We start from the raw sequence: 144,179 nt of genomic DNA, 5'->3' as shown, positions 1-144,179 counted from the left end.
GCTACAGGTGTGGATTTTTCATGGCAGCACTGTGCTACAGGTGTGGAGTTGTCATGGCAGCACTGTTCTATAGGTGTGGAGTTGTCATGGCAGCACTGTGCTATAGGTGTGGAGTTGTAATGGCTGCACTGTGCTACCGGTGTGGAGTTGTCATGGCAGCGATGTGGTACAGGTGTGTAGTTGTTATGGCAGCGATGTGGTACAGGTGTGGTTATGTCATGGCAGCACTGTGCTACAGGTGTGGAGTTGTAATGGCTGCACTGTGCTACCGGTGTGGAGTTGTCATGGCAGCGATGTGGTACAGGTGTGTAGTTGTCATGGCAGTGATGTGGTACAGGTGTGGTTATGTCATGGCAGCGATGTTGTGCAGGTGTGGAGTTGTCATGGCAGCACTGTGCTACAGGTGTGGAGTTGTCATGGCAGCGATGTGGTACAGGTGTGGTTATGTCATCGCAGCACTGTGCTACAGGTGTGGAGTTGTCATGGCAGCCCTGATGATGTTGAATCATGCAAGCCACCTCTTTATTGCACCTCAGCCGTTGCCCCTTCATTGAAACCATTCAATACCAGGCTTCAGGGCTTTACTTTATGATGCTAAGATCATTTCACAATGAGTGAATACTGAATTCTTTCTGATTAAAACACTTTTTGCATCCCTTCCCTAACAACACTTCTGATTCAATTTCTGTGTTCCGTTGCAGACTCCCCATCTCAGCCTGATAGGTATGGACAATCCGGGATTGTGCCATTCGGGTGATGGGGAAATGTAAATTAAGAAAGACAAATATTTGGCAATTCTATTTGCTTGTTTCTAATTTTTAATCAGCATGTGTTTTATAATACATTTCATACTTGTCACGATCACTGTCTTCAAACTCCCTGTCATAGATGAGCCAAGGCGCAGCGTGCATGTAATTCCACATCTTTAATAAAGTGAAACCTTCACAACAAACAGGTAAACAGAAACCGACCGTGACGCAACCGTGGTGCACACAAACACACACAGAAAATAAATAATTACCCACAACATTAGGTGGGAAAAGTATGATTCCCAATCAGAGACAACGATAGACAGCTGCCTCTGATTGGGAACCACACTCGGCCAAAAACAAAGAAATAGAAAACATAGAATGCCCACCCCAATCACACCCAGACCTAACCAAATAGGGAAATAAAAAGGCTCTCTAAGGTCAGGGCGTGACAATACTGTTGTTTTTATTGTATGTTATATGTGTTGTTATACAATCTGCTAAAAGACAACAGTTATTGACTGTCTGGCTTCATCAGCGCTTAATTGTATTTGGATAAGGGGCAGGGTTGATGATAGCTAGATAGTTTACCAGCCCACAGAAGTAGTAGAAGAAGAAAATTGACTTCTTCAAAACATGGCAGCGATGTAGTACAGGTGTGGAGTTGTCATGGCAGCGATGTGGTACAGGTGTGGAGTTGTCATGGCAGCGATGTGGTACAGGTGTGGAGTTGTCATGGCAGCGATGTAGTACAGGTGTGGAGTTGTCATGGCAGCGATGTGGTACAGGTGTGGAGTTGTCATGGCAGCGATGTGGTGCAGGTGTGGAGTTGTCATGGCAGCGATGTGGTACAGGTGTGGAGTTGTCATGGCAGCGATGTGGTGCAGGTGTGGAGTTGTCATGGCAGCGATGTGGTGCAGGTGTGGAGTTGTCATGGCAGCGATGTGGTACAGGTGTGGAGTTGTCATGGCAGCGATGTGGTACAGGTGTGGAGTTGTCATGGCAGCGATGTGGTGCAGGTGTGGAGGTGACATGGCAGCGATGTGGTGCAGGTGTGGAGTTGACATGGCAGCGATGTGGTGCAGGTGTGGAGGTGACATGGCAGCGATGTGGTACAGGTGTGGAGTTGTCATGGCAGCGATGTGGTGCAGGTGTGGAGGTGACATGGCAGCGATGTGGTGCAGGTGTGGAGGTGACATGGCAGCGATGTGGTGCAGGTGTGGAGGTGACATGGCAGCAATGTGGTGCAGGTGTGGAGGTGACATGGCAGCGATGTGGTGCAGGTGTGGAGTTGTCATGGCAGCGATGTGGTGCAGGTGTGGAGGGGACATGGCAGCGATGTGGTGCAGGTGTGGAGGTGACATGGCAGCGATGTGGTGCAGGTGTGGAGGTGACATGGCAGCGATGTGGTGCAGGTGAGGAGGTGACATGGCAGCGATGTGGTGCAGGTGTGGAGGTGACATGGCAGCGATGTGGTGCAGGTGTGGAGGTGACATGGCAGCGATGTGGTGCAGGTGTGGAGGTGACATGGCAGCGATGTGGTGCAGGTGTGGAGGTGACATGGCAGCGATGTGGTGCAGGTGTGGAGGTGACATGGCAGTGATGTGGTGCAGGTGTGGAGTTGACATGGCAGCGATGTGGTGCAGGTGTGGAGGTGACATGGCAGCGATGTAGTACCGGTGTGGTTATGGCATGGCAGCGATGTGGTACAGGTGTGGAGGTGACATGGCAGCGATGTGGTGCAGGTGTGGAGGTGACATGGCAGCGATGTGGTGCAGGTGTGGAGGTGACATGGCAGCGATGTGGTACAGGTGTGGAGGTGACATGGCAGCGATGTAGTACCGGTGTGGTTATGGCATGGCAGCGATGTGGTACAGGTGTGGTTATGGCATGGCAGCGATGTGGTGCAGGTGTGGTTATGTCATGGCAGCGATGTAGTACAGGTGTGGTTATGGCATGGCAGCGATGTGGTGCAGGTGTGGAGTTGTCATGGCAGCGATGTGGTGCAGGTGTGGTTATGTCATGGCAGCGATGTGGTACAGGTGTGGTTATGGCATGGCAGCGATGTGGTGCAGGTGTGGAGTTGTCATGGCAGCGATGTGGTACAGGTGTGGTTATGGCATGGCAGCGATGTGGTGCAGGTGTGGAGTTGTCATGGCAGCACTGTGCTACAGGTGTGGAGTTGTCATGGCAACGATGTAGTACAGGTGTGGTTATGTCATGGCAGCGATGTGGTGCAGGTGTGGAGTTGTCATGGCAGCGATGTAGTACAGGTGTGGTTATGGCATGGCAGCGATATGGTGCAGATGTGGAGTTGTCATGGCAGCGATGTGGTACAGGTGTGGTTATGGCATGGCAGCGATGTGGTGCAGGTGTGGAGTTGTCATGGCAGCGATGTGGTACAGGTGTGGTTATGGCATGGCAGCGATGTGGTGCAGGTGTGGAGTTGTCATGGCAGCGATGTGGTACAGGTGTGGTTATGTCATGGCAGCGATGTGGTGCAGGTGTGGAGTTGTCATGGCAGCGATGTGGTACAGGTGTGGAGTTGTCACGGCAGTGATTTGGTGCAGGTGTGGAGGTGACATGGCAGCGATGTGCTACAGGTGTGGAGTTGTAATGGCAGCGATGTGCTACAGGTGTGGATTTTTCATGGCAGCACTGTGCTACAGGTGTGGAGTTGTCATGGCAGCACTGTTCTATAGGTGTGGAGTTGTCATGGCAGCACTGTGCTATAGGTGTGGAGTTGTAATGGCTGCACTGTGCTACCGGTGTGGAGTTGTCATGGCAGCGATGTGGTACAGGTGTGTAGTTGTTATGGCAGCGATGTGGTACAGGTGTGGTTATGTCATGGCAGCACTGTGCTACAGGTGTGGAGTTGTAATGGCTGCACTGTGCTACCGGTGTGGAGTTGTCATGGCAGCGATGTGGTACAGGTGTGTAGTTGTCATGGCAGTGATGTGGTACAGGTGTGGTTATGTCATGGCAGCGATGTTGTGCAGGTGTGGAGTTGTCATGGCAGCACTGTGCTACAGGTGTGGAGTTGTCATGGCAGCGATGTGGTACAGGTGTGGTTATGTCATCGCAGCACTGTGCTACAGGTGTGGAGTTGTCATGGCAGCCCTGATGATGTTGAATCATGCAAGCCACCTCTTTATTGCACCTCAGCCGTTGCCCCTTCATTGAAACCATTCAATACCAGGCTTCAGGGCTTTACTTTATGATGCTAAGATCATTTCACAATGAGTGAATACTGAATTCTTTCTGATTAAAACACTTTTTGCATCCCTTCCCTAACAACACTTCTGATTCAATTTCTGTGTTCCGTTGCAGACTCCCCATCTCAGCCTGATAGGTATGGACAATCCGGGATTGTGCCATTCGGGTGATGGGGAAATGTAAATTAAGAAAGACAAATATTTGGCAATTCTATTTGCTTGTTTCTAATTTTTAATCAGCATGTGTTTTATAATACATTTCATACTTGTCACGATCACTGTCTTCAAACTCCCTGTCATAGATGAGCCAAGGCGCAGCGTGCATGTAATTCCACATCTTTAATAAAGTGAAACCTTCACAACAAACAGGTAAACAGAAACCGACCGTGACGCAACCGTGGTGCACACAAACACACACAGAAAATAAATAATTACCCACAACATTAGGTGGGAAAAGTATGATTCCCAATCAGAGACAACGATAGACAGCTGCCTCTGATTGGGAACCACACTCGGCCAAAAACAAAGAAATAGAAAACATAGAATGCCCACCCCAATCACACCCAGACCTAACCAAATAGGGAAATAAAAAGGCTCTCTAAGGTCAGGGCGTGACAATACTGTTGTTTTTATTGTATGTTATATGTGTTGTTATACAATCTGCTAAAAGACAACAGTTATTGACTGTCTGGCTTCATCAGCGCTTAATTGTATTTGGATAAGGGGCAGGGTTGATGATAGCTAGATAGTTTACCAGCCCACAGAAGTAGTAGAAGAAGAAAATTGACTTCTTCAAAACATGGCAGCGATGTAGTACAGGTGTGGAGTTGTCATGGCAGCGATGTGGTACAGGTGTGGAGTTGTCATGGCAGCGATGTGGTACAGGTGTGGAGTTGTCATGGCAGCGATGTAGTACAGGTGTGGAGTTGTCATGGCAGCGATGTGGTACAGGTGTGGAGTTGTCATGGCAGCGATGTGGTGCAGGTGTGGAGTTGTCATGGCAGCGATGTGGTACAGGTGTGGAGTTGTCATGGCAGCGATGTGGTGCAGGTGTGGAGTTGTCATGGCAGCGATGTGGTGCAGGTGTGGAGTTGTCATGGCAGCGATGTGGTACAGGTGTGGAGTTGTCATGGCAGCGATGTGGTACAGGTGTGGAGTTGTCATGGCAGCGATGTGGTGCAGGTGTGGAGGTGACATGGCAGCGATGTGGTGCAGGTGTGGAGTTGACATGGCAGCGATGTGGTGCAGGTGTGGAGGTGACATGGCAGCGATGTGGTGCAGGTGTGGAGGTGACATGGCAGCGATGTGGTGCAGGTGTGGAGGTGACATGGCAGCAATGTGGTGCAGGTGTGGAGGTGACATGGCAGCGATGTGGTGCAGGTGTGGAGGGGACATGGCAGCGATGTGGTGCAGGTGTGGAGGGGACATGGCAGCGATGTGGTGCAGGTGTGGAGGTGACATGGCAGCGATGTGGTGCAGGTGAGGAGGTGACATGGCAGCGATGTGGTGCAGGTGTGGAGGTGACATGGCAGCGATGTGGTGCAGGTGTGGAGGTGACATGGCAGCGATGTGGTGCAGGTGTGGAGGTGACATGGCAGCGATGTGGTGCAGGTGTGGAGGTGACATGGCAGCGATGTGGTGCAGGTGTGGAGGTGACATGGCAGTGATGTGGTGCAGGTGTGGAGTTGACATGGCAGCGATGTGGTGCAGGTGTGGAGGTGACATGGCAGCGATGTAGTACCGGTGTGGTTATGGCATGGCAGCGATGTGGTACAGGTGTGGAGGTGACATGGCAGCGATGTGGTGCAGGTGTGGAGGTGACATGGCAGCGATGTGGTGCAGGTGTGGAGGTGACATGGCAGCGATGTGGTACAGGTGTGGAGGTGACATGGCAGCGATGTAGTACCGGTGTGGTTATGGCATGGCAGCGATGTGGTACAGGTGTGGTTATGGCATGGCAGCGATGTGGTGCAGGTGTGGTTATGTCATGGCAGCGATGTAGTACAGGTGTGGTTATGGCATGGCAGCGATGTGGTGCAGGTGTGGAGTTGTCATGGCAGCGATGTGGTGCAGGTGTGGTTATGTCATGGCAGCGATGTGGTACAGGTGTGGTTATGGCATGGCAGCGATGTGGTGCAGGTGTGGAGTTGTCATGGCAGCGATGTGGTACAGGTGTGGTTATGGCATGGCAGCGATGTGGTGCAGGTGTGGAGTTGTCATGGCAGCACTGTGCTACAGGTGTGGAGTTGTCATGGCAACGATGTAGTACAGGTGTGGTTATGTCATGGCAGCGATGTGGTGCAGGTGTGGAGTTGTCATGGCAGCGATGTAGTACAGGTGTGGTTATGGCATGGCAGCGATATGGTGCAGATGTGGAGTTGTCATGGCAGCGATGTGGTACAGGTGTGGTTATGGCATGGCAGCGATGTGGTGCAGGTGTGGAGTTGTCATGGCAGCGATGTGGTACAGGTGTGGTTATGGCATGGCAGCGATGTGGTGCAGGTGTGGAGTTGTCATGGCAGCGATGTGGTACAGGTGTGGTTATGGCATGGCAGCGATGTGGTGCAGGTGTGGAGTTGTCATGGCAGCGATGTGGTACAGGTGTGGTTATGGCATGGCAGCGATATGGTGCAGGTGTGGAGTTGTCATGGCAGCAATGTAGTACCGGTGTGGTTATGGCATGGCAGCGATGTGGTGCAGGTGTGGAGTTGTCATGGCAGCGATGTAGTACCGGTGTGGTTATGGCATGGCAGCGATGTGGTGCAGGTGTGGAGTTGTCATGGCAGCGATGTAGTACCGGTGTGGTTATGGCATGGCAGCGATGTGGTGCAGGTGTGGAGTTGTCATGGCAGCGATGTAGTACCGGTGTGGTTATGGCATGGCAGCGATGTGGTACAGGTGTGGAGTTGTCATGGCAGCGATGTAGTACAGGTGTGGTTATGGCATGGCAGCGATGTGGTGCAGGTGTGGAGTTGTCATGGCAGCGATGTAGTACCGGTGTGGTTATGGCATGGCAGCGATGTGGTACAGGTGTGGAGTTGTCATAGCAGCGATGTAGTACAGGTGTGGTTATGGCATGGCAGCGATGTGGTGCAGGTGTGGAGTTGTCATGGCAGCGATGTAGTACAGGTGTGGTTATGGCATGGCAGCGATGTGGTGCAGGTGTGGAGTTGTCATGGCAGCGATGTGGTTCAGGTGTGGAGTTGTCATGGCAGCACTGTGCTACAGGTGTGGAGTTGTCATGGCAGCACTGTGCTACAGGTTTGGAGTTGTCATGGCAGTGATGTGGTACAGGTGTGGAGTTGTCATGGCAGCACTGTGCTACAGGTGTGGAGTTGTCATGGCAGCACTGTGCTACAGGTGTGGAGTTGTCATGGCAGCACTGTGCTACAGGTGTGGAGTTTTCATGGCAGCACTGTGCTACAGGTGTGGAGTTGTCATGGCAGCACTGTGCTACAGGTGTGGAGTTGTCATGGCAGCACTGTGCTACAGGTGTGGAGTTGTCATGGCAGCACTGTGCTACAGGTGTGGAGTTGTCAATAAGAAAATTGACTTATTCAAAACATGTTGGAACCAAAATTATTTTCCAGTCATTTTGCTCTGAACAGAACCCCCTCAAAATGAATTACGTTCTACTGTTCCGATCAGCAAAATACAGTTCTGAACTGGTTCAACCCCAAAAAAGTAACGGTTTGAATTGTTCCTTTCTGTTCCTTTTTTTAACCTGTGAAATCAACTGTTTTTTATATTTTGCTCATTAAATTACTTTACCAATCAGTGTGTCAATAAAAGCTGGTGCGGAAAATCAATGTTAAGGAAGTCTCAAGGTTTTGCTCGCCTGAGGTAGAGTATCTCATGATAAGCTGTAGACCACACTATTTACCAAGAGAGTTGTAGCTGTCTATTTACCACCACAAACCAATCCTGGCACGAAGACTGCACTCAGCGAGCTGTATAAAGCCATAAGCAAACAAAAAAAGTATCATTTTTATTTATTTATTGAACCTTTAGTTATCTAGGCAAGTCAGTTAAGAATAAATTCTTATTTACAATGACGGCCTACCCCTGCCAAACCCGGACAAGGCTGAGCCAATTGTGCGCCGCCCTATGGGACTCCTAATCATGGTCGGTTGTGATACAGCCTGCAATCTAAACAGGGTCTGTAGTGACGCCTCTAGCACTGGGATGCAGTGCCTTAGACCGCTGCACCACTTGGGAGCCCAGAGGCGGCCTGGGACTTTAATGCAGGGAAACTTAAATCCGTTTCTACCAGCATGTTACATGTACAACCAGAGAGAAAACAACTCTAGATATTTACTCCACAGACAGAGACGAGTACAAAGCTCTCCCCCGCCCTCCATTTGGCAATTCTGACCAAAACTCTATCCTCCTGATTCCTGCTAACAAGCAAAAACTAAAGCAGGAAGTACCAGTGACTTGTTCAATATGGAAGGTGTCAGATGACGCAGATGCTAGCACAGACTGGAATAATGTACCAGGACTCATCCAATGGCATTGAGGAGGATACCACATCAGTCACCGGCTTCACCAATAAGTGCATTGATGACGCTGTCCCCACAGTGACCGTACATACATACCCCAACCAGAAGCCATGGATTACAGGCAACATCTGCATTGAGCTAAAGAGTAGAGCTGCCGCTTTCAAGGAGCGGGACTCTAACCTGGGCGCTTATAAGAAATCCCGCTATTCCCTCCAACGAACCAATAAACAGGCAAAGCGTCAATACAGGACTAAGATTGAATCATACTACACCGGCTCCGATGCTCGTCGGATGTGGCAGGGCTTGCAAATTATTACAGACTACAAAGGGAAGCACAGCCACGAGCTGCCCAGTGACACGAGCCTTCCAGGTGAGCTAAATTACTTCTATGCTCGCTTCGAGGCAAGTAGCACTGAAACATGCATGCGAGCACCAGCTGTTTCTGACAACTGTGTGATCACGCTCTCTGTAGTCGATGTGAGTGAGACCTTTAAACAGGTCAAGATTTACAAGACAGACAGATTATAAGGATGTGTCCTTTGAGCATGCGCTGACTAACTAGCAAGTGTGTTCACTGACATTTTCAACTTGTCCCTGAAGGCCGTAAACATTGTCAAAGACCCCACCCACCCCAGTCATAGACTGTCAGACCCTGAACACTAATGGCTTCCCAGACAATTTGCATCCCCTTTTATGCTACTGCTACTCTCTGTTTATTATCTATGCATAGTCATTTTAACTCTGCCTACATGTACATATTACCTCAATTACCTCGACTAACCAGTGCCCCCGGACATTGACTCTGTACCGGTACCCCCTGTATATAGCCTCCACATTGACTCTGTACCGGTACCCCCTGTATATAGCCTCACTACTGTTATTTTACTGCTGCTCTTTAATTATTTGTTATTTGTTATTTTATTTTTTACTTATCTATTTTTACATAACACTTATTTTTCTCAAAACTGCATTGTTGGTCAAGGGCATGTAATTTAGCATTTCACTGTATTCGGTGCATGTGACATGTGACAAGTGTTTTGACTAATTACATGTCAATGCTAATATAGCTCAAATTCGCTAGGTAGCTAACCATGTAGCAATGTATTTGAAAGACAACAAGTGCTCATTGTGCAAATGTATTTATATTTTCAATAAACATTGGAGACAAAATATCGTTTACATGTTGTCAACAATCTAAGCCAACACATCTGTTTTGCCCAATAGTTGCGCAGGTGTCCGTTTTGTTGGCAAACAACCAACCCATTGAGATGCAGTGACAATTTTCAGATGAAACTGTTAGCAGATATAGTGAGCCTGTGATGACCAATAGAGCCCCACAGTGTCATAATGCCCATAGAGTCTTGCGGTCAAACAGGGAAATGGTTCCAATCATTTTTCTCGTAGGGAATTTCAGGAACCCTTCAATAAGAGCTGTGTTTAACGCAGGCGTACCCTTGTGTGACGTTTTGATTACCATGTAAATCTCTCTGGTACAAGGCGACGTTTATCAATATGTTGGGCTCTATTTACTCTCAGATTAGAAAATGCTAATTAGCATCAACGTAGACATCATGCAAGGCTACAATCCCTGCCAGCTCCTACACATCATCTCTAGCTGACACCTTTGCTAACAGTTATTGTGTCAATGTAAAACTTACACAAGACAGTTCACAGAATTGTCAATTCAATGAAAGTCAGCACATTTTGCTAACAGATGGTTAATCCAGAGATGTTTACCTCGATTCGGCAGTCTCCTTCAGATCATTATGACCTTTGTAGATCTTTATGATCGCCACATATACAGGTGAATATACTGATAGAAGTCAACTTCTCCAAGAGAAATTTACACAGTTATCAAAACGTCATGCCAGGGCAAGCCTCCATGAATCACAGCCCTTACTCTAAGTGTTTCTAAAATACCCTGTGGGAAAAATGCCTGGTGGAAAAACTATTGGAACCATTACCGTCTTCAAACACTGCTTGTCCAATCAGCATCCAGGATCCAAACAACCAGTTTTATAATGATTGTTATGTCATGATCAAAGCAGCCAAACCCCACCATAACAGAGGTTTGTAGTCACTTTACAAATGACCTCGATTAACCTCTAACCCTGCACATTGACTCGGTACTGGTACATCCTGTATAAAGCCTCGTTATTGTTATGTACATTTCTTGTGTTACTTTTTGATTGACTTGTTTTTTTTTCACTTTAGTTTATTTAGTAAATATTTTCATAACTCTATTTCTTGAACTGCATTGTTGGTTAAGGGCTTGTAAGGAAGCATGTGACAAATAAAATTTGATTTGATTTGATTCATTAGTAGTGACTGTTACCATGACAGCCGGTCCCAATACACCCCCTACCTCTCTCCCTGGGCACTACCACTAACTCTGAGGTCCCTAGGGCTTCATTTATAACATTTATATTTTCAGGGTTTAATCAAAAGAGGGTAAGGGATACTGTTCGGATTTGGAATAGCCTCTGTCTTGTGTTAGCCATGTTTTCCAGTAGAGTGCTGTGATCCTATAGTAGTTACCAAATCAAATCCAAATCTAATTTTATTTGTCACAAACACATGGTTAGTAGATGTTAATGCGAGTGTAGCAAAATGCTTGTGCTTCTAGGTCCGACAGTGCAGTAATATCTAACAAGTAATCTAACAGTTCCCCAACAACTACCTAATACACACAAATCTAAAGGGGTGAATGAGAATATGTACATGTAAGTACATGGATGAGCGATGGCATGGGCAAGGTGCAGTAGATGGTATAAAATAGAGTATATACATGTGCTATGAGTAATGTAAGATATGCAAACATTATTAAAGTGGCATTATTTAGAATGATATTGTATAAAGTGACAAGTGATCCATTTATTAAAGTGGCCAGTGATTGGGTCTCAATGTAGGCAGCAGCCTCTCTGAGTTAGTGATTTCTGTTTAACAGTCTGACGGCCTTGAGATAGAGGCTGTTTTTCAGTCTCTCGGTCCCAGCTTTGATGTACCTGTACTGACCTCGCCTTCTGGATGATAGCGGGGTGAACAGGCAGTGGCTCGGGTAGTTGTTGTCCTTGATGATCTTTTTGACCTTCCTGTGACATCGGGTGCTGTGGGTGTCCTGGAGGGCAGGTAGTTTGCCCCCGGTGATGCGTTGTGCAGACCTCACTACCCTCTGGAGAGCCTTACGGTTGTGGGCGGAGCAGTTGCCGTACCAGGCGGTGATACAGCCCGACAGGATACTCTCGATTGTGCACCTGTAAAAGTTTGTGAGTGTTTTTGGTGTATAGCCAAATTTCTTCAGCCTCCCGAGGTTGAAGAGGCACTGTTGCGCCTTCTTCACCACACTGTCTGTGTGGGTGGACCATTTCAGTTTGTACATGATGTGTACGCCGAGGAACTTAAAACTTACTACCTTCTCCACTACTGTCCCGTCGATGTGGATAGGGGGCTGCTCCTTCTGCTGTTTCCTGAAGTCCACAATCATCTCCTCCGTTTGCACAGTTAGTACTCTGTGTTGTGGCTCCAGCAACCCTTTTTCGAATTCGGGTCATGGCAGGGAATATTCGTCTTGGAAGCTTATTTGACCTCAAACAGCAGGTCGCCACCTTTAGCTTATCCTCTCTCTCTTTATCTCCTTATTTTTCTCTCCCTCCCTCTCCCCTTCTCCCCACAGGGAGCAGATGAGTCCGTTCTACTTTAAGTTCCAATTCCGGAACGTTGAGTATTCATCTGGCCGTAATAAGACGTTGCTATGTTACCGCGTGGAGACTCCGGAGGGCGCCACTGATCCACTACAGGGATACATAGAGGACGAACACGCCACCGCACACGTAGAGGAGGCCTTCTTCACACGGGTAACAACATAAAGTTGGATGGAGGGCTCACTTGGCTGTTTTATCATGGGATGCACCATGAAGCCAGTTTTAGTGTGGGATGCACCATGAAGCCAGTTTTAGTGTGGGATACATCATGAAGCCAGTTTTAGTATGGTATGCACCATGAAGCCAGTGTTAGTGTGGGATGCATCATGAAGCCAGTTTTAGTGTGGGATGCACCATGAAGCCAGTTTTAGTGTGGGATGCAACATGAAGCCAGTTTTAGTGTGGTATGCACCATGAAGCCAGTTTTAGTGTGGAATGCACCATGAAGACAGTTTTAGTGTGGGATGCACCATGAAGCTAGTTTTAGTGTGGGATGCATCATGAAGCCAATTTTAGTGTGGGATGCACCATGAAGCCAGTTTTAGTGTGGGATGCACCATGAAGCCAGTTTCAGTGTGGGATGCATCATGAAGCCAGTTTTAGTGTGGGATGCACCATGAAGCCAGTTTCAGTGTGGGATGCATCATGGAGCCAGTTTTAGTGTGGGACACATATATTCCCCCTCTAGGTGTACCCTCCTACCAACTCTGACACATATTCCCCCTCTAGGTGTACCGTCCTACCAACTCTGACGAATGTTCCCCCTCTAGGTGTACCCTCCTACCAACTCTGACACATATTCCCCCTCTAGGTGTACCCTCCTACCAACTCTGACACATATACCCCCTCTAGGTGTACCATCCTACCAACTCTGTGACTCAGATTCTCCCTCTAGGTGTACCCTCCTACCAACTCTGACACATATTCCCCCTCTAGGTGTACCCTCCTACCAACTCTGACACATATTCCCCCTCTAGGTGTACCCTCCTACCAACTCTGACACATATTCCCCCTCTAGGTGTACCCTCCTACCAACTCTGACACATTTTCCCCCTCTAGGTGTACCCTCCTACCAACTCTGACACATTTTCCCCCTCTAGGTATACCCTCCTACCAACTCTGACACATATTCCCCCTCTAGGTGTACCATCCTACCAACTCTGTGACTCAGATTCTCCCTCTAGGTGTACCCTCCTACCAACTCTGACACATTTTCCCCCTCTAGGTGTACCCTCCTACCAACTCTGACACATATTCCCCCTCTAGGTGTACCCTCCTACCAACTCTGACACATATTCCCCCTCTAGGTGTACCCTCCTACCAGCTCTGACACATTTTCCCCCTCTAGGTGTACCCTCCTACCAACTCTGACACATTTTCCCCCTCTAGGTATACCCTCCTACCAACTCTGACACATATTCCCCCTCTAGGTGTACCCTCCTACCAACTCTGTGACTCAGATTCTCCCTCTAGGTGTACCCTCCTACCAACTCTGACACATTTTCCCCCTCTAGGTGTACCCTCCTACCAACTCTGACACATATTCCCCCTCTAGGTGTACCCTCGTACCAACTCTGACACATATTCCCCCTCTAGGTGTACCCTCCTACCAACTCTGACACATATTCCCCCTCTAGGTGTACCCTCGTACCAACTCTGACACATATTCCCCCTCTAGGTGTACCCTCCTACCAACTCTGACACATATTCCCCCTCTAGGTGTACCATCCTACCAACTCTGTGACTCAGATTCTCCCTCTAGGTGTACCCTCCTACCAACTCTGTGACTCAGATTCTCCCTCTAGGTGTACCCTCCTACCAACTCTGACACATATTCCCCCTCTAGGTGTACCCTCCTACCAACTCTGACACATATTCCCCCTCTAGGTGTACCCTCCTACCAACTCTGACACATATTCCCCCTCTAGGTGTACCCTCCTACCAACTCTGACACATATTCCCCCTCTAGGTGTACCCTCCTACCAACTCTGACACATATTCCCCCTCTAGGTGTACCCTCGTACCAACTCTGTGACTCAGATTCTCCCTTTAGGTGTACCCTCCTACCAACTCTGACACATATTCCCCCTCTAGGTGTACCCTCGTACCAACTCTGACACATATTCCCCCTCTAGGTGTACCCTCCTACCAACTCTGACACATATTCCCCCTCTAGGTGTACCCTCCTACCAACTCTGACACATATTCCCCCTCTAGGTGTACCCTCCTACCAACTCTGACACATATTCCCCCTCTAGGTGTACCCTCGTACCAACTCTGTGACTCAGATTCTCCCTCTAGGTGTACCCTCCTACCAACTCTGACACATATTCCCCCTCTAGGTGTACCCTCCTACCAACTCTGACACATATTCCCCCTCTAGGTGTACCCTTGTACCAACTCTGTGACTCAGATCTTCCCTCTAGGTGTACCCTCCTACCAACTCTGACACATATTCCCCCTCTAGGTGTACCCTCCTACCAACTCTGACACATATTCCCCCTCTAGGTGTACCCTCCTACCAACTCTGACACATATTCCCCCTCTAGGTGTACCCTCCTACCAACTCTGACACATATTCTCCCTCTAGGTGTACCCTCGTACCAACTCTTTGACTCAGATTCTCCCCTTCTCGCCCACAGGTCCTCCCCCACTATGACTCCTCCCAGGAATATGAGGTCCGGTGGTACGTATCTTCCAGTCCTTGTGCAGCCTGCTTCACCAAGATGGCCGATGTCCTCAGACTGAGAAAGAATCTCCGCCTCTACCTCCTCATGTCCCGCCTCTTCCTGTGGGAGGAGCCTGAGATAAAGGTGCCAATCCCCCTCCCACACACACAGAGATGGGCATCAAAGCGACAGGTCTTGCTCTTCATTGTAATCAGAGGGCTGATATAAATACTATGCATGCCAGTCTCTCTGGCCAAGCGTTTAGGAGAGACTGACTACATCACTTCTTCTTTTCATAAGAAACATGAATGTGTTGAAAATTCCAATAGTTTGCATAGTCAACTTACACAAAGCTCTGACACACACCCCAGTCATCTTTTCACAGTCCCCAAATCCAGAACAAATTCAAGAAAGCGTACAGTATTATATAGAGCCCTTATTGCATGGAACTTCCTTCCATCTCATATTGCTTAAATAAACAGCAAATCTGGTTTCAAAAACAGATAATGCAACACCTCACGGCACAACGCCTCTCCTCTATTGGACCTAGTTTGTGATAGTTTGTGTGTATGTATTGATATGTAGGTTACGTTTGCCATTTTAAAAATGTATGTAGTTCTGTCTTTGAGTTTATTAATGTTCTGTATTATGTCACGTTTCATGTTTTGTTTGGACCCCAGGAAGAGTAGCTGCTGCTTTTGCAACAGCTAATGGGGATCCTAATAAAATACCAAATACCAAATTAGACTCCCTCGCTCTCATACAGTACATGTGCGTGCTGTGTGTTTGTGTCTCTGTGTGCTAGGTGGGCCTGCGGTGCCTGGCGTCACTGGGTGTGAGGATAAGGATGATGAAGCCGTCTGACTTCTTGTCTGTCTGGGAAACGTTTGTAGAGAAGGATGAGGACATGACCTTTAACCCCTGGGAGGACTGTCAGGACAACTACCAATACTACCAGTACAGACTCAACACCATCCTCAAGTAAAGGTACATACATGTACGCACACGCACATACACAGAGAGATAGTATTAACTTTTCCTTTTTGTATTTGTTTTCTGTGTGTTTCTGTTTCAGGTGCAGTCAAAACCATTTCACACCCCCACACCCTGACTACAACTACAACCCCATCTACACGTTCTCCAACCCCATCTTCACGTCCTACAAACCCCATCTACACATCCTCCAACTCCATCTACACATCCTCCAACCCCATCTACACATCCTCCAACCCCATCTACACATCCTCCAACCCCATCTACACATCCTCCAACCCCATCTACACGTCCTCCAACCCCATCTACACATCCTCCAACTCCATCTACACATCCTCCAACCCCATCTACACATCCTCCAACCCCATCTACACATCCTCCAACCCCATCTACACGTCCTCCAACCCATCTACACCTCCTACAACCCATCTACACGTCCTACAACCCCATCTACACGTCCTCCTACCCATCTACACGTCCTCCAACCCATCTACACGTCCTCCAACCCCATCTACACATCCTCCAACCCCATCTACACGTCCTCCAACCCATCTACACGTCCTCCAACCCATCTACACGTCCTACAACCCCATCTACACGTCCTACAACCCAATCTACACATCCTACAACCCCATCTACACTTCCTCCAACCCCATCTACACGTCCTCCAACCCCATCTACACATCCTACAACCCCGTCTACACATCCTACAACCCCATCTACACATCTACACGTCCTACAACCCCATCTACACGTCCTACAACCCCATCTACACGTCCTACAACCCCATCTACACATCTACACGTCCTCCAACCTCATCTACATGTCCTCCAACCCCATCTACACGTCCTCCAACCCATCTACACATCCTACAATCCCATCTACACATCTACACGTCCTCCAACCCCATCTACACGACCTCCAACCCCATCCAAACATCCTCCAACCCCATCTACACATCCTACAACCCCATCTACACGTCCTCCAACCCCATATACACGTCCTACAACCCCATCTACACGTCCTACAACCCCATCTACACGTCCTACAACCCCATCTACACATTTACACATCCTCCAACCCCATCTACACATCCTCCAACCCCATCTACACATCCTCCAACCCCATCTACACGTCCTCCAACCCCATCTACACATCCTCCAACCCCATCTACACATCTACACGTCCTCCAACCCCATCTACACATAATCCAACCCCATCTACACATCCTCCAATCCCATCTACACATCTACACGTCCTCCAACCCCATCTACACATCATTCAACCCCATCTACACATCCACCAATCCCATCTACACATCTACACGTCCTCCAACCCCATCTACACGTCCTACAACCCCATTTACACATCCTCCAACCCCATCAACACGTCCTCCAACCCCATCTATATGTCCTCCAACCCCAGCTACACGTCCTCCAACCCCATCTACATGTCCTTTAACCCCAGCTACACGCCCCCCAACCCCATCTACACGTCCTACAACCCCATCTACACGTCCTCCTACCCATCTACACGTCCTCCAACCCATCTACACGTCCTCCAACCCCATCTACACATCCTCCAACCCCATCTACACGTCCTCCAACCCCATCTACACATCCTCCAACTCCATCTACACATCCTCCAACCCCATCTACACATCCTCCAACCCCATCTACACATCCTCCAACCCCATCTACACGTCCTCCAACCCATCTACACGTCCTACAACCCCATCTACATGTCCTCCTACCCATCTACACGTCCTCCAACCCATCTACACGTCCTCCAACCCCATCTACACATCCTCCAACCCCATCTACACGTCCTCCAACCCATCTACACGTCCTCCAACCCTATCTACACGTCCTACAACCCAATCTACACATCCTACAACGCCATCTACACTTCCTCCAACCCCATCTACACGTCCTCCAACCCCATCTACACATCTTCCAACCCCGTCTACACATCCTCCAACCCCATCTACACATCCTCCAACCCCATCTACACATCCTCCAACCCCATCTACACATCCTCGAACCCTATCTACACGTCCTCCAACCCATCTACACGTCCTACAACCCCATCTACACGTCCTACAACCCAATCTACACATCCTACAACCCCATCTACACTTTCTCCAACCCCATCTACACGTCCTCCAACCCCATCTACACATCCTACAACCCCGTCTACACATCCTACAACCCCATCTACACATCTACACGTCCTACAACCCCATCTACACGTCCTACAACCCCATCTACACGTCCTACAACCCCATCTACACATCTACACGTCCTCCAACCTCATCTACATGTCCTCCAACCCCATCTACACGTCCTCCAACCCATCTACACATCCTACAATCCCATCTACACATCTACACGTCCTCCAACCCCATCTACACGACCTCCAACCCCATCTACACATCCTCCAACCCCATCTACACATCCTACAACCCCATCTACACGTCCTCCAACCCCATATACACGTCCTCCAACCCCATATACACGTCCTACAACCCCATCTACACGTCCTACAACCCCATCTACACGTCCTACAACCCCATCTACACGTCCTACAACCCCATCTACACATTTACACATCCTCCAACCCCATCTACACATCCTCCAACCCCATCTACACGTCCTCCAACCCCATCTACACGTCCTCCCACCCCATCTACACGTCCTCCAACCCCATCTACACGTCCTACAACCCCATCTACACATCTACACATCCTCCAACCCCATCTACACGTCCTCCAACCCCATCTACACGTCCTCCAACCCCATCTACACGTCCTCCAACCCCATCTACACATCATCCAACCCCATCTACACATAATCCAACCCCATCTACACATCTACACGTCCTACAACCCCATCTACACATCCTCCAACCCCATCTACACGTCCTCCAACCCCATCTACACGTCCTACAACCCCATCTACATGTCCTCCTACCCATCTACACGTCCTCCAACCCATCTACACGTCCTCCAACCCCATCTACACATCCTCCAACCCCATCTACACGTCCTCCAACCCATCTACACGTCCTCCAACCCTATCTACACGTCCTACAACCCAATCTACACATCCTACAACGCCATCTACACTTCCTCCAACCCCATCTACACGTCCTCCAACCCCATCTACACATCTTCCAACCCCGTCTACACATCCTCCAACCCCATCTACACATCCTCCAACCCCATCTACACATCCTCCAACCCCATCTACACATCCTCGAACCCTATCTACACGTCCTCCAACCCATCTACACGTCCTACAACCCCATCTACACGTCCTACAACCCAATCTACACATCCTACAACCCCATCTACACTTTCTCCAACCCCATCTACACGTCCTCCAACCCCATCTACACATCCTACAACCCCGTCTACACATCCTACAACCCCATCTACACATCTACACGTCCTACAACCCCATCTACACGTCCTACAACCCCATCTACACGTCCTACAACCCCATCTACACATCTACACGTCCTCCAACCTCATCTACATGTCCTCCAACCCCATCTACACGTCCTCCAACCCATCTACACATCCTACAATCCCATCTACACATCTACACGTCCTCCAACCCCATCTACACGACCTCCAACCCCATCTACACATCCTCCAACCCCATCTACACATCCTACAACCCCATCTACACGTCCTCCAACCCCATATACACGTCCTCCAACCCCATATACACGTCCTACAACCCCATCTACACGTCCTACAACCCCATCTACACGTCCTACAACCCCATCTACACGTCCTACAACCCCATCTACACATTTACACATCCTCCAACCCCATCTACACATCCTCCAACCCCATCTACACGTCCTCCAACCCCATATACACGTCCTACAACCCCATCTACACGTCCTACAACCCCATCTACACGTCCTACAACCCCATCTACACATTTACACATCCTCCAACCCCATCTACACATCCTCCAACCCCATCTACACATCCTCCAACCCCATATACACGTCCTCCAACCCCATCTACACATCCTCCAACCCCATCTACACATCTACACGTCCTCCAACCCCATCTACACATAATCCAACCCCATCTACACATCCTCCAATCCCATCTACACATCTACACGTCCTCCAACCCCATCTACACATCATTCAACCCCATCTACACATCATCCAACCCCATCTACACATCCTCCAACCCCATCTACACATCTACACGTCCTACAACCCCATCTACACATCCTCCAACCCCATCTACATGTCCTCCAACCCCAGCTACACGTCTTCCAACCCCATGTACATGTCCTCCAACCCCAGCTACATGTCCTCCAACCACATCTACACGTCCTCCAACCCCAGCTACACGTCCTACAACCCCATTTACACATCCTCCAACCCCATCAACACGCCCTCCAACCCCATCTATATGTCCTCCAACCCCAGTTACACGTCCTCCAACCCCATCTACATGTCCTTTAACCCCAGCTACACGTCCCCCAACCCCATCTACACGTCCTCCAACCCCATCTACACGTCCTCCAACCCCAGCTACACGTCCTCCAACCCCAGATACACGTCATCCAACCCCAGCTACACGTCCTCCAACCCCATCTACACGTCCTCCAACTCCATCTTCACATCCTACAACCCCATCTACACATCCTCCAACCCCATCTACACGTCCTCCCACCCCATCTACACGTCCTCCAACCCCATCTACACGTCCTACAACCCCATCTACACATCTACACATCCTCCAACCCCATCTACACGTCCTCCAACCCCATCTACACGTCCTCCAACCCCATCTACACGTCCTCCAACCCCATCTACACATCATCCAACCCCATCTACACATCCTCCAACCCCATCTACACATCTACACGTCCTACAACCCCATCTACACATCCTCCAACCCCATCTACACGTCCTCCAACCCCATCTACATGTCCTCCAACCCCAGCTACACGTCTTCCAACCCCATCTACATGTCCTCCAACCCCAGCTACACGTCCTCCAACCACATCTACACGTCCTCCAACCCCATCTACACGTCCTCCAACCCCAGCTACACGTCCTCCAACCTCAGCTACACGTCATCCAACCCCAGCTACCCGTCCTCCAACCCCATCTACACGTCCTCCAACTCCATCTGCACATCCTACAACCCCATCTACACATCCTACAACCCCATCTACACATCTACACGTCCTACAACCCCATCTACACATCTACACGTCCTACAACCCCATCTACACGTCCTACAACCCCATCTACACATCCTACAACCCCATCTACACATCTACACATCCTCCAACCCCATCTACACATCCTCCAACCCCATCTACACATCCTGCAACCCCATCTTCACATCCTACAACCCCATCTACACATCCTAAAACCACATCTACTCGTCCTGCACGTCCTACAACCACATTTACACATACTACCACCACATCTACTCATCCTACAACCACATTTACATGGTCTAAAACCCTGTCTGCACGCTCTACAACCACAATTACAAGTGCTACAACCACTTCTACATGTCAGCATTGACTCCTTGTCTAAATAAAGACACCTTGGTCTCATCATTGACTCCTTGTCTAAATAAAGACACCTTGGTCTCATCATTGACTCCTTGTCTGAATAAATAGACCTTGGTCTCAGCATTGACTCCCTGTCTAAATAACGACACCTTGGTCTCAGCATTGACTCCCTGTCTAAATAAATAGACCTTGGTCTCAGCATTGACTCCCTGTCTAAATAAAGAGACCTTGGTCTCAGCATTGACTCCCTGTCTAAATAAATAAACCTTGGTCTCAGCATTGACTCCCTGTCTAAATAAAGATACCTTGGTCTCAGCATTGACTCCCTGTCTAAATAAAGACACCTTGGTCTCAGCATTGACTCTCGGTCTAAATAAAGAGACCTTGGTCTCAGTATTGACTCCCTGTCTAAATAAATAGACCTTGGTCTCAGCATTGACTCCCTGTCTAAATAAAGAGACCTTGGTCTCAGCATTGAATCTCTGTCTAAATAAATAGACCTTGGTCTCAGCATTGACTCCCTGTCTAAATAAATAGACCTTGGTCTCAGCATTGACTCTCTGTCTAAATAAAGAGACCTTGGTCTCAGTATTGACTCCCTGTCTAAATAAATAGACCTTGGTCTCAGCATTGACTCCCTGTCTAAATAAAGAGACCTTGGTCTCAGCATTGACTCTCTGTCTAAATAAATAGACCTTGGTCTCAGCATTGACTCCCTGTCTGAATAAATATACCTTGGTCTCAGCATTGACTCCCTGTCTAAATAAATAAACCTTGGTCTCAGCATTGACTCCCTGTCTAAATAAATAGACCTTGACTTCCTGTCAAAATAAAGATACCTTGGACTAAGCATTGACTCCTTGTCTAAATAAAACAGGAAACAGGAAATATATTGTATATTGAGCTCCACCCCCAAATTCCACTAAAACATTTTATTTTGGTATTTAAAAAAAAGAGTCCGCTGTTGATAGATAAAATCCCAAAATGTTTTGTATGTCAGCAGTCAAGTTTTCAAGATATTGTACTTTCAAGAAGCAAAGTGTCATCAACTACAGGAAGACAGGAAGGAATGGAAGACAGACAGACTCATCAACTACAGGAAGACAGGAAGGAATGGAAGACAGACAGACTCATCAACTACAGGAAGACAGGAAGGAATGGAAGACAGACAGACTCATCAACTACAGGAAGACAGGAAGGAATGGAAGACAGACAGACTCATCAACTACAGGAAGACAGGAAGGAATGGAAGACAGACAGACTCATCAACTACAGGAAGACAGGAAGGAATGGAAGACAGACAGACTCATCAACTACAGGAAGACAGGAAGGAATGGAAGACAGACAGACTCATCAACTACAGGAAGACAGGAAGGAATGGAAGTAGGCATAATTGTTGAGGGGACAATGAATAAATTAGTTTAATATAATTTATTATTTGAAATCTTAACAATATTGATCTTTTAAAAAATAAACACAGAGTAGATTACAACTAGTTTATAAGTCAAATAAACACTTCATCAATTAACTTTAAAACGTTAAACTATATTAACTAACCACATAGATATAAAGGACTTCAGTACTTCTAAAAGTGTGTAGATACATTCTCCAAATTTGTATTCATCAGTACAAAATATTGTGTATGTATACCGGTAGGTGATCAAATACTTACTGTATGTCATGCAATAAAATGCTAATTAATTACTTAAAAACCATACAATGTGATTTTCTGGATTTTTGTTTTAGATTCCGTCTCTCACAGTTGAAGTGTACCTATGATAAAAATTACAGACCTCTACATGCTTTGTAAGTAGGAAAACCTGCAAAATCGGCAGTGTCTGCCAAACTTACCCTAGTAAAACTGACTATCCTACCGATCCTCGACTTCGGCGATGTCATCTGCAAAATAGCTTCCAATACTCTACTCAGCAAACTGGATGCAGTTTATCACAGTGCCATCCGTTTTGTTACTAAAGAACCTTATACCACCCACCACTGTGACCTGTAGGCTCTAGTCGGCTGGCCCTCGCTACATATTCGTCGCCAGACCCACTGGCTCCAGGCCATCTACAAGTCCATGCTAGGTAAAGCTCCGCCTTATCTCAGTTCACTGGTCACGATGGCAACACCCACCCGTAGCACGCGCTCCAGCAGGTGTATCTCACTGATCATCCCTAAAGCCAACACTTCATTTGGCCGCCTTTCGTTCCAGTTCTCTGCTGCCTGTGACTGGAACGAATTGCAAAAATCGCCGAAGTTGGAGACTTTTATCTCCCTCACCAACTTCAAACATCTGCTATCTGAGCAGCTAACCGATCGCTGCAGCTGTACATAGTCTATCGGTAAAATAGCCCACCCAATTTACCTACCTCATCCCCATACTTTTTATATTTATTTACTTTTCTGCTCTTTTGCACACCAGTATCACTACCTGTACATGACCATCTGATCATTTATCACTCCAGTGTTAATCTGCAAAATTGTAATTATTCGCCTACCTCCTCATGCCTTTTGCACACAATGTATATAGACTCTCTTTTTTTTCTACTGTGTTACTGACTTGTTAATTGTTTACTCCATGTGTAACTCTGTGTTGTCTGTTCACACTGCTATGCTTTATCTTGGCCAGGTCACAGTTGTAAATGAGAACGTGTTCTCAACTAACCTACCTGGTTAAATAAAGGTGTTCTCAACTAACCTACCTGGTTAAATAAAGGTGTTCTCAACTAACCTACCTGGTTAAATGAAGGAGAAATAAAAAAAATTAAATTAAGAGTCTCAAATACTTGTTCTCCCCACTGTATATCATCCTAAATACTACACATTATATTTTGTATGAAATAGCATAAGGTCTTAATCATAGGATCATAATCATAGGATCATAATCATAGGGTCATAATTATAGGGTCATAATTATAGGGTCATAATCATATGGTCATAATCATAGGGTCATAATCATAGGGTCATAATTATAGGGTCATAATCATAGGGTCATAATCATATGGTCATAATCATATGGTCATAATCATAGGGTCATAATTATAGGGTCATAATTATAGGGTCATAATCATAGGGTCATAATCATAGGGTCATAATCATAGGGTCATAATCATATGGTCATAATCATAGGGTCATAATTATAGGGTCATAATTATAGGGTCATAATCATATGGTCATAATCATAGGGTCATAATCATAGGGTCATAATTATAGGGTCATAATCATAGGGTCATAATCATAGGGTCATAATCATATGGTCATAATCATAGGGTCATAATTATATGGTCATAATTATAGGGTCATAATCATAGGGTCATAATCATAGGGTCAAAATCATATGGTCATAATCATATGGTCATAATTATATGGTCATAATCATAGGGTCATAATCATAGGGTCATAATTATAGGGTCATAATTATAGGGTCAAAATCATATGGACATAATTATATGGTCATAATTATAGGGTCAAAATCATATGGACATAATTATAGGGTCATAATCATATGGTCATAATTATAGGGTCATAATCATATGGTCATAATTATAGGGTCATAATCATATGGTCATAATCATATGGTCATAATCATAGGGTCATAATTATAGGGTCATAATCATATGGTCATAATTATAGGGTCATAATCATATGGTCATAATCATATGGTCATAATCATAGGGTCATAATTATAGGGTCATAGGGTAATAATTATAGGGTCATAATCATATGGTCATAATTATAGGGTCATAATCATAGGGTCATAATTATAGGGTCATAATCATATGGTCATAATTATAGGGTCATAATAATATGGTCATAATCATAGGGTCATAATTATAGGGTCATAATTATAGGGTCATAATCATAGGGTCATAATCATAGGGTCATAATCATATGGTCATAATTATAGGGTCATAATCATAGGGTCATAATTATAGGGTCATAATCATAGGGTCATAATCATAGGGTCATAGGGTCATAATTATAGGATCATAGGGTCATAATCATAGGATCATAGGGTCATAATTATAGGATCAGAGGGTCATAATAATAGGATCATAGGGTCATAATTATATGATCATAGGGTCATAATCATATGGTCATAATTATAGGATCATGGGGTCATAATTATAGGATCATAGGGTCATAATTATAGGATCATAGGGTCATAATTATAGGATCAGAGGGTCATAATAATAGGATCATAGGGTCATAATTATATGATCATAGGGTCATAATCATATGGTCATAATCATATGGTCATAATTATAGGGTCAAAATCATATGGACATAATTATAGGGTCATAATTATAGGGTCATAATTATAGGGTCATAATCATATGGTCATAATTATATGATCATAGGGTCAAAATCATATGGTCATAATCATAGGGTCATAATTATAGGGTCATAATCATAGTGGCATAATTATAGGGCCATAGGGTCATAATCATAGGGTCATAATTATAGGGTCATAATCATAGGGTCATAATTATAGGGTCATAATCATAGGGTCATAATTATAGGATCATAATCATATGGTCATAATTATAGGGTCATAGTGTCATAATCATAGGGTCATAATTATAGGGTCATAATCATAGGGTCATAATCATAGGGTCATAATTATAGGATCATAGGGTCATAATTATAGGGTCATAGGGTCATAATCATAGGGTCATAATCATAGGGTCATAATCATAGGGTCATAATTATAGGATCATAGGGTCATAATTATAGGGTCATAATTATAGGGTCATAGGGTCATAATTATAGGATCATAGGGTCATAATTATAGGGTCATAGGGTCATAATTATAGGGTCATAGGGTCATAATTATAGGGTCATAATCATATGGTCATAATTATAGGGTTATAATCATAGGGTCAGAATTATAGGGTCATAGGGTCATAATTATAGGGTCATAATTATAGGATCATAGGGTCATAATTATAGGGTCATGGGGTCATAATTATAGGGTCATAATCATAGGGTCAAAATTATAGGGTCATAATTATAAGGTCATAATTATAGGGTCATAGGGTCATAATTATAGGGTCATAATCATAGGGTCATAATCATAGGGTCATAAGGTCATAATTATACAAACATAGGGTCATAATTATATGGTCATAATCATATGGTCATAATTATAGGGTCATAATCATGGGGTCATAAGTATAGGATCATAGGGTCATAATTATAGAATCATGGGGTCATAATTATAGGGTAGGCTAGAGTCATAAGTGAAATAAATATTTAGATGTTCTGTGTTAGGGGTCCAGTGCTCTGTATCTCCTTCATGATGGACTGGACCACATCAGAGGTTGACCCCTGACCTCCCAAATCAGCTGTGTGGAGCTAGAGAGAGAGGACAGAGAGAGAGAGAGAGCGAGAGAGAGAGAGAGAGAGAGGATGGGTTGAGTGATAGAGAGAAAGAGAGAGAGAGGACAGAGGGAGAGAGAGAGAGAGAGAGAGAGAGAGGATGGGTTGAGCGATAGAGAGAGAGAGAGAGAGAGAGAGAGAGAGAGAGAGAGGACAGAGAGAGAGAGAAAGAAAGAGAGAGAGAGAGAGAGGATGGGTTGAGCGATAGAGAGAAAGAGAGAGAGAGAGAGAGAGACAGAGAGAGAGAGAGGATGGGTTGAGCGATAGAGAGAAAGAGAGAGAGAGAGAGAGAGACAGAGAGAGAGAGAGAGAGAGAGAGAGAGAAAGAAAGAGAGAGAGAGAGAGAGAGAGAGAGAGAGAGAGAGAGGATGGGTTGAGCGATAGAGAGAGAGAGAGAGAGAGAGAGAGAGAGAGAGAGAGAGAGAGGACAGAGAGAGAGAGAAAGAAAGAGAGAGAGAGAGAGAAAGAAAGAGAGAGAGAGAGAGAGAGAGAGAGAGAGAGAGAGAGAGAGAGAGAGAGAGAGAGAGAGAGGATGGGTTGAGCGATAGAGAGAAAGAGAGAGAGAGGACAGAGAGAGAGAGAAAGAAAGAGAGAGAGAGAGAGAGAGAGGACAGATAAGTACCTCTTTATCTATTTTCTATTTGCACATTAGTATAACTTTTGAAAAGTATATATTTTTTAACTTTACTGTTCTTTTTTTTTCTTTTCACTTTTGCTCGTCCCTTGGCAATGTAAACAAATGTTTCCAAGACCAATAAAGCCCCTTGAATTAAATTGAGAATTGAAGAAATCACTATGCAACAGCCTGCGTGTGTTACCCGTGTCTCAGTAACAGTAGCGATGACAGCCCGTCGTATCATGGTGGCGTATGCATGTAGCCTCAGATGGTCCAGAAGCAGACAGGAAGCGAGTAACATGGCTGTAGGGTTGGCTATGTTACCATCTGCTATGCTCTTCCCTGTGTTTCTGGTGCCCTGCAACACACACACATTATACACACCCCCAGTTACACACACCCCCAGCTATCCACACCCCCAGCTATCCACACCCTCAGCTACCTACACCCTCAGCTACCTACACCCTTAGCTATCCTCACCCCCAGCTATCCATACCCCCAGCTATCCACACCCCCAGCTATCCACACCCTCAGCTACCTACACCCTCAGCTATCTACACCCTCAGCTATCCACACCCCAGCTATCCACACCCCCAGTTACACACACCCCCAGCTATCCACACCCCCAGCTATCCACACCCCCAGTTACACACACCCCCAGCTATCCACACCCCCAGCTATCCACACCCCCAGCTATCCACACCCCCAGCTATCCACACCCCCAGCTATCCACACCCCCAGTTACACACACCCCCAGCTATCCACACCCCCAGCTATCCACACCCTCAGCTACCTACACCCTCAGACATCTACACCCCCAGCTATCCTCACCCCCAGCTATCCACACCCCCAGCTATCCACACCCACAGCTGTCCACACCCCCAGCTATCCTCACCCCCAGCTATCCACACCCTCAGCTATCTAAAACCTCAGCTATATACACCCCCAGCTATCTACACCCTCAGCTATCTACACCCTCAGCTATCTACACCCTCAGCTATCCTCACCCCCAGCTATCCACACCCTCAGCTATCTACACCCTCAGTTATATACACCCTCAGCTATATACACCCTCAGCTATCCTCACCCCCAGCTATCCACACCCCTAGCTATCTACACCCTCAGCTATCTACACCCTCAGCTATACATACCCCCAGCTATCCACACCCCCAGCTATCCACACCCTCAGCTACCTACACCCTCAGCTATCTACACCCTCAGCTATCCACACCCCCAGCTATCCACACCCCCAGTTACACACACCCCCAGCTATCCACACCCCCAGCTATCCAAACCCCCAGCTATCCACACCCCCAGTTACACACACCCCCAGCTATCCACACCCCCAGCTATCTACACCCACAGTTACACACACCCCCAGCTATCCACACCCCCAGCTATCCACACCCCCAGTTACACACACCCTCAGCTACCTACAGCCTCAGATATCTACACCCTCAGCTATCCTCACCACCAGCTATCCTCACCCCCAGCTATCCACACCCCCAGCTATCCACACCCCCAGCTATCCACACCCTCAGCTACCTACACCCTCAGCTATCCACACCCTCAGCTATCCTCACCCCAGCTATCCACACCCCCAGCTATCCACACCCTCAGCTATCCACACCCCCAGCTATCCTCACCCCCAGCTATCCACACCCTCAGCTATCTACACCCTCAGCTATATACACCCTCAGCTATATACACCCTCAGCTATCCTCACCCCCAGCTATCCACACCCCCAGCTATCTACACCCTCAGCTATATACACCCTCAGCTATATACACCCTCAGCTATCCTCACCCCTAGCTATCCTCACCCCCAGCTATCCACACCCCCAGTTATAGACACCCCCAGCTACACACAACCCCAGCTATCCACACCCCCAGCTATCCACACCCCCAGCTATCCTCACCCCCAGCTATCCACACCCCCAGCTATCCTCACCCCCAGCTATCCACACCCCCAGCTACACCCCCCCTCCCAGCTACACCCACACCCCCAGCTGTCCACACCCCCAGCTACACACAACCCCAGCTATCCACACCCCCAGCTATCCTCACCCCCAGCTATCCACACCCCCAGCTACACCCCCCCCCTCCCAGCTACACCCACACCCCCAGCTGTCCACACCCCCAGCTACACCCACACCCCAGCTATCCACAGCCCCATCTACCCACACCCCCTGTGTACATACACACTCGAACACAGCGTAGTCCGTCCCGTAGTTGGCTCCTGGAACGAGTCCCGGCCCCCCCACCAGACCAGCACACACGTTGCTCACCACATTACCATAGAGATTAGGCATCACCATCACGTCAAACTGCTGCGGCTTAGACACCAGCTACACACACACACACACACACACACACACACACACACACACACACACACACACACTATTTATTATCCAATTTGATTAGGTAGTAGTGATGTTGCTATGGATACTTGCAAGGTGTAGTAGTGATGCTGCTATGGTTACCTACACGGTGTCGTAGTAATGTTGCTATGGTTACCTGAAAGGTGTAGTAGTGATGCTGCTATGGTTACCTGCAAGTTGTAGTAGTGATGTTGCTATAGTTATCTACAATGTGTCGTAGTGATGTTGCTATGGTTACCTGCATGGTGTAGTAGCGATGTTGCTATGGCTACCTGCAAGGTGTAGTAGTGATGTTGCTATAGTTATCTACAATGTGTCGTAGTGATGTTGCTATGGTTACCGGCATGGTGTAGTAGTGATGTTGCTATGGTTACCTGCATGGTGGTGTCTAGAACCTAAAATAGTTTTTCGTCTGTCCCGATAGGAGAACCCTTTGAAGAACCCTTTTCGGTTCCAAGTAGAACCTTTTGGGTTCAATGTCGAACCCTTTCCACAGAGGGTTCTACCTGGATCCAAAAATGTGTTATCCTATGGGAACAGCCGACAAACCCTTTTCAAACCCTTTTTTCTAAAAGTGTTTAGTATACCTGCATGGTGGTGTTGTCCACGATCATGGCATCGAAGGCGATGTCTTGATAACCCGCGGCAACCTCCTTACAACACTGTAGGAACAGACCATCACCTAGCTTCCTGTTAAACACACACACACACACACACACACACAGAGATTTATCATCAGACAGCAAATTAATACAAAACACAAACACAGATGTATCATCAGACAGCAAATGAATGCAAACCACACACACAGATTCAATCAAACACACTAAGAAGCACTGTTTTTATACCAAGCTAACCAACTAATTAACTAACTAGTTAACTAATGAATTAACTAACTTGCTAACTAACGCATTAACAAACTAACTAACTAATTAACTAACATGCACATTTACTGAGTATCACTGACATGATGTTGGCCTTGTGGACAGCGGTGACCCTACGACGACCTCTCTCCCTGGCCAGTCTGAAAGCATAGTCAGCAATCCTCAGAGAGTTAGTCCTCGTGATGATCTTCAGACACTCCACCACCCCAGACACACTCTACATAGAGGAGACAGAGAGAGAGTCACACCCCAGACACACTCTACATAGAGGAGACAGAGAGTCACACCCCAGACACACTCTACATAGAGGAGACAGAGAGTCACACCCCAGTCACACTCTACATAGAGGAGACAGAGAGAGAGTCACACCCCAGACACACTCTACATAGAGGAGACAGAGAGAGAGTCACACCCCAGACACACTCTACATAGAGGAGACAGAGAGTCACACCCCAGTCACACTCTACATAGAGGAGACAGAGAGAGAGTCACACCCCAGACACACTCTACATAGAGGAGACAGAGAGTCACATCCCAGACACACTCTACATAGAGGAGACAGAGAGAGAGTCACACCCCAGACACACTACATAGAGGAGAGAGAAAGATTCAAACTATGGGTGTGTACCTAAATTCACTGGAGAGTCAGAGTGCTCTAGGAGTTCCTAAATTCACTGGAGAGTCAGAGTGCTCTAGGAGTTCCTAAATTCACTGGAGAGTCAGAGTGCTCTAGGAGTTCCTCAATTCAGAGCCTTGTCAGATTGTCCATTTGTATATTCAGAGCGTTTTGCTCTCAGGAGCGAACTGGACGCTCTAGCCGAGGAGAAGGCTTGATCCGAGTATTCTGACCTAACAGCAGTCAAGCACCATCACTAACAGGTTAATGTTGCCTAGCCTGTCAAGCACAAAAGCTAACTGTTTAATGTTTCCTAGCTTGCTAGCTAGCTACTTCCAGACACAAGTGAGAGAACACCTCACTCTGACCATTTTACACGCCCTAGAACAGGCCTGGAATACAGCTACTGTAAGTTACTAACTAGAACAGGCCTGGAATACAGCTACTGTAAGTTACTAACTAGAACAGGCCTGGAATACAGCTACTGTAAGTTACTAACTAGAACAGGCCTGGAATACAGCTACTGTAAGTTACTAACTAGAACAGGCCTGGAATACAGCTACTGTAAGTTACTAACTAGAACAGGCCTGGAATACAGCTACTGTAAGTTACTAACTAGAACAGGCCTGGAATACAGCTACTGTAAGTTACTAACTAGAACAGGCCTGGAATACAGCTACTGTAAGTTACTAACTAGAACAGGCCTGGAATACAGCTACTGTAAGTTACTAACTAGAACAGGCCTGGAATACAGCTACTGTAAGTTACTAACTAGAACAGGCCTGGAATACAGCTACTGTAAGTTACTAACTAGAACAGGCCTGGAATACAGCTACTGTAAGTTACTAACTAGAACAGGCCTGGAATACAGCTACTGTAAGTTACTAACTAGAACAGGCCTGGAATACAGCTACTGTAAGTTACTAACTAGAACAGGCCTGGAATACAGCTACTGTAAGTTACTAACTAGAACAGGCCTGGAATACAGCTACTGTAAGTTACTAACTAGAACAGGCCTGAAATACAGCTACTGTAAGTTACTAACTAGAACAGGCCTGAAATACAGCTACTGTAAGTTACTAACTAGAACAGGCCTGGAATACAGCTACTGTAAGTTACTAACTAGAACAGGTCTGGAATACAGCTACTGTAAGTTACTAACTAGAACAGGCCTGGAATACAGCTACTGTAAGTTACTAACTAGAACAGGCCTGGAATACAGCTACTGTAAATTACTAACTAGAACAGGCCTGGAATACAGCTACTGTAAGTTACTAACTAGAACAGGCCTGGAATACAGCTACTGTAAGTTACTAACTAGAACAGGCCTGGAATACAGCTACTGTAAGTTACTAACTAGAACAGGCCTGGAATACAGCTACTGTAAGTTACTAACTAGAACAGGCCTGGAATACAGCTACTGTAAGTTACTAACTAGAACAGGCCTGGAATACAGCTACTGTAAGTTACTAACTAGAACAGGCCTGGAATACAGCTACTGTAAGTTACTAACTAGAACAGGCCTGGAATACAGCTACTGTAAGTTACTAACTAGAACAGGCCTGGAATACAGCTACTGTAAGTTACTAACTAGAACAGGCCTGGAATACAGCTACTGTAAGTTACTAACTAGAACAGGCCTGGAATACAGCTACTGTAAGTTACTAACTAGAACAGGCCTGGAATACAGCTACTGTAAGTTACTAACTAGAACAGGCCTGGAATACAGCTACTGTAAGTTACTAACTAGAACACCTCCTGATGAATAATGCAATGCAGGAAAATAATTGTCTGATCTGGGTTCAGCTCAGCTACTTGATCTTGTATCCTTTTCAAAAGGTTAACGGTTTTTCCTGTTAAATTTGGGCATCAAACAGTGGTCACACAGGATAACTTTTCAAGTCCCAGCTTTGCCACACGCTTGTTAACCTACTCCAATAAACATTTCCCTGTGGTTGTGCTCTTCAGTGACTGCACTGAAGCAAGCTCCTCTGTAATTTCAAAGTCTGGGGTTATGACCTCGTAAGATTATCAACAACTGAGCCGTGTCAGGTGCATCATTGCTCTGATCCAGGGCCAAGGAGAAATAGGTGAAATCCTTTACCTTGTCTTTTAAAAATGTGCTTACCTCAATTATCTTGACACTGTTGCCCCAGCATGTTGACTCTGTACCTGTATCCCTTGTATATAGCCTCCACATTGACTCTGTACCGGTACCCCCCTGTATATAGCCTCCACGTTGACTCTGTACTGGTACCCCCTGTATATAGCCTCCACATTGACTCTGTACCGGTACCCCCTGTATATAGCCTCCACATTGACTCTGTACCGCTACCCCTGTATATAGCCTCCACATTGACTCTGTACTGGTACCCCCTGTATATAGCCTCCACATTGACTCTGTACCGGTACCCCCTGTATATAGCCTCCACATTGACTCTGTCCGTGGCCGTGCTGCTGCTCCAGTTTCAACTGTTCTGCCTTATTATTATTGGACCATGCTGGTCATTTATGAACATTTGAACATCTTGGCCAAGTTCTGTTATAATCTCCACCCGGCACAGCCAGAAGAGGACTGGCCACCCCACATAGCCTAGTTCCTCTCTAGGTTTATTCCTAGGTTTTGGCCTTTCTAGGGAGTTTTTCCTAGCCACCGTGCTTCTACACCTGCATTGCTTGCTGTTTGGGGTTTTAGGCTGGGTTTATGTACAGCACTTTGAGATATCAGCTGATGTACGAAGGGCTATATAAATACATTTGATTTGATTTGATTTATAGCCTCCACATTGACTCTGTACCTGTACCCCCTGTATATAGCCTCCACATTGACTCTGTAGTGGTACCCCCCTGTATATAGCCTCCACATTGACTCTGTACCGGTACCCCCTGTATATAGCCTCCACATTGATTCTGTACCGGTACCCCCTGTATATAGCCTCCACATCGACTCTGTACCGGTACCCCCTGTATATAGCCTCCACATTGACTCTGTAGCGGTACCCCCTGTATATAGCCTCCACATTGATTCTGTACCGGTACCCCCTGTATATAGCCTCCACATTGACTCTGTACCGGTACCCCCCTGTATATAGCCTCCACATTGACTCTGTACTGGTACCCCCTGTATATAGCCTCCACATTGACTCTGTACCGGTACCCCCTGTATATAGCCTCCACATTGACTCTGTACCGCTACCCCTGTATATAGCCTCCACATTGACTCTGTACTGGTACCCCCTGTATATAGCCTCCACATTGACTCTGTACCGGTACCCCCTGTATATAGCCTCCACATTGACTCTGTCCGTGGCCGTGCTGCTGCTCCAGTTTCAACTGTTCTGCCTTATTATTATTGGACCATGCTGGTCATTTATGAACATTTGAACATCTTGGCCAAGTTCTGTTATAATCTCCACCCGGCACAGCCAGAAGAGGACTGGCCACCCCACATAGCCTAGTTCCTCTCTAGGTTTATTCCTAGGTTTTGGCCTTTCTAGGGAGTTTTTCCTAGCCACCGTGCTTCTACACCTGCATTGCTTGCTGTTTGGGGTTTTAGGCTGGGTTTATGTACAGCACTTTGAGATATCAGCTGATGTACGAAGGGCTATATAAATACATTTGATTTGATTTGATTTATAGCCTCCACATTGACTCTGTACCTGTACCCCCTGTATATAGCCTCCACATTGACTCTGTAGTGGTACCCCCCTGTATATAGCCTCCACATTGACTCTGTACCGGTACCCCCTGTATATAGCCTCCACATTGATTCTGTACCGGTACCCCCTGTATATAGCCTCCACATCGACTCTGTACCGGTACCCCCTGTATATAGCCTCCACATTGACTCTGTAGCGGTACCCCCTGTATATAGCCTCCACATTGATTCTGTACCGGTACCCCCTGTATATAGCCTCCACATTGACTCTGTAGCGGTACCCCCTGTATATAGCCTCCACATTGATTCTGTACCGGTACCCCCTGTATATAGCCTCCACATTGACTCTGTACCGTAATACCCTGTATATAGCCTACACATTGACTCTGTACCGGTACCCCCTGTATATAGCCTCCACATTGACTCTGTAGCGGTACCCCCTGTATATAGCCTCCACATTGATTCTGTACCGGTACCCCCTTTATATAGCCTCCACATTGACTCTGTACCGTAATACCCTGTATATAGCCTACACATTGACTCTGTACCGTAACACCCTGTATATAGCCTCCACATTGACTCTGTACCGGTACCCCTGTATATAGCCTCCACATTGACTCTGTAGTGGTACCCCCCTGTATATAGCCTCCACATTGACTCTGTACCGGTACCCCCTGTATATAGCCTCCACATTGATTCTGTACCGGTACCCCCTGTATATAGCCTCCACATCGACTCTGTACCGGTACCCCCTGTATATAGCCTCCACATTGACTCTGTACCGTAATACCCTGTATATAGCCTCCACATTGACTCTGTACCTGTACCCCCTGTATATAGCCTCCACATTGATTCTGTACCGGTACCCCCTGTATATAGCCTCCACATTGACTCTGTACCGTAATACCCTGTATATAGCCTACACATTGACTCTGTACCGGTACCCCCTGTATATAGCCTCCACATTGACTCTGTAGCGGTACCCCCCTGTATATAGCCTCCACATTGACTCTGTACCGGTACCCCCTGTATATAGCCTCCACATTGACTCTGTACCTTTACCCCCTGTATATAACCTCCACATTGACTCTGTACCGGTACCCCCTGTATATAGCCTCCACATCGACTCTGTACCGGTACCCCCTGTATATAGCCTCCACATTGACTCTGTACCATAATACCCTGTATATAGCCTACACATTGACTCTGTACCGGTACCCCATGTATATAGCCTCCACATTGACTCTGTACCGGTACCCCCTGTATATAGCCTCCACATTGACTCTGTACCGGTACCCCCTGTATATATCCTCCACATTGACTCTGTACCGATACCCCCTGTATATAGCCTCCACATTGACTCTGTACCGGTACCCCCTGTATATAGCCTCCACATTGACTCTGTACCTGTACCCCCTGTATATAGCCTCCACATTGACTCTGTACCGGTACCCCCTGTATATAGCCCCATTATTGTTATTTAGTGCTGCTCTATTTGTTATTCTTATCTCTTACTTCTTTTTTTGGAATGCAGTTTTTCTTAAAACTGAATTGTTGGTTAAGAGCTTGTAAGTAAACATTTCACTGTAACGGCTACTCAAATGAAATGTTATTGGTCACATACACATGGGTTAGCAGATGTTAATGCGAGTGTAGCGTAATGCTTGTGCTTCTAGTTCCGACCATGCAGTAATATCTAACAAGTAATCTAACAATTTCATAACAACTACCTTATACACACACACAAGTGTAAAGGAATGAATAAGAATATGTACATAAAAATATATATGATGGTATAGAGTACAGTATTTTTTACTTATTTTTATTTCACCTTTATTTAACCAGGTAGGCTAGTTGAGAACACCTTTATTTAACCAGGTAGGCTAGTTGAGAACACCTTTATTTAACCAGGTAGGCTAGTTGAGAACACCTTTATTTAACCAGGTAGGCTAGTTGAGAACACCTTTATTTAACCAGGTAGGCCAGTTGAGAACAAGTTCTCATTTACAACTGCGACCTGGCCAAGATAAAGCAAAGCAGTTCGACACATAGAACAACACAGAGTTACACATGGAATAAACAAAACATAGTCAATAATACAGTAGAACAAAAGGAAACAAAAAGTCTATATACAGTGAGTGCAAATGAGGTAAGATAAGGGAGTTAAGGAAATAAATAGGCCATGGTGGCGAAGTAATTACAATATAGAAAATAAACACTGGAATGGTAGATGTGCAGAAGATGAATGTGCAAGTAGAGATACTGGGGTGCAAAGGAGCAAGATAAATAAAGATAAATAAATAAATAAAAAGAGCAAGATAAATGAATAAATACCAGTATGGGGATGAGGTAGGTAGATAGATGGGCTGTTAACAGATGGGCTATGTACAGGTACAGTGTTCTGTGAGCTGCTCTGACAGCTGGTGCTTAAAGCTAGTGAGGGAGATATGAGTCTCCAGCGTCAGAGATTTTTGCAGTTTGTTCCAGTCATTGGCAGTAGAGAACTGGAAAGAAAGACGACCAAAGGAGGAAGGAGGCTTTGGGGGTATATGTACATATGAGATGAGTAGTGTGGCTCGGGTGGTTGTTGTCATTGATTAACTTTTTGGCCTTCCTGTGACATCGGGTGGTGTAGGTGTCCTGGAGGGCAGGTAGTTTGCCCTCGGTGATGTGTTGTGCAGACCTCAATATCCTCTGGAGAGCCTTAAGGTTGTGGGAAGAGCAGTTGCCGTACCAGGCGGTGATACAGCCCGACAGGATGCTCTCGATTGTGCATCTGTAAAAGTTTGTGAGTGTTTTTGGTGACAAGCCAAAATTCTTCAGCCTTCTTCAGCCTTCAGCCTCCTGAGGTTCACCACACTGTCTGTGTGGGTGGACCATTTCAGTTTGTCCGTGATGTGTATGCCGAGGAACTTAAAACTTACAACCCTCTCCACTACTGTCCCGTCGATGTGGATAGGAGGGTGCTCCCTCTGCTGTTTCCTGAAGTCCACAACCATCTCCTTTGTTTTGTTGACATTGAGAGTGAGGTTATTTTCCTGACTCCACACTCCGCGAGGGCCCTCACCTCCTCCCTTTAGGCAGTCTTGTTGTTGTTGGTAATCAGGCCTACCACTGTAGTGTCATCTGCAAAGTTGATGATTGAGTTGAAGGTGTGCATGGCCATGCAGTCGTGGGTGAACAGGGAGTACAGGAAGGGGCTGAGAACGCACCCTTGTGGGGCCCCAGTGTTGAGGATCAGCGGGATGGAGATGTTGTTTCCTACCCTCACCACCTGGGGATGGCCCGTCAGGAAGTCCAGGACCCAGTTTCACAGGGCAGGGTCGAGACCCTGGGTCTCAAGCTTAATGATGAGTTTGGAGGGTACTATGGTATTAAATGCTGAGCTGTAGTCGATGAACAGCATTCTCACATAGGTATTCCTCTTGTCCAGATGGGTTAGGGCAGTGTGCAGTGTGATTGTGATTGCGTCTTCTGTGGACCTACTGGGGCGGTATGAAAACTGAAGTGGGTCTAGGGTGTCAGGTAGGGTGGAGGTGATATGATCCTTGACTAGTCTCTCAAAGCACTTCATGATGACGGAGGTGAGTGCTAGTCATTTAGCTCAGTTACCTTAGCTTTCTTGGGAACAGGAACCATGGTGGCCCTCTTGAAGCATGTGGGAACAGCAGACTGGGATAAGGATTGATTGAATATGTCCGTAAACACACCAGCCAGCTGGTTTGCGCATGCTCTGAGGACGTGGCTAGAGATGCCGTCAGGGCTGGCAGCCTTGCGAGGGTTAGCACGTTTAAATGCTTTACTCATGTTGGCTGTAGTGAAGGAGAGCCCGCAGGTTTTGGTAGTGGGCCGTGTCGTTGGCACTGTATTGTCCTCAAAGCGAGCAAAGATGTTGTTTAGTTTGCCTGGGAGCAGGACATTGTGGTCCGCGAAGGGGCTGGATTTATTTTTGTAGTCCGTGATTGACTGTAGACCCTGTCACATGCCTCTCAGGTCTGAGCAGTTGAATTGCGACTCTACTTTGTCTCTATACTGACGCTTAGCTTGTTTGATTGCCTTCGATATGATTGTATTCGATATGCTGATAAAACGTAGGGAGTCTTGTTTTCACATTAGCCTTGTTAAAATCCCCAGCTACAATGAATGCAGCCTCAGGATATGTGGTTTCCAGTTTACATGGAGTCCAATGAAGTAAATTCAGGGCCATCAATGTGTCTGCTTGGGGGGGAATATATACGGCTGTGATTATAATCGAAGGGAATTCTCTTGGTAGATAATGCGGTCAACATTTGATTTTAAGGAATTCTAGGTCAGGTGAGCAAAAGGACTTGAGTCCTCAACACGCCGTGTCACTGTTCGTCTTGAAAAGGAAACATTTTCAAACAGCTCTTTGTTGTCGGGGCAAAATAAAGTAAATTAAACATTCTTTATTGAATTCACCCTCACCGAAGACATATTACCATATTACAGAAGACATATTACCATATTACAGAAGACAGGCATACAATATTACAGAAGACATACTACTATATTTCAGAAGACATATTACCATATTACAGAAGACATATTACCATATTACAGAAGACATATTACCATATTACAGAAGACATATTACCATATTACAGAAGACATATTACTATATTACTATATTACAGAAGACATATTACCATATTACAGAAGACATATTACTATATTACAGAAGACATATTACCATATTACAGAAGACACATTACCATATTTCAGAAGACATATTACCATATTACAGAAGACATATTACTATATTACTATATTACAGAAGACATATTACCATATTACAGAAGACATATTACTATATTACAGAAGACATATTACCATATTACAGAAGACATATTACCATATTACAGAAGACATATTACTATATTACTATATTACAGAAGACATATTACCATATTACAGAAGACGTATTACCATATTACAGAAGACATATTACCATATTACAGAAGACATATTACTATATTACTATATTACAGAAGACATATTACCATATTACAGAAGACATATTACTATATTACAGAAGACGTATTACCATATTACAGAAGACAGGCATACAATATTACAGAAGACATATTACTATATTACTATATTACAGAAGACATATTACCATATTACAGAAGACATATTACTATATTACAGAAGACATATTACTATATTACAGAAGACATATTACCATATTACAGAAGACACATTACCATATTTCAGAAGACATATTACCATATTACAGAAGACAGGCATACAATATTACAGAAGACATATTACTATATTACTATATTACAGAAGACATATTACCATATTACAGAAGACATATTACCATATTACAGAAGACATATTACTATATTACTATATTACAGAAGACATATTACCATATTACAGAAGACATATTACCATATTACAGAAGACATATTACTATATTACAGAAGACATATTACTATATTCTGGCTCTGTGTCTCTGTTCCAGACTCAGATGTTCTGTTAGCTGGGTATAATGACAGAGTGAGTAGAGGTAGACTCAGATGTTCTGTTAGCTGGGTATAATGACAGAGTGAGTAGAGGTAGACTCAGATGTTCTGTTAGCTGGGAATAATGACAGAGTGGGTAGAGGTAGACTCAGATGTTCTGTTAGCTGGGTATAATGTCTACAGAGCAGACAGAGTGAGTAGAGGTAGACTCAGATGTTCTGTTAGCTGGGTATAATGTCTACAGACAGAGTGGGTAGAGGTAGACTCAGATGTTCTGTTAGCTGGGTATAATGACAGAGTGGGTAGAGGTAGACTCAGATGTTCTGTTAGCTGGGTATAATGACAGAGTGGGTAGAGGTGGACTCAGATGTTCTGTTAGCTGGGTATAATGACAGAGTGGGTAGAGGTAGACTCAGATGTTCTGTTAGCTAGGTATAATGTCTACAGACAGAGTGGGTAGAGGTAGACTCAGATGTTCTGTTAGCTGGGTATAATGACACAGTGGGTAGAGGTAGACTCAGATGTTCTGTTAGCTGGGTATAATGACAGAGTGGGTAGAGGTAGACTCAGATGTTCTGTTAGCTAGGTATAATGTCTGCAGACAGAGTGGGTAGAGGTAGACTCAGATGTTCTGTTAGCTGGGTATAATGTCTACAGACAGAGTGAGTAGAGGTAGACTCAGATGTTCTGTTAGCTGGGTATAATGACAGAGTGGGTAGAGGTAGACTCAGATGTTCTGTTAGCTGGGTATAATGTCTACAGACAGAGTGAGTAGAGGTGGACTCAGATGTTCTGTTAGCTGGGTATAATGACAGAGTGGGTTGAGGTAGACTCAGATGTTCTGTTAGCTGGGTATAATGTCTACAGACAGAGTGGGTAGAGGTAGACTCAGATGTTCTGTTAGCTGGGTATAATGTCTACAGACAGAGTGAGTAGAGGTGGACTCAGATGTTCTGTTAGCTGGGTATAATGTCTACAGACAGAGTGGGTAGAGGTGGACTCAGATGTTCTGTTAGCTGGGTATAATGTCTACAGACAGAGTGGGTAGAGGTAGACTCAGATGTTCTGTTAGCTGGGTATAATGTCTACAGACAGAGTGAGTAGAGGTGGACTCAGATGTTCTGTTAGCTGGGTATAATGACAGAGTGGGTTGAGGTAGACTCAGATGTTCTGTTAGCTGGGTATAATGTCTACAGACAGAGTGGGTAGAGGTGGACTCAGATGTTCAATTAGCTGGGTATAATGTCTACAGACAGAGTGGGTAGAGGTAGACTCAGATGTTCTGTTAGCTGGGTATAATGTCCACAGACAGAGTGGGTAGAGGTAGGCTCATATGTTCTGTTAGCTGGGTATAATGACAGAGTGGGTAGAGGTGGACTCAGATGTTCTGTAGCTGGGTATAATGTCTACAGACAGAGTGGGTAGAGGTAGACTCAGATGTTCTGTTAGCTGGGTATAATGTATACAGTTCAGACAGAGTGGGTAGAGGTAGACTCAAATGTTCAATTAGCTGGGTATAATGACAGAGTGGGTAGAGGTAGACTCAGATGTTCTGTTAGCTGGGTATAATGTCTACAGACAGAGTGAGTAGAGGTGGACTCAGATGTTCTGTTAGCTGGGTATAATGACAGAGTGGGTTGAGATAGACTCAGATGTTCTGTTAGCTGGATATAATGTCTACAGACAGAGTGGGTAGAGGTAGACTCAGATGTTCTGTTAGCTGGGTATAATGACAGAGTGGGTTGAGATAGACTCAGATGTTCTGTTAGCTGGGTATAATGTATACAGAGCAGACAGAGTGGGTAGAGGTAGACTCAGATGTTCTGTTAGCTGGGTATAATGACAGGGTGGGTAGAGGTAGACACAGATGTTCAATTAGCTGGGTATAATGACAGAGTGGGTAGAGGTAGACTCAGATGTTCTGTTAGCTGGGTATAATGTATACAGAGCAGACAGAGTGGGTAGAGGTAGACTCAGATGTTCTGTAGCTGGGTATAATGACAGAGTGGGTAGAGGTAGACTCAGATGTTCTGTTAGCTGGATATAATGTCTACAGACAGAGTGGGTAGAGGTAGACTCAGATGTTCTGTTAGCTGGGTATAATGACAGAGTGGGTAGAGGTGGACTCAGATGTTCTGTTAGCTGGGTATAATGTCTACAGACAGAGTGGGTAGAGGTAGACTCAGATGTTCTGTTAGCTGGGTATAATGTCTACAGACAGAGTGGGTAGAGGTAGGCTCATATGTTCTGTTAGCTGGGTATAATGACAGAGTGGGTAGAAGTGGACTCAGATGTTCTGTAGCTGGGTATAATGTCTACAGACAGAGTGGGTAGAGGTAGACTCAGATGTTCTGTTAGCTGGGTATAATGTATACAGAGCAGACAGAGTGGGTAGAGGTAGACTCAGATGTTCTGTTAGCTGGGTATAATGACAGAGTGGGTAGAGGTAGACTCAGATGTTCAATTAGCTGGGTATAATGACAGAGTGGGTAGAGGTAGACTCAGATGTTCTGTTAGCTGGGTATAATGTCTACAGACAGAGTGAGTAGAGGTGGACTCAGATGTTCTGTTAGCTGGGTATAATGACAGAGTGGGTAGAGATAGACTCAGATGTTCTGTTAGCTGGGTATAATGTCTACAGACAGAGTGAGTAGAGGTATACTCAGATGTTCTGTTAGCTGGGTATAATGACAGAGTGGGTAGAGGTGGACTCAAATGTTCTGTTAGCTGGGTATAATGACAGAGTGGGTAGAGGTGGAGTCAAATGTTCTGTTAACTGGGTATAATGTCTACAGACAGAGTGGGTAGAGGTAGACTCAGATGTTCTGTTAGCTGGGTATAATGTCCACAGACAGAGTGGGTAGAGGTAGGCTCATATGTTCTGTTAGCTGGGTATAATGACAGAGTGGGTAGAGGTGGACTCAGATGTTCTGTAGCTGGGTATAATGTCTACAGACAGAGTGGGTAGAGGTAGACTCAGATGTTCTGTTAGCTGGGTATAATGTATACAGTTCAGACAGAGTGGGTAGAGGTAGACTAAAATGTTCAATTAGCTGGGTATAATGACAGAGTGGGTAGAGGTAGACTCAGATGTTCTGTTAGCTGGGTATAATGTCTACAGACAGAGTGAGTAGAGGTGGACTCAGATGTTCTGTTAGCTGGGTATAATGACAGAGTGGGTTGAGATAGACTCAGATGTTCTGTTAGCTGGATATAATGTCTACAGACAGAGTGGGTAGAGGTAGACTCAGATGTTCTGTTAGCTGGGTATAATGACAGAGTGGGTTGAGATAGACTCAGATGTTCTGTTAGCTGGATATAATGTCTACAGACAGAGTGAGTAGAGGTGGACTCAGATGTTCTGTTAGCTGGGTATAATGTCTACAGACAGAGTGGGTAGAGGTAGACTCAGATGTTCTGTTAGCTGGGTATAATGTCTACAGACAGAGTGGGTAGAGGTAGACTCAGATGTTCTGTTAGCTGGGTATAATGACAGAGTGGGTAGAGGTGGACTCAGATGTTCTGTTAGCTGGGTATAATGACAGAGTGGGTAGAGGTAGACTCAGATGTTCAATTAGCTGGGTATAATGACAGAGTGGGTAGAGGTAGACTCAGATGTTCTGTTAGCTGGATATAATGTCTACAGACAGAGTGGGTAGAGGTAGACTCAGATGTTCTGTTAGCTGGGTATAATGTCTACAGAAAGAGTGGGTAGAGGTCGACTCAGATGTTCTGTTAGCTGGGTATAATGACAGAGTGGGTAGAGGTGGACTCAGATGTTCTGTTAGCTGGGTATAATGTCTACAGACAGAGTGGGTAGAGGTAGACTCAGATGTTCTGTTAGCTGGGTATAATGTCTACAGACAGAGTGGGTAGAGGTAGGCTCATATGTTCTGTTAGCTGGGTTTAATGACAGAGTGGGTAGAGGTGGACTCAGATGTTCTGTAGCTGGATATAATGTCTACAGACAGAGTGGGTAGAGGTAGACTCAGATGTTCTGTTAGCTGGGTATAATGTATACAGAGCAGACAGAGTGGGTAGAGGTAGACTCAGATGTTCAATTAGCTGGGTATAATGACAGAGTGGGTTGAGATAGACTCAGATGTTCTGTTAGCTGGATATAATGTCTACAGACAGAGTGGGTAGAGGTGGACTCAGATGTTCTGTTAGCTGGGTATAATGTCTACAGACAGAGTGGGTAGAGGTAGACTCAGATGTTCAGTTAGCTGGGTATAATGACAGAGTGGGTTGAGATAGACTCAGATGTTCTGTTAGCTGGATATAATGTCTACAGACAGAGTGAGTAGAGGTGGACTCAGATGTTCTGTTAGCTGGGTATAATGACAGAGTGGGTTGAGATAAACTCAGATGTTTTGTTAGCTGGATATAATGTCTACAGACAGAGTGGGTAGAGGTGGACTCAGATGTTCTGTTAGCTGGGTATAATGTCTACAGACAGAGTGGGTAGAGGTAGACTCAGATGTTCTGTTAGCTGGGTATAATGACAGAGTGGGTAGAGGTGGACTCAGATGTTCTGTTAGCTGGGTATAATGTCTACAGACAGAGTGGGTAGAGGTAGGCTCATATGTTCTGTTAGCTGGGTATAATGACAGAGTGGGTAGAGGTGGACTCAGATGTTCTGTAGCTGGATATAATGTCTACAGACAGAGTGGGTAGAGGTAGACTCAGATGTTCTGTTAGCTGGGTATAATGTATACAGAGCAGACAGAGTGGGTAGAGGTAGACTCAGATGTTCAATTAGCTGGGTATAATGACAGAGTGGGTTGAGATAGACTCAGATGTTCTGTTAGCTGGATATAATGTCTACAGACAGAGTGGGTAGAGGTGGACTTAGATGTTCTGTTAGCTGGGTATAATGTCTACAGACAGAGTGGTTAGAGGTAGACTCAGATGTTCTGTTAGCTGGGTATAATGACAGAGTGGGTTGAGATAGACTCAGATGTTCTGTTAGCTGGATATAATGTCTACAGACAGAGTGGGTAGAGGTGGACTCAGATGTTCTGTTAGCTGGGTATAATGTCTACAGACAGAGTGGGTAGAGGTAGACTCAGATGTTCTGTTAGCTGGGTATAATGACAGAGTGGGTAGAGGTAGACTCAGATGTTCTGTTAGCTGGGTATAATGTCTACAGACAGAGTGGGTAGAGGTAGACTCAGATGTTCTGTTAGCTGGGTATAATGACAGAGTGGGTAGAGGTGGACTCAGATGTTCAATTAGCTGGGTATAATGACAGAGTGGGTAGAGGTAGACTCAGATGTTCAATTAGCTGGGTATAATGACAGAGTGGGTAGAGGTAGACTCAGATGTTCTGTTAGCTGGATATAATGTCTACAGACAGAGTGGGTAGAGGTAGACTCAGATGTTCTGTTAGCTGGGTATAATGTCTACAGACAGAGTGGGTAGAGGTGGACTCAGATGTTCTGTTAGCTGGGTATAATGACAGAGTGGGTAGAGGTGGACTCAGATGTTCTGTAGCTGGGTATAATGTCTACAGACAGAGTGGGTAGAGGTGGACTCAGATGTTCTGTTAGCTGGGTATAATGTCTACAGACAGAGTGGGTAGAGGTAGACTCAGATGTTCTGTTAGCTGGGTATAATGTCTACAGACAGAGTGGGTAGAGGTAGACTCAGATGTTCTGTTAGCTGGGTATAATGTCTACAGACAGAGTGGGTAGAGGTAGACTCAGATGTTCTGTTAGCTGGGTATAATGACAGAGTGGGTAGAGGTGGACTCAGATGTTCAATTAGCTGGGTATAATGACAGAGTGGGTAGAGGTAGACTCAGATGTTCAATTAGCTGGGTATAATGACAGAGTGGGTAGAGGTAGACTCAGAAGTTCTGTTAGCTGGATATACTGTCTACAGACAGAGTGGGTAGAGGTAGACTCAGATGTTCTGTTAGCTGGGTATAATGTCTACAGACAGAGTGGGTAGAGGTAGGCTCATATGTTCTGTTAGCTGGGTATAATGACAGAGTGGGTAGAGGTGGACTCAGATGTTCTGTAGCTGGGTATAATGTCTACAGACAGAGTGGGTAGAGGTAGACTCAGATGTTCTGTTAGATGGGTATAATGTATACAGAGCAGACAGAGTGGGTAGAGGTAGACTCAGATGTTCAATTAGCTGGGTATAATGACAGAGTGGGTTGAGATAGACTCAGATGTTCTGTTAGCTGGATATAATGTATACAGAGCAGACAGAGTGGGTAGAGGTAGACTCAGATGTTCAATTAGCTGGGTATAATGACAGAGTGGGTTGAGATAGACTCAGATGTTCTGTTAGCTGGATATAATGTCTACAGACAGAGTGGGTAGAGGTGGACTCAGATGTTCTGTTAGCTGGGTATAATGTCTACAGACAGAGTGGGTAGAGGTAGACTCAGATGTTCTGTTAGCTGGGTATAATGTCTACAGACAGAGTGGGTAGAGGTAGACTCAGATGTTCTGTTAGCTGGGTATAATGTCTACAGACAGAGTGGGTAGAGGTAGACTCAGATGTTCTGTTAGCTGGGTATAATGACAGAGTGGGTAGAGGTGGACTCAGATGTTCAATTAGCTGGGTATAATGACAGAGTGGGTAGAGGTAGACTCAGATGTTCAATTAGCTGGGTATAATGACAGAGTGGGTAGAGGTAGACTCAGAAGTTCTGTTAGCTGGATATAATGTCTACAGACAGAGTGGGTAGAGGTAGACTCAGATGTTCTGTTAGCTGGGTATAATGACAGAGTGGGTAGAGGTGGACTCAGATGTTCTGTTAGCTGGGTATAATGTCTACAGACAGAGTGGGTAGAGGTAGGCTCATATGTTCTGTTAGCTGGGTATAATGACAGAGTGGGTAGAGGTGGACTCAGATGTTCTGTAGCTGGGTATAATGTCTACAGACAGAGTGGGTAGAGGTAGACTCAGATGTTCTGTTAGATGGGTATAATGTATACAGAGCAGACAGAGTGGGTAGAGGTAGACTCAGATGTTCAATTAGCTGGGTATAATGACAGAGTGGGTTGAGATAGACTCAGATGTTCTGTTAGCTGGATATAATGTCTACAGACAGAGTGGGTAGAGGTAGACTCAGATGTTCTGTTAGCTGGGTATAATGACAGAGTGGGTTGAGATAGACTCAGATGTTCTGTTAGCTGGATATAATGTCTACAGACAGAGTGAGTAGAGGTGGATTCAGATGTTCTGTTAGCTGGGTATAATGACAGAGTGGGTTGAGATAGACTCAGATGTTCTGTTAGCTGGATATAATGTCTACAGACAGAGTGGGTAGAGGTGGACTCAGATGTTCTGTTAGCTGGGTATAATGTCTACAGACAGAGTGGGTAGAGGTAGACTCAGATGTTCTGTTAGCTGGGTATAATGTCTACAGACAGAGTGGGTAGAGGTAGACTCAGATGTTCTGTTAGCTGGGTATAATGACAGAGTGGGTAGAGGTGGACTCAGATGTTCTGTTAGCTGGGTATAATGACAGAGTGGGTAGAGGTAGACTCAGATGTTCAATTAGCTGGGTATAATGACAGAGTGGGTAGAGGTAGACTCAGATGTTCTGTTAGCTGGATATAATGTCTACAGACAGAGTGGGTAGAGGTAGACTCAGATGTTCTGTTAGCTGGGTATAATGACAGAGTGGGTAGAGGTAGACTCAGATGTTCTGTTAGCTGGGTATAATGTCTACAGACAGAGTGGGTAGAGGTAGACTCAGATGTTCTGTTAGCTGGGTATAATGACAGAGTGGGTAGAGGTGGACTCAGATGTTCTGTTAGCTGGGTATAATTTCTACAGACAGAGTGGGTAGAGGTAGGCTCATATGTTCTGTTAGCTGGGTATAATGACAGAGTGGGTAGAGGTGGACTCAGATGTTCTGTAGCTGGATATAATGTCTACAGACAGAGTGGGTAGAGGTAGACTCAGATGTTCTGTTAGCTGGGTATAATGTATACAGAGCAGACAGAGTGGGTAGAGGTAGACTCAGATGTTCAATTAGCTGGGTATAATGACAGAGTGGGTTGAGATAGACTCAGATGTTCTGTTAGCTGGATATAATGTCTACAGACAGAGTGGGTAGAGGTGGACTCAGATGTTCTGTTAGCTGGGTATAATGTCTACAGACAGAGTGGGTAGAGGTAGACTCAGATGTTCTGTTAGCTGGGTATAATGACAGAGTGGGTTGAGATAGACTCAGATGTTCTGTTAGCTGGATATAATGTCTACAGACAGAGTGGGTAGAGGTGGACTCAGATGTTCTGTTAGCTGGGTATAATGTCTACAGACAGAGTGGGTAGAGGTAGACTCAGATGTTCTGTTAGCTGGGTATAATGACAGAGTGGGTAGAGGTAGACTCAGATGTTCTGTTAGCTGGGTATAATGTCTACAGACAGAGAGGGTAGAGGTAGACTCAGATGTTCTGTTAGCTGGGTATAATGACAGAGTGAGTAGAGGTAGACTCAGATGTTCTGTTAGCTGGGTATAATGACAGAGTGGGTAGAGGTGGACTCAGATGTTCAATTAGCTGGGTATAATGACAGAGTGGGTAGAGGTAGACTCAGATGTTCAATTAGCTGGGTATAATGACAGAGTGGGTAGAGGTAGACTCAGATGTTCTGTTAGCTGGATATAATGTCTACAGACAGAGAGGGTAGAGGTAGACTCAGATGTTCTGTTAGCTGGGTATAATGTCTACAGACAGAGTGGGTAGAGGTAGACTCAGATGTTCTGTTAGCTGGGTATAATGACAGAGTGGGTAGAGGTGGACTCAGATGTTCTGTTAGCTGGGTATAATGTCTACAGACAGAGTGGGTAGAGGTAGACTCAGATGTTCTGTTAGCTGGGTATAATGTCTACAGACAGAGTGGGTAGAGGTAGACTCAGATGTTCTGTTAGCTGGGTATAATGTATACAGAGCAGACAGAGTGGGTAGAGGTAGACTCAGATGTTCAATTAGCTGGGTATAATGACAGAGTGGGTTGAGATAGACTCAGATGTTCTGTTAGCTGGATATAATGTCTACAGACAGAGTGGGTAGAGGTGGACTCAGATGTTCTGTTAGCTGGGTATAATGTCTACATACAGAGTGGGTAGAGGTAGACACAGATGTTCTGTTAGCTGGGTATAATGACAGAGTGGGTAGAGGTGGACTCAGATGTTCTGTTAGCTGGGTATAATGTCTACAGACAGAGTGGGTAGAGGTAGACTCAGATGTTCTGTTAGCTGGGTATAATGTCTACAGACAGAGTGGGTAGAGGTAGACTCAGATGTTCTGTTAGCTGGGTATAATGACAGAGTGGGTAGAGGTGGACTCAGATGTTCAATTAGCTGGGTATAATGACAGAGTGGGTAGAGGTAGACTCAGATGTTCAATTAGCTGGGTATAATGACAGAGTGGGTAGAGGTAGACTCAGATGTTCTGTTAGATGGATATAATGTCTACAGACAGAGTGGGTAGAGGTAGACTCAGATGTTCTGTTAGCTGGGTATAATGTCTACAGACAGAGTGGGTAGAGGTAGACTCAGATGTTCTGTTAGCTGGGTATAATGACAGAGTGGGTAGAGGTGGACTCAGATGTTTTGTTAGCTGGGTATAATGTCTACAGACAGAGTGGGTAGAGGTAGACTCAGATGTTCTGTTAGCTGGGTATAATGTATACAGAGCAGACAGAGTGGGTAGAGGTAGACTCAGATGTTCAATTAGCTGGGTATAATGACAGAGTGGGTAGAGGTAGACTCAGATGTTCTGTTAGCTGGGTATAATGTCTACAGACAGAGTGAGTAGAGGTGGACTCAGATGTTCTGTTAGCTGGGTATAATGACAGAGTGGGTTGAGATAGACTCAGATGTTCTGTTAGCTGGATATAATGTCTACAGACAGAGTGGGTAGAGGTAGACTCAGATGTTCTGTTAGCTGGGTATAATGACAGGGTGGGTTGAGATAGACTCAGATGTTCTGTTAGCTGGATATAATGTCTACAGACAGAGTGGGTAGAGGTGGACTCAGATGTTATGTTAGCTGGGTATAATGTCTACAGACAGAGTGGGTAGAGGTAGACTCAGATGTGCTGTTAGCTGGGTATAATGTCTACAGAGCAGACAGAGTGGGTAGAGGTAGACTCAGATGTTCTGTTAGCTGGGTATAATGTCTACAGACAGAGTGAGTAGAGGTAGACTCAGATGTTCTGTTAGCTGGGTATAATGACAGAGTGGGTAGAGGTGGACTCAAATGTTCTGTTAGCTGGGTATAATGTCTACAGACAGAGTGGGTAGAGGTAGACTCAGATGTTCTGTTAGCTGGGTATAATGACAGAGTGGGTAGAGGTGGACTCAGATGTTCAATTAGCTGGGTATAATGACAGAGTGGGTAGAGGTAGACTCAGATGTTCAATTAGCTGGGTATAATGACAGAGTGGGTAGAGGTAGACTCAGATGTTCTGTTAGCTGGGTATAATGTCTACAGACAGAGTGAGTAGAGGTGGACTCAGATGTTCTGTTAGCTGGGTATAATGACAGAGTGGGTTGAGATAGACTCAGATGTTCTGTTAGCTGGATATAATGTCTACAGACAGAGTGGGTAGAGGTAGACTCAGATGTTCTGTTAGCTGGGTATAATGACAGAGTGGGTTGAGATAGACTCAGATGTTCTGTTAGCTGGATATAATGTCTACAGACAGAGTGAGTAGAGGTGGACTCAGATGTTCTGTTAGCTGGGTATAATGACAGAGTGGGTTGAGATAGACTCAGATGTTCTGTTAGCTGGATATAATGTCTACAGACAGAGTGGGTAGAGGTAGACTCAGATGTTCTGTTAGCTGGGTATAATGACAGAGTGGGTTGAGATAGACTCAGATGTTCTGTTAGCTGGATATAATGTCTACAGACAGAGTGGGTAGAGGTGGACTCAGATGTTCTGTTAGCTGGGTATAATGTCTACAGACAGAGTGGGTAGAGGTAGACTCAGATGTGCTGTTAGCTGGGTATAATGTCTACCGAGCAGACAGAGTGGGTAGAGGTAGACTCAGATGTTCTGTTAGCTGGGTATAATGTCTACAGACAGAGTGGGTAGAGGTAGACTCAGATGTTCTGTTAGCTGGGTATAATGACAGAGTGGGTAGAGGTGGACTCAAATGTTCTGTTAGCTGGGTATAATGTCTACAGACAGAGTGGGTAGAGGTAGACTCAGATGTTCTGTTAGCTGGGTATAATGACAGAGTGGGTAGAGGTGGACTCAAATGTTCTGTTAGCTGGCTATAATGTCTACAGACAGAGTGGGTAGAGGTAGACTCAGATGTTCTGTTAGCTGGGTATAATGACAGAGTGGGTAGAGGTGGACTCAAATGTTCTGTTAGCTGGGTATAATGTCTACAGACAGAGTGGGTAGAGGTGGACTCAGATGTTCTGTTAGCTGGGTATAATGTCTACAGAGCAGACAGAGTGGGTAGAGGTAGAAGTATTGCCACATATGTTAAATGCAACCTAGATGTCACTGTGTCCATTTCAACTTCTGTTCTGAAACAGTATGAATGTTTAGTTCTAAATGTGGGCCTTGGTCATAATGCACTATTAACGCTAGCGGGAGTTTATCGCCACCCTCAGCTCCGGTATCTGCTCTATCGCCCACCTTCTGCTCCGGTATCTGCTTTTTCGCCAATCCTTAGCTCCGGTATCTGCTCTATCGCCCACCTTCTGCTCCGGTATCTGCTGTATCGCCCATCCTTAGCTCCGGTATCTGCTCTATCGCCCACCCTCAGCTCCGGTATCTGCTCTATCGCCCACCCTCAGCTCCGGTATCTGCTCTATCGCCCACCCTCTGCTCCGGTATCGGCTCTATCGCCCACCCTCAGCTCTGGTATCTGCTCTATGACCCACCCTCAGCTCCGGTATCTGCTCTATCGCCCACCCTCAGCTCCGGTATCTGCTCTATCTGGACTGGCTGATGCCAGCATCGTTTAAATTAAAATATATTTGTAATGAACTAAATCTTACTCAACTAATAACTATACCTACCCGTCCTAATCCAAAAGACCCCGAAAAATCTACATTAATAGACCTTATCTTAAAACCTGTTGCGACTCTAGGGGCAGTATTTTCATTTTTGGGAAAAAAACGTTCCCGTTTTAAACGGGATATTTTGTAAGGACAAGATGCTAGAATATGCATATAATTGACAGCTTTGGATAGAAAACACTCTAACGTTTACAAAACTGTAAAGATATTGTCTGTGGGTATAACAGAACTGATGTTGAAGGCGAAAGCCTGAGAAAAATCCAATCCGGAAGTGCCCCGTATTTTGAAAGCGTTGTGTTCCAATGCGTCCCTATTGAGCTGTGAATGGGCTATCAACCAGCTTAGACTTTCTACGTATTCCCCAAGGTGTCTACAGCATTGTGACATAGTTTTACGCATTTATGTTGAAGAATAGCCGTAGGTGGCTACATTGCATAAGTGGTCACCTGATGATTCCCAGGGTGACTCTCGCGTAAAATACAGAGGTAGCCATTACTCCAATCGGTCCTACTGAAAAACGAATTGTCCGGACGGATATATTATCGAATAGATATTAGAAAAACACCTTGAGGATTGATTATAAACAACGTTTGCCATGTTTCTGTCGATATTATGGAGCTAATTTGGAATATTTTTCACCGTGACTGCAATTTCCAGGCGATTTCTCAGCCAAACGTGAAGAACAAACAGAGCTATTTCGCCTACAAAAATAATATTTTGGGAAAAATGAACTTTGGCTATCTACCTGGGAGTCTCGTGAGTGAAAACATCCGAAGCTCATCAAAGGTAAACAATTTAATTTGATTGCTTTTCTGATTTCCGTGACCAAGTTACCTGCTGCTAGCTGGACAAAATGCTATGCTAGGCTATCGATAAACTTACACAAATGCTTGTCTAGCTTTGGCTGTAAAGCATATTTTGAAAATCTGAGATGACAAGGTGATTAACAAAAGGCTAAGCTGTGTCTCAATATATTTCATTTGTGATTTTCATGAATAGGAATATTTTCTAGGGATATTTATGTCCGTTGCGTTATGCTAATTAGTTTGCTAATTAGTTTCAGGCGGTAAGGTCAGTAATTAGGTCAGGTCAGTAATTATTAACAAATACACCTCACAAATATATAGCTAGGGAGTTATTTGCAAATCAGTGACCACTGCCCTATTGCATGTATCAGAGATACTAGGCTAAAAAACCCTGACCCCTGTATAATTCTGAAGAGAAACTATAAACACTTCTCAGAGCCTTTATCCATGACCTTTATTCCTCAGAGCCTTTATCCATGACCTTTATTCCTCAGAGCCTTTATCCATGACCGTTATTCCTCAGAGCCTTTATCCATGACCGTTATTCCTCAGAGCCTTTATCCATGACCGTTATTCCTCAGAGCCTTTATCCATGACCGTTATTCCTCAGAGCCTTTATCCATGACCGTTATTCCTCAGAGCCTTTATCGATGACCGTTATTAACCTTAACCTTCCTTTATCCGTAAACTGCATAATGGACCCAGTTTTAGCGTTCTCTTTTTTTTCATACATTTTTACCTTCATGGCTGATAAACACGCCCCATTAAAACAACTTAGGGTTAAAACAAAACAAAAACTAATCCTTGGTTCTCCTGTGATTTGAAAATCATTTTCCTGCAAAGGAATCAAGCATGGGCCTTGGCGAGGAAAACTGGTGAAACAGCTGATTGGCTGCTTTTTAGGCAATTGAGAAATAAATGGACCGGAGGAATAAAAAAGTCCAAATCTAGGTATTTTCTTGATGCTATGAGAGAGTCTGCTGGTGATCCCTCTAAATTCTGGAAAACTGTCAACTCACTTATTACACTCACTTAAATTACATCTGAACCTGGGATTGTCAGGGACCAAACTGAAATTTGTGATGTTTTAAATAAGCATTTTTATTTCTGCTGGTTTTCTTTTTGAAATAAAAAATGTCCAACATGGTCCTGACTGGTCTATTGTTTCAGTCCCTCGGCCTTCAGCTGATGTGGAAAAGAGTAAGCCGGTTTTTAATTTTCAAAAAGTCACAAAAGATGAGGTCTTATCTGCACTATCTGCTATAGATTCTAAGAAATCATTAGGCGCTGACAATCTGGATCCATATTTACTCAAGTGTGCGGCACCTATTATTGCTGGTGTAGTGACGCACACCTCAAGGGAGGTGATGGTAGTGAATTGGATAATTATTGGCCCATCTCTAAGCTCTCCTGTTTGGCTAATATTCTAGAGTCACTGGTGAATAGGCAACTACAATCTTTTTTAACTGTTAACAATACACTTTCTAGTAATCAATCTGGCTTTAGACCTGAACACAGTACTATTACGGTCACTGTACGTGTTGTAAATTATATTACTAATGCCCTAGATAATAGAAAGTACTGTGCCGCCTTGTTCATAGTTTATCTAAAGCTTTTGACACTGCAGACCATGCAATACTTTTGGGTAAGCTGTCGTCAATAGGACTGGGACTGGATGCCTGTCGTTGGTTTCATGACTATCTAAAGGATAGAAGGCTGTTAGAGTCGACGGCATCCAGTCAGAGCCATTGGAGTTGGTTAAAGGGATCCCACAAGGTTCTATACTTTGTCCATTACTGTTCACTCTCTACATAAACAATATCGGTGATGAGATAAGAAAGTGTCAAATTAATTTATATGCTGATGACACTGTCATGTACTCTATCGCTTCAACGTACTCTATCGCTACTATATTACAGAAGACATATTACCATATTACAGAAGACATATTACCATATTACAGAAGACATATTACCATATTACAGAAGACATATTACTATATTTCTCTGCATGCTTCGTCTGGAAGTGTCGGGACAAGTTGTAGTCTTTCAAGACAGCGATGCTCTCTTTGTACACTAAGCACACAGCTTTCCCTGATACCTCAATAAATAGATGTTTCGATGTCCACTCTTGCTGGAACACCCTACATTCATTGTCTACTTTCATTTTCTTTGAAATCTTTGAAAATACATTTTAGCACAATTTCTAGCTAGCTACTATTTGTAACTGTGATGTGTGTGTCAGCCTGTCAGTCACTGTCTGTCCTCGTGTAGTTGTTATTTATAGGTGCCTTCAAAATAAATGTCCCACAAGTTTTTGCCCTGCACTAGAAGACCTGGTTAGACGGTTTTCATGTTATCTAGAGCGTTGGTGATTGTAACTGTGCTGCTGGCAACAATTTAATTACGCTTTTTTCCCCAACATTTACTGGCACCGCCTATATTCAACGGGTGTTGAGTATTCTTAAATGAATCAGTTATTCTGCACTCTCATTTACAACTGTGACCTGGCCAAGATGAAGCAAAGCAGTGCGACAAAAAACAACACAGAGTTACACATGGAATGAACAAGCGTACAGTCAATAACACAATATAAAACTGATAGAGACATACCCCAAGCGACTTACAGCTGTAATCGCAGCAAAAGGTGGCGCTACAAAGTATTAACTTAAGGGGGCAGAATAATTTTGCACGCCCAATTTTTAAGTTTTGGATTTGTTAAAAAAGTTTGAAATATCCAATAAATGTCGTTCCACTTCATGATTGTGTCCCACTTGTTGTTGATTCTTCACAAAAAAATACAGTTTTATATCTTTATGTTTGAAGCCTGAAATGTGGCAAAAGGTCGCAAAGTTCAAGGGGGGCCGAATACTTTCGCAAGGCACTGTATCAATGATGTTGCTCTTGCTGCGGGTGATTCCCTAATCCACCTGTACGCAGACGACACCATTCTGTACACATCTGGCCCTTCATTGGACACTGTGTTAACAAACCTCCAAACGAGCTTCAATGCAATACCACTCTCCTTCCATGGCCTCCAACTGCTCTTAAATTCTAGTAAAACCAAATGCATGCTTTTCAACCGCTCGCTGCCCGCACCCGCCCGTCCGACTAGCATCATCACCCTGGACGGTTCCGACCTAGAATATGTGGACAACTATAAATACCTAGGTGTCTGGCTAGACTGTAAACTCTCCTTCCAGACTCATATTAAACATCTCCAATCCAAAATCAAATCTTGAATCGGCTTTCTATTTCACAACAAAGCCTATTTCACGCCGCCAAACTTACCCTAGTAAAACCGACTATCCTATCCTCGACTTTGGCGATGTCATTTCCAAAATAGCTTCCAATACTCTACTCAGCAAACTGGATACAGTCTATCACAGTGCCATCCGTTTTGTTACCAAATCACCTTATACCACCCACCACTGCGACCTGTACACTCTAGTCGGCTGGCCCTCGCTACATATTCGTCGCTAGACCCACTGGCTCCAGGTCATCTATAAGTCTATGCTAGGTAAAGCTCCGCCTTATCTCAGTTCACTGGTCACGATAACAACACCCACCCACAACACACGTTCCAGCAGGTATATCTCACTGATCATCCCCAAAGCCAACACCTCATTTGGCCGCCTTTCCTTCCAGTTCTCTGCTGCCAGTGACTGGAACGAATTGCAAAAATCGCTGAAGTTGGAGACTTTTATTTCCCTCACCAACTTTAAACATCAGCTCTCTGAGCAGCTAACCGATCGCTGCAGCTGTACATAGTCCATCTGTAAATAGCCCACCCAATCGACCTACCTCATCCCCATACTGTTTTTATTTTATTTACTTTTCTGCTATTTTGCAGACCAGTATCTCTACCTGCACATGTTCATCTGATCATTTATCACTCCAGTGGTAATCTGCTAAATTGTAATTATTTGTTCCTATGGCCTATTTATTGCCTACCTCCTCATGCCTTTTGCACACACTGTATATAGACTTTCTTTTTTCTACTGTGTCATTGACTTGTTTATTGTGTTATTGGCTTGTTTATTGTTGACTCCATGTGTAACTCTGTGTTGTTGTCTGTGTCACACTGCTTTGCTTTATCTTGGCCAGGTCGCAGTTGGAAATGAGAACTTGTTCTCAACTAGCCTACCTGGTTAAATAAAGGAGAAAAAAAGACATTGTAGCTACTCCACAATACTAACCTAATTGACAGAGTGAAAAGAAGGAAGCCTGTACAGAATAAAACATATTCTTATCCTGTTTGCATCAAGGCACTAAAATAAAACAGAAACAAAACATGGCAAAGAAATTGACTTTGTCCTGAATACAAAGTGTTATGTTTGGGGCAAATCCAACACAACACATCACTGAGTAACACTCTTCATATTTTCGAGAGTGGTGGTGGCTTTTATGGGTATGCTTGTCATCGGCAAGAACTAGGTATTGCTACGCTTTATCTTGGCCAGGTCGCAGTTGCAAATGAGAACTTGTTCTCAACTAGCCTACCTGGTTAAATAAAGGTGTTCTCAACTAGCCTACCTGGTTAAATAAAGGTGTTCTCAACTAGCCTACCTGGTTAAATAAAGGTGAAATAAAATGAAAATAAAAACAATAATAAATAAAAGGTAGTTTTTTAGGATGCAAATAAATTACATTTGAGCTAAGCACAGGCAAAAGGAAAACCTGGTCCAGTCTGCTTTTCACCAGACACTGGGAGATGAATTCACCTTTCAGCAGGAAAATAACCTAAAACACAAGGCCAAATCTACACTGGAGTTCCTTACCAAGAAGTGAATGCTCCTGAGATGGGTGAGTTACAGTTGACTTAACTCTCTGGGATATGTTGGCCAAAAGCCAGAGAAAATGCAGAGCGCCAAATTCAAATAAATTACTATAAAAATCAAACTTTCATGAAATCACACATGTAAGATAGCAAATTAAAGCTACGCGTGTTGTGAATCCAGCCAACATGTCAGATTTCAAAAAGGCTTTTCGGCAAAAGCAAACAATGCTATTATCTGAGGATAGCACCTCCGTAAACAAAGAGAGAAAGCATATTTCAACCCTGCAGGCGCGACAGGCGCGACACAATCACAAATGGTCCTTTTGTTCGATTAATTCCTTCGATATATATCCAAAATGTACATTTAATTGACACATTTGATCCAGAAAAACACTGGTTCCAACTTGCGCAACGTGACTAAAAATATCTCAAAAGTTACCTGTAAACTTTGCCAAAACATTTCAAACTACTTTTGTAAATCATCGATAAAATTGAAGACGGGATGATCTGTGTACAATATAGGAAGGAAACAAACTGACGCTACCTTTCTGGTCACGCACCTCTATCAAACATTACACTTGAAGTGACCCTTGTTTTGAACAGGGCTACTTCTTCATTACACAAAGGAAAAACCCTTGTTTTAAACAGGGCTACTTCTTCATTACACAAAGGAAAAACCTCAACCAATTTCTAAAGACTGGTTTCATCCAGTAGAAGCAGTAGGAACTGCAAGAAGGTCCCTTAGAAATCAGGATTCCCAATGAAAACCCATTGAAAAGAGAGTGACCTCAAAAACAAAATCTGAATGGTTTTTCCTCTGGGTTTGGCCTGCTACATAAGTTCTGTTATACTCACAGACATGATTCAAACAGTTTTAGAAACTTCAGAGTGTTTTCTATCAAAATCTACTAATAATATGCATATCTTATGTTCTGGGGATGAGTAGCAGGTAGTTGAATTTGGGCATGCATTTCATCTGGATGTGAAAATACTGCCCCCTGTCACCAAGAAGTTTTAAAACTATTACTATCTATGGAAAAACATGAAAATGTTTAACAGAGCTTGAAGAGTTATTTAAAAAAGAATGGGACAAGTTTGCTCAATGCAGGTGTGGAAAGCTCTTAGAGACTGACCCAGAAAGACTCACAAGTGTAATCCCTGCCAAAGATGATTCTAACATGTATGGGGTCTGGGGTGTGAATATGTATGTAAATTAGATATTTTTGTATTCATTTTCAATACATTTGCATACATTTCTAAAAACATGTTTTCACTTTGCCATAATGGGGTATTGTGTTTAGATGGGTGAAAAAATGCTTTTAATACATTTTGAGGCTGTAACAACAAAATGTGGAAAAAGTCAAGGGGTATGAATACTTTGTGAAGGCACTGTAAATCCCCAAGTCAAGAGGTATGAATACTTTGTGAAGAAACTGTAAATCCCCAAGTCAAGCGGTGTGAATACTTTGTGAAGAAACTGTAAATCCCGAAGTCAAGCAGTGTGAATACTTTGTGAAGGCACTGTGAATCCCCTAGTCAAAGGGTATGAATACTTTGTGAAGGCACTGTAAATCCCCAAGTCAAGTAGTATGAATACTTTGTGAAGGCACTGTGAATCCCCAAGTCAAGGGGTATGAATACTTTGTGAAGGCACTGTATAAATCCTCAAGTCAAGCGGTATGAATACTTTGTGAAGGCACTGTAAATCCCCAAGTCAAGCGGTATGAATACTTTGTGAAGGCACTGTAAATCCCCAAGTCAAGGGGTATGAATACTTTGTGAAGGCAATGTAAATCCCCAAGTCAAGTAGTATGAATACTTTGTGAAGGCACTGTGAATCCCCACGTCAAGCGGTATGAATACTTTGTGAAGGCACTATAAATCCCCAAGTCAAGTAGTATGAATACTTTGTGAAGGAACTGTAAATCCCCAAGTCAAGCGGTATGAATACTTTGTGAAGGCACTGTAAATCCCCAAGTCAAGCGGTATGAATACTTTGTGAAGGCACTGTAAATCCCCAAGTCAAGCGGTATGAATACTTTGTGAAGAAAATCTAAATCCCCAAGTCAAGCAGTATGAATACTTTGTGAAGGCACTGTAAATCCCCAAGTCAAGCGGTGTGAATACTTTGTGAAGGCACTGTAAATCCACAAGTCAAGCAGTATGAATACTTTGTGAAGGCACTGTAAATCCCCAAGTCAAGCGGTATGAATACTTTGTGAAGGCACTGTAAATCCACAAGTCAAGCAGTATGAATACTTTGTGAAGGCACTGTAAATTCCCAAGTCAAGCGGTATGAATACTTTGTGAAGGCACTGTAAATCCCCAAGTCAAGGGGTATAAATACTTTGTGAAGGCACTGTAAATCCCCAAGTCAAGCGGTATGAATACTTTGTGAAGGCACTGTAAATCCCCAAGTCTAGCGGTATGAATACTTTGTGAAGAAACTGTAAATCCCCAAGTCAAGGGGTATGAATACTTTGTGAAGGCACTGTAAATCCCCAAGTCAAGTAGTATGAATACTTTGTGAAGGCACTGTGAGTCCCCAAGTCAACGGGTATGAATACTTTGTGAAGGCACTGTATAAATCCCCAAGTCAAGCGGTATGAATACTTTGTGAAGGCACTGTAAATCCCCAAGTCAAGCGGTATGAATACTTTGTGAAGAAACTGTAAATCCCCAAGTCAAGCGGTGTGAATACTTTGTGAAGGCACTGTAAATCCCCAAGTCAAGCGGTGTGAATACTTTGTGAAGGCACTGTAAATCCCCAAGTCAAGCGGTGTGAATACTTTGTGAAGGCACTGTAAATCCACAAGTCAAGCAGTATGAATACTTTGTGAAGGCACTGTAAATCCCCAAGTCAAGGGGTATGAATACTTTTTGAAGGCACTGTAAATCCCCAAGTCAAGCGGTATGAATACTTTGTGAAGGCACTGTAAATCCCCAAGTCAAGTGGTATGAATACTTTGTGAAGTCACTGTAAATCCACAAGTCAAGCGATATGAATACTTTGTGAAGGCACTGTAAATCCCCAAGTCAAGGGGTATGAATACTTTGTGAAGGCACTGTAAATCCCCAAGTCAAGCGTTATGAATACTTTGTGAAGGCACTGTAAATCCCCAAGTCAAGCGGTGTGAATACTTTGTGAAGAAACTGTAAATCCCCAAGTCAAGGGGTATGAATACTTTGTGAAGGCAATGTAAATCCCCAAGTCAAGTAGTATGAATACTTTGTGAAGGCACTGTGAATCCCCACATCAAGCGGTATGAATACTTTGAGAAGGCACTATAAATCCCCAAGTCAAGTAGTATGAATACTTTGTGAAGGCACTGTAAATCCCCAAGTCAAGCGGTATGAATACTTTGTGAAGAAACTGTAAATCCCCAAGTCAAGGGGTATGAATACTTTGTGAAGGCACTGTAAATCCCCAAGTCAAGCGGTATGAATACTTTGTGAAGGCACTGTAAATCCCCAAGTCAAGCGGTATGAATACTTTGTGAAGGCGTGTAAATCCCCACATCAAGTGGTATGAATTCTTTGTGAAGGCACTGTAAATCCCCAAGTCAAGCGGTATGAATACTTTGTGAAGAAACTGTAAATCCCCAAGTCAAGCAGTATGAATACTTTGTGAAGGCACTGTAAATCCCCAAGTCAAGCGGTGTGAATACTTTGTGAAGGCACTGTAAATCCCCAAGTCAAGCGGTGTGAATACTTTGTGAAGGCACTGTAAATCCACAAGTCAAGCAGTATGAATAGTTTGTGAAGGCACTGTAAATCCCCAAGTCAAGCGGTATGAATACTTTGTGAAGGCACTGTAAATCCCCAAGTCAAGCGGTATGAATACTTTGTGAAGGCACTGTGAATCCCCAAGTCAAGCAGTTTGAATAGTTTGTGAAGGCACTGTAAATCCCCAAGTCAAGCGGTATGAATACTTTGTGAAGGCACTGTAAATCCCCAAGTCAAGCAGTATGAATACTTTGTAAAGAAACTGTAAATCCCCAAGTCAAGGGGTATGAATACTTTGTGAAGGCACTGTAAATCCCCAAGTCTAGTAGTATGAATACTTTGTGAAGGCACTGTGAATCCCCAAGTCAAGGGGTATTAATTCTTTGTGAAGGCACTGTAAATCCCCAAGTCAAGCGGTATGAATACTTTGTGAAGAAACTGTAAATCCCCAAGTCAAGCAGTATGAATACTTTGTGAAGGCACTGTAAATCCCCAAGTCAAGCGGTGTGAATACTTTGTGAAGGCACTGTAAATCCCCAAGTCAAGCGGTGTGAATACTTTGTGAAGGCACTGTAAATCCACAAGTCAAGCAGTATGAATAGTTTGTGAAGGCACTGTAAATCCCCAAGTCAAGCGGTATGAATACTTTGTGAAGGCACTGTAAATCCCCAAGTCAAGCGGTATGAATACTTTGTGAAGGCACTGTGAATCCCCAAGTCAAGCAGTTTGAATAGTTTGTGAAGGCACTGTAAATCCCCAAGTCAAGCGGTATGAATACTTTGTGAAGGCACTGTAAATCCCCAAGTCAAGCAGTATGAATACTTTGTAAAGAAACTGTAAATCCCCAAGTCAAGGGGTATGAATACTTTGTGAAGGCACTGTAAATCCCCAAGTCTAGTAGTATGAATACTTTGTGAAGGCACTGTGAATCCCCACATCAAGCGGTATGAATACTTTGAGAAGGCACTATAAATCCCCAAGTCAAGTAGTATGAATACTTTGTGAAGGCACTGTAAATCCCCAAGTCAAGAGGTATGAATACTTTGTGAAGGCACTGTAAATCCCCAAGTCAAGCGGCGTGAATACTTTGTGAAGGAGCTGTAAATCCCCAAGTCAAGGGGTATGAATACTTTGTGAAGGCACTGTAAATCCCTACATCAAGGGGTATGAATACTTTGTGAAGGTACTGTAAATCTCCAAGTCAAGCAGTATGAATACTTTGTGAAGGCACTGTGAATCCCCAAGTCAAGCGGTATGAATACTTTGTGAAGGCACTGTGAATCCCCAAGTCAAGGGGTATGAATACTTTATGAAGGCACTGTAAATCCCCAAGTCAATCGGTATGAATACTTTGTGAAGGCACTGTAAATCCCCAAGTCAATCGGTATGAATACTTTGTGAAGGCACTGTAAATCCCCAAGTCAAGAGGTATGAATACTTTGTGAAGGCACTGTAAATCCCCACATCAAGCGGTATGAATACTTTGTGAAGGCACTGTGAATCCCCAAGTCAAGCGGTATGAATACTTTGTGAAGGCACTGTGAATCCCCAAGTCAAGGGGTATGAATACTTTGTGAAGGCACTGTAAATCCCCAAGTCAAGCGTTATGAATACTTTGTGAAGGCACTGTAAATCCCCAAGTCAAGCGGTGTGAATACTTTGTGAAGAAACTGTAAATCCCCAAGTCAAGGGGTATGAATACTTTGTGAAGGCAATGTAAATCCCCAAGTCAAGTAGTATGAATACTTTGTGAAGGCACTGTGAATCCCCACATCAAGCGGTATGAATACTTTGAGAAGGCACTATAAATCCCCAAGTCAAGTAGTATGAATACTTTGTGAAGGCACTGTAAATCCCCAAGTCAAGCGGTATGAATACTTTGTGAAGGCACTGTAAATCCCCAAGTCAAGCGGTATGAATACTTTGTGAAGGCGTGTAAATCCCCACATCAAGTGGTATGAATTCTTTGTGAAGGCAATGTAAATCCCCAAGTCAAGCGGTATGAATACTTTGTGAAGAAACTGTAAATCCCCAAGTCAAGCAGTATGAATACTTTGTGAAGGCACTGTAAATCCCCAAGTCAAGCGGTGTGAATACTTTGTGAAGGCACTGTAAATCCCCAAGTCAAGCGGTGTGAATACTTTGTGAAGGCACTGTAAATCCACAAGTCAAGCAGTATGAATAGTTTGTGAAGGCACTGTAAATCCCCAAGTCAAGCGGTATGAATACTTTGTGAAGGCACTGTAAATCCCCAAGTCAAGCGGTATGAATACTTTGTGAAGGCACTGTGAATCCCCAAGTCAAGCAGTTTGAATAGTTTGTGAAGGCACTGTAAATCCCCAAGTCAAGCGGTATGAATACTTTGTGAAGGCACTGTAAATCCCCAAGTCAAGCAGTATGAATACTTTGTAAAGAAACTGTAAATCCCCAAGTCAAGGGGTATGAATACTTTGTGAAGGCACTGTAAATCCCCAAGTCTAGTAGTATGAATACTTTGTGAAGGCACTGTGAATCCCCAAGTCAAGGGGTATTAATTCTTTGTGAAGGCACTGTAAATCCCCAAGTCAAGCGGTATGAATACTTTGTGAAGAAACTGTAAATCCCCAAGTCAAGCAGTATGAATACTTTGTGAAGGCACTGTAAATCCCCAAGTCAAGCGGTGTGAATACTTTGTGAAGGCACTGTAAATCCCCAAGTCAAGCGGTGTGAATACTTTGTGAAGGCACTGTAAATCCACAAGTCAAGCAGTATGAATAGTTTGTGAAGGCACTGTAAATCCCCAAGTCAAGCGGTATGAATACTTTGTGAAGGCACTGTAAATCCCCAAGTCAAGCGGTATGAATACTTTGTGAAGGCACTGTGAATCCCCAAGTCAAGCAGTTTGAATAGTTTGTGAAGGCACTGTAAATCCCCAAGTCAAGCGGTATGAATACTTTGTGAAGGCACTGTAAATCCCCAAGTCAAGCAGTATGAATACTTTGTAAAGAAACTGTAAATCCTCAAGTCAAGGGGTATGAATACTTTGTGAAGGCACTGTAAATCCCCAAGTCTAGTAGTATGAATACTTTGTGAAGGCACTGTGAATCCCCAAGTCAAGGGGTATTAATACTTTGTGAAGGCACTGTAAATCCCCAAGTCAAGCGGTATGAATACTTTGTGAAGGCACTGTAAATCCCCAAGTCAAGCGATATGAATACTTTGTGAAGAAACTGTAAATCCCCAAGTCAAGGGGTATGAATACTTTGTGAAGGCACTGTAAATCCCCAAGTCTAATAGTATGAATACTTTGTGAAGGCACTGTGAGTCCCCAAGTCAAGGGGTATGAATACTTTGTGAAGGCACTGTATAAATCCCCATGTCAAGCGGTATGAATACTTTTTGAAGGCACTGTAATTCCCCAAGTCAAGCAGTATGAATACTTTGTGAAGGCACTGTAAATCCCCAAGTCAAGCGGTATGAATACTATGTGAAGGCACTGTAAATCCACAAGTCATGCGGTATGAATACTTTGTGAAGAAACTGTAAATCCCCAAGTCAAGGGGTATGAATACTTTGTGAAGGCAATGTAAACCCCCAAGTCAAGTAGTATTAATACTTTGTGAAGGCACTGTGAATCCCCAAGTCAAGGGGTATGCATACTTTGTGAAGGCACTGTAAATCCACAAGTTAAGCAGTATGAATACTTTGTGAAGGCACTGTAAATCCCCAAGTCAAGGGGTATGAATACTTTGTGAAGGCACTGTGAATCCCCAAGTCAAGGGGTATGAATACTTTGTGAAGGCACTGTAAATCCCCAAGTCAAGCGGTATGAATACTTTATGAAGGCACTGTAAATCCCCAAGTCAATCGGTGTGAATACTTTGTGAAGAAACTGTAAATCCCCAAGTCAAGGGGTATGAATACTTTGTGAAGGCAATGTAAATCCCCAAGTCAAGTAGTATGAATACTTTGTGAAGGCACTGTGAATCCCCACATCAAGCGGTATGAATACTTTGAGAAGGCACTATAAATCCCCAAGTCAAGTAGTATGAATACTTTGTGAAGGCACTGTAAATCCCCAAGTCAAGCGGTATGAATACTTTGTGAAGGCACTGTAAATCCCCAAGTCAAGCGGTATGAATACTTTGTGAAGGCGTGTAAATCCCCACATCAAGTGGTATGAATTCTTTGTGAAGGCAATGTAAATCCCCAAGTCAAGCGGTATGAATACTTTGTGAAGAAACTGTAAATCCCCAAGTCAAGCAGTATGAATACTTTGTGAAGGCACTGTAAATCCCCAAGTCAAGCGGTGTGAATACTTTGTGAAGGCACTGTAAATCCCCAAGTCAAGCGGTGTGAATACTTTGTGAAGGCACTGTAAATCCACAAGTCAAGCAGTATGAATAGTTTGTGAAGGCACTGTAAATCCCCAAGTCAAGCGGTATGAATACTTTGTGAAGGCACTGTAAATCCCCAAGTCAAGCGGTATGAATACTTTGTGAAGGCACTGTGAATCCCCAAGTCAAGCAGTTTGAATAGTTTGTGAAGGCACTGTAAATCCCCAAGTCAAGCGGTATGAATACTTTGTGAAGGCACTGTAAATCCCCAAGTCAAGCAGTATGAATACTTTGTAAAGAAACTGTAAATCCCCAAGTCAAGGGGTATGAATACTTTGTGAAGGCACTGTAAATCCCCAAGTCTAGTAGTATGAATACTTTGTGAAGGCACTGTGAATCCCCAAGTCAAGGGGTATTAATTATTTGTGAAGGCACTGTAAATCCCCAAGTCAAGCGGTATGAATACTTTGTGAAGAAACTGTAAATCCCCAAGTCAAGCAGTATGAATACTTTGTGAAGGCACTGTAAATCCCCAAGTCAAGCGGTGTGAATACTTTGTGAAGGCACTGTAAATCCCCAAGTCAAGCGGTGTGAATACTTTGTGAAGGCACTGTAAATCCACAAGTCAAGCAGTATGAATAGTTTGTGAAGGCACTGTAAATCCCCAAGTCAAGCGGTATGAATACTTTGTGAAGGCACTGTAAATCCCCAAGTCAAGCGGTATGAATACTTTGTGAAGGCACTGTGAATCCCCAAGTCAAGCAGTTTGAATAGTTTGTGAAGGCACTGTAAATCCCCAAGTCAAGCGGTATGAATACTTTGTGAAGGCACTGTAAATCCCCAAGTCAAGCAGTATGAATACTTTGTAAAGAAACTGTAAATCCCCAAGTCAAGGGGTATGAATACTTTGTGAAGGCACTGTAAATCCCCAAGTCTAGTAGTATGAATACTTTGTGAAGGCACTGTGAATCCCCAAGTCAAGGGGTATTAATACTTTGTGAAGGCACTGTAAATCCCCAAGTCAAGCGGTATGAATACTTTGTGAAGGCACTGTAAATCCCCAAGTCAAGCGATATGAATACTTTGTGAAGAAACTGTAAATCCCCAAGTCAAGGGGTATGAATACTTTGTGAAGGCACTGTAAATCCCCAAGTCTAATAGTATGAATACTTTGTGAAGGCACTGTGAGTCCCCAAGTCAAGCGGTATGAATACTATGTGAAGGCACTGTAAATCCACAAGTCATGCGGTATGAATACTTTGTGAAGAAACTGTAAATCCCCAAGTCAAGGGGTATGAATACTTTGTGAAGGCAATGTAAACCCCCAAGTCAAGTAGTATGAATACTTTGTGAAGGCACTGTAAATCCCCAAGTCAAGGGGTATGAATACTTTGTGAAGGCACTGTGAATCCCCAAGTCAAGCGGTATGAATACTTTGTGAAGGCACTGTAAATCCCCAAGTCAAGCGGTATGAATACTTTGTGAAGGCACTGTGAATCCCCAAGTCAAGCAGTTTGAATAGTTTGTGAAGGCACTGTAAATCCCCAAGTCAAGCGGTATGAATACTTTGTGAAGGCACTGTAAATCCCCAAGTCAAGCAGTATGAATACTTTGTAAAGAAACTGTAAATCCCCAAGTCAAGGGGTATGAATACTTTGTGAAGGCACTGTAAATCCCCAAGTCTAGTAGTATGAATACTTTGTGAAGGCACTGTGAATCCCCAAGTCAAGGGGTATTAATTCTTTGTGAAGGCACTGTAAATCCCCAAGTCAAGCGGTATGAATACTTTGTGAAGAAACTGTAAATCCCCAAGTCAAGCAGTATGAATACTTTGTGAAGGCACTGTAAATCCCCAAGTCAAGCGGTGTGAATACTTTGTGAAGGCACTGTAAATCCCCAAGTCAAGCGGTGTGAATACTTTGTGAAGGCACTGTAAATCCACAAGTCAAGCAGTATGAATAGTTTGTGAAGGCACTGTAAATCCCCAAGTCAAGCGGTATGAATACTTTGTGAAGGCACTGTAAATCCCCAAGTCAAGCGGTATGAATACTTTGTGAAGGCACTGTGAATCCCCAAGTCAAGCAGTTTGAATAGTTTGTGAAGGCACTGTAAATCCCCAAGTCAAGCGGTATGAATACTTTGTGAAGGCACTGTAAATCCCCAAGTCAAGCAGTATGAATACTTTGTAAAGAAACTGTAAATCCCCAAGTCAAGGGGTATGAATACTTTGTGAAGGCACTGTAAATCCCCAAGTCTAGTAGTATGAATACTTTGTGAAGGCACTGTGAATCCCCAAGTCAAGGGGTATTAATACTTTGTGAAGGCACTGTAAATCCCCAAGTCAAGCGGTATGAATACTTTGTGAAGGCACTGTAAATCCCCAAGTCAAGCGATATGAATACTTTGTGAAGAAACTGTAAATCCCCAAGTCAAGGGGTATGAATACTTTGTGAAGGCACTGTAAATCCCCAAGTCTAATAGTATGAATACTTTGTGAAGGCACTGTGAGTCCCCAAGTCAAGGGGTATGAATACTTTGTGAAGGCACTGTATAAATCCCCATGTCAAGCGGTATGAATACTTTTTGAAGGCACTGTAATTCCCCAAGTCAAGCAGTATGAATACTTTGTGAAGGCACTGTAAATCCCCAAGTCAAGCGGTATGAATACTATGTGAAGGCACTGTAAATCCACAAGTCATGCGGTATGAATACTTTGTGAAGAAACTGTAAATCCCCAAGTCAAGGGGTATGAATACTTTGTGAAGGCAATGTAAACCCCCAAGTCAAGTAGTATTAATACTTTGTGAAGGCACTGTGAATCCCCAAGTCAAGGGGTATGCATACTTTGTGAAGGCACTGTAAATCCACAAGTTAAGCAGTATGAATACTTTGTGAAGGCACTGTAAATCCCCAAGTCAAGGGGTATGAATACTTTGTGAAGGCACTGTGAATCCCCAAGTCAAGGGGTATGAATACTTTGTGAAGGCACTGTAAATCCCCAAGTCAAGCGGTATGAATACTTTGTGAAGGCACTGTAAATCCCCAAGTCAAGCGGTATGAATACTTTGTGAAGAAACTGTAAATCCCCAAGTCAAGCAATATGAATACTTTGTGAAGGCACTGTAAATCCCCAAGTCAAGTAGTATGAATACTTTGTGAAGGCACTGTGAATCCCCAAGTCAAGGGGTATGAATACTTTGTGAAGGCACTGTAAATCCCCAAGTCAAGTAGTATGAATACTTTGTGAAGGCACTGTGAATCCCCAAGTCAAGGGGTATGAATACTTTGTGAAGAAACTGTAAATCCCCAAGTCAAGGGGTATGAATACTTTGTGAAGGCACTGTAAAACCCCAAGCCAAGCGGTATGAATACTTTGTGAAGGCACTGTAAATCCCCAAGTCAAGTAGTATGAATACTTTGTGAAGGCACTGTAAATCCCCAAGTCAAGTAGTATGAATACTTTGTGAAGGCACTGTAAATCCCCAAGTCAAGCGGTATGAATACTTTGTGAAGGCACTGTAAATTCCCAAGTCAAGCGGTATGAATACTTTGTGAAGGCACTGTAAATCCCCAAGTCAAGAGGTGTGAATACTTTGTGAAGGCACTGTGAATCCCCAAGTCAAGGGGTATGAATACTTTGTGAAGGCACTGTAAATCCCCACATCAAGGGGTATGAATACTTTGTGAAGGTACTGTAAATCCCCAAGTCAAGCAGTATGAATACTTTGTGAAGGCACTGTAAATTCCCTAGTCAAGCGGTATGAATACTTTGTGAAGGCACTGTGAATCCCCAAGTCAAGCGGTATGAATACTTTGTGAAGGCACTGTGAATCCCCAAGTCAAGGGGTATGAATACTTTGTGAAGTCACTGTAAATCCCCAAGTCAAGCGTTATGAATACTTTGTGAAGGCACTGTAAATCCCCAAGTCAAGCGGTGTGAATACTTTGTGAAGAAACTGTAAATCCCCAAGTCAAGGGGTATGAATACTTTGTGAAGGCAATGTAAATCCCCAAGTCAAGTAGTATGAATACTTTGTGAAGGCACTGTGAATCCCCACATCAAGCGGTATGAATACTTTGAGAAGGCACTATAAATCCCCAAGTCAAGTAGTATGAATACTTTGTGAAGGCACTGTAAATCCCCAAGTCAAGCGGTATGAATACTTTGTGAAGAAACTGTAAATCCCCAAGTCAAGGGGTATGAATACTTTGTGAAGGCACTGTAAATCCCCAAGTCAAGCGGTATGAATACTTTGTGAAGGCACTGTAAATCCCCAAGTCAAGCGGTATGAATACTTTGTGAAGGCGTGTAAATCCCCACATCAAGTGGTATGAATTCTTTGTGAAGGCACTGTAAATCCCCAAGTCAAGCGGTATGAATACTTTGTGAAGAAACTGTAAATCCCCAAGTCAAGCAGTATGAATACTTTGTGAAGGCACTGTAAATCCCCAAGTCAAGCGGTGTGAATACTTTGTGAAGGCACTGTAAATCCCCAAGTCAAGCGTTGTGAATACTTTGTGAAGGCACTGTAAATCCACCAGTCAAGCAGTATGAATAGTTTGTGAAGGCACTGTAAATCCCCAAGTCAAGCGGTATGAATACTTTGTGAAGGCACTGTAAATCCCCAAGTCAAGCGGTATGAATACTTTGTGAAGGCACTGTGAATCCCCAAGTCAAGCAGTTTGAATAGTTTGTGAAGGCACTGTAAATCCCCAAGTCAAGCGGTATGAATAGTTTGTGAAGGCACTGTAAATCCCCAAGTCAAGCAGTATGAATACTTTGTAAAGAAACTGTAAATCCCCAAGTCAAGGGGTATGAATACTTTGTGAAGGCACTGTAAATCCCCAAGTCTAGTAGTATGAATACTTTGTGAAGGCACTGTGAATCCCCAAGTCAAGGGGTATTAATACTTTGTGAAGGCACTGTAAATCCCCAAGTCAAGCGGTATGAATACTTTGTGAAGGCACTGTAAATCCCCAAGTCAAGCGATATGAATACTTTGTGAAGAAACTGTAAATCCCCAAGTCAAGGGGTATGAATACTTTGTGAAGGCACTGTAAATCCCCAAGTCTAGTAGTATGAATACTTTGTGAAGGCACTGTGAGTCCCCAAGTCAAGGGGTATGAATACTTTGTGAAGGCACTGTATAAATCCCCATGTCAAGCGGTATGAATACTTTTTGAAGGCACTGTAATTCCCCAAGTCAAGCAGTATGAATACTTTGTGAAGGCACTGTAAATCCCCAAGTCAAGCGGTATGAATACTTTGTGAAGGCACTGTAAATTCCCAAGTCAAGCGGTATGAATACTTTGTGAAGGCACTGTGAATCCCCAAGTCAAGGGGTATGAATACTTTGTGAAGGCACTGTAAATCCCCAAGTCAAGCGGTATGAATACTTTGTGAAGGCAATGTAAATCCCCAAGTCAAGTAGTATGAATACTTTGTGAAGGCACTGTGAATCCCCACATCAAGCGGTATGAATACTTTGAGAAGGCACTATAAATCCCCAAGTCAAGTAGTATGAATACTTTGTGAAGGCACTGTAAATCCCCAAGTCAAGCGGTATGAATACTTTGTGAAGAAACTGTAAATCCCCAAGTCAAGGGGTATGAATACTTTGTGAAGGCACTGTAAATCCCCAAGTCAAGCGGTATGAATACTTTGTGAAGGCACTGTAAATCCCCAAGTCAAGCGGTATGAATACTTTGTGAAGGCGTGTAAATCCCCACATCAAGTCGTATGAATTCTTTGTGAAGGCACTGTAAATCCCCAAGTCAAGCGGTATGAATACTTTGTGAAGAAACTGTAAATCCCCAAGTCAAGCAGTATGAAAACTTTGTGAAGGCACTGTAAATCCCCAAGTCAAGCGGTGTGAATACTTTGTGAAGGCACTGTAAATCCCCAAGTCAAGCGGTGTGAATACTTTGTGAAGGCACTGTAAATCCACAAGTCAAGCAGTATGAATAGTTTGTGAAGGCACTGTAAATCCCCAAGTCAAGCGGTATGAATACTTTGTGAAGGCACTGTAAATCCCCAAGTCAAGCGGTATGAATACTTTGTGAAGGCACTGTGAATCCCCAAGTCAAGCAGTTTGAATAGTTTGTGAAGGCACTGTAAATCCCCAAGTCAAGCGGTATGAATACTTTGTGAAGGCACTGTAAATCCCCAAGTCAAGCAGTATGAATACTTTGTAAAGAAACTGTAAATCCCCAAGTCAAGGGGTATGAATACTTTGTGAAGGCACTGTAAATCCCCAAGTCTAGTAGTATGAATACTTTGTGAAGGCACTGTGAATCCCCAAGTCAAGGGGTATTAATACTTTGTGAAGGCACTGTAAATCCCCAAGTCAAGCAGTATGAATACTTTGTGAAGGCACTGTAAATCCCCAAGTCAAGCAATATGAATACTTTGTGAAGAAACTGTAAATCCCCAAGTCAAGGGGTATGAATACTTTGTGAAGGCACTGTAAATCCCCAAGTCTAGTAGTATGAATACTTTGTGAAGGCACTGTGAGTCCCCAAGTCAAGGGGTATGAATACTTTGTGAAGGCACTGTATAAATCCCCATGTCAAGCGGTATGAATACTTTTTGAAGGCACTGTAATTCCCCAAGTCAAGCAGTATGAATACTTTGTGAAGGCACTGTAAATCCCCAAGTCAAGCGGTATGAATACTTTGTGAAGGCACTGTAAATCCACAAGTCATGCGGTATGAATACTTTGTGAAGAAACTGTAAATCCCCAAGTCAAGGGGTATGAATACTTTGTGAAGGCAATGTAAACCCCCAAGTCAAGTAGTATTAATACTTTGTGAAGGCACTGTGAATCCCCAAGTCAAGGGGTATGCATACTTTGTGAAGGCACTGTAAATCCACAAGTTAAGCAGTATGAATACTTTGTGAAGGCACTGTACATCCCCAAGTCAAGGGGTATGAATACTTTTTGAAGGCACTGTAAATCCCCAAGTCAAGCGGTATGAATACTTTGTGAAGGCACTGTAAATCCACAAGTCAAGCAGTATGAATACTTTGTGAAGGCACTGTAAATTCCCAAGTCAAGCGGTATGAATACTTTGTGAAGGCACTGTGAATCCCCAAGTCAAGGGGTATGAATACTTTGTGAAGGCACTGTAAATCCCCAAGTCAAGCGGTATGAATACTTTGTGAAGGCACTGTAAATCCCCAAGTCAAGCGGTATGAATACTTTGTGAAGAAACTGTAAATCCCCAAGTCAAGGGGTATGAATACTTTGTGAAGGCACTGTAAATCCCCAAGTCAAGTATTATGAATACTTTGTGAAGGCACTGTGAATCCCCAAGTCAAGGGGTATGAATACTTTGTGAAGGCACTGTAAATCCCCAAGTCAAGTAGTATGAATACTTTGTGAAGGCACTGTGAATCCCCAAGTCAAGGGGTATGAATACTTTGTGAAGAAACTGTAAATCCCCAAGTCAAGGGGTATGAATACTTTGTGAAGGCACTGTAAAACCCCAAGCCAAGCGGTATGAATACTTTGTGAAGGCACTGTAAATCCCCAAGTCAAGTAGTATGAATACTTTGTGAAAGCACTGTAAATCCCCAAGTCAAGTAGTATGAATACTTTGTGAAGGCACTGTAAATCCCCAAGTCAAGCGGTATGAATACTTTGTGAAGGCACTGTAAATTCCCAAGTCAAGCGGTATGAATACTTTGTGAAGGCACTGTAAATCCCCAAGTGAAGAGGTGTGAATACTTTGTGAAGGCACTATAAATCCTCAAGTCAAGCGGTGTGAATACTTTGTGAAGGCACTGTAAATCCCCAAGTCAAGCAGTATGAATACTTTGTGAAGGCACTGTAAATCCCCACGTCAAGCAGTGTGAATACTTTGTGAAGGCACTGTGAATCCCCTAGTCAAAGGGTATGAATACTTTGTGAAGGCACTGTAAATCCCCAAGTCAAGTAGTATGAATACTTTGTGAAGGCACTGTAAATCCCCAAGTCAAGCGGTATGAATACTTTGTGAAAGCACTGTGAATCCCCAAGTCAAGCGGTGTGAATACTTTGTGAAGGCACTGTAAATCCCCAAGTCAAGCAGTATGAATACTTTGTGAATGCACTGTAAATCCCCACGTCAAGCAGTGTGAATACTTTGTGAAGGCACTGTGAATCCCCAAGTCAAGGGGTATGAATACTTTGTGAAGGCACTGTAAATTCCCAAGTCAAGTAGTATGAATACTTTGTGAAGGCACTGTAAATCCCCAAGTCAAGGGGTTTGAATACTTTGTGAATCCACATGCTGTGTGGATCAGGTGTTTCTATTTTTCCTGGCAAGTAAATGACAGGCTAATTATTGTGTTTGTAGACAGTCATGTTTAATTTATTATTTAAAATGTTCATGCTTTGGTGAAACTAAATTAGAGGCCTAGATTCACCTTGAAAACAGTTGTGTTTTGTTATTTATTAATTCAAATGTTCATACAAATAGCCTATAGGACAGGTCGTTCAGTTGTGTTGTATTACTGTGTAGGAGACTTGGTCTTCGAGCCTGAATGTTTTGTTTGTTTTTTCAAGTACAATGTTTTAAATCAGGGATGAAGACACAACGGGCAATGTTTTAAATCAGGGATGAAGACACAACGGGCAATGTTTTAAATCAGGGATGAAGACACAACGGGCAATGTTTTAAATCAGGGAGGAAGACACAATGGGCAATGTTTTGCTTTTCAGATTTTTCATGTATAAGAACATCATTCTATTGTAACAACTTTACAGGCAAATTTCTATGCTGTTAAGATGAATTACCATCATCAAGATGTGATTTATTCTGAGCACCATGGGTGCAATTTACTGGTCCCCACAAGAATAGTTAAACACGTCCACACACACACATACACCGTACACACACACCTCGTGCTCCAGACTGCTGTATTCTCCCTCAGTGTTTTCTCTGATGATGATGATGTCGATGTTCCTGTGACGAGTCCGAACGCCTGGCAGAGACTGGCAGTGCATCACGTTGGCATACAGGTCCAGACTGGTACTGTAGGGGTGGAGGTCAGAAAGACATTAGAGAAAGACAGAGTGAGAGAACACAGGGACAGAGGGAGAGAGAGACAGAGTGAGAGAACACAGGGACAGAGGGATAGAGAGAGAGAGTGAGAGAACACAGGGACAGAGGGAGAGAGAGACAGAGTGAGAGAACACAGGGACAGAGGGAGAGAGAGACAGAGTGAGAGAACACAGGGACAGATGGAGAGAGAGACAGAGTGAGAGAACACAGGGACAGAGGGAGAGAGAGAGAGTGAGAGAACACAGGGACAGAGGGAGGGAGAGAGTGAGAGAACACAGGGACAGAGGGAGAGAGAGACAGAGTGAGAGAACACAGGGACAGAGGGAGGGAGAGACAGAGTGAGAGAACACAGGGACAGAGGGAGAGAGAGACAGAGTGAGAGAACACAGGGACAGAGGGAGAGAGAGACAGAGTGAGAGAACACAGGGACAGAGGGAGGGAGAGACAGAATGAGAGAACACAGGGACAGAGTTAGGGAGAGACAGAGTGAGAGAACACAGGGACAGAGGGAGGGAGAGACAGAGTGAGAGAACACAGGGACAGAGGGAGAGAGAGACAGAGTGAGAGAACACAGGGACAGAGGGAGGGAGAGACAGAGTGAGAGAACACAGGGACAGAGGGATAGAGAGAGAGAGAGAACACAGGGACAGATGGAGAGAGAGACAGAGTGAGAGAACACAGGGACAGAGGGAGAGAGAGACAGAGTGAGAGAACACAGGGACAGAGGGAGGGAGAGACAGAGTGAGAGAACACAGGGACAGAGGGAGAGAGAGACAGAGAGAGAACACAGGGACAGAGGGAGAGAGAGACAGAGTGAGAGAACACAGGGACAGAGGGAGAGAGAGACAGAGAGATGGCAGGAGGGAAGGCTAGTACATGCTGTACGGGAGAGACAATATGGTGCAATATGCAGAAATGCAATATGCAGAAATTGCTTCGCCATTTCCTGGTTGCAAAAATTTGAATAGTTCTGATGTCAGTTTGAAAAAACAAGCACTACAAAACATTAAGAACACGTGCTCTTTCCATGACTCAATATTAGGGGGTGTTCCTAATGTTTGGTAGACTCAGTGTATAGTGTAGAAGAGAATGCTTGTACCTTCTAAACCTGTAAATAACCACAAATATCCTATTTTCCTCTGTTTGAATCTGGAGGACAAAACCCAAAGTAAAAGACGCAAATCCAAACTTTATGCAAGAAATATCAATCATCTACCGCTTCTTAGACTTGCTTTCAATGCGGATGACAGATTTATAACTCACATTTCTACGTGAATTTGGTCGCGTCACCCCAAAAGTGGCATATTGCCGCTTTAAAGCAGAAAGCCGCAGGTCGTGGGCCGCCCCATTTCCTGTGTGGTGTTTTCACTTTGAACGAAAACAAGGGGGTTTAGCCCTGGGCCACCATGGGCCAGGCCTTCTGGGCTAGGTGTGTCTTTGTATTAAACCCACCTACTTGAATGACCCTGCTGCTCCAGAGCTGGAGAGGAAGTGAGAAGTGAGCAGAAGGACATAAGACAAAGGAATGTGTAGTATCTGTGTGTGTTAACTGTAAGGGTACCCATGGTGCTGGAGACCAAAGGTGTTTGCTGATAGAGAGGTAGGTTTAGGTTGCCAGAATCAGAGTAGTGCAGAAGGTGTCGTATGCTGAGACAGTGAAGAGAGTAGAAGAGGAAGATGGGCAAGTTGGTATAGTGGTGAGGTTTTAATGGGTCTAGGCCTAGCTAGTTTAGTGAGGAGGTTTTAATAGGTCTAGGGTTGGTGTGTGTGTATGGTTCCCAATTGGAGGCAGCTGATAATCATTACCAATATTGAGGATCATACTTAGTGTGTCCTTTTTCCCACCTGCTAGGGGGGATATTGTTTTGTATGAGTGGGTTAGGGTTAGGGTTAGTGACTAGGGGGGTTTCTAGGTATTATATACTTAGTGTGTCCTTTTTCCCACCTGCTAGGGGGGGATATTGTTTTGTATGAGTGGGTTAGGGTTAGGGTTAGTGACTAGGGGGGTTTCTAGGTAGTATATACTTAGTGTGTCCTTTTTCCCACCTGCTAGGGGGATATTGTTTTGTATGAGTGGGCTAGGGTTAGGGTTAGTGACTAGGGGGGTTTCTAGGTATTATATACTTAGTGTGTCCTTTTTCCCACCTGCTAGGGGGATATTGTTTTGTATGAGTGGGTTAGGGTTAGTGACTAGGGGGGTTTCTAGGTATTATATACTTAGTGTGTCCTTTTTCACACCTGCTAGGGGGGATATTGTTTTGTATGAGTGGGTTAGGGTTAGTGACTAGGGGGGTTTCTAGGTATTATATACTTAGTGTGTCCTTTTTCACACCTGCTAGGGGGGATATTGTTTTGTATGAGTGGGTTAGGGTTAGTGACTAGGGGGGTTTCTAGGTATTATATACTTAGTGTGTCCTTTTTCACACCTGCTAGGGGGGATATTGTTTTGTATGAGTGGGTTAGGGTTAGGGTTAGTGACTAGGGGGGTTTCTAGGTATTATATACTTAGTGTGTCCCTTTTCCCACCTGCTAGGGGGGATATTGTTTTGTATGAGTGGGTTAGGGTTAGGGTTAGTGACTAGGGGCGTTTCTAGGTATTATATACTTAGTGTGTCCTTTTTCCCACCTGCTAGGGGGGGATATTGTTTTGTATGAGTGGGTTAGGGTTAGTGACTAGGGGGTTTCTAGGTATTATATACTTAGTGTGTCCTTTTTCCCACCTGCTAGGGGGGATATTGTTTTGTATGAGTGGGTTAGGGTTAGTGACTAGGGGGGTTTCTAGGTATTATATACTTAGTGTGTCCTTTTTCCCACCTGCTAGGGGGGATATTGTTTTGTATGAGTGGGTTAGGGTTAGGGTTAGTGACTAGGGGCGTTTCTAGGTATTATATACTTAGTGTGTCCTTTTTCCCACCTGCTAGGGGGGGATATTGTTTTGTATGAGTGGGTTAGGGTTAGTGACTAGGGGGTTTCTAGGTATTATATACTTAGTGTGTCCTTTTTCCCACCTGCTAGGGGGGATATTGTTTTGTAGGAGTGGGTTAGGGTTAGGGTTAGTGACTAGGGGGGTTTCTAGGTATTATATACTTAGTGTGTCCTTTTTCCCACCTGCTAGGGGGGGATATTGTTTTGTATGAGTGGGTTAGGGTTAGTGACTAGGGGGGTTTCTAGGTATTATATACTTAGTGTGTCCTTTTTCCCACCTGCTAGGGGGATATTGTTTTGTATGAGTGCCTATGAGCGCTACGCATTTCACGATCGTTATATCTTTGTTGTTTTGGAAGTTTCACTAACATTAAAATGTGGAACTCTACTCACGCTGCGCCTTGGTCCAATTATTCATATGACAGTCGTGAAAGAATATTCCCCCAAGTCAGGACCAAGCAGCGTTCCCAGGAGGTGCAGGAGAGTTGGCCATGGGAAGAGATACTAGGTGGATGCGAGACCCTTCCTTGGCGGGAGTCGCCGAGGAGTAAAGGAGGACAGCGACGACGCCGGGGTCCGCGGCCACAAACAGCCCAAGGGCAACCCCAAGTTGTTTGGGGGGGAGGCACAAGGGGCGGTCGGCCGGGGAGAGAGCCAGAGACCGTCTGGGAGTCGATGGAGCAGTTTGAGGAGGGATATCGGAGAGAGATGTTGGCTAGGAGTATGCTGCAGCGCAGGCGTTTTGAGGAGCGTGTCATCATTCCCGTGCAACCTGGGCCGGCTCCACGCATCAGGCCTCCAGTGCGCCTTCCCAGCCCGGTACGTCCTGTGCCGGCTCCCCACACTTGTCCAGCAGTGCGTGGGTACAGTCCGGAGTCTCCAGCGACGTTCTACAGCCCGGAACATCCAGTGACGGTCCACGGCCCAGAGCTTCCAGTGACGGTCCATGGCCCGGAGCTTCCAGTGACGGTCCACGGCCCGGAGCTTCCAGTGACGGTCCACGGCCCGGAGCTTCCAGTGACGGTCCACTGCCCGGAGCTTCCAGTGATGGTCCACGGCCCGGAGCTTCCTGCGCCGGTGCTCAGTCCAGTCATGGCGTCCAGTCCCGTTCCATGGTCGGAGCCTTCCTCTGCGTCAGTGCCCAATCCGGGCACGGCTTTTAGCCCGGCTCCATGGCCGGATCTGCGGTCCGAGCGGGTGCTACGTCCCGCACCGGAGCCGCCACCGATGCTAGTTGCCCACCCCATCTAGTTTTAGGGTTTGCAGTCGGAGTCCGGGGGGGTACTGTCACAAAATGTGGAACTCTACTCACGCTGCGCCTTGGTCCAATTACTCATACGATGGTCGTGACAGTTTTAATGGGTCTAGGGTTAGTTGGTAGAGAGGTGAGGTTTTAATGGATCTAAGGTTTGTTTGGGATTTTATTTTTTACAAAGAGTAATGAAGTCCTACAGAATAGTTGGCTGATACACAGCCAATACATTACGTGGAGGCATGCACCTTTAACATTTGTTTGTGTACAGCAATAATACCAAAGAAGAAGGAGAGGAAGTGAATGTCACTTGCAAACTAATGTTACAGCCGCCAAAAACAAAAAGAGAAGATGAATCCAACAAGCATTATTCTCAGTTCTTGGATCTGAAACAACCCCACAAGAGATAAATACAGTTGACGTCGGAAGTTTACATAATACTTAGGTTGGAGTCATGAAAACTCGTTTTTCAACCACTCCACAAATGTCTTGTTAACAAACTATAGTTTTGGCAAGTCGGTTAGGACATCTACTTTGTGCATGACACACGTAACAAATGTTTACAGATTATTTCACTGTATCACAAATCCAGTGGGTCAGAAGTTTACATGCACTAAGTTGACTGTGCCTTTAAACAGCTTAAAAAACATTAATAAAGTACAGTATCTTTTACGTTGCTATTTTGAGTTTATCTCTATAATTATATTGTTTATATTTTTTTTAAGTATTGTTTGTGCATTGTTTGTGTTTGTGCATTGCCAGTCAGGGGGGCAGTAATTTTGGAGCCCACTGTACAGTGTGTGCAAATGAGGTAAGATAAGGGAGGAAGTGTCACGACTTCCGCCGAAGTCGGTCCCTCTCCTTGTTCGGGCGTCGTTCGGCGGTCGACCTCACCGGCCATCTAGCCATCGCGATCCACTTTTCATTTTCCATTTGTTTTGTCTTTGTTTAACACACCTGGTTTCAATTCCCCAATTACATGTTCATTATTTAACCATCTGTTTTCCCCATGGTTTTTGTGCGTGATTGTTTTATGCATGTTCGGTCCGTTATCGTGGGCTCGGTATTACGACATGTTATTGGAATATTTGAGTAAAGTTACTTGTGTTACTCATCTCTGCTGACCTGCGCCTGACTCCTCTGCACCAGCTACACCCAGACCACTACAGGAAGGCAATAAATAGGCCATGGTGGTGAAGTAATTACAATTTACCAAATAGACACTGGTGTGATTGATGTGAAGAAGTTGAATGTGCAAGTGGATGTACTGGGGTGCAAAGGAGCAAGATAAATAAATAAATACAGTATGGGGATGAGATAGTTGGATGGGCTATTTTCAGATGGGCTATGTACAGGTTCAGTGATCTGTGAGCTGCTCTGCTGCTTAAAGCTAGTGAGGGAGATATGAGTCTCCAGCTTCAGTGATTTTGCAGTTTGTTCCAGTCATTGGCAGTAGAGAATTGGAAAAAAAGGCGGCCAAAGGAGGAATTGGCTTTGGGGATGACCAGTGAGATATACCTGCTGCAGCGCGTGCTACGGGTGAGTGGTGACTATGGTGTCCAGTGAGCTGAGATAAGGTGGGGTTTTACCTAGCAGAGACTTATAGATGACCTGGAGCCAGTGGGTTTGGCGACGAGTATGAAGCAAGTGCCAACCAACGAGAGCGTACAGGTCACAGTGGTGGTTAGTATATGGGGCTTCGGTGACAAAACGGATGGCACTGTGATAGACTGCATCCAATTTGTGTGTGGAGGCTATTATGTGTTGGAGGCTATTATGTAAATTACATCGCTGAAATCGAGGATCGGTAGGATGGTCAGTTTTACGAGGATATGTTTGGCAGCATGATGAAGGATGCTTTGTTGCGAAATAGGAAGCCGATTGTAGATTTAATTTTGGATTGGAGATGCTTAATGTGAGTCTGGAAGGAGAGTTTACAGTCTAACCAGACACCTAGGTATTTGTAGTTGTCCACATATTCTAAGTCAGAACCATCCAGAGTGGTGATGCTGGATGGTTTGGTGCGGGCAGAGATCGCTTGAAGATCATGCTCTTAGGTTTACTAACGTTTAAGAGCAGTTGGAGGCCACGGAAGGAGAGTTGTATGGCATTGAAGCTCGTCTGGAGGTTTGTTAACACAGTGTCCAAAGAAGGACCAGAAGTATACAGAATGGTGTCGTCTGTGTAGAGGTGGATCAAAGAATCACCAGCAGCAAGAGCGACATCGTTGATATATAGAGAGAAAAGTGTTGGCCCGAGATTTGAACCCTGTGGCACCCCCTAGAGACTGCCAGAGGTCCAGACAACAGGCCCTCCGATTTGACACAATGAACTCTGTCTGAGAAGTAGTTGGTGAACCAGGTGAGGCAGAGACAGAAAGACAGTAACATTTTATTTGATGACAGAATGAATAACCAGCCTGTCAATATACAGTATTGATTCCTATCTAGTGTGAACCAGGACAACTGAATGAATTACCAGTGTGGTCAGTCGAGAAGATAATGTCTCATCTGCATGACATATTGGTGGACTTTGGGCCATCAAGTCATAGGATGGATAAATTAGCATGAAAATAATTATCAAATCATAAAGCATAACAGAAAATGAATAGGGTCATTAGACCTATCCCAGAAGGCCAGACCAAGGCGGCTCAGGGCTCAACCTCCTGGGTTTAGCTCAAAGTGAAAAAGAAAAACAAGAAGTGGGGTGTGTGGCATAGGGTCGCCCACAATCAATAGATTCCTGCTTTAAATCTACCACATGGAGAGGTAGGGTGAGGGGTTAGGTCAGGGATTAGAGGTCAGAGGATCTCACCGTAGCAGGTTATTTCTGGATATAAAAGAGGGAGGCAGGTTGTGGTTGGTCTCAATGTTGCCTGGAGAAAAAACACACTGATTAGATATTGTACCTCTGTCTCTGTGTCTTTCCATCTCTGTCTTTCCATCTCTGTCTTTTTATCTCTGTCTTTCCATCTCTGTCTTTTTATCTCTGTCTTTTTATCTCTGTCTTTCCATCTCTGTCTTTCCATCTCTGTCTTTTCATTTCTGTCTTTTTATCTCTGTCTTTTTATCTCTGTCTTTCCATCTCTGAATTTTTATCTCTGTCTTTCCATCTGTTTTTCCATCTCTGTCTTTCCATCTGTCTTTCCATCTGTCTTTCCATCTGTCTTTCCATCTCTGTCTTTCCATCTCTGTCTTTTTATCTCTGTCTTTCCATCTGTCTTTCCATCTGTCTTTCCATCTCTGTCTTTTCATCTCTGTCTTTCCATCTCTGTCTTTTTATCTCTGTCTTTCCATCTCTGTCATTCCATCTCTGTCTTTCCATCTCTGTCTTTTTATCTCTGTCTTTCCATCTGTTTTTCCATCTCTGTCTTTCCATCTGTCTTTCCATCTGTCTTTCCATCTGTCTTTCCATCTCTGTCTTTCCATCTCTGTCTTTTTATCTCTGTCTTTCCATCTGTCTTTCCATCTGTCTTTCCATCTCTGTCTTTTCATCTATGTCTTTCCATCTCTGTCTTTCCATCTCTGTCTTTTTATCTCTGTCTTTCCATCTCTGTCATTCCATCTCTGTCTTTTTATCTCTGTCTTTCCATCTGTCTTTCCATCTCTGTCTTTTTATCTCTGTCTTTCCATCTCTGTCTTTTTATCTCTGTCTTTCCATCTGTCTTTCCATCTGTCTTTCCATCTCTGTCTTTTCATCTCTGTCTTTCCATCTCTGTCTTTGTATCTCTGTCTTCCATTTCTGTCATTCCATCTCTGTCTTTCCATCTCTGAATTTTTATCTCTGTCTTTCCATCTGTTTTTCCATCTCTGTCTTTCCATCTGTCTTTCCATCTGTCTTTCCATCTCTGTCTTTCCATCTCTGTCTTTTTATCTCTGTCTTTCCATCTGTCTTTCCATCTGTCTTTCCATCTCTGTCTTTTCATCTCTGTCTTTCCATCTCTGTCTTTTTATCTCTGTCTTTCCATCTCTGTCATTCCATCTCTGTCTTTCCATCTCTGTCTTTTTATCTCTGTCTTTCCATCTGTTTTTCCATCTCTGTCTTTCCATCTGTCTTTCCATCTGTCTTTCCATCTCTGTCTTTCCATCTCTGTCTTTTTATCTCTGTCTTTCCATCTGTCTTTCCATCTGTCTTTCCATCTCTGTCTTTTCATCTATGTCTTTCCATCTCTGTCTTTCCATCTCTGTCTTTTTATCTCTGTCTTTCCATCTGTCTTTCCATCTGTCTTTCCATCTCTGTCTTTTCATCTATGTCTTTCCATCTCTGTCTTTCCATCTCTGTCTTTTTATCTCTGTCTGTTTATCTCTGTCTTTCCATCTCTGCCTTTTTATCTCTGTCTTTCCATCTGTCTTTCCATCTGTCTTTCCATCTCTGTCTTTTTATCTCTGTCTTTCCATCTCTGTCTTTTTATCTCTGTCTTTCCATCTCTGTCTTTTTATCTCTGTTTCTACATCTCTGTCTTTCCATCTCTGTCTTTTTATCTCTGTCTTTCCATCTGTCTTTCCTTCTCTGTCTTTCCATCTCTGTCTCTCCATCTCTGTCTTTTTATCTCTGTCTTTCCATCTGTTTTTCCATCTCTGTCTTTCCATCTGTCTTTCCATCTGTCTTTCCATCTGTCTTTCCATCTCTGTCTTTCCATCTCTGTCTTTTTATCTCTGTCTTTCCATCTGTCTTTCCATCTGTCTTTCCATCTCTGTCTTTTCATCTCTGTCTTTCCATCTCTGTCATTTTATCTCTGTCTTTCCATCTCTGTCATTCCATCTCTGTCTTTCCATCTCTGTATTTTTATCTCTGTCTTTCCATCTGTCTTTCCATCTCTGTCTTTCCATCTCTGTCTTTTAATCTCTGTCTTTCCATCTGTCTTTCCATCTGTCTTTCCATCTCTGTCTTTTCATCTATGTCTTTCCATCTCTGTCTTTCCATCTCTGTCTTTTTATCTCTGTCTTTCCATCTCTGTCATTCCATCTCTGTCTTTTTATCTCTGTCTTTCCATCTGTCTTTCCATCTCTGTCTTTCCATCTCTATCTCTCCATCTCTGTCTTTTTATCTCTGACTTTCCATCTCTGTCATTCCATCTCTGTCTTTTTATATCTGTCTTTCCATCTCAGTCATTCCATCTCTGTCTTTTTATCTCTGTCTTTCCATCTGTCTTTCCATCTCTGTCTTTTTATCTCTGTCTTTCCATCTCTGCCTTTGTATCTCTGTCTTTCCATCTGTCTTTCCTTCTGTCTTTCCATCTCTGTCTTTTTATCTCTGTCTTTCCATCTCTGTCTTTTTATCTCTGTCTTTCCATCTCTGTCTTTTTATCTCTGTTTCTACATCTCTGTCTTTCCATCTCTGTCTTTTTATCTCTGTCTTTCCATCTGTCTTTCCTTCTCTGTCTTTCCATCTCTGTCTCTCCATCTCTGTCTTTTTATCTCTGTCTTTCCATCTGTCTTTCCATCTCTGTCTTTCCATCTGTTTTTCCATCTCTGTCTTTCCATCTGTCTTTCCATCTGTCTTTCCATCTCTGTATTTCCATCTCTGTCTTTTTATCTCTGTCTTTCCATCTGTCTTTCCATCTGTCTTTCCATCTCTGTCTTTTCATCTCTGTCTTTCCATCTCTGTCTTTTTATCTCTGTCTTTCCATCTCTGTCATTCCATCTCTGTCTTTCCATCTCTGTATTTTTATCTCTGTCTTTCCATCTGTTTTTCCATCTCTGTCTTTCCATCTGTCTTTCCATCTGTCTTTCCATCTCTGTCTTTCCATCTCTGTCTTTTAATCTCTGTCTTCCATCTGTCTTTCCATCTGTCTTTCCATCTCTGTCTTTTCATCTATGTCTTTCCATCTCTGTCTTTCCATCTCTGTCTTTTTATCTCTGTCTTTCCATCTCTGCCTTTTTATCTCTGTCTTTCCATCTGTCTTTCCATCTGTCTTTCCATCTCTGTCTTTTTATCTCTGTCTTTCCATCTCTGTCTTTTTATCTCTGTCTTTCCATCTCTGTCTTTTTATCTCTGTTTCTACATCTCTGTCTTTCCATCTCTGTCTTTTTATCTCTGTCTTTCCATCTGTCTTTCCTTCTCTGTCTTTCCATCTCTGTCTCTCCATCTCTGTCTTTTTATCTCTGTCTTTCCATCTGTCTTTCCATCTCTGTCTTTCCATCTGTTTTTCCATCTCTGTCTTTCCATCTGTCTTTCCATCTGTCTTTCCATCTGTCTTTCCATCTCTGACTTTCCATCTCTGTCTTTTTATCTCTGTCTTTCCATCTGTCTTTCCATCTGTCTTTCCATCTCTGTCTTTTCATCTCTGTCTTTTTATCTCTGTCTTTCCATCTCTGTCATTCCATCTCTGTCTTTCCATCTCTGTATTTTTATCTCTGTCTTTCCATCTGTTTTTCCATCTCTGTCTTTCCATCTGTCCTTCCATCTGTCTTTCCATCTCTGTCTTTCCATCTCTGTCTTTTAATCTCTGTCTTTCCATCTGTCTTTCCATCTGTCTTTCCATCTCTGTCTTTTCATCTATGTCTTTCCATCTCTGTCTTTCCATCTCTGTCTTTTTATCTCTGTCTTTCCATCTCTGTCATTCCATCTCTGTCTTTTTATCTCTGTCTTTCCATTTGTCTTTCCATCTCTGTCTTTTTATCTCTGTCTTTCCATCTCTGCCTTTTTATCTCTGTCTTTCCATCTCTGTCTTTCCATCTCTGTCTTTTTATCTCTGTCTTTCCATCTCTGTCTTTCCATCTCTGTCTCTCCATCTCTGTCTTTCCATCTCTATCTCTCCATCTCTGTCTTTTTATCTCTGACTTTCCATCTCTGTCTTTCCATCTCTGTCTTTTTATCTCTGTCTTTCCATCTCTGTCATTCCATCTCTGTCTTTTTATCTCTGTCTTTCCATCTGTCTTTCCATCTCTGTCTTTTTATCTCTGTCTTTCCATCTCTGCCTTTTTATCTCTGTCTTTCCATCTGTCTTTCCATCTGTCTTTCCATCTCTGTCTTTTTATCTCTGTCTTTCCATCTCTGTCTTTTTATCTCTGTCTTTCCATCTCTGTCTTTCCATCTCTGTCTTTTTATCTCTGTCATTCCATCTCTGTCTTTTTATCTCTGTCTTTCCATCTGTCTTTCCATCTCTGTCTTTTTATCTCTGTCTTTCCATCTCTGCCTTTTTATCTCTGTCTTTCCATCTGTCTTTCCATCTGTCTTTCCATCTCTGTATTTTTATCTCTGTCTTTCCATCTGTTTTTCCATCTCTGTCTTTCCATCTGTCTTTCCATCTGTCTTTCCATCTCTGTCTTTCCATCTCTGTCTTTTAATCTCTGTCTTTCCATCTGCCTTTCCATCTGTCTTTCCATCTCTGTCTTTTCATCTATGTCTTTCCATCTCTGTCTTTCCATCTCTGTCTTTTTATCTCTGTCTTTCCATCTCTGTCATTCCATCTCTGTCTTTTTATCTCTGTCTTTCCATCTGTCTTTCCATCTCTGTCTTTTTATCTCTGTCTTTCCATCTCTGCCTTTTTATCTCTGTCTTTCCATCTCTGTCTTTCCATCTCTGTCTTTTTATCTCTGTCTTTCCATCTCTGTCTTTCCATCTCTGTCTCTCCATCTCTGTCTTTCCATCTCTATCTCTCCATCTCTGTCTTTTTATCTCTGTCTTTCCATCTCTGTCTTTCCATCTCTGTCTTTTTATCTCTGTCTTTCCATCTGTTTTTCCATCTCTGTCTTTCCATCTGTCTTTCCATCTGTCTTTCCATCTGTCTTTCCATCTCTGTCTTTCCATCTCTGTCTTTCCATCTCTGTCTTTTTATCTCTGTCTTTCCATCTCTGCCTTTTTATCTCTGTCTTTCCATCTGTCTATCCATCTGTCTTTCCATCTCTGTCTTTTTATCTCTGTCTTTCCATCTCTGTCTTTTTATCTCTGTCTTTCCATCTCTGTCTTTTTATCTCTGTTTCTACATCTCTGTCTTTCCATCTCTGTCTTTTTATCTCTGTCTTTCCATCTGTCTTTCCTTCTCTGTCTTTCCATCTCTGTCTCTCCATCTCTGTCTTTCAATCTCTGTCTCTCCATCTCTGTCTTTTTATCTCTGTCTTTCCATCTGTCTTTCCATTTCTGTCTTTCCATCTGTCTTTCCATCTCTGTCTTTCCATCTGTCTTTCCATCTCTGTCTTTCCATCTCTGTCTTTCCATCTCTGTCTTTCCATCTCTGTCTTTTTATCTCTGTCTTTCCATCTGTCTTTCCATCTCTGTCTTTCCATCTGTCTTTCCATCTGTCTTTCCATCTCTGTCTTTCCATCTGTCTTTCCATCTGTCTTTCCATCTCTGTCTTTCCATCTCTGTCTTTTTATCTCTGTCTTTCCAACTGTCTTTCCATCTCTGTCTTTTCATCTCTGTCTTTTTACCTCTGTCTTTCCATCTCTGTCTTTTTATCTCTGTCTTTCCATCTCCGTCTTTTTATCTCTGTCTTTTTATCTGTCTTTCCATCGCTGTCTTTTTATCTCTGTCTTTCCATCTCTGTCTTTCCATCTCTGTCTTTCATTCTCTGTCTTTCCATCTCTGTCTCTTTATCTCTGTATTATTATCTCTCTCTTTCCATCTCTGTCTTTCCATCTCTGTCTTTCCATCTCTGTCTTTGTATCTCTGTCTTTCCATCTCCGTCTTTTTATCTCTGTCTTTTTATCTGTCTTTCCATCGCTGTCTTTTTATCTCTGTCTTTCCATCTCTTTCTTTCCATCTCTGTCTTTCATTCTCTGTCTTTCCATCTCTGTCTCTTTATCTCTGTATTATTATCTCTCTCTTTCCATCTCTGTCTTTCCATCTCTGTCTTTCCATCTCTGTTTTTGTATCTCCGTCTTTCCATCTCTGTCTCTCTGTCTTTCCATCTCTGTCTCTCCATCTCTGTCTTTCCATCTCTGTCTTTCCATCTCTGTCTTTTTATCTCTGTCTTTCCATCTCTGTCTTTTTATCTCTGTCTTTTTATCTCTGTCTTTCCATCTCTGTCTTTTTATCTCTGTCTTTCCAACTCTGTCTTTCCATCTCTGTCTCTCCATCTCTGTCGTTCCATCTATGTCCCTCCATCTCTGTCTTTTTATCTCTGTCTTTCGATCTCTGTCTTTCCTTCTCTGTCTCTCCATCTCTGTCTTTCCATCTCTGTCTCTCCATCTCTGTCTTTCGATCTCTGTCTTTCCATCTCTGTCTTTCCATCTCTGTCTTTTTATATCTGTCTTTTTACCTCTGTCTTTCCATCTCCGTCTTTTTATCTCTGTCTTTTTATCTGTCTTTCCATCTCTGTCTTTTTATCTCTGTCTTTCCATCTCTGCCTTTTTATCTCTGTCTTTCCATCTGTCTTTCCATCTGTCTTTCCATCTCTGTCTTTTTATCTCTGTCTTTCCATCTCTGTCTTTTTATCTCTGTCTTTCCATCTCTGTCTTTTTATCTCTGTTTCTACATCTCTGTCTTTCCATCTCTGTCTTTTTATCTCTGTCTTTCCATCTGTCTTTCCTTCTCTGTCTTTCCATCTCTGTCTCTCCATCTCTGTCTTTTTATCTCTGTCTTTCCATCTGTCTTTCCATCTCTGTCTTTCCATCTGTTTTTCCATCTCTGTCTTTCCATCTGTCTTTCCATCTGTCTTTCCATCTGTCTTTCCATCTCTGTCTTTCCATCTCTGTCTTTTTATCTCTGTCTTTCCATCTGTCTTTCCATCTGTCTTTCCATCTCTGTCTTTTCATCTCTGTCTTTCCATCTCTGTCTTTTTATCTCTGTCTTTCCATCTCTGTCATTCCATCTCTGTCTTTCCATCTCTGTATTTTTATCTCTGTCTTTCCATCTGTTTTTCCATCTCTGTCTTTCCATCTGTCCTTCCATCTGTCTTTCCATCTCTGTCTTTCCATCTCTGTCTTTTAATCTCTGTCTTTCCATCTGTCTTTCCATCTGTCTTTCCATCTCTGTCTTTTCATCTATGTCTTTCCATCTCTGTCTTTCCATCTCTGTCTTTTTATCTCTGTCTTTCCATCTCTGTCATTCCATCTCTGTCTTTTTATCTCTGTCTTTCCATTTGTCTTTCCATCTCTGTCTTTTTATCTCTGTCTTTCCATCTCTGCCTTTTTATCTCTGTCTTTCCATCTCTGTCTTTCCATCTCTGTCTTTTTATCTCTGTCTTTCCATCTCTGTCTTTCCATCTCTGTCTCTCCATCTCTGTCTTTCCATCTCTATCTCTCCATCTCTGTCTTTTTATCTCTGACTTTCCATCTCTGTCTTTCCATCTCTGTCTTTTTATCTCTGTCTTTCCATCTCTGTCATTCCATCTCTGTCTTTTTATCTCTGTCTTTCCATCTGTCTTTCCATCTCTGTCTTTTTATCTCTGTCTTTCCATCTCTGCCTTTTTATCTCTGTCTTTCCATCTGTCTTTCCATCTGTCTTTCCATCTCTGTCTTTTTATCTCTGTCTTTCCATCTCTGTCTTTTTATCTCTGTCTTTCCATCTCTGTCTTTCCATCTCTGTCTTTTTATCTCTGTCATTCCATCTCTGTCTTTTTATCTCTGTCTTTCCATCTGTCTTTCCATCTCTGTCTTTTTATCTCTGTCTTTCCATCTCTGCCTTTTTATCTCTGTCTTTCCATCTGTCTTTCCATCTGTCTTTCCATCTCTGTATTTTTATCTCTGTCTTTCCATCTGTTTTTCCATCTCTGTCTTTCCATCTGTCTTTCCATCTGTCTTTCCATCTCTGTCTTTCCATCTCTGTCTTTTAATCTCTGTCTTTCCATCTGCCTTTCCATCTGTCTTTCCATCTCTGTCTTTTCATCTATGTCTTTCCATCTCTGTCTTTCCATCTCTGTCTTTTTATCTCTGTCTTTCCATCTCTGTCATTCCATCTCTGTCTTTTTATCTCTGTCTTTCCATCTGTCTTTCCATCTCTGTCTTTTTATCTCTGTCTTTCCATCTCTGCCTTTTTATCTCTGTCTTTCCATCTCTGTCTTTTTATCTCTGTCTTTCCATCTCTGTCTTTCCATCTCTGTCTCTCCATCTCTGTCTTTCCATCTCTATCTCTCCATCTCTGTCTTTTTATCTCTGTCTTTCCATCTCTGTCTTTCCATCTCTGTCTTTTTATCTCTGTCTTTCCATCTGTTTTTCCATCTCTGTCTTTCCATCTGTCTTTCCATCTGTCTTTCCATCTGTCTTTCCATCTCTGTCTTTCCATCTCTGTCTTTTTATCTCTGTCTTTCCATATGTCTTTCCATCTGTCTTTCCATCTCTGTCTTTTCATCTCTGTCTTTCCATCTCTGTCTTTTTATCTCTGTCTTTCCATCTCTGTCATTCCATCTCTGTCTTTCCATCTCTGTCTTTTTATCTCTGTCTTTCCATCTGTTTTTCCATCTCTGTCTTTCCATCTGTCTTTCCATCTGTCTTTCCATCTCTGTCTTTCCATCTCTGTCTTTTTATCTCTGTCTTTCCATCTGTCTTTCCATCTGTCTTTCCATCTCTGTCTTTTCATCTATGTCTTTCCATCTCTGTCTTTCCATCTCTGTCTTTTTATCTCTGTCTTTCCATCTGTCTTTCCATCTGTCTTTCCATCTCTGTCTTTCCATCTCTGTCTTTTTATCTCTGTCTTTCCATCTCTGCCTTTTTATCTCTGTCTTTCCATCTGTCTATCCATCTGTCTTTCCATCTCTGTCTTTTTATCTCTGTCTTTCCATCTCTGTCTTTTTATCTCTGTCTTTCCATCTCTGTCTTTTTATCTCTGTTTCTACATCTCTGTCTTTCCATCTCTGTCTTTTTATCTCTGTCTTTCCATCTGTCTTTCCTTCTCTGTCTTTCCATCTCTGTCTCTCCATCTCTGTCTTTCAATCTCTGTCTCTCCATCTCTGTCTTTTTATCTCTGTCTTTCCATCTGTCTTTCCATTTCTGTCTTTCCATCTGTCTTTCCATCTCTGTCTTTCCATCTGTCTTTCCATCTCTGTCTTTCCATCTCTGTCTTTCCATCTCTGTCTTTCCATCTCTGTCTTTTTATCTCTGTCTTTCCATCTGTCTTTCCATCTCTGTCTTTCCATCTGTCTTTCCATCTGTCTTTCCATCTCTGTCTTTCCATCTGTCTTTCCATCTGTCTTTCCATCTCTGTCTTTCCATCTCTGTCTTTTTATCTCTGTCTTTCCAACTGTCTTTCCATCTCTGTCTTTTCATCTCTGTCTTTTTACCTCTGTCTTTCCATCTCTGTCTTTTTATCTCTGTCTTTCCATCTCCGTCTTTTTATCTCTGTCTTTTTATCTGTCTTTCCATCGCTGTCTTTTTATCTCTGTCTTTCCATCTCTGTCTTTCCATCTCTGTCTTTCATTCTCTGTCTTTCCATCTCTGTCTCTTTATCTCTGTATTATTATCTCTCTCTTTCCATCTCTGTCTTTCCATCTCTGTCTTTCCATCTCTGTCTTTCCATCTCTGTCTTTTTATCTCTGTCTTTCCATCTCTGTCTTTTTATCTCTGTCTTTTTATCTCTGTCTTTCCATCTCTGTCTTTTTATCTCTGTCTTTCCAACTCTGTCTTTCCATCTCTGTCTCTCCATCTCTGTCGTTCCATCTATGTCCCTCCATCTCTGTCTTTTTATCTCTGTCTTTTTATCTCTGTCTTTCCATCTCTGTCTTTTTATCTCTGTCTTTCCATCTCTGTCTTTCCATCTCTGTCTTTTTATCTCTGTCATTCCATCTCTGTCTTTTTATCTCTGTCTTTCCATCTGTCTTTCCATCTCTGTCTTTTTATCTCTGTCTTTCCATCTCTGCCTTTTTATCTCTGTCTTTCCATCTGTCTTTCCATCTGTCTTTCCATCTCTGTATTTTTATCTCTGTCTTTCCATCTGTTTTTCCATCTCTGTCTTTCCATCTGTCTTTCCATCTGTCTTTCCATCTCTGTCTTTCCATCTCTGTCTTTTAATCTCTGTCTTTCCATCTGCCTTTCCATCTGTCTTTCCATCTCTGTCTTTTCATCTATGTCTTTCCATCTCTGTCTTTCCATCTCTGTCTTTTTATCTCTGTCTTTCCATCTCTGTCATTCCATCTCTGTCTTTTTATCTCTGTCTTTCCATCTGTCTTTCCATCTCTGTCTTTTTATCTCTGTCTTTCCATCTCTGCCTTTTTATCTCTGTCTTTCCATCTCTGTCTTTTTATCTCTGTCTTTCCATCTCTGTCTTTCCATCTCTGTCTCTCCATCTCTGTCTTTCCATCTCTATCTCTCCATCTCTGTCTTTTTATCTCTGTCTTTCCATCTCTGTCTTTCCATCTCTGTCTTTTTATCTCTGTCTTTCCATCTGTTTTTCCATCTCTGTCTTTCCATCTGTCTTTCCATCTGTCTTTCCATCTGTCTTTCCATCTCTGTCTTTCCATCTCTGTCTTTTTATCTCTGTCTTTCCATATGTCTTTCCATCTGTCTTTCCATCTCTGTCTTTTCATCTCTGTCTTTCCATCTCTGTCTTTTTATCTCTGTCTTTCCATCTCTGTCATTCCATCTCTGTCTTTCCATCTCTGTCTTTTTATCTCTGTCTTTCCATCTGTTTTTCCATCTCTGTCTTTCCATCTGTCTTTCCATCTGTCTTTCCATCTCTGTCTTTCCATCTCTGTCTTTTTATCTCTGTCTTTCCATCTGTCTTTCCATCTGTCTTTCCATCTCTGTCTTTTCATCTATGTCTTTCCATCTCTGTCTTTCCATCTCTGTCTTTTTATCTCTGTCTTTCCATCTGTCTTTCCATCTGTCTTTCCATCTCTGTCTTTCCATCTCTGTCTTTTTATCTCTGTCTTTCCATCTCTGCCTTTTTATCTCTGTCTTTCCATCTGTCTATCCATCTGTCTTTCCATCTCTGTCTTTTTATCTCTGTCTTTCCATCTCTGTCTTTTTATCTCTGTCTTTCCATCTCTGTCTTTTTATCTCTGTTTCTACATCTCTGTCTTTCCATCTCTGTCTTTTTATCTCTGTCTTTCCATCTGTCTTTCCTTCTCTGTCTTTCCATCTCTGTCTCTCCATCTCTGTCTTTCAATCTCTGTCTCTCCATCTCTGTCTTTTTATCTCTGTCTTTCCATCTGTCTTTCCATTTCTGTCTTTCCATCTGTCTTTCCATCTCTGTCTTTCCATCTGTCTTTCCATCTCTGTCTTTCCATCTCTGTCTTTCCATCTCTGTCTTTCCATCTCTGTCTTTTTATCTCTGTCTTTCCATCTGTCTTTCCATCTCTGTCTTTCCATCTGTCTTTCCATCTGTCTTTCCATCTCTGTCTTTCCATCTGTCTTTCCATCTGTCTTTCCATCTCTGTCTTTCCATCTCTGTCTTTTTATCTCTGTCTTTCCAACTGTCTTTCCATCTCTGTCTTTTCATCTCTGTCTTTTTACCTCTGTCTTTCCATCTCTGTCTTTTTATCTCTGTCTTTCCATCTCCGTCTTTTTATCTCTGTCTTTTTATCTGTCTTTCCATCGCTGTCTTTTTATCTCTGTCTTTCCATCTCTGTCTTTCCATCTCTGTCTTTCATTCTCTGTCTTTCCATCTCTGTCTCTTTATCTCTGTATTATTATCTCTCTCTTTCCATCTCTGTCTTTCCATCTCTGTCTTTCCATCTCTGTCTTTCCATCTCTGTCTTTTTATCTCTGTCTTTCCATCTCTGTCTTTTTATCTCTGTCTTTTTATCTCTGTCTTTCCATCTCTGTCTTTTTATCTCTGTCTTTCCAACTCTGTCTTTCCATCTCTGTCTCTCCATCTCTGTCGTTCCATCTATGTCCCTCCATCTCTGTCTTTTTATCTCTGTCTTTCGATCTCTGTCTTTCCTTCTCTGTCTCTCCATCTCTGTCTTTCCATCTCTGTCTCTCCATCTCTGTCTTTCGATCTCTGTCTTTCCATCTCTGTCTTTCCATCTCTGTCTTTTTATATCTGTCTTTTTACCTCTGTTTTTCCATCTCTGTCTTTTTATCTCTGTCTTTCCATCTCCGTCTTTTTATCTCTGTCTTTTTATCTGTCTTTCCATCTCTGTCTTTTTATCTCTGTCTTTCCATCTCTGCCTTTTTATCTCTGTCTTTCCATCTGTCTTTCCATCTGTCTTTTAATCTCTGTCTTTTTATCTCTGTCTTTCCATCTCTGTCTTTTTATCTCTGTCTTTCCATCTCTGTCTTTTTATCTCTGTTTCTACATCTCTGTCTTTCCATCTCTGTCTTTTTATCTCTGTCTTTCCATCTGTCTTTCCTTCTCTGTCTTTCCATCTCTGTCTCTCCATCTCTGTCTTTTTATCTCTGTCTTTCCATCTCTGTCTTTCCATCTGTTTTTCCATCTCTGTCTTTCCATCTGTCTTTCCATCTGTCTTTCCATCTGTCTTTCCATCTCTGTCTTTCCATCTCTGTCTTTTTATCTCTGTCTTTCCATCTGTCTTTCCATCTGTCTTTCCATCTCTGTCTTTTCATCTCTGTCTTTCCATCTCTGTCTTTTTATCTCTGTCTTTCCATCTCTGTCATTCCATCTCTGTCTTTCCATCTCTGTATTTTTATCTCTGTCTTTCCATCTGTTTTTCCATCTCTGTCTTTCCATCTGTCCTTCCATCTGTCTTTCCATCTCTGTCTTTCCATCTCTGTCTTTTAATCTCTGTCTTTCCATCTGTCTTTCCATCTGTCTTTCCATCTCTGTCTTTTCATCTATGTCTTTCCATCTCTGTCTTTCCATCTCTGTCTTTTTATCTCTGTCTTTCCATCTCTGTCATTCCATCTCTGTCTTTTTATCTCTGTCTTTCCATTTGTCTTTCCATCTCTGTCTTTTTATCTCTGTCTTTCCATCTCTGCCTTTTTATCTCTGTCTTTCCATCTCTGTCTTTCCATCTCTGTCTTTTTATCTCTGTCTTTCCATCTCTGTCTTTCCATCTCTGTCTCTCCATCTCTGTCTTTCCATCTCTATCTCTCCATCTCTGTCTTTTTATCTCTGACTTTCCATCTCTGTCTTTCCATCTCTGTCTTTTTATCTCTGTCTTTCCATCTCTGTCATTCCATCTCTGTCTTTTTATCTCTGTCTTTCCATCTGTCTTTCCATCTCTGTCTTTTTATCTCTGTCTTTCCATCTCTGCCTTTTTATCTCTGTCTTTCCATCTGTCTTTCCATCTGTCTTTCCATCTCTGTCTTTTTATCTCTGTCTTTCCATCTCTGTCTTTTTATCTCTGTCTTTCCATCTCTGTCTTTCCATCTCTGTCTTTTTATCTCTGTCATTCCATCTCTGTCTTTTTATCTCTGTCTTTCCATCTGTCTTTCCATCTCTGTCTTTTTATCTCTGTCTTTCCATCTCTGTCTTTTTATCTCTGTCTTTCCATCTGTCTTTCCATCTCTGTCTTTTTATCTCTGTCTTTCCATCTCTGCCTTTTTATCTCTGTCTTTCCATCTCTGTCTTTCCATCTCTGTCTTTTTATCTCTGTCTTTCCATCTCTGTCTTTCCATCTCTGTCTCTCCATCTCTGTCTTTCCATCTCTATCTCTCCATCTCTGTCTTTTTATCTCTGTCTTTCCATCTCTGTCTTTCCATCTCTGTCTTTTTATCTCTGTCTTTCCATCTGTCTTTCCATCTGTCTTTCCATCTGTCTTTCCATCTCTGTCTTTCCATCTCTGTCTTTCCATCTCTGTCTTTCCATATGTCTTTCCATCTGTCTTTCCATCTCTGTCTTTTCATCTCTGTCTTTCCATCTCTGTCTTTTTATCTCTGTCTTTCCATCTCTGTCATTCCATCTCTGTCTTTCCATCTCTGTCTTTTTATCTCTGTCTTTCCATCTGTTTTTCCATCTCTGTCTTTCCATCTGTCTTTCCATCTGTCTTTCCATCTCTGTCTTTCCATCTCTGTCTTTTTATCTCTGTCTTTCCATCTGTCTTTCCATCTGTCTTTCCATCTCTGTCTTTTCATCTATGTCTTTCCATCTCTGTCTTTCCATCTCTGTCTTTTTATCTCTGTCTTTCCATCTGTCTTTCCATCTGTCTTTCCATCTCTGTCTTTCCATCTCTGTCTTTTTATCTCTGTCTTTCCATCTCTGCCTTTTTATCTCTGTCTTTCCATCTGTCTATCCATCTGTCTTTCCATCTCTGTCTTTTTATCTCTGTCTTTCCATCTCTGTCTTTTTATCTCTGTCTTTCCATCTCTGTCTTTTTATCTCTGTTTCTACATCTCTGTCTTTCAATCTCTGTCTCTCCATCTCTGTCTTTTTATCTCTGTCTTTCCATCTGTCTTTCCATTTCTGTCTTTCCATCTGTCTTTCCATCTCTGTCTTTCCATCTGTCTTTCCATCTCTGTCTTTCCATCTCTGTCTTTCCATCTCTGTCTTTCCATCTCTGTCTTTTTATCTCTGTCTTTCCATCTGTCTTTCCATCTCTGTCTTTCCATCTGTCTTTCCATCTGTCTTTCCATCTCTGTCTTTCCATCTGTCTTTCCATCTGTCTTTCCATCTCTGTCTTTCCATCTCTGTCTTTTTATCTCTGTCTTTCCAACTGTCTTTCCATCTCTGTCTTTTCATCTCTGTCTTTTTACCTCTGTCTTTCCATCTCTGTCTTTTTATCTCTGTCTTTCCATCTCCGTCTTTTTATCTCTGTCTTTTTATCTGTCTTTCCATCTCTGTCTTTTTATCTCTGTCTTTCCATCTCTGCCTTTTTATCTCTGTCTTTCCATCTGTCTTTCCATCTGTCTTTCCATCTCTGTCTTTTTATCTCTGTCTTTCCATCTCTGTCTTTTTATCTCTGTCTTTCCATCTCTGTCTTTTTATCTCTGTTTCTACATCTCTGTCTTTCCATCTCTGTCTTTTTATCTCTGTCTTTCCATCTGTCTTTCCTTCTCTGTCTTTCCATCTCTGTCTCTCCATCTCTGTCTTTTTATCTCTGTCTTTCCATCTGTCTTTCCATCTCTGTCTTTCCATCTGTTTTTCCATCTCTGTCTTTCCATCTGTCTTTCCATCTGTCTTTCCATCTGTCTTTCCATCTCTGTCTTTCCATCTCTGTCTTTTTATCTCTGTCTTTCCATCTGTCTTTCCATCTGTCTTTCCATCTCTGTCTTTTCATCTCTGTCTTTCCATCTCTGTCTTTTTATCTCTGTCTTTCCATCTCTGTCATTCCATCTCTGTCTTTCCATCTCTGTATTTTTATCTCTGTCTTTCCATCTGTTTTTCCATCTCTGTCTTTCCATCTGTCCTTCCATCTGTCTTTCCATCTCTGTCTTTCCATCTCTGTCTTTTAATCTCTGTCTTTCCATCTGTCTTTCCATCTGTCTTTCCATCTCTGTCTTTTCATCTCTGTCTTTCCATCTCTGTCTTTCCATCTCTGTCTTTTTATCTCTGTCTTTCCATCTCTGTCATTCCATCTCTGTCTTTTTATCTCTGTCTTTCCATTTGTCTTTCCATCTCTGTCTTTTTATCTCTGTCTTTCCATCTCTGCCTTTTTATCTCTGTCTTTCCATCTCTGTCTTTCCATCTCTGTCTTTTTATCTCTGTCTTTCCATCTCTGTCTTTCCATCTCTGTCTCTCCATCTCTGTCTTTCCATCTCTATCTCTCCATCTCTGTCTTTTTATCTCTGACTTTCCATCTCTGTCTTTCCATCTCTGTCTTTTTATCTCTGTCTTTCCATCTCTGTCATTCCATCTCTGTCTTTTTATCTCTGTCTTTCCATCTGTCTTTCCATCTCTGTCTTTTTATCTCTGTCTTTCCATCTCTGCCTTTTTATCTCTGTCTTTCCATCTGTCTTTCCATCTGTCTTTCCATCTCTGTCTTTTTATCTCTGTCTTTCCATCTCTGTCTTTTTATCTCTGTCTTTCCATCTCTGTCTTTCCATCTCTGTCTTTTTATCTCTGTCATTCCATCTCTGTCTTTTTATCTCTGTCTTTCCATCTGTCTTTCCATCTCTATCTTTTTATCTCTGTCTTTCCATCTCTGCCTTTTTATCTCTGTCTTTCCATCTGTCTTTCCATCTGTCTTTCCATCTCTGTATTTTTATCTCTGTCTTTCCATCTGTTTTTCCATCTCTGTCTTTCCATCTGTCTTTCCATCTGTCTTTCCATCTCTGTCTTTCCATCTCTGTCTTTTAATCTCTGTCTTTCCATCTGCCTTTCCATCTGTCTTTCCATCTCTGTCTTTTCATCTATGTCTTTCCATCTCTGTCTTTCCATCTCTGTCTTTTTATCTCTGTCTTTCCATCTCTGTCATTCCATCTCTGTCTTTTTATCTCTGTCTTTCCATCTGTCTTTCCATCTCTGTCTTTTTATCTCTGTCTTTCCATCTCTGCCTTTTTATCTCTGTCTTTCCATCTCTGTCTTTCCATCTCTGTCTTTTTATCTCTGTCTTTCCCATCTCTGTCTTTCCATCTCTGTCTCTCCATCTCTGTCTTTCCATCTCTATCTCTCCATCTCTGTCTTTTTATCTCTGTCTTTCCATCTCTGTCTTTCCATCTCTGTCTTTTTATCTCTGTCTTTCCATCTGTTTTTCCATCTCTGTCTTTCCATCTGTCTTTCCATCTGTCTTTCCATCTGTCTTTCCATCTCTGTCTTTCCATCTCTGTCTTTTTATCTCTGTCTTTCCATATGTCTTTCCATCTGTCTTTCCATCTCTGTCTTTTCATCTCTGTCTTTCCATCTCTGTCTTTTTATCTCTGTCTTTCCATCTCTGTCATTCCATCTCTGTCTTTCCATCTCTGTCTTTTTATCTCTGTCTTTCCATCTGTTTTTCCATCTCTGTCTTTCCATCTGTCTTTCCATCTGTCTTTCCATCTCTGTCTTTCCATCTCTGTCTTTTTATCTCTGTCTTTCCATCTGTCTTTCCATCTGTCTTTCCATCTCTGTCTTTTCATCTATGTCTTTCCATCTCTGTCTTTCCATCTCTGTCTTTTTATCTCTGTCTTTCCATCTGTCTTTCCATCTGTCTTTCCATCTCTGTCTTTCCATCTCTGTCTTTTTATCTCTGTCTTTCCATCTCTGCCTTTTTATCTCTGTCTTTCCATCTGTCTATCCATCTGTCTTTCCATCTCTGTCTTTTTATCTCTGTCTTTCCATCTCTGTCTTTTTATCTCTGTTTCTACATCTCTGTCTTTCCATCTCTGTCTTTTTATCTCTGTCTTTCCATCTGTCTTTCCTTCTCTGTCTTTCCATCTCTGTCTCTCCATCTCTGTCTTTCAATCTCTGTCTCTCCATCTCTGTCTTTTTATCTCTGTCTTTCCATCTGTCTTTCCATTTCTGTCTTTCCATCTGTCTTTCCATCTCTGTCTTTCCATCTGTCTCTCCATCTCTGTCTTTCCATCTCTGTCTTTCCATCTCTGTCTTTCCATCTCTGTCTTTTTATCTCTGTCTTTCCATCTGTCTTTCCATCTCTGTCTTTCCATCTGTCTTTCCATCTGTCTTTCCATCTCTGTCTTTCCATCTGTCTTTCCATCTGTCTTTCCATCTCTGTCTTTCCATCTCTGTCTTTTTATCTCTGTCTTTCCAACTGTCTTTCCATCTCTGTCTTTTCATCTCTGTCTTTTTACCTCTGTCTTTCCATCTCTGTCTTTTTATCTCTGTCTTTCCATCTCCGTCTTTTTATCTCTGTCTTTTTATCTGTCTTTCCATCGCTGTCTTTTTATCTCTGTCTTTCCATCTCTGTCTTTCCATCTCTGTCTTTCATTCTCTGTCTTTCCATCTCTGTCTCTTTATCTCTGTATTATTATCTCTCTCTTTCCATCTCTGTCTTTCCATCTCTGTCTTTCCATCTCTGTCTTTGTATCTCTGTCTTTCCATCTCCGTCTTTTTATCTCTGTCTTTTTATCTGTCTTTCCATCGCTGTCTTTTTATCTCTGTCTTTCCATCTCTTTCTTTCCATCTCTGTCTTTCATTCTCTGTCTTTCCATCTCTGTCTCTTTATCTCTGTATTATTATCTCTCTCTTTCCATCTCTGTCTTTCCATCTCTGTCTTTCCATCTCTGTTTTTGTATCTCCGTCTTTCCATCTCTGTCTCTCTGTCTTTCCATCTCTGTCTTTCCATCTGTCTTTTTATCTCCATCTTTCCATCTCTGTCTCTCCATCTCTGTCTTTCCATCTCTGTCTTTCCATCTCTGTCTTTTTATCTCTGTCTTTCCATCTCTGTCTTTTTATCTCTGTCTTTTTATCTCTGTCTTTCCATCTCTGTCTTTTTATCTCTGTCTTTCCAACTCTGTCTTTCCATCTCTGTCTCTCCATCTCTGTCGTTCCATCTATGTCCCTCCATCTCTGTCTTTTTATCTCTGTCTTTCGATCTCTGTCTTTCCTTCTCTGTCTCTCCATCTCTGTCTTTCCATCTCTGTCTTTCCATCTCTGTCTTTCGATCTCTGTCTTTCCATCTCTGTCTTTCCATCTCTGTCTTTTTATATCTGTCTTTTTACCTCTGTCTTTCCATCTCTGTCTTTTTATCTCTGTCTTTCCATCTCCGTCTTTTTATCTCTGTCTTTTTATCTGTCTTTCCATCGCTGTCTTTTTATCTCTGTCTTTCCATCTCTGTCTTTCCATCTCTGTCTTTTTATCTCTGTCTTTCCATCTCTGTCTTTCCATCTCTGTCTTTCCATCTCTGTCTTTCCATCTCTGTCTTTTTTTCTCTGTCCTTCCATCTCTGTCTTTTAATCTCTGTCTTTTTATCTCTGTTTTTTTATCTCTGTCTTTCTATCTGTCTTTCGATCTCTGTCATTTTATCTCGGTCTCTCCATCTCTGTCTATCCATCTCTATCTTTCCATTTCTGTCTTTTATCTTTGTCTCTCCATCTCTGTCTTTTTATCTCTGTCTTTTTATCTCTGTCTTTTTATATTTGTCTTTGTATCTCTGTCTTTCCATCTCTGTCTTTCATTCTCTGTCTTTCCATCTCTCTCTTTCCGTCTCTGTCTTTTTATCTCTGTCTTTCCATCTCTGTCTTTTTATCTCTGTCTTTTTATCTCTGTCTTTCCATCTCTGTCTTTTTATCTCTGTCTTTTTATCTCTGTCTTTCCATCTCTGTCTTTTTATCTCTGTCTTTCCATCTCTGTCTTTTTATCTCTGTCTTACCATCTCTGTCTCTCTGTCTTTCCATCTCTGTCTTTCCATCTCTGTCTTTTTATCTCCATCTTTCCATCTCTGTCTCTCCATCTCTGTCTTTCCATCTCTATCTCTCCATCTCTGTCTTTCCATCTCTGTCTCTCCATCTCTGTCTTTCCATCTCTATCTCTCCATCTCTGTCTTTTTATCTCTGTCTTTCCATCTCTGTCTTTCCATCTCTGTCTTTTTATCTCTGTCTTTCCATCTCTGTCTTTTATCTCTTTCTTTCCATCTCTGTCTTTTTATCTCTGTCTTTCCATCTCTGTCTTTCCATCTCTGTCTTTTTATCTCTGTCTTTCCATCTCTATCTTTCCATCTCTGTCTCTCCATCTCTGTCTTTCCATCTCTATCTCTCCATCTCTGTCTTTTTATCTCTGTCTTTCCATCTCTGTCTTTCCATCTCTGTCTTTTTATCTCTGTCTTTCCATCTGTCTTTCCATCTCTGTCTTTACATCTGTCTTTCCATCTTTCTTTCCATCTCTGTCTTTCCATCTGTCTTTCCATCTCTGTCTTTCCATCTCTGTCTTTTTATCTCTGTCTTTCCATCTGTCTTTCCATCTGTCTTTCCTTCTCTGTCTTTTATCTCTTTCTTTCCATCTCTGTCTTTTTATCTCTGTCTTTCCATCTCTGTCTTTCCATCTCTGTCTTTTTATCTCTGTCTTTCCATCTCTGTCTTTCCATCTCTGTCTTTCCATCTCTGTCTTTCCATCTCTGTCTTTTTTTCTCTGTCCTTCCATCTCTGTCTTTTAATCTCTGTCTTTTCATCTCTGTTTTTTTATCTCTGTCTTTCTATCTGTCTTTCCATCTCTGTCATTTTATCTCGGTCGCTCCATCTCTGTCTATCCATCTCTATCTTTCCATTTCTGTCTTTTATCTTTGTCTCTCCATCTCTGTCTTTTTATCGCTGTCTTTCCATCTCTGTCTTTTTATCTCTGTCTTTTTATCTCTGTCTTTCCATCTCTGTCTTTTTATCTCTGTCTTTCCATCTCTGTCTTTTTATCTCTGTCTTACCATCTCTGTCTCTCTGTCTTTCCATCTCTGTCTTTCCATCTCTGTCTTTTTATCTCCATCTTTCCATCTCTGTCTCTCCATCTCTGTCTCTCCATCTCTGTCTTTCCATCTCTGTCTTTTTATCTCTGTCTTTTTATCTCTGTCTTTCCATCTCTGTCTTTTATCTCTTTTTTTCCATCTCTGTCTTTCCATCTCTGTCTCTCCATCTCTCTTTCCATCTCTATCTCTCCATCTCTGTCTTTTTATCTCTGTCTTTCCATCTCTGTCTTTCCATCTCTGTCTTTTTATCTCTGTCTTTCCATCTGTCTTTCCATCTCTGTCTTTACATCTGTCTTTCCATCTTTCTTTCCATCTCTGTCTTTCCATCTGTCTTTCCATCTGTCTTTCCATCTCTGTCTTTCCATCTCTGTCTTTTTATCTCTGTCTTTCCATCTGTCTTTCCATCTGTCTTTCCATCTGTCTTTCCTTCTCTGTCTTTTCATCTCTGTCTTTCCATCTCTGTCTTTCCATCTCTGTCTTTCCATCTCTGTCTTTCCATCTCTGTCTTTTTATCTCTGTCTTTCCATCTCTGTCTTTTTATCTCTGTCTTTTTATCTCTGTCTTTCCATCTCTGTCTTTTTATCTCCGTCTTTCCATCTCTGTCTTTCCATCTCTGTCTTTCCATCTCTGTCTTTCCATCTCTGTCTTTTTTTCTCTGTCCTTCCATCTCTGTCTTTCCATCTCTGTCTTTCCATCTCTGTCTTTTCATCTCTGTCTTTCCATCTGTCTTTCCATCTGTCTTTCCTTCTCTGTCTTTTCATCTCTGTCTTTCCATCTCTGTCTTTCCATCTCTGTCTTTCCATCTCTGTCTTTCCATCTCTGTCTTTTTATCTCTGTCTTTCCATCTCTGTCTTTTTATCTCTGTCTCTGTCTCTCTGTCTATCCATCTCTGTCTTTCCATCTCTGTCTTTCCATCTCTGTCTTTCCATCTCTGTCTTTTTTTCTCTGTCCTTCCATCTCTGTCTTTTAATCTCTGTCTTTTTATCTCTGTCTTTTTATCTCTGTTTTTTTATCTCTGTTTTTTATCTCTTTCTTTCCATCTGTCTTTCCATCTCTGTCATTTTATCTCGGTCTCTCCATCTCTGTCTATCCATCTCTATCTTTCCATCTCTGTCTTTTATCTTTCTCTCCATCTGTCTTTTTATATCTGTCTTTTTATCTCTGTCTTTTTATATTTGTCTTTTTATCTCTGTCTTTCCATCTCTGTCTTTCATTCTCTGTCTTTCCATCTCTCTCTTTCCGTCTCTGTCTTTTTATCTCTGTCTTTCCATCTCTGTCTTTTTATCTCTGTCTTTCCATCTCTGTCTTTCCATCTCTTTCTTTTTATCTCTGTCTTTCCATCTGTCTTTTCATCTCTGTCTTTCCATCTGTCTTTCCATCTTTCTTTCCATCTCTGTCTTTCCATCTGTCTTTCCATCTGTCTTTCCATCTCTGTCTTTCCATCTCTGTCTTTTTATCTCTGTCTTTCCATCTGTCTTTCCATCTGTCTTTCCATCTCTGTCTTTTCATCTCTGTCTTTCCATCTCTGTCTTTCCATCTCTGTCTTTCCATCTCTGTCTTTCCATCTCTGTCTTTTTATCTCTGTCTTTCCATCTCTGTCATTCCATCTCTGTCTTTTTATCTTTGTCTTTCCATCTGTCTTTCCATCTCTGTCTTTTTATCTCTGTCTTTCCATCTCTGCCTTTTTATCTCTGTCTTTCCATCTGTCTTTCCATCTCTGTTGTTTTATCTCTGTCTTTCCATCTCTGTCTTTTTATCTCTGTCTTTCGATCTCTGTCTTTCCATCTCCGTCTCTCCATCTCTGTCTTTCCATCTCTGTCTTTTTATCTCTGTCTTTCGATCTCTGTCTTTCCATCTCCGTCTCTCCATCTCTGTCTTTCCATCTCTGTCTTTCCATCTCTGTCTTTTTATCTCTGTCTTTCCATCTCTGTTGTTCCATCTCTGTCCTTTTTTCTCTGTCTTTCCATCTCTGTCTCTATGTCTATCCATCTCTGTCTTTCCATCTCTGTCTCTCCATCTCTGTCTTTCCATCTCTATCTCTCCATCTCTGTCTTTTTATCTCTGTCTTTCCATCTCTGTCTCTCTGTCTCTCCATCTCTGTCTTTTTATCTCTGTCTCTCCATCTCTGTCTTTTTATCTCTGTCTTTCCATCTCTGTCTTTCCATCTCTGCCTCTCCATCTCTGTCTTTCCATCTCTGTATTTTTATCTCTGTCTTTCGATCTCTGTCTTTTTTTCTCTGTCCTTCCATCTCTGTCTTTTAATCTCTGTCTTTTTATCTCTGTCTTTTTATCTCTGTTTTTTATCTCTGTCTTTCCATCTGTCTTTCCATCTCTGTCATTTTATCTCGGTCTCTCCATCTCTGTCTATCCATCTCTATCTTTCCGTCTCTGTCTTTTTATCTCTGTCTTTTTATATTTGTCTTTTTATCTCTGTCTTTCCATCTCTGTCTTTCATTCTCTGTCTTTCCATCTCTGTCTTTTTATCTCTGTCTTTTTATCTCTGTCTTTCCATCTCTGTCTTTTTATCTCTGTCTTTCCATCTCTGTCTCTCTGTCTTTCCATCTCTGTCTTTCCATCTCTGTCTTTTTATCTCCGTCTTTCCATCTCTGTCTTTCCATCTCTGTCTTTCCATCTCTGTCTTTCCATCTCTGTCTTTTTTTCTCTGTCCTTCCATCTCTGTCTTTCCATCTCTGTCTTTCCATCTCTGTCTTTTTATCTCTGTCTTTCCATCTGTCTTTCCATCTGTCTTTCCTTCTCTGTCTTTTCATCTCTGTCTTTCCATCTCTGTCTTTCCATCTCTGTCTTTCCATCTCTGTCTTTCCATCTCTGTCTTTTTATCTCTGTCTTTCCATCTCTGTCTTTTTATCTCTGTCTCTGTCTCTCTGTCTATCCATCTCTGTCTTTCTATCTCTGTCTTTCCATCTCTGTCTTTCCATCTCTGTCTTTCCATCTCTGTCTTTCCATCTCTGTCTTTTTTTCTCTGTCCTTCCATCTCTGTCTTTCCATCTCTGTCTTTCCATCTCTGTCTTTTTATCTCTGTCTTTCCATCTGTCTTTCCATCTGTCTTTCCTTCTCTGTCTTTTCATCTCTGTCTTTCCATCTCTGTCTTTCCATCTCTGTCTTTCCATCTCTGTCTTTCCATCTCTGTCTTTTTATCTCTGTCTTTCCATCTCTGTCTTTTTATCTCTGTCTCTGTCTCTCTGTCTATCCATCTCTGTCTTTCTATCTCTGTCTTTCCATCTCTGTCTTTCCATCTCTGTCTTTCCATCTCTGTCTTTCCATCTCTGTCTTTTTTTCTCTGTCCTTCCATCTCTGTCTTTTAATCTCTGTCTTTTTATCTCTGTCTTTTTATCTCTGTTTTTTTATCTCTGTTTTTTATCTCTTTCTTTCCATCTGTCTTTCCATCTCTGTCATTTTATCTCGGTCTCTCCATCTCTGTCTTTCATTCTCTGTCTTTCCATCTCTGTCTTTTTATCTCTGTATTTTTATATTTGTCTTTTTATCTCTGTCTTTCCATCTCTGTCTTTCATTCTCTATCTTTTTATCTCTGTCTTTTTATATTTGTCTTTTTATCTCTGTCTTTCCATCTCTGTCTTTCATTCTCTATCTTTCCATCTCTGTCTTTTATCTTTCTCTCCATCTGTCTTTTTATATCTGTCTTTTTATCTCTGTCTTTTTATATTTGTCTTTTTATCTCTGTCTTTCCATCTCTGTCTTTCATTCTCTGTCTTTCCATCTCTCTCTTTCCGTCTCTGTCTTTTTATCTCTGTCTTTCCAAATCTGTCTTTTTATCTCTGTCTTTCCATCTCTGTCTTTCCATCTCTTTCTTTTTATCTCTGTCTTTCCATCTGTCTTTTCATCTCTGTCTTTCCATCTGTCTTTCCATCTTTCTTTCCATCTCTGTCTTTCCATCTGTCTTTCCACCTGTCTTTCCATCTCTGTCTTTCCATCTCTGTCTTTTTATCTCTGTCTTTCCATCTGTCTTTCCATCTGTCTTTCCATCTCTGTCTTTTCATCTCTGTCTTTCCATCTCTGTCTTTCCATCTCTGTCTTTCCATCTCTGTCTTTCCATCTCTGTCTTTTTATCTCTGTCTTTCCATCTCTGTCATTCCATCTCTGTCTTTTTATCTCTGTCTTTCCATCTGTCTTTCCATCTGTCTTTCCATCTCTGTCTTTTTATCTCTGTCTTTCCATCTCTGCCTTTTTATCTCTGTCTTTCCATCTGTCTTTCCATCTCTGTTGTTTTATCTCTGTCTTTCCATCTCTGTCTTTTTATCTCTGTCTTTCGATCTCTGTCTTTCCATCTCCGTCTCTCCATCTCTGTCTTTCCATCTCTGTCTTTTTATCTCTGTCTTTAGATCTCTGTCTTTCCATCTCCGTCTCTCCATCTCTGTGTTTCCATCTCTGTCTTTCCATCTCTGTCTTTTTATCTCTGTCTTTCCATCTCTGTTGTTCCATCTCTGTCCTTTTTTCTCTGTCTTTCCATCTCTGTCTCTATGTCTATCCATCTCTGTCTTTCCATCTCTGTCTCTCCATCTCTGTCTTTCCATCTCTATCTCTCCATCTCTGTATTTTTATCTCTGTCTTTCCATCTCTGTCTCTCTGTCTCTCCATCTCTGTCTTTTTATCTCTGTCTCTCCATCTCTGTCTTTTTATCTCTGTCTTTCCATCTCTGTCTTTCCATCTCTGCCTCTCCATCTCTGTCTTTCCATCTCTGTATTTTTATCTCTGTCTTTCGATCTCTGTCTTTTTTTCTCTGTCCTTCCATCTCTGTCTTTTAATCTCTGTCTTTTTATCTCTGTCTTTTTATCTCTGTTTTTTATCTCTGTCTTTCCATCTGTCTTTCCATCTCTGTCATTTTATCTCGGTCTCTCCATCTCTGTCTATCCATCTCTATCTTTCCATCTCTGTCTTTTTATCTCTGTCTTTTTATATTTGTCTTTTTATCTCTGTCTTTCCATCTCTGTCTTTCATTCTCTGTCTTTCCATCTCTGTCTTTTTATCTCTGTCTTTTTATCTCTGTCTTTCCATCTCTGTCTTTTTATCTCTGTCTTTCCATCTCTGTCTCTCTGTCTTTCCATCTCTGTCTTTCCATCTCTGTCTTTTTATCTCCATCTTTCCATCTCTGTCTCTCCATCTCTGTCTTTCCATCTCTGCCTTTTTATCTCTGTCTTTCCATCTCTGTCTTTTATCTCTGTCTTTCCATCTCTGTCTTTTTATCTCTGTCTTTCCATCTCTGTCTTTCCATCTCTGTCTTTTTATCTCTATCTCTCCATCTCTGTCTTTTTATCTCTGTCTTTCCATCTCTGTCTTTCCATCTCTATCTTTTTATCTCTGTCTTTCCATGTCTTTCCATCTCTGTCTTTCCATCTGTCTTTCCATCTCTGTCTTTCCATCTCTGTCTTTTTATCACTGTCTTTCCATCTCTGTCATTCCATCTCTGTCTTTTTATCTCTGTCTTTCCATCTGTCTTTCCATCTGTCTTTCCATCTCTGTCTTTTTATCTCTGTCTTACCATCTCTGCCTTTTTCTCTGTGTCTTTCCATCTCTGTCTCTCCATCTCTGTCTCTCCATCTCTGTCTTTCCATCTCTGTCGTTTTATCTCTGTCTTTCCATCTCTGTCTCTCTGTCTTTCCATCTCTGTCTTTCCATCTCTGTCTTTTTATCTCCATCTTTCCATCTCTGTCTCTCCATCTCTGTCTCTCCATCTCTGTCTTTCCATCTCTGTCTTTTTATCTCTGCCTTTTTATCTCTGTCTTTCCATCTCTGTCTTTTATCTCTGTCTTTCCATCTCTGTCTTTTTATCTCTGTCTTTCCATCTTTGTCTTTCCATCTCTGTCTTTTTATCTCTGTCTTTACATCTCTGTCTTTCCATCTCTGTCTCCATCTCTGTCTTTCCATCTCTATCTCTCCATCTCTGTCTTTTTATCTCTGTCTTTCCATCTCTGTCTTTCCATCTCTGTCTTTTTATCTCTGTCTTTCCATCTGTCTTTCCATCTCTGTCTTTCCATCTGTCTTTCCATCTCTGTCTTTCCATTTGTCTTTCCATCTGTCTTTCCATCTCTGTCTTTCCATCTCTGTCTTTTTATCTCTGTCTTTCCATCTCTATCTTTCCATCTCTGTCTTTTATCTTTCTCTCCATCTGTCTTTTTATATCTGTCTTTTTATCTCTGTCTTTTTATATTTGTCTTTTTATCTCTGTCTTTCCATCTCTGTCTTTCATTCTCTGTCTTTCCATCTCTCTCTTTCCGTCTCTGTCTTTTTATCTCTGTCTTTCCATCTCTGTCTTTTTATCTCTGTCTTTCCATCTCTGTCTTTCCATCTCTTTCTTTTTATCTCTGTCTTTCCATCTGTCTTTTCATCTCTGTCTTTCCATCTGTCTTTCCATCTTTCTTTCCATCTCTGTCTTTCCATCTGTCTTTCCATCTGTCTTTCCATCTCTGTCTTTCCATCTCTGTCTTTTTATCTCTGTCTTTCCATCTGTCTTTCCATCTGTCTTTCCATCTCTGTCTTTTCATCTCTGTCTTTCCATCTCTGTCTTTCCCTCTCTGTCTTTCCATCTCTGTCTTTCCATCTCTGTCTTTTTATCTCTGTCTTTCCATCTCTGTCATTCCATCTCTGTCTTTTTATCTCTGTCTTTCCATCTGTCTTTCCATCTGTCTTTCCATCTCTGTCTTTTTATCTCTGTCTTTCCATCTCTGCCTTTTTATCTCTGTCTTTCCATCTGTCTTTCCATCTCTGTTGTTTTATCTCTGTCTTTCCATCTCTGTCTTTTTATCTCTGTCTTTCGATCTCTGTCTTTCCATCTCCGTCTCTCCATCTCTGTCTTTCCATCTCTGTCTTTTTATCTCTGTCTTTCGATCTCTGTCTTTCCATCTCCGTCTCTCCATCTCTGTCTTTCCATCTCTGTCTTTCCATCTCTGTCTTTTTATCTCTGTCTTTCCATCTCTGTTGTTCCATCTCTGTCCTTTTTTCTCTGTCTTTCCATCTCTGTCTCTATGTCTATCCATCTCTGTCTTTCCATCTCTGTCTCTCCATCTCTGTCTTTCCATCTCTATCTCTCCATCTCTGTCTTTTTATCTCTGTCTTTCCATCTCTGTCTCTCTGTCTCTCCATCTCTGTCTTTTTATCTCTGTCTCTCCATCTCTGTCTTTTTATCTCTGTCTTTCCATCTCTGTCTTTCCATCTCTGCCTCTCCATCTCTGTCTTTCCATCTCTGTATTTTTATCTCTGTCTTTCGATCTCTGTCTTTTTTTCTCTGTCCTTCCATCTCTGTCTTTTAATCCCTGTCTTTTTATCTCTGTCTTTTTATCTCTGTTTTTTATCTCTGTCTTTCCATCTGTTTTTCCATCTCTGTCATTTTATCTCGGTCTCTCCATCTCTGTCTATCCATCTCTATCTTTCCATCTCTGTCTTTTTATCTCTGTCTTTTTATATTTGTCTTTTTATCTCTGTCTTTCCATCTCTGTCTTTCATTCTCTGTCTTTCCATCTCTGTCTTTTTATCTCTGTCTTTTTATATTTGTCTTTTTATCTCTGTCTTTCCATCTCTGTCTTTCATTCTCTATCTTTTTATCTCTGTCTTTTTATATTTGTCTTTTTATCTCTGTCTTTCCATCTCTGTCTTTCATTCTCTATCTTTCATCTCTGTCTTTTATCTTTCTCTCCATCTGTCTTTTTATATCTGTCTTTTTATCTCTGTCTTTTTATATTTGTCTTTTTATCTCTGTCTTTCCATCTCTGTCTTTCATTCTCTGTCTTTCCATCTCTCTCTTTCCGTCTCTGTCTTTTTATCTCTGTCTTTCCATCTCTGTCTTTTTATCTCTGTCTTTCCATCTCTGTCTTTCCATCTCTTTCTTTTTATCTCTGTCTTTCCATCTGTCTTTTCATCTCTGTCTTTCCATCTGTCTTTCCATCTTTCTTTCCATCTCTGTCTTTCCATCTGTCTTTCCATCTGTCTTTCCATCTCTGTCTTTCCATCTCTGTCTTTTTATCTCTGTCTTTCCATCTGTCTTTCCATCTGTCTTTCCATCTCTGTCTTTTCATCTCTGTCTTTCCATCTCTGTCTTTCCATCTCTGTCTTTCCATCTCTGTCTTTCCATCTCTGTCTTTTTATCTCTGTCTTTCCATCTCTGTCATTCCATCTCTGTCTTTTTATCTCTGTCTTTCCATCTGTCTTTCCATCTGTCTTTCCATCTCTGTCTTTTTATCTCTGTCTTTCCATCTCTGCCTTTTTATCTCTGTCTTTCCATCTGTCTTTCCATCTCTGTTGTTTTATCTCTGTCTTTCCATCTCTGTCTTTTTATCTCTGTCTTTCGATCTCTGTCTTTCCATCTCCGTCTCTCCATCTCTGTCTTTCCATCTCTGTCTTTTTATCTCTGTCTTTCGATCTCTGTCTTTCCATCTCCGTCTCTCCATCTCTGTGTTTCCATCTCTGTCTTTCCATCTCTGTCTTTTTATCTCTGTCTTTCCATCTCTGTTGTTCCATCTCTGTCCTTTTTTCTCTGTCTTTCCATCTCTGTCTCTATGTCTATCCATCTCTGTCTTTCCATCTCTGTCTCTCCATCTCTGTCTTTCCATCTCTATCTCTCCATCTCTGTCTTTTTATCTCTGTCTTTCCATCTCTGTCTCTCTGTCTCTCCATCTCTGTCTTTTTATCTCTGTCTCTCCATCTCTGTCTTTTTATCTCTGTCTTTCCATCTCTGTCTTTCCATCTCTGTTGTTCCATCTCTGTCCTTTTTTCTCTGTCTTTCCATCTCTGTCTCTATGTCTATCCATCTCTGTCTTTCCATCTCTGTCTCTCCATCTCTGTCTTTCCATCTCTATCTCTCCATCTCTGTCTTTTTATCTCTGTCTTTCCATCTCTGTCTCTCTGTCTCTCCATCTCTGTCTTTTTATCTCTGTCTCTCCATCTCTGTCTTTTTATCTCTGTCTTTCCATCTCTGTCTTTCCATCTCTGCCTCTCCATCTCTGTCTTTCCATCTCTGTATTTTTATCTCTGTCTTTCGATCTCTGTCTTTTTTTCTCTGTCCTTCCATCTCTGTCTTTTAATCTCTGTCTTTTTATCTCTGTCTTTTTATCTCTGTTTTTTATCTCTGTCTTTCCATCTGTCTTTCCATCTCTGTCATTTTATCTCGGTCTCTCCATCTCTGTCTATCCATCTCTATCTTTCCATCTCTGTCTTTTTATCTCTGTCTTTTTATATTTGTCTTTTTATCTCTGTCTTTCCATGTCTGTCTTTCATTCTCTGTCTTTCCATCTCTGTCTTTTTATCTCTGTCTTTTTATCTCTGTCTTTCCATCTCTGTCTTTTTATCTCTGTCTTTCCATCTCTGTCTCTCTGTCTTTCCATCTCTGTCTTTCCATCTCTGTCTTTTTATCTCCATCTTTCCATCTCTGTCTCTCCATCTCTGTCTCTCCATCTCTGTCTTTCCATCTCTGCCTTTTTATCTCTGTCTTTCCATCTCTGTCTTTTATCTCTGTCTTTCCATCTCTGTCTTTTTATCTCTGTCTTTCCATCTCTGTCTTTCCATCTCTGTCTTTTTATCTCTATCTCTCCATCTCTGTCTTTTTATCTCTGTCTTTCCATCTCTGTCTTTCCATCTCTATCTTTTTATCTCTGTCTTTCCATGTCTTTCCATCTCTGTCTTTCCATCTGTCTTTCCATCTCTGTCTTTCCATCTCTGTCTTTTTATCTCTGTCTTTCCATCTGTCTTTCCATCTGTCTTTCCATCTCTGTCTTTTCATCTCTGTCTTTCCATCTCTGTCTTTCCATCTCTGTCTTTCCATCTCTGTCTTTTTTTCTCTGTCCTTCCATCTCTGTCTTTCCATCTCTGTCTTTCCATCTCTGTCTTTTTATCTCTGTCTTTCCATCTGTCTTTCCATCTGTCTTTCCTTCTCTGTCTTTTCATCTCTGTCTTTCCATCTCTGTCTTTCCATCTCTGTCTTTCCATCTCTGTCTTTCCATCTCTGTCTTTTTATCTCTGTCTTTCCATCTCTGTCTTTTTATCTCTGTCTCTGTCTCTCTGTCTATCCATCTCTGTCTTTCTATCTCTGTCTTTCCATCTCTGTCTTTCCATCTCTGTCTTTCCATCTCTGTCTTTCCATCTCTGTCTTTTTTTCTCTGTCCTTCCATCTCTGTCTTTCCATCTCTGTCTTTCCATCTCTGTCTTTTTATCTCTGTCTTTCCATCTGTCTTTCCATCTGTCTTTCCTTCTCTGTCTTTTCATCTCTGTCTTTCCATCTCTGTCTTTCCATCTCTGTCTTTCCATCTCTGTCTTTCCATCTCTGTCTTTTTATCTCTGTCTTTCCATCTCTGTCTTTTTATCTCTGTCTCTGTCTCTCTGTCTATCCATCTCTGTCTTTCTATCTCTGTCTTTCCATCTCTGTCTTTCCATCTCTGTCTTTCCATCTCTGTCTTTCCATCTCTGTCTTTTTTTCTCTGTCCTTCCATCTCTGTCTTTTAATCTCTGTCTTTTTATCTCTGTCTTTTTATCTCTGTTTTTTTATCTCTGTTTTTTATCTCTTTCTTTCCATCTGTCTTTCCATCTCTGTCATTTTATCTCGGTCTCTCCATCTCTGTCTTTCATTCTCTGTCTTTCCATCTCTGTCTTTTTATCTCTGTATTTTTATATTTGTCTTTTTATCTCTGTCTTTCCATCTCTGTCTTTCATTCTCTATCTTTTTATCTCTGTCTTTTTATATTTGTCTTTTTATCTCTGTCTTTCCATCTCTGTCTTTCATTCTCTATCTTTCCATCTCTGTCTTTTATCTTTCTCTCCATCTGTCTTTTTATATCTGTCTTTTTATCTCTGTCTTTTTATATTTGTCTTTTTATCTCTGTCTTTCCATCTCTGTCTTTCATTCTCTGTCTTTCCATCTCTCTCTTTCCGTCTCTGTCTTTTTATCTCTGTCTTTCCAAATCTGTCTTTTTATCTCTGTCTTTCCATCTCTGTCTTTCCATCTCTTTCTTTTTATCTCTGTCTTTCCATCTGTCTTTTCATCTCTGTCTTTCCATCTGTCTTTCCATCTTTCTTTCCATCTCTGTCTTTCCATCTGTCTTTCCACCTGTCTTTCCATCTCTGTCTTTCCATCTCTGTGTTTTTATCTCTGTCTTTCCATCTGTCTTTCCATCTGTCTTTCCATCTCTGTCTTTTCATCTCTGTCTTTCCATCTCTGTCTTTCCATCTCTGTCTTTCCATCTCTGTCTTTCCATCTCTGTCTTTTTATCTCTGTCTTTCCATCTCTGTCATTCCATCTCTGTCTTTTTATCTCTGTCTTTCCATCTGTCTTTCCATCTGTCTTTCCATCTCTGTCTTTTTATCTCTGTCTTTCCATCTCTGCCTTTTTATCTCTGTCTTTCCATCTGTCTTTCCATCTCTGTTGTTTTATCTCTGTCTTTCCATCTCTGTCTTTTTATCTCTGTCTTTCGATCTCTGTCTTTCCATCTCCGTCTCTCCATCTCTGTCTTTCCATCTCTGTCTTTTTATCTCTGTCTTTAGATCTCTGTCTTTCCATCTCCGTCTCTCCATCTCTGTGTTTCCATCTCTGTCTTTCCATCTCTGTCTTTTTATCTCTGTCTTTCCATCTCTGTTGTTCCATCTCTGTCCTTTTTTCTCTGTCTTTCCATCTCTGTCTCTATGTCTATCCATCTCTGTCTTTCCATCTCTGTCTCTCCATCTCTGTCTTTCCATCTCTATCTCTCCATCTCTGTATTTTTATCTCTGTCTTTCCATCTCTGTCTCTCTGTCTCTCCATCTCTGTCTTTTTATCTCTGTCTCTCCATCTCTGTCTTTTTATCTCTGTCTTTCCATCTCTGTCTTTCCATCTCTGCCTCTCCATCTCTGTCTTTCCATCTCTGTATTTTTATCTCTGTCTTTCGATCTCTGTCTTTTTTTCTCTGTCCTTCCATCTCTGTCTTTTAATCTCTGTCTTTTTATCTCTGTCTTTTTATCTCTGTTTTTTATCTCTGTCTTTCCATCTGTCTTTCCATCTCTGTCATTTTATCTCGGTCTCTCCATCTCTGTCTATCCATCTCTGTCTTTTTATCTCTGTCTTTTTATATTTGTCTTTTTATCTCTGTCTTTCCATCTCTGTCTTTCATTCTCTGTCTTTCCATCTCTGTCTTTTTATCTCTGTCTTTTTATCTCTGTCTTTCCATCTCTGTCTTTTTATCTCTGTCTTTCCATCTCTGTCTCTCTGTCTTTCCATCTCTGTCTTTCCATCTCTGTCTTTTTATCTCCATCTTTCCATCTCTGTCTCTCCATCTCTGTCTTTCCATCTCTGCCTTTTTATCTCTGTCTTTCCATCTCTGTCTTTTATCTCTGTCTTTCCATCTCTGTCTTTTTATCTCTGTCTTTCCATCTCTGTCTTTCCATCTCTGTCTTTTTATCTCTATCTCTCCATCTCTGTCTTTTTATCTCTGTCTTTCCATCTCTGTCTTTCCATCTCTATCTTTTTATCTCTGTCTTTCCATGTCTTTCCATCTCTGTCTTTCCATCTGTCTTTCCATCTCTGTCTTTCCATCTCTGTCTTTTTATCACTGTCTTTCCATCTCTGTCATTCCATCTCTGTCTTTTTATCTCTGTCTTTCCATCTGTCTTTCCATCTGTCTTTCCATCTCTGTCTTTTTATCTCTGTCTTACCATCTCTGCCTTTTTCTCTGTGTCTTTCCATCTCTGTCTCTCCATCTCTGTCTCTCCATCTCTGTCTTTCCATCTCTGTCGTTTTATCTCTGTCTTTCCATCTCTGTCTCTCTGTCTTTCCATCTCTGTCTTTCCATCTCTGTCTTTTTATCTCCATCTTTCCATCTCTGTCTCTCCATCTCTGTCTCTCCATCTCTGTCTTTCCATCTCTGTCTTTTTATCTCTGCCTTTTTATCTCTGTCTTTCCATCTCTGTCTTTTATCTCTGTCTTTCCATCTCTGTCTTTTTATCTCTGTCTTTCCATCTTTGTCTTTCCATCTCTGTCTTTTTATCTCTGTCTTTACATCTCTGTCTTTCCATCTCTGTCTCCATCTCTGTCTTTCCATCTCTATCTCTCCATCTCTGTCTTTTTATCTCTGTCTTTCCATCTCTGTCTTTCCATCTCTGTCTTTTTATCTCTGTCTTTCCATCTGTCTTTCCATCTCTGTCTTTCCATCTGTCTTTCCATCTCTGTCTTTCCATTTGTCTTTCCATCTGTCTTTCCATCTCTGTCTTTCCATCTCTGTCTTTTTATCTCTGTCTTTCCATCTCTATCTTTCCATCTCTGTCTTTTATCTTTCTCTCCATCTGTCTTTTTATATCTGTCTTTTTATCTCTGTCTTTTTATATTTGTCTTTTTATCTCTGTCTTTCCATCTCTGTCTTTCATTCTCTGTCTTTCCATCTCTCTCTTTCCGTCTCTGTCTTTTTATCTCTGTCTTTCCATCTCTGTCTTTTTATCTCTGTCTTTCCATCTCTGTCTTTCCATCTCTTTCTTTTTATCTCTGTCTTTCCATCTGTCTTTTCATCTCTGTCTTTCCATCTGTCTTTCCATCTTTCTTTCCATTTCTGTCTTTCCATCTGTCTTTCCATCTGTCTTTCCATCTCTGTCTTTCCATCTCTGTCTTTTTATCTCTGTCTTTCCATCTGTCTTTCCATCTGTCTTTCCATCTCTGTCTTTTCATCTCTGTCTTTCCATCTCTGTCTTTCCCTCTCTGTCTTTCCATCTCTGTCTTTCCATCTCTGTCTTTTTATCTCTGTCTTTCCATCTCTGTCATTCCATCTCTGTCTTTTTATCTCTGTCTTTCCATCTGTCTTTCCATCTGTCTTTCCATCTCTGTCTTTTTATCTCTGTCTTTCCATCTCTGCCTTTTTATCTCTGTCTTTCCATCTGTCTTTCCATCTCTGTTGTTTTATCTCTGTCTTTCCATCTCTGTCTTTTTATCTCTGTCTTTCGATCTCTGTCTTTCCATCTCCGTCTCTCCATCTCTGTCTTTCCATCTCTGTCTTTTTATCTCTGTCTTTCGATCTCTGTCTTTCCATCTCCGTCTCTCCATCTCTGTCTTTCCATCTCTGTCTTTCCATCTCTGTCTTTTTATCTCTGTCTTTCCATCTCTGTTGTTCCATCTCTGTCCTTTTTTCTCTGTCTTTCCATCTCTGTCTCTATGTCTATCCATCTCTGTCTTTCCATCTCTGTCTCTCCATCTCTGTCTTTCCATCTCTATCTCTCCATCTCTGTCTTTTTATCTCTGTCTTTCCATCTCTGTCTCTCTGTCTCTCCATCTCTGTCTTTTTATCTCTGTCTCTCCATCTCTGTCTTTTTATCTCTGTCTTTCCATCTCTGTCTTTCCATCTCTGCCTCTCCATCTCTGTCTTTCCATCTCTGTATTTTTATCTCTGTCTTTCGATCTCTGTCTTTTTTTCTCTGTCCTTCCATCTCTGTCTTTTAATCCCTGTCTTTTTATCTCTGTCTTTTTATCTCTGTTTTTTATCTCTGTCTTTCCATCTGTTTTTCCATCTCTGTCATTTTATCTCGGTCTCTCCATCTCTGTCTATCCATCTCTATCTTTCCATCTCTGTCTTTTTATCTCTGTCTTTTTATATTTGTCTTTTTATCTCTGTCTTTCCATCTCTGTCTTTCATTCTCTGTCTTTCCATCTCTGTCTTTTTATCTCTGTCTTTTTATATTTGTCTTTTTATCTCTGTCTTTCCATCTCTGTCTTTCATTCTCTATCTTTTTATCTCTGTCTTTTTATATTTGTCTTTTTATCTCTGTCTTTCCATCTCTGTCTTTCATTCTCTATCTTTCCATCTCTGTCTTTTATCTTTCTCTCCATCTGTCTTTTTATATCTGTCTTTTTATCTCTGTCTTTTTATATTTGTCTTTTTATCTCTGTCTTTCCATCTCTGTCTTTCATTCTCTGTCTTTCCATCTCTCTCTTTCCGTCTCTGTCTTTTTATCTCTGTCTTTCCATCTCTGTCTTTTTATCTCTGTCTTTCCATCTCTGTCTTTCCATCTCTTTCTTTTTATCTCTGTCTTTCCATCTGTCTTTTCATCTCTGTCTTTCCATCTGTCTTTCCATCTTTCTTTCCATCTCTGTCTTTCCATCTGTCTTTCCATCTGTCTTTCCATCTCTGTCTTTCCATCTCTGTCTTTTTATCTCTGTCTTTCCATCTGTCTTTCCATCTGTCTTTCCATCTCTGTCTTTTCATCTCTGTCTTTCCATCTCTGTCTTTCCATCTCTGTCTTTCCATCTCTGTCTTTCCATCTCTGTCTTTTTATCTCTGTCTTTCCATCTCTGTCATTCCATCTCTGTCTTTTTATCTCTGTCTTTCCATCTGTCTTTCCATCTGTCTTTCCATCTCTGTCTTTTTATCTCTGTCTTTCCATCTCTGCCTTTTTATCTCTGTCTTTCCATCTGTCTTTCCATCTCTGTTGTTTTATCTCTGTCTTTCCATCTCTGTCTTTTTATCTCTGTCTTTCGATCTCTGTCTTTCCATCTCCGTCTCTCCATCTCTGTCTTTCCATCTCTGTCTTTTTATCTCTGTCTTTCGATCTCTGTCTTTCCATCTCCGTCTCTCCATCTCTGTGTTTCCATCTCTGTCTTTCCATCTCTGTCTTTTTATCTCTGTCTTTCCATCTCTGTTGTTCCATCTCTGTCCTTTTTTCTCTGTCTTTCCATCTCTGTCTCTATGTCTATCCATCTCTGTCTTTCCATCTCTGTCTCTCCATCTCTGTCTTTCCATCTCTATCTCTCCATCTCTGTCTTTTTATCTCTGTCTTTCCATCTCTGTCTCTCTGTCTCTCCATCTCTGTCTTTTTATCTCTGTCTCTCCATCTCTGTCTTTTTATCTCTGTCTTTCCATCTCTGTCTTTCCATCTCTGCCTCTCCATCTCTGTCTTTCCATCTCTGTATTTTTATCTCTGTCTTTCGATCTCTGTCTTTTTTTCTCTGTCCTTCCATCTCTGTCTTTTAATCTCTGTCTTTTTATCTCTGTCTTTTTATCTCTGTTTTTTATCTCTGTCTTTCCATCTGTCTTTCCATCTCTGTCATTTTATCTCGGTCTCTCCATCTCTGTCTATCCATCTCTATCTTTCCATCTCTGTCTTTTTATCTCTGTCTTTTTATATTTGTCTTTTTATCTCTGTCTTTCCATCTCTGTCTTTCATTCTCTGTCTTTCCATCTCTGTCTTTTTATCTCTGTCTTTTTATCTCTGTCTTTCCATCTCTGTCTTTTTATCTCTGTCTTTCCATCTCTGTCTCTCTGTCTTTCCATCTCTGTCTTTCCATCTCTGTCTTTTTATCTCCATCTTTCCATCTCTGTCTCTCCATCTCTGTCTCTCCATCTCTGTCTTTCCATCTCTGCCTTTTTATCTCTGTCTTTCCATCTCTGTCTTTTATCTCTGTCTTTCCATCTCTGTCTTTTTATCTCTGTCTTTCCATCTCTGTCTTTCCATCTCTGTCTTTTTATCTCTATCTCTCCATCTCTGTCTTTTTATCTCTGTCTTTCCATCTCTGTCTTTCCATCTCTATCTTTTTATCTCTGTCTTTCCATGTCTTTCCATCTCTGTCTTTCCATCTGTCTTTCCATCTCTGTCTTTCCATCTCTGTCTTTTTATCTCTGTCTTTCCATCTGTCTTTCCATCTGTCTTTCCATCTCTGTCTTTTCATCTCTGTCTTTCCATCTCTGTCTTTCCATCTCTGTCTTTCCATCTCTGTCTTTTTATCACTGTCTTTCCATCTCTGTCATTCCATCTCTGTCTTTTTATCTCTGTCTTTCCATCTGTCTTTCCATCTGTCTTTCCATCTCTGTCTTTTTATCTCTGTCTTACCATCTCTGCCTTTTTCTCTGTGTCTTTCCATCTCTGTCTCTCCATCTCTGTCTCTCCATCTCTGTCTTTCCATCTCTGTCGTTTTATCTCTGTCTTTCCATCTCTGTCTCTCTGTCTTTCCATCTCTGTCTTTCCATCTCTGTCTTTTTATCTCCATCTTTCCATCTCTGTCTCTCCATCTCTGTCTCTCCATCTCTGTCTTTCCATCTCTGTCTTTTTATCTCTGCCTTTTTATCTCTGTCTTTCCATCTCTGTCTTTTATCTCTGTCTTTCCATCTCTGTCTTTTTATCTCTGTCTTTCCATCTTTGTCTTTCCATCTCTGTCTCCATCTCTGTCTTTCCATCTCTATCTCTCCATCTCTGTCTTTTTATCTCTGTCTTTCCATCTCTGTCTTTCCATCTCTGCCTTTTTATCTCTGTCTTTCCATCTCTGTCTTTTATCTCTGTCTTTCCATCTCTGTCTTTTTATCTCTGTCTTTCCATCTTTGTCTTTCCATCTCTGTCTTTTTATCTCTGTCTTTACATCTCTGTCTTTCCATCTCTGTCTCCATCTCTGTCTTTCCATCTCTATCTCTCCATCTCTGTCTTTTTATCTCTGTCTTTCCATCTCTGTCTTTCCATCTCTGTCTTTTTATCTCTGTCTTTCCATCTGTCTTTCCATCTCTGTCTTTCCATCTGTCTTTCCATCTCTGTCTTTCCATTTGTCTTTCCATCTGTCTTTCCATCTCTGTCTTTCCATCTCTGTCTTTTTATCTCTGTCTTTCCATCTGTCTTTCCATCTGTCTTTCCATCTCTGTCTTTTCATCTCTGTCTTTCCATCTCTGTCTTTACATCTCTGTCTTTCCATCTCTGTCTTTTTATCTCTGTCTTTCCATCTCTGTCATTCCATCTCTGTCTTTTTATCTCTGTCTTTCCATCTGTCTTTCCATCTGTCTTTCCATCTCTGTCTTTTTTTCTCTGTCTTTCCATCTCTGCCTTTTTCTCTCTGTCTTTCCATCTGTCTTTCCATCTCTGTCGTTTTATCTCTGTCTTTCCATCTCTGTCTTTTTATCTCTGTCTTTCGATCTCTGTCTTTCCATCTCTGTCTCTCCATCTCTGTCTTTCCATCTCTGTCTTTCCATCTCTGTCTTTTTATCTCTGTCTTTCCATCTCTGTTGTTCCATCTCTGTCTTTTTATCTCTGTCTTTCCATCTCTGTCTCTCTGTCTATACATCTCTGTCTTTCCATCTCTGTCTCTCCATCTCTGTCTTTCCATCTCTATCTCTCCATCTCTGTCTTTTTATCTCTGTCTTTCCATCTCTGTCTCTCCATCTCTGTCTTTTTATCTCTGTCTCTCCATCTCTTTCTTTTTATCTCTGTCTTTCCATCTCTGTCTTTCCATCTCTGCCTCTCCATCTCTGTCTTTCCATCTCTGTATTTTTATCTCTGTCTTTCCATCTCTGTCTCTCCATCTCTCTCTTTTTATCTCTGTCTTTTCATCTCTGTCTTTCGATCTCTGCCTCTCCATCTGTCTTTCCATCTCTGTCTCTCCATCTATGTCTTTCCATCTCTGTCTTTCCATCTCTGTCTTTCCATCTATGTCTTTCCATCTCTGTCTTTCCATCTCTGTCTCTCCATCTATGTCTTTCCATCTCTGTCTTTCCATCTCTGTCTCTCCATCTATGTCTTTCCAGCTCTGTCTTTCCATCTCTGTCTTTCCATCTCGGTCTTTCCATCTCTGTCTTTCCATCTCTGTCTCTCCATCTATGTCTTTTCATCTCTGTCTTTCCATCTCTGTCTTTTTATCTCTGTCTTTCCATCTCTGTCTTTTTATCTCTGTCTTTTTATCTCTGTCTTTTTATCTCTGTCTTTCCATCTCTGTCTTTTTATCTCTGTCTTTCCATCTCTGTCTTTTTATCTCTGTCTTTCCATCTCTGTCTTTTTATCTCTGTCTTTCCATCTCTGTCTCTCCATCTATGTCTTTCCATCTCTGTCTTTCCCTCTGTCTTTCCATCTCTGTCTTTCCATCTCTGTCTTTCCATCTCTGTCTTTTTATCTCTGTCTTTCCATCTCTGTCTCTCTGTCTTTCCATCTCTGTCTTTCCATCTCTGTCTCTCTGTCTTTCCATCTCTGTCTTTTCATCTTTGTCTTTTTATCTCTGTCTGTCTTTCTCTTTCTGTCTCTGTCTTTCTGTCTCTGTCTTTCTGTCTCTGTCTCTGTCTTTCTGTCTCTGTCTTTCTATCTCTGTCTTTCCATCTCTGTCTTTTTATCTCTGTCTTTCCATCTCTGTCTTTCCATCTCTGTCTTTTTATCTCTATCTCTCCATCTCTGTCTTTTTATCTCTGTCTTTCCATCTCTGTCTTTCCATCTCTATCTTTTTATCTCTGTCTTTCCATGTCTTTCCATCTCTGTCTTTCCATCTGTCTTTCCATCTCTGTCTTTCCATCTCTGTCTTTTTATCTCTGTCTTTCCATCTGTCTTTCCATCTGTCTTTCCATCTCTGTCTTTTCATCTCTGTCTTTCCATCTCTGTCTTTCCATCTCTGTCTTTCCATCTCTGTCTTTTTATCACTGTCTTTCCATCTCTGTCATTCCATCTCTGTCTTTTTATCTCTGTCTTTCCATCTGTCTTTCCATCTGTCTTTCCATCTCTGTCTTTTTATCTCTGTCTTACCATCTCTGCCTTTTTCTCTGTGTCTTTCCATCTCTGTCTCTCCATCTCTGTCTCTCCATCTCTGTCTTTCCATCTCTGTCGTTTTATCTCTGTCTTTCCATCTCTGTCTCTCTGTCTTTCCATCTCTGTCTTTCCATCTCTGTCTTTTTATCTCCATCTTTCCATCTCTGTCTCTCCATCTCTGTCTCTCCATCTCTGTCTTTCCATCTCTGTCTTTTTATCTCTGCCTTTTTATCTCTGTCTTTCCATCTCTGTCTTTTATCTCTGTCTTTCCATCTCTGTCTTTTTATCTCTGTCTTTCCATCTTTGTCTTTCCATCTCTGTCTTTTTATCTCTGTCTTTACATCTCTGTCTTTCCATCTCTGTCTCCATCTCTGTCTTTCCATCTCTATCTCTCCATCTCTGTCTTTTTATCTCTGTCTTTCCATCTCTGTCTTTCCATCTCTGCCTTTTTATCTCTGTCTTTCCATCTCTGTCTTTTATCTCTGTCTTTCCATCTCTGTCTTTTTATCTCTGTCTTTCCATCTTTGTCTTTCCATCTCTGTCTTTTTATCTCTGTCTTTACATCTCTGTCTTTCCATCTCTGTCTCCATCTCTGTCTTTCCATCTCTATCTCTCCATCTCTGTCTTTTTATCTCTGTCTTTCCATCTCTGTCTTTCCATCTCTGTCTTTTTATCTCTGTCTTTCCATCTGTCTTTCCATCTCTGTCTTTCCATCTGTCTTTCCATCTCTGTCTTTCCATGTCTCTCCATCTCTGTCTCTCCATCTCTGTCTTTCCATCTCTGTCGTTTTATCTCTGTCTTTCCATCTCTGTCTCCATCTCTGTCTTTCCATCTCTATCTCTCCATCTCTGTCTTTTTATCTCTGTCTTTCCATCTCTGTCTTTCCATCTCTGTCTTTTTATCTCTGTCTTTCCATCTGTCTTTCCATCTCTGTCTTTCCATCTGTCTTTCCATCTCTGTCTTTCCATCTGTCTCTCCATCTCTGTCTCTCCATCTCTGTCTTTCCATCTCTGTCGTTTTATCTCTGTCTTTCCATCTCTGTCTCTCTGTCTTTCCATCTCTGTCTTTCCATCTCTGTCTTTTTATCTCCATCTTTCCATCTCTGTCTCTCCATCTCTGTCTCTCCATCTCTGTCTTTCCATCTCTGTCTTTTTATCTCTGCCTTTTTATCTCTGTCTTTCCATCTCTGTCTTTTATCTCTGTCTTTCCATCTCTGTCTTTTTATCTCTGTCTTTCCATCTTTGTCTTTCCATCTCTGTCTTTTTATCTCTGTCTTTACATCTCTGTCTTTCCATCTCTGTCTCCATCTCTGTCTTTCCATCTCTATCTCTCCATCTCTGTCTTTTTATCTCTGTCTTTCCATCTCTGTCTTTCCATCTCTGCCTTTTTATCTCTGTCTTTCCATCTCTGTCTTTTATCTCTGTCTTTCCATCTCTGTCTTTTTATCTCTGTCTTTCCATCTTTGTCTTTCCATCTCTGTCTTTTTATCTCTGTCTTTACATCTCTGTCTTTCCATCTCTGTCTCCATCTCTGTCTTTCCATCTCTATCTCTCCATCTCTGTCTTTTTATCTCTGTCTTTCCATCTCTGTCTTTCCATCTCTGTCTTTTTATCTCTGTCTTTCCATCTGTCTTTCCATCTCTGTCTTTCCATCTGTCTTTCCATCTCTGTCTTTCCATTTGTCTTTCCATCTGTCTTTCCATCTCTGTCTTTCCATCTCTGTCTTTTTATCTCTGTCTTTCCATCTGTCTTTCCATCTGTCTTTCCATCTCTGTCTTTTCATCTCTGTCTTTCCATCTCTGTCTTTACATCTCTGTCTTTCCATCTCTGTCTTTTTATCTCTGTCTTTCCATCTCTGTCATTCCATCTCTGTCTTTTTATCTCTGTCTTTCCATCTGTCTTTCCATCTGTCTTTCCATCTCTGTCTTTTTATCTCTGTCTTTCCATCTCTGCCTTTTTCTCTCTGTCTTTCCATCTGTCTTTCCATCTCTGTCGTTTTATCTCTGTCTTTCCATCTCTGTCTTTTTATCTCTGTCTTTCGATCTCTGTCTTTCCATCTCTGTCTCTCCATCTCTGTCTTTCCATCTCTGTCTTTCCATCTCTGTCTTTTTATCTCTGTCTTTCCATCTCTGTTGTTCCATCTCTGTCTTTTTATCTCTGTCTTTCCATCTCTGTCTCTCTGTCTATACATCTCTGTCTTTCCATCTCTGTCTCTCCATCTCTGTCTTTCCATCTCTATCTCTCCATCTCTGTCTTTTTATCTCTGTCTTTCCATCTCTGTCTCTCCATCTCTGTCTTTTTATCTCTGTCTCTCCATCTCTTTCTTTTTATCTCTGTCTTTCCATCTCTGTCTTTCCATCTCTGCCTCTCCATCTCTGTCTTTCCATCTCTGTATTTTTATCTCTGTCTTTCCATCTCTGTCTCTCCATCTCTCTCTTTTTATCTCTGTCTTTTCATCTCTGTCTTTCGATCTCTGCCTCTCCATCTGTCTTTCCATCTCTGTCTCTCCATCTATGTCTTTCCATCTCTGTCTTTCCATCTCTGTCTTTCCATCTATGTCTTTCCATCTCTGTCTTTCCATCTCTGTCTCTCCATCTATGTCTTTCCATCTCTGTCTTTCCATCTCTGTCTCTCCATCTATGTCTTTCCAGCTCTGTCTTTCCATCTCTGTCTTTCCATCTCGGTCTTTCCATCTCTGTCTTTCCATCTCTGTCTCTCCATCTATGTCTTTTCATCTCTGTCTTTCCATCTCTGTCTTTTTATCTCTGTCTTTCCATCTCTGTCTTTTTATCTCTGTCTTTTTATCTCTGTCTTTTTATCTCTGTCTTTTTATCTCTGTCTTTCCATCTCTGTCTTTTTATCTCTGTCTTTCCATCTCTGTCTTTTTATCTCTGTCTTTCCATCTCTGTCTTTTTATCTCTGTCTTTCCATCTCTGTCTCTCCATCTATGTCTTTCCATCTCTGTCTTTCCCTCTGTCTTTCCATCTCTGTCTTTCCATCTCTGTCTTTCCATCTCTGTCTTTTTATCTCTGTCTTTCCATCTCTGTCTCTCTGTCTTTCCATCTCTGTCTTTCCATCTCTGTCTCTCTGTCTTTCCATCTCTGTCTTTTCATCTTTGTCTTTTTATCTCTGTCTGTCTTTCTCTTTCTGTCTCTGTCTTTCTGTCTCTGTCTTTCTGTCTCTGTCTTCCTGTCTCTTTCGCCAATTCAATTAAATGTGCTTTATTGGCGTGACCTAACAATGTACATATTGCCAAAGCTTTACTTTGGAGATTTTCTAAATAAAAATTATAATAATAATCAATATTGTCAACGGGACAACAATAACAACAATAATCAAGGGTCAAAATAACCATGCATTGAACAATAACAATGGCATATAAGACATGTGCAGGTTGATTGGTCTGTCAGACACTGTTCCTCATCTTATGGCAGGCAGCAATGTAGTGCTCTGCTAACCCACAGCTCTCTGTGTCCTCCCCCAACAGGACGGGTAGCCTATCCTCATCAGAGAGGTCTTTGAAACCTTGAATAAGGGTTTTAAATTTGGGGAAATTACATTCTCTAATTGTTTTATATTTTTTGCAGTGGTTGCACAGCCTTTCCTCTACAGGGAGCCATGTTTTCCTGTGTCTACCCTTCTCAATGGCAAGGCTGTGCTCACTGAGCCAGTACTTTGCCAAGGTTTTTCTAAGGTTTTGATCAGTAACCATGGTCAAATATTTAGCCATGGTGTACTGTCGATTTAGGATCAGATAGCACTGCATTTTGCTTTGTGCTTCTGTTTCCCAATAAGCAATGTAGTTTTGTTTTGACTGTGTTGTAATTTGGTTTATTCTGATTGATTGGATGTTCTGGTCCTGAGGCTTCAGTGTGTTAGTATAACAGGTAAATGAACTCAGCCCTAGGACCAGCTGGATGAGGGGACTCTTTATTTTGCTCAGCTCTTGGCATTGCAGGGATTGGTATTGATATGAGAGGTGGTCACTGTGTTTAATATGTTTCCAAAACTGAATTGCTCTTTTTTGAGTTTTTCTTATTAGTGGATGTTTGCCTAATTCTGCCCTGCATGCATTGTTTGTAGCTTTCCTCTTACAGAAGTCTGCATGCAGGGTGTCAATTGGGTGTTTGTTTTGGGTAAAATTGGGTAAAATGTTTTGCAAGTGTACCTCACACCTCGGTGCCATAAAGTTCAATTGGTTAACTGACACATTCGATTAGTCAAATTGTCATAGGTATGTCAATTTGAATTTGTTTTTTTTAATGGCGTAGAATGACCTACATGCTTTCTCACTCAATTCATTCACTGCCTGATTAAGGTGTCCAGTTGAGCTTATTTTAAACCTAAGTAATTGTAGTGTGTGCAGTACTCTATATATTTTGTACCAATTGAGATCTTTGGTCTTATTCCCTGAGATCTGGATCTTCTCTGGAAAATCATAATTATTTTAGTATTTTGGGGGTTTACTGCCAGGGCCCAGGTCTGGCAGTACTGCTCTAGCAGGTCCAGGCTCTGCTGTAGGCCATGTACTGTGGGTGACAGCAGACACAGGTCATCTGCCAAGAGTAGGCATTTAACCTCTGAATTGTGGAGACTAACACCAGGGGCTGAGGATTTCTCTGGAATAGTGGCCAATTTGATGATGTAAATATTGAAGAGTGCAGGACTTAGATTGCAACCCTGGCGAAGGCCCCATCCCAGTTTAAAGAATTCTGTTTTTTAAAGCAGGAATCAGGAGGATATAATTATGGCCAGATTTGCCAAATGGAGGGTGGGGGAGAGCATTGTATGCATCTCTGTGTGTGGAGTAAAGGTGGTCTAGAGATGTTTTTCCTCTGGTTGCACATGTGACCTGCTGGTAGAAATTAGGTAAAACAGATTTAAGTTTCCCGACATTAAAGTCCCCGGCCATTAGGAGCATCACTTCTGGATGAGCATTTTCTTGTTTGCTTATGGCCTTTGTAGCTCAAGGGTGTCACGTCACCAAGTGCAATAACAAAACATGCACCGGTAGCACAATTAGAATGCAAATGGGAAGTTTATTAGGGGTTTTGGCACACTGGGGAAGAGGGGGGAATTCAACAATCACTTCACAGTCCACAAGCCATTCTCGTTGTCCATTCCATTTTCCAGGGTTAATCATCACGCTCAGGTCCTCAGCCAATCCAGTCCGGTACACAAGGGAGGTAGTCCAACAGTCCAGGTTACAACGGGTAATCTCACATATATTGCTCTCTTTTCTCCCACTCTTCATTGTGCACTTGGCTGTCTCCTACTCTGCCCCTTTGTGCAGGCTGCTTCCTCCTTTATCCCCAAGCACGCCCTGGCTTAATGAACTACAGCCTTGCCTCGTTGGGGCAGGAAGCCCATATAAGGCTCGAGGGTAGAGCCAATTGACTGTCAGATATCTCCCCTCAATATACCTGAGTTTTCTGTTTGTCTGTTGCCAGTTCGTTTTGTCCCGTCAAGTCCTACCAGAGTGTTCCCGTGTTTCCAGTGCTCTAGTTTGAGTTTTTCCTTGTCTTCCTAGTTCTGACCTTTCTGCTTTAACCTGAGCCGTGATTGTACAAACTGGCCATGACTGACCAAGCAGACTCGGACCAGCTCCGCAATGCTGTCAAGGAGCCACCATTGGAAAGCACGAGGAGTTACTGCAATGCCTTATGGAGGGACACCATACCCTGGTAGAATGCCATGACCATGCATTTGATACATTGCTGGAGCAATTCCGCGGATTCCCAACTAGGCAGCAAGCCACAACAGTAATCCCCCAGACTCCCAGAAACCGCTTACCAGCGGCGCTTCTTCCCAGCCTACCCCAGTGTCCCGAGAACCTCGCTTCCTCCGGAGCGCTACGCTGGAGATTCTGGAACCCGCTCGAAGATAGCGTATTTGATAACGCTGATGTCCGGAAGGGCACTCGCCTTGGCTACAGCGGTGTGGGAGCAACAGTCCACCGCTTGCCTCAATCTGGAGGAGTTCGTGATGGAGTTACGTAAAGTGTTCGATTCTCCGTTGTCTGGGAGAGAGGCTGCTCGTAAGCTGCTCCAACCACGTCAAGACTCCCATAGTGTGGCAGAATACATGGTGGATTTTCGCACGTTGGCAGCTGAGAGTGCCTGGAACACGGAAAGCCTTGTTCGACGCATTCCGTGACGGATTATTGGAGATGGTTAAATATGAGTTTGCAGCCCGGGAGCTTCCCATGGACCTTGATAGCCTTGACCATCTGGATCGATGGGCAGCAAAGGTACATTGGAGGGAGAGGGAATCTGTTCCCAGTTGTCCTCGCTTGTCCTCAATTTCCACCTAGCCTCCGAGGAATCCCTAGAAGTCTACATTTCCGAGTGAATCCGAGCTCTCTCGGAAATCAGAGGGCTGTCAATTCATCTCCTCCGGAGCCCATGCAACTGGGCAGGGCTAGATTGTCTCCTGCTGAGCGCTTACGCAGACTAAACACCAAGAGTTGTCTGTATTGTGGATTTCTGGGACATTTCTTATCTACCTGCCCATTAAAAGACCAGGCTTATCAGTAGGTACGATTACACTGGTGAGCCGTACGGGGAATTTTCAATCTCTCACTACTCGTAACCCCCTCTATGCTACCCTGTTGTGGGGAAGCCAGTCCGAATCCATCCGGGTGCGCTTTGACTATGTGGCCGATGAGAGCTTAATGGACACTACCCTGGTGTCTGAGCTGGGTATCTCCACTCAACCCCTTTCCATCCCGATGGATGTCAGAGCGCTGGATGGGCACTCTATTGGCAGAGTCACTCACAATATGGTTCTACCTGCAAGTTGTCAGGCAACCACAGTGAGTCTTTATAGTTTCTGCTCCTGGAGTCTCCTCATGTACCCATGGTTATGGGATTTTCATGGCTCCAGAGGCACAATCCCCTAATTGAATGGGCTATGGGTTCCATCATGGGTTGGAGTCCATTTTGCTGTCTGATGTCGGCACAGCCCCGGGACGTCTCCCTGCTAGCCTCAGGTCTGTCCACCATTCCTGTCCTCTCATTTATTCCCAGTGGGCAGAGGAGCATATCCTCCATGTCCGACAGGCCCTCCTGCATCTCCTGGAGAACCAGCTTTCCATCGCTACACCATCTCCTTCCCAGGATACATCATTGCTGCCAGGAACATTCAGATGGACCCTGACAAGGTGAGAGCGGTGGTGGATTTCCCTCAACCCACATCCAGAGTACAGCAGCAACGTTTCCTGGGGTTTGCTAATTTCTACCGGCGTTTCATCTGTGGTTACAGCACCCTTGCTTCCTCCTTCTCTCCACACTCCTCTCCCAAGGTTCCGTTCGATTCCCTACAGCCCCTATCTTAATCCATCTGGACCATCCCGTCAGTTCGTGGTGGAGGCGGACACCTTGGACATCGGAGTGGGGACCAGAAGCTGCATCTCTGCGCCTTCCTTTCCCATCGTCTTAACTCCACTGAGAGGGACTCCGTGGGAAATCGGGAATAACTCGCTGTTAAGATGGCGTTGGAGGAGTGGAGGCACTGGTTAGAAGGGGCGGAACATCCATCTCTTGATGTGGACCATAAAAACCTGAAATATCTCTGCACCGCCAAGGCCTAAACTCCAGGCAGGTGAAATGGGCCCTATTATTCACTCGTTTTCATTTCACTATCTCCTACCACCCTGGGTCCAGGAATGTGAAGCCTGACACACTTTCACATCTGTACAGCCCCACCGCTAAACCATCGGACCCCGAGGCCATCCTCCCTACTTTCTGTGGCTGCTTTCATCTGGGGAATTGAGGTTGGGCCCCGGCTAATCTGATGTTTGTCCCGGACTCTGCCCGTGCTCCGGTTCTGGAATGGGCACATTCCTCGAGGCTCACTTGTCATCCTGGTTCCTGTCGGACCTTGGCTTTCATCTGACAATGTTTTTGGTGGCCCACCATGGTTCCTTACGTCTCCGCGTTCGTTGCCGCCTGCACTGTGTGTGTGCAGAACAAGACTGTGCGGCAAGCTCCGGCTGGCCTCCTTCAACCACTCCCTGTTCCTCACTGCTCCTGCTCCCATATATCCTTGGACTTCGTCACGGGTCTCCCTCCGTCAGATGGCAACACAACCATTCTTACGGTGGTGGATAGGTTTTCCAAAACCGCCCACTTTATCCCCCTTCCTAAGTTGCCCTCAGCTAAGGAGACGGCCCAGCACAAGGTGCAGCACATCTTCCGGATTCATACACATCTGGTCGACATGGTCTCCGATCGATCGCGGTCCTTAGTTCTCTATCCTCTGGTTTTCATCCCCAGTCTAATGTGCAGTCATCTGCCCAGATATTCGTCTGTTGCTGTTGCCGTACCTGGAAGAGAACCCGGATCGCTCTTCTCAAGTCCAGCTCCAGGTATTGACGACAGGTGGACTGCCACCGGACCCCTGCTACCCGCTACCATCTTGGGCAGAGGGTTTCCACTAGGGATCCTCAGAGTGGAGTCCTGCAAACATTCCCCACAATTTATCGGCCCTTTCTTTCTCTAAGGTTCTTAGCCCTCTGCTATTCGCCTTCTGTTGCCCTGCACTCTCCGTATACGTCCCACTTTCCATGTATCTAGAATTTAACCACTGTCTCACAGTCCTTTGTCTCCTGTTTTCCTGGATTACGACTCTTTGACTGTCATGACTTCTTTTTTGCCTTGTACTATAATAAACTCTGAGACTCGTACTATCCACCTCCTGTGCCTAGATCTGGGTCTCTGCCTTAGCCTTGATACTAGTCTCAGGACCAGCTTGATTAGTTGCCTCTTCACCAAGTGCATCTCTCTGTAGGTTATGGCTTTGTTATGGAAGGTGTGGGAATTGCTTTCTTTTAGGTGGTTGTAGAATTTAACGACTCTTTTCTGGATTTTGATAATTAGCAAGTATCGGCCTAATTCTGCTCTGCGTGCATTATTTGGTGTTTTATGTTGTACACAGGATATTTTTTCAGAATTCAGCACAAAAGCTCAATTTGCTGTTTGTCAAGAGTGTGGGGCTTAAGCTGCATCCCTACCTCACCTCATGGCACTGTGGAAAGAAATTTGTTTTTTCCCCAATTTTAGCCACACACTTGTTGTTTGTGTACATGGATTTTATAATGTCGTATGTTTTTCCCCCAACACCACGTTCCATCAATTTCTATAGCAGACCCTCATGCCAAATTGAGTCAAAAGCTTTTTTGAAATCAACAAAACATGAGAAGACTGTTTTGGTTTGTTTGTCAATTAGGGTGTGGAGGGTGAATACGTGGTCTGTCATACGGCAATTTGGTAAAAAGCCAGTTCAGTACATTGTTTTCAGTGAGGAAATGAACGAGTTTGCCGTTAATGATAATGCAGAGGATTTTCCCAAGGTCGCTGTTGACGTATATTCCACGGTAGTTATTGGGGTCAAATTTGTCTCCAATTTTGTGGATTGTGGTGATCAGTCCTTGGTATCAAATATTTGGGAAGATGCCAGAGCTAAGGATGATGTTATAGAGTTTAAATATGGCCAATTTGAATTTGTGGTCTGTATATTTGATCATTTCATTGAGGATACCATCAACACCACAGGCCTTTTTGGGGTGGAGCGTTTGTATGATCCTGTAGATCATTCAATGTAACTGGAGAATCCAGTGGGTTCTGGTAGTCTTTAATAGTTGATTCTTAGATTTTTATTTGTTCATGTATATGTTTTTGCTGTTTGTTCTTTGTTAAAGGGCCAGCATTTTGGGAGAATTGGTTCATCCATACATCTCAATTTTGGATAGATAACTCTTCATGTTGTTGTTTGTTTAGTGTCCCAGAAGTCGTTCGATTCTATAGATTCTTCATTTACTTTGAGCAGATTTCTGACGTGCTGTTCCTTCTTTTTCCATTGTGTATTTCTGTATTGTTTTAGTGATTCACCATAGTGAAGGCGTAGACTCTGGGTTTCTGGGTCTCTATGTTTTTTGTTGATTTGTTTCTCCATTTTTTTTCTTAGGTTTTTGCATTCTCTTTCTCTCAGACTCTCTCCCCTTCCACCTCTCTCTCCCCCTCCCTCTCTCTCCCCTTCCACCTCTCTCTCTGGCTCTCTCCCCCTCCCTCTCTCTCCCCTTCCACCTCTCTTTCTGGCTCTCTCCCCCTCCCTCTCTCTCCCCTTCCACCTCTCTCTCTGGCTCTCTCCCCCTCCCTCTCCCTCCCCCTCCCTCTCTCTCCCCTTCCACCTCTCTCTCTGGCTCTCTCCCCCTCCCTCTCTCTCCCCTTCCACCTCTCTCTCTGGCTCTCTCCCACTCCCTCTCTCTCCCCCTCCCTCTCTCTCCCCTTCCACCTCTCTCTCTGGCTCTCTCCCCCTCCCTCTCTCTCCCCCTCCCTCTCTCTCCCCTTCCACCTCTCTCTCTCCCCCTCCGTCTCTCTCCCCCTCCCTCCTCCAGACCTTTGAGGGCCACTCCGTTGCGTCTGATGGCTGTAATGGCGTCGTTGATATCATCCTCTGATGTCATAGTAGAATCCACATTCACCACCTCAAAATCCACAGGTACACAGCAGAACCTAATGTACACACAGAAATGTAGGAGTTAGTGTGTGTGTGTGTGTGTGTGTGTGTGTGTGTGTGTGTGTGTGTGTGTGTGTGTGTGTGTGTGTGTGTGTGTGTGTGTGTGTGTGTGTGTGTGTGTGTGTGTGTGTGTGTGTGTGTGTGTGTGTGTGTGTGTCTAACCTGAACAGTTCTCTAACATGGCTAAGTAGCTCAGGTCCGATACCGTCTCCTGGGATGAGCGTCACCGTGTGCCGACCCCCGTACCGTGCTGGGGGTGGCTGGAACACACAGAACCACAACAAGGAATACAGAACCCTAACTCCAGCCTTTTCTTAAACCAGCAATGACTAGAAGCTACAACAATATAACTATGACCACTACTTTGTGTGTGTGTGTGTCTCTGTACTCACTATGATCTGTTGTAGAGGATGGAGGGAGAAGATAGAGGAGATAACAGAGGGAGCGTTAGTCAGGGAGAACGGACAGACAGGTTCTTGCTAATATATTAGCATCCATGCTATCTATGGGCATAACGACAGGACTCATAATGTAGTTAGTTAGTTTGGGTACAATGTATTACAGGGGCATAACAGTCGTGTTGACATGGTGGGAGAGGCAGAAGGCATTTTGAGATTCCAATACATCTGTATGTAAAGGGTTGGACTAAAGGAAAGTTAAGAGCAGCCAGAGGCAGTATACAGGAGCTCTGGAGAACATGTCTTCATTCTAACAGTAACCATCATCTCCATGAGCTCAGACATTACTTATCAATCACTAACATCCAATTCCTATCCCTACATGCTGACCGCGTATCCGCGTGTTCCATCACGCGCAAGTTGATTTTGTCCACCCACACCAGGCATGATCAGAACACGCAGGTTGAAATATCAAAACAAACTCTAAACTTGGGGATAGGTTGAAAATAATTAAACATGAATGACAATTTAGCTTGCTAGCTTGCTGTTGCTAGCTAATTTGTCCTGAGATATAAACATTGGGTTGTTATTTTACCTGAAATGCACAAGGTCCTCTACTCTGACAATTAATCCACAGATAAAAGGGTAAACAGAGTTAGTTTCTAGTAATCTCTCCTCCTTCAGGCTTCTTCTTCTTCTTTGGACTTGATATGACGGTTGGCAACCAACGTTAAGGTGCTTTACCACCATCAACTGGTCTGGAGATTGTACCTCAGTTCATCTTTCAATCACCCACGTGGGTATATGCTCCTAAAAACCAATGAGGAGATGGAAGAGGTGGGACTTGCAGCGCCTCACAAATAGAACCAAGTTCTATTTTAGCGCCTGGCTACACAGACGCTTGCGAGCAGTGTGGGTGCAGTGAGTAACATGTATGTGTACATTTATATTGCAACGCACGCGGCGTGAGTGGTGTGGTCAGCATGCTACACGGTGACTCTACACGGTGACTCCACGCGGTGACTCTACACGGTGACTCTACGCGGTGACTCTACGCGGTGACTCTACGCGGTGACTCTACGCGGTGACTCTACGCGGTGACTCTACGCGGTGACTCTACGCGGTGACTCTACACGGTGACTCTACACGGTGACTCTACACGGTGACTCTACACGGTGATAGAGTCACCATTTTGTTCCAACACAGTTTTACAGTCATGCATCATATTGCCTTGGTTAAGTTCTGGTTGTTGTGTCACTCACGGTGTAGCGGGACATCTGCCTCCTTCCGCACAAGGCTGCCCTCAACACCTGCCCGGGGTGTAGCAGAACAGGTCAGAAAACAGGTCAACATAATGTTTCCAACCACACTAAAACCACAAAACTTCTTAGCTAGCCAGCTAGCATCCTTTAGCTCTCTAGGACAAATAGAATTACCCACCTAACTATTATTATTAGGTCGAATTAAACATAATGAGAGCCGCACACTCTAGGAGCTCAGATGTAATAATAATTTAGTAACCTAATAACCAACGTTTCGACAGACAAGCTGTCTTCATTAGGGTATAGCTTGTCTGTCAACCTAATAACCAACGTTATCTGAGCTCCTAGAGTGTGAGGCTCTCCGCTTCTTTTTCAGGTGTTCTACTCTGCTAGCCAGCACCTCTCCTAAACAGGTGTTCTACTCTGCTAGCCAGTACCTCTCCTAAACAGGTGTTCTACTCTGCTAGCCAGCACCTCTCCTAAACAGGTGTTCTACTCCACTAGCCAGCACCTCTCCTAAACAGGTGTTCTACTCTGCTAGCCAGCACCTCTCCTAAACAGGTGTTCTACTCCACTAGCCAGCACCTCTCCTAAACAGGTGTTCTACTCTGCTAGCCAGCACCTCTCCTAAACAGGTGTTCTACTCCACTAGCCAGCACCTCTCCTAAACAGGTGTTCTACTCTGCTAGCCAGCACCTCTACTAAACAGGTGTTCTACTCTGCTAGCCAGCACCTCTACTAAACAGGTGTTCTACTCCACTAGCCAGCACCTCTCCTAAACAGGTGTTCTACTCCACTAGCCAGCACCTCTCCTAAACAGGTGTTCTACTCTGCTAGCCAGCACCTCTACTAAACAGGTGTTCTACTCTGCTAGCCAGCACCTCTCCTAAACAGGTGTTCTACTCTGCTAGCCAGCACCTCTCCTAAACAGGTGTTCTACTCTGCTAGCCAGCACCTCTCCTAAACAGGTGTTCTACTCCACTAGCCAGCACCTCTCCTAAACAGGTGTTCTACTCTGCTAGCCGGCACCTCTCCTAAACAGGTGTTCTACTCTGCTAGCCAGCACCTCTCCTAAACAGGTGTTCTACTCTGCTAGCCAGCACCTCTCCTAAACAGGTGTTCTACTCCACTAGCCAGCACCTCTCCTAAACAGGTGTTCTACTCTGCTAGCCAGCACCTCTCCTAAACAGGTGTTCTACTCTGCTAGCCAGCACCTCTCCTGAACAGGTGTTCTACTCTGCTAGCCAGCACCTCTCCTAAACAGGTGTTCTACTCTGCTAGCCAGCACCTCTCCTAAACAGGTGTTCTACTCTGCTAGCCAGCACCTCTCCTAAACAGGTGTTCTACTCTGCTAGCCAGCACCTCTCCTAAACAGGTGTTCTACTCTGCTAGCCAGCACCTCTCCTAAACAGGTGTTCTACTCTGCTAGCCAGCACCTCTCCTAAACAGGTGTTCTACTCTGCTAGCCAGCACCTCTCCTAAACAGGTGTTCTACTCTGCTAGCCAGCGCCTCTCCTAAACAGGTGTTCTACTCTGCTAGCACCTCTCCTAAACAGGTGTTCTACTCTGCTAGCCAGCACCTCTCCTAAACAGGTGTTCTACTCTGCTAGCACCTCTCCTAAACAGGTGTTCTACTCTGCTAGCACCTCTCCTAAACAGGTGTTCTACTCTGCTAGCCAGCACCTCTCCTAAACAGGTGTTCTACTCTGCTAGCCAGCACCTCTCCTAAACAGGTGTTCTACTCTGCTAGCCAGCACCTCTCCTAAACAGGTGTTCTACTCTGCTAGCCAGCACCTCTCCTAAACAGGTGTTCTACTCTGCTAGCCAGCACCTCTCCTAAACAGGTGTTCTACTCTGCTAGCCAGCACCTCTCCTAAACAGGTGTTCTACTCTGCTAGCCAGCGCCTCTCCTAAACAGGTGTTCTACTCTGCTAGCACCTCTCCTAAACAGGTGTTCTACTCTGCTAGCCAGCACCTCTCCTAAACAGGTGTTCTACTCTGCTAGCACCTCTCCTAAACAGGTGTTCTACTCTGCTAGCACCTCTCCTAAACAGGTGTTCTACTCTGCTAGCACCTCTCCTAAACAGGTGTTCTACTCTGCTAGCACCTCTCCTAAACAGGTGTTCTACTCTGCTAGCACCTCTCCTAAACAGGTGTTCTACTCTGCTAGCACCTCTCCTAACCAGGTGTTCTACTCTGCTAGCCAGCACCTCTCCTAAACAGGTGTTCTACTCTGCTAGCCATTACCTCTCCTAAACAGGTGTTCTACTCTGCTAGCCAGCACCTCTCCTAAACAGGTGTTCTACTCTGCTAGCCAGCACCTCTCCTAAACAGGTGTTCTACTCTGCTAGCCAGCACCTCTCCTAAACAGGTGTTCTACTCTGCTAGCCAGCACCTCTCCTAAACAGGTGTTCTACTCTGCTAGCCAGCGCCTCTCCTAAACAGGTGTTCTACTCTGCTAGCACCTCTCCTAAACAGGTGTTCTACTCTGCTAGCCAGCACCTCTCCTAAACAGGTGTTCTACTCTGCTAGCACCTCTCCTAAACAGGTGTTCTACTCTGCTAGCACCTCTCCTAAACAGGTGTTCTACTCTGCTAGCACCTCTCCTAAACAGGTGTTCTACTCTGCTAGCACCTCTCCTAAACAGGTGTTCTACTCTGCTAGCACCTCTCCTAAACAGGTGTTCTACTCTGCTAGCACCTCTCCTAACCAGGTGTTCTACTCTGCTAGCCAGCACCTCTCCTAACCAGGTGTTCTACTCTGCTAGCACCTCTCCTAAACAGCTGAGGGTTTCTTTCGCCTAATTAAACATAAAACACACGTCTGCCTAATTATAAAGCATTAGTTGTCTTAAATGGACCACTAACAAGTCAACTGACAGAGCACGAACGACCCTGAAAGAACAGCAACACTCAGCTACAGCTGATGGTGCAGAAGAGTATTTTTCCTATATGGAGCTACCTATATAGTTGCCGATGCAGGCTTGCTCGGGAATTTGAGACGCTTGACTTTCTCATGTAAATAATGTAGTTAGCTAGATGTGATATTGGTAACTTGGGTTACAACATTAAGTTGTTGCCTGAAACACAGGTTTAGTTGATAAGCAACGGATCCAGGGCTGTATCTGACAGTTATATCAGCACTGACCTTGTCGCTACGCTATCTTAGTGCTGGACAGTGACACAGGCTTACGTGATGCCGTGGGGCTAGATAGCTTTAGCTAACTGGGTCGACTTGCTAACATTAGCTAGTTGAGTAATCAGCTTACCGTACAAACCAAACCAGGCTAAATAAATGCAAGTTGACATGTCAAACACATAGCTTTCAATGTTACTTTCTAACAACTTTCTAACAAGCGAACTGGATGTCTTACCTGAGCTGTGTGTGTGTTGGCCTGCAGCACCCGGGACAGAGACAGAACAGACCAACCCATCATCTTGGAGAAGAAGGAATGTTACTGGAACTGAGTCCTGGATTACGGGATGCGTGCGCAGGGTCGCAAACAGCTGACACTAAATGAGAGAGAGAGAGAAGAATAAACACTGAGCGAGGGAGAGGGAGAGGACAAGAGACTGAGAGGGAGAGGACAAGAGACTGAGAGGGAGAGGACAAGAGACTGAGAGAGAGAGAATAATAAACACTGCGAGGGAGAGGGAGAGGACAAGAGACTGAGAGGGAGAGGGAGAGGACAAGAGACTGAGAGGGAGAGGACAAGAGACTGAGAGGGAGAGGGAGAGGACAAGAGACTGAGAGGGAGAGGACAAGAGACTGAGAGGGAGAGGACAAGAGAGGGAGAGGACAAGAGACTGAGAGGGAGAGGACAAGAGACTGAGAGGGAGAGGGAGAGGACAAGAGACAGAGGGAGAGGACAAGAGACTGAGAGAGAGAGAATAATAAACACTGAGCGAGGGAGAGGGAGAGGACAAGAGACTGAGAGGGAGAGGACAAGAGACTGAGAGGGAGAGGACAAGAGACTGAGAGAGAGAGAATAATAAACACTGAGCGGGGGAGAGGGAGAGGACAAGAGACTGAGAGGGAGAGGACAAGAGACTGAGAGGACAAGAGACTGAGAGGTCAAGAGACTGAGAGGGAGAGGACAAGAGACTGAGAGGGAGAGGACAAGAGACTGAGAGGACAAGAGACTGAGAGGACAAGAGACTGAGAGGGAGAGGACAAGAGACTGAGAGGACAAGAGACTGAGAGGGAGTGGACAAGAGACTGAGAGGGAGAGGGCAAGAGACTGAGAGGACAAGAGACTGAGAGGACAAGAGACTGAGAGGGAGAGGACAAGAGACTGAGAGGGAGAGGACAAGAGACTGAGAGGACAAGAGACTGAGAGGACAAGAGACTGAGAGGACAAGAGACTGAGATGAAGAGGACAAGAGACTGAGAGGGAGAGGACAAGAGACTGAGAGGGAGAGGACAAGAGACTGAGAGGGAGAGGACAAGAGACTGAGAAGACAAGAGACTGAGAGGGAGAGGACAAGAGACTGAGAGGACAAGAGACTGAGAGGGAGAGGACAAGAGACTGAGAGGACAAGAGACTGAGAGGGAGTGGACAAGAGACTGAGAGGGAGAGGACAAGAGACTGAGAGGACAAGAGACTGAGAGGACAAGAGACTGAGAGGGAGAGGACAAGAGACTGAGAGGGAGAGGACAAGAGACTGAGAGGACAAGATACTGAGAGGACAGGAGACTGAGAGGACAAGAGACTGAGAGGACAAGAGACTGAGAGGACAAGAGACTGAGAGGACAAGAGACTGAGAGGACAAGAGACTGAGATGAAGAGGACAAGAGACTGAGAGGGAGAGGACAAGAGACTGAGAGGGAGAGGACAAGAGACTGAGAGGGAGAGGACAAGAGACTGAGAGGACAAGAGACTGAGAGGGAGAGGACAAGAGACTGAGAGGACAAGAGACTGAGAGGGAGAGGACAAGAGACTGAGAGGGAGAGGACAAGAGACTGAGAGAACAAGAGACTGAGAGGACAAGCGACCGAGAGGGAGAGGACAAGAGACTGAGAGGGAGAGGACAAGAGACTGAGAGGGAGAGGGAGAGGACAAGAGACTGAGAGGGAGAGGACAAGAGACTGAGAGGGAGAGGACAAGAGACTGAGAGGGAGAGGACAAGAGACTGAGAGGACAAGAGACTGAGAGGGAGAGGACAAGAGACTGAGAGGGAGAGGACAAGAGACTGAGAGGACAAGAGACTGAGAGGACAAGAGACTGAGAGGACAAGAGAGGGAGAGGACAAGAGACTGAGAGGGAGAGGACAAGAGACTGAGAGGGAGAGGACAAGAGACTGAGAGGACAAGAGACTGAGAGGACAAGAGACTGAGAGGGAGAGGACAAGAGACTGAGAGGGAGAGGACAAGAGACTGAGAGGGAGAGGACAAGAGACTGAGAGGGAGAGGACAAGAGACTGAGAGGGAGAGGACAAGAGACTGAGAGGGAGAGGACAAGAGACTGAGAGGGAGAGGACAAGAGACTGAGAGGGAGAGGACAAGAGACTGAGAGGGAGAGGACAAGAGACTGAGAGGACAAGAGACCGAGAGGGAGAGGACAAGAGACTGAGAGGGAGAGGACAAGAGACTGAGAGGACAAGAGACCGAGAGGGAGAGGACAAGAGACTGAGAGGGAGAGGACAAGAGACTGAGAGGGAGAGGACAAGAGACTGAAAGGGAGAGGACAAGAGACCAGATTGCAGTGAGAGAGAATGGCTGGGGATTAGGAAGACCCCCCCCCCCCCCCCACAGGCATATAGACCCCAACCCAAACACATACACAGAGGTATATACAGATAAAGAGACAAGTAATGTATTAATATAGCGCTTAGTTGATTTTCATTGTCATCTGTGGAAACCCTCTGACAGGTCAAAACAAGATGGCGCCGATAGAAATGGCAGCTTCACTTCTAGTCCTTAGGAAACTATGCAGTATTTTATTTTTTTATGTATTATTTCTTACATTGTTAGCCAAGAAAATGTTGTGTTATTACATACAGCCGGGAAAGAACTATTGGATATCAGAGAGACGTCAACTAACCAGCACCACTACGACCAGGAATACAACTTTCCCAAAGCAAATCCTTTGTCTGCACCTCCCAGGGCATTGGAACCAATTCCAGAGGCCAACCCAAAACAACGCCGTCTTCCAGTGAGGCTTCGGTTGCGCACACACCAACCATCGCTTCTGAGTATATTCTTTGCTATTGTCCAGTCCCTAGTTAACAAAGTCGACGAAATCAGAGCAAGAGTTGCTTTCCAAAGAGATATCCGGGATTGTAACATACTCTGTTTCACAGGAACATGGCTAGCTGGGGACATGCTGTCAGAGTACGTACAGCCAACGGGATTTTCAGGGCATCGCACCGACAGGAATAAACATCTCTCCGGTAAGAAGGGCGGAGGTGTATGTTTCATGATTAACAACTCATGGTGTAATTGTAATAACATACAATAACTCAAGTCCTTTTGTTCACCTGACCTAGTATTCCTCACAATCAAATGCAGACCGTATTATCTCCCAAGAGAACACTCCTCGGTTATCGTCACAGTTGTGTATATCGGCACAGCCGTGTATATCCCCCCGCAAGGGGATACCAAGACGACCATCAAGGAACTTCACTGGACTTTAAGCAAACTGGAAACCATATATCCTGAGGCTGCATTAATGGTAGCTGGGGATTTAAACAAAGCTAATTTGACAACAAGGCTACCTAAATTCTATCAGCATATCGATTGCAGTACACGAGCGAGTAACACGCTCGATCATTACTTTTCAAACTTCTGAGATGCACACAAAGGCCCTCCCCGCCCTCCTTTAGGCAAATCTGACCATGACTCCATCTTCTTGTTCCCTTCCTATAGGCAGAAACTAAAACAGGAAGCGCCTGTGCTTAGGTCTATCCAACGCTGGTCTGACCAATCGGATTCCTCAAGATTGCTTCGATTATGTGGTTATGTTCCGGGTAGCCTCAGACAATAACATTGATTGACTCGGTGAGCGAGTTTATTTTTAAACATGTATTTCACCTTTATTTAACCAGGTAGGCTAGTTGAGAACAAGTTCTCATTTACAACTGCGACCTGGCCAAGATAAAGCAAAGCAGGGTGACACAAACAACAACACAAAGTTACACATGGAATAAACAAACATACAGTCAATAATACAATAGAACAAGTCTATATACAGTGTGTGCAAATGAGGTAGGATAAGGGAGGTAAGGCAATAAATAGGCCATAGAGGCGAAATAATTAAATTAAACACCGGAGTGATAGATGGGGCGGCAGGGTAGCCTAGTCGTTAGAGAGTTCAAACCCCCGAGCTGACAAGGTACAAATCTGTCATTCTGCCCCTGAACAGGCAGTTAACCCACTGTTCCTAGGCCGTCATTGAAAATAAGAATTTGTTCTTAACTGACTTTCCTAGTTAAATAAATGTTAAACATTTTTGCGTCTCCTTGTTCGGGCGGCGATCGGTGGTCGTCGTCACCGGCTTTCTAGCTATGTTTCTTTTTCTATGTTGTTTTGTCTTGATTGTACACACCTGGTTCCCATTACATTAATACTATTTTCCCTATTTAACCCTCTGGTTCCCAATATGTTTTGTGCGTGTTTGTTCCTTGTTGAGTGTTAGACTGCTGTGTGGTGTGTTTTCCCTGCGTGGAATTTATGGTTGTTTCTTTTCGAGTAAAGTACGTTATTTTACTCAGTTCTGTGTCCTGCGCCTGACTCCGTCCTCACCGCTGCACACTGACACTTGACAGTTAGTGAGGGAGATATGAGTCTCCAGGTTCAGTGATTTTTTGCAGATCGTTCCAGTCATTGGCAGCAGAGAACTGGAAGGAAAGGCGGCCAAAGTAGGAATTGGCTTTGAGGATGACCAAATCAAATCAAATTCAAATCAAATTTATTTATATAGCCCTTCGTACATCAGCTGATATCTCAAAGTGCTGTACATAAACCCAGCCTAAAACCCCAAACAGCAAGCAATGCAGGTGTAGAAGCACGGTGGCTAGGAAAAACTCCCTAGAAAGGCCAAAACCTAGGAAGAAACCTAGAGAGGAACCAGGCTATGTGGGGTGGCCAGTCCTCTTCTGGCTGTGCCGGGTGGAGATTATAACAAAACATGGTCAAGATGTTCAAATGACCAGTGAAATATACCTGCTTGAGCGCATGCTACCGTTGGGTGCTGCTATGGTGACCAGTGAGCTGAGATAAGACAGGGCATTACCAAGCAAAGACTTATAGATGACCTGGAGCCAGTGGGTTTGGCGACGCGTATGTAGTGAGGGCCAGCCAACGAGAGCATACAGGTCACAGTGGTGGGTAGTATATGGGGCTTTGGTGACAAAACAGATGGCACTGTGATAGACTGCATCCAATTTGCTGAGTAGAATGTTGGAGGCTGTTATGTAAATGACATAGCCGAAAACAAGGATCTGTAGGATAGTCAGTTTTACGAGGATATGTTTGGCAGCATGAGTGAAGGATGCTTTGTTGCGAAATAGGAAGCCGATTCTAGATTTAATTTTAATTTGGGATTGGAGATGCTTAATGTGAGTCTGGAAGGAGAGTTTACAGTCTAACCAGACACCTAGGCATTTGTAGTTGTCCACATATTCTAAGTCAGAACCGTCCAGAGTAGTGATGCTGGACGGGCAGGCAGGTGTGGGCAGCGATCGGTTGAAGAGCATGCATTTAGTTTTACTAGCATTTAAGAGCAGTTGGAGGCCACGGAAGGAGAGTTGTATGGCATTGAAGCTCATCTGGAGGTTAGTTAACACAGTGTCCAAAGAAGGGCCAGAAGTGTACAGAATGGTGTCGTCTGCGTAGAGGTGGATCAGAGAATCACCAGCAGCAAGAGCGACATTGATGTATACAGAGATCAGAGTCGGCCCAAGGATTGAACCCTGTAGCACCCCCATAGAGACTGCCAGAGGTCAGGACAACAGACCCTCCGATTTGACAGTCTGTCTGAGAAGTAGTTGGTGAACCAGGCGAGGCAGTCATTTGAGAAACCAAGGCTGTTGAGTCTGCCAATAAGAATGTGGTGATTGACAGAGTCTAAAACCTTGGCCAGGTCGATGAAAACAGCTGCACAGTATTGTCTCTTATCAATGGCGGTTTTGATATCGTTTAGGACCTTGAGCGTGGCTGAGGTGCACCCCGACCAGCTCGAAAACCAGATTGCGTAGCAATCGGTGATCTGTTTGTTGACTTGGCTTTCGAAGACCTTAGAAAGGCAGGGTAGGATAGATATTGGTCTGTAGCAGTTTGGGTCTAGAGTGTCTCCCCCTTTGAAGAGGGGGTTGATCGCGGCAGCTTTACAATCTTTGGGGATCTCAGACAATACGAAAGAGAGGTTGAATAGGCCAGTAATAGGGAATGCAACAATTTCGGCTGATCATTTTAGAAAGAGAGGTCCAGATTGTCTAGCCCGGCTGATTTGTAGGGGTCCAGATTTTGCATCTCTTTCAGAACATCAGCTATCTGGATTTGGATGAAGGACAAATGGGGGAGGCTTGGGCAAGTTGCTGTTGGGGGTGCAGGGCTGTTGACCGATGTAGGGTTAGCCAGGTGGAAAGCATGGCCAGCTGTAGAAAAATGCATATTGAAATTCTCCATTATAGTGGATTTATCGGTGGTGACAGTGTTTCCTAGCCTCAGTGCAGTGGGCAGCTGGGAGGAGGTGCTCTTACTCTCCATGGACTTTACAGTGTCCCAGAACTTTTTGGAGTTTGTGCTACAGGATGAACATTTCTGTTTGAAAAAGCTAGCCTTAGCTTTCCTAACTGCCTGTGTATATTGGTTCCTAACTTCCCTGAAATGTCTCATATCGTGGGGGCTATTTGATGCCAATGCAGTACACCACAGGATGTTTTTGTGCTGGTCAAGGGCAGTCAGTTCTGGATTGAAGCAACGGCTATATCTGTTCCTGGTTCTACATTTTTTGAATGGGGCATGCTTATTTAAGATTGTGAGGGAAGCACTTTTAAAGAATAACCAGGCATCCCCTACTGATGGAATGAGGTCAATATCCTTACAGGATACCCGGGCCAGGTCGATTAGAAAGGCATGCTCGCTGAAGTGTTTTAGGGAGCGTTTGACAGTGATGAGGGGTGGTCGTTTGGCCGCAGACCCATTACGGATGCAGGCAATGAGGCAGTGATCGCTGAGATCCTGATTGAAGACATGAGGGTGCTT

General features: G+C 43.2%; 3 protein-coding genes across 3 annotated transcripts in view; 2 read left to right on the top strand and 1 right to left on the bottom strand.

Moving 5' to 3' along the window:
- LOC110532878 (putative C->U-editing enzyme APOBEC-2) overlaps window positions 1-17,612 on the top strand; it is a 23,651-nt gene extending 6,039 nt beyond the window's left edge. The window contains exons 2-5 of the mRNA XM_036989155.2: window positions 12,140-12,320; window positions 14,810-14,980; window positions 15,642-15,823; window positions 15,912-17,612. Coding sequence (XP_036845050.1) covers window positions 12,140-12,320; window positions 14,810-14,980; window positions 15,642-15,821 — 532 coding nt within the window. The 3' untranslated portion in view covers window positions 15,822-15,823; window positions 15,912-17,612. The remainder of the gene's footprint in view (window positions 1-12,139; window positions 12,321-14,809; window positions 14,981-15,641; window positions 15,824-15,911) is intronic.
- LOC118965947 (uncharacterized) lies at window positions 15,832-21,449 on the top strand. The gene is made up of 2 exons (XM_090185827.1): window positions 15,832-15,881; window positions 15,912-21,449. The coding sequence occupies exons 1-2, from the start codon at window positions 15,832-15,834 to the stop codon at window positions 21,247-21,249; spliced, it is 5,388 nt and encodes a 1,795-aa protein (XP_090041953.1). The 3' UTR covers window positions 21,250-21,449.
- A 1,366-nt stretch (window positions 21,450-22,815) lies between these two features.
- On the bottom strand, window positions 22,816-137,505 carry LOC118966137 (isocitrate dehydrogenase [NAD] subunit gamma, mitochondrial-like). The gene is made up of 11 exons (XM_090185620.1): window positions 137,347-137,505; window positions 133,974-134,021; window positions 132,476-132,573; window positions 132,194-132,309; window positions 82,115-82,175; window positions 74,961-75,093; window positions 30,748-30,881; window positions 30,368-30,470; window positions 29,598-29,744; window positions 27,600-27,755; window positions 22,816-26,757 (listed from the first exon to the last, which is right to left on the bottom strand). Exons 1-11 carry the CDS (start codon window positions 137,407-137,409, stop codon window positions 26,656-26,658), a joined length of 1,161 nt encoding a protein of 386 aa, XP_090041746.1. The 5' UTR covers window positions 137,410-137,505; the 3' UTR covers window positions 22,816-26,655.
- Window positions 137,506-144,179: the final 6,674 nt, after the last annotated feature.

The sequence above is a fragment of the Oncorhynchus mykiss genome, chromosome 9 (assembly GCF_057628025.1).
Source record: "Oncorhynchus mykiss isolate SJ-2025 chromosome 9, ASM5762802v1, whole genome shotgun sequence".
Taxonomy (NCBI): Eukaryota; Metazoa; Chordata; class Actinopteri; order Salmoniformes; family Salmonidae; genus Oncorhynchus; species Oncorhynchus mykiss.
This window is presented reverse-complemented; position numbering and strand designations above follow the sequence as displayed.

Excerpts from the sequence above, each read along its gene's own strand:
- LOC118965947 (XM_090185827.1), top strand. The coding sequence starts at position 15,832 with ATGTACGCACACGCACATACACAGAGAGATAGTATTAACTTTTCCTTT. Across the intron at positions 15,882-15,911 it reads AGTATTAACTTTTCCTTTTT|GTGCAGTCAAAACCATTTCA; the intron begins GTATTTGTTTTC and ends TTTCTGTTTCAG.
- LOC118966137 (XM_090185620.1), bottom strand. The coding sequence starts at position 137,409 with ATGATGGGTTGGTCTGTTCTGTCTCTGTCCCGGGTGCTGCAGGCCAAC. Across the intron at positions 75,094-82,114 it reads TCCAGAAATAACCTGCTACG|TACCAGTCTGGACCTGTATG; the intron begins GTGAGATCCTCT and ends CCACCCCTACAG. Across the intron at positions 29,745-30,367 it reads TGGACAACACCACCATGCAG|CTGGTGTCTAAGCCGCAGCA; the intron begins GTATACTAAACA and ends GTGTGTGTGTAG.